Below are 142,234 nucleotides of genomic sequence, written 5' to 3' on the forward strand. Positions count from 1 at the left end.
TATGTCATAACACTCTTAAGGCTCACCTTGCCTCATTTGCAACAACACTTCTGTTACGATTCACTGTTGCCCAGCTTACTAAGAAAGAAGATAAGAAAAACAGTCATCACCTGGCATGTTTGTGGAAGTCAAGAGAAGACGGACAAATCATTTTACACGTGTGCCTTTCAATATCACCATAAGATAAGGCAGGCTACTTACGTTTCCAGATTTAATCGCTTCACTTACCGACTAAAATTGTTCCAAAAATGAGCAAAATGAATACTTTGAACTTCCTGTTGAGGAAAGAAAACGCATCTATGCCATAAGCCATTTCTGAGTTTATGTTTTTTCCAGTATTACCCGTTCCATTCTCAGCGATTATTAATTTTCAATGAACTTCCGAATCATTGAAACGTTTGTCGTCAATAGTTATTACCAGTCTGTTGGGATTTAACAAAAGGGGGACTGGGAACTACACCAATCGAGTTGGAGGGCGGAGGGCTGATTCTCGCGTAACTAAACGAAGCGAGAGATAAACAACCAAAAACACCGAAAGAAAGAAACAAGGGGTGAATTAGAGACCAAACCAAACTGCGACCATTCATTGATCATTCATCGCTTGACAGATTTTACCCATGTTTGCCGGATTGACTAGTCAAGGGTCCTTGAGTTCCAAACTGACACCATTTCTTAAATAAAACCAAGATGTTTTCAGCCTGGTTTAGTGTCACTGATTTAAAAACCGATTGAGCTCAAGAAACCCCTATTTCAACCGAATTTCAACCTAAGTATGATTCATCAAAGTCACGACGTTTGAAAGATCTTAAAGGATCGATAAATCAACAAATTAAATTATTTTCAATTCTCACTCAACAAAACCTTGCATAATTTTCACAATTTCTCTTGTACCAGTTCGTGGTACCAAACATCTCATGTGTAAATTATTTCTTTGAAATCCAAATTACCGACACATACAGGGACCAGGATTTGCTTGAAACAAGTCTTCTAATACGCGGTTATAAGACCACAACTCACAACAACCTTAAATTAGTATTTATTTCGTTTTAAAGGCGTTTAACACCATAAAAAGTCATATTCAATCATGCCTATCATTCCAACCAATTTTCATGATGAAAACTTATTTAAAGATATGACCCAACAACCCCTTCAGTTAATTGCATTTTGCGTGATTTTATTGTTCGCGCTTCATGTGGATTCTTAAGAAGTTTCCCGGTCCGTCTTGTAATTTATTGCTCAGTGGTGAGTTGAAAGAGGCATTTTGTACCTCTGAGAAACAGTTACGAGTGCTGGCTGCCAGGGAGTCGCCCTAAAGAGTTTTCCCAGGTCCTGTTTTGTGCCATCAAGGGTTAGTAAATCCCTGTTTGCTAGCATTTTATTTCAATCAATACCCGCCAAGTTTTTTGGGTTGCAAGTCCCACTACTTACGCAAGCCCGACTCCCGAATCCTTAGAGGACTAACTAGGTCTATCATCACTTTCCAATCGTCCAATCGTCATACAATATAACCTCTGTGGTTATTGGTCACTACAGACGTCCTCTCTACAACAGCAACACCAAAAGCCATAAAGTAAATCATCTTGGGCGGAAAGTTGTTTTGTTATTTTCTTTTTAAAAGAAAAGCTATGGTTGCTCTTCACACGCGAAAAGTCAGTCTCTTCACACCGACTCAGCGTTTGTTGGGAAAAACAGTTACATGGAGCTGAAGTACACAGAACAAAATAAATTAACGATTAGCAACGGTTTTAGCTAGTTATACCTTGACAGATATGGTTGAGAAAGAAGAAAATAAAAATACAAATTTTAAAATACGAGAATGTTTTTGAATTTTCAATGCTAGCTCGGGTTTGGTGCACATTTTCGTCTGTTAAAAGCGCGATTCAAAGTCCGAGAGAACTCGTAGCAACCTGGCAACCAAAAGAAGCACGCATTACATATAAAGCTTACGAATATCTGTAATGCTTTTAGAGTAAGTCGGTGGAGTTGACTGACTAACTGTTCATATCAAAACTGAGCTTTTTGTATTCGATGTGCATGGCCTTCTTTATTTTTAGTTAAGATTTCGAGGTTCTAAACTTTGGAGATTTTGAAAGACTTGAGAGGACTTATTAGAACAAAAGTACCCGCAGAAGCTTGTAATGTTGACGACTGTCGCCGAGGTAGCAGGAAATACAGCTGCCACATGTGAATTAACTTGTGAATTTAAGAATTTTGACTCTTTAGGAACACATGAGGCGGGTAGCCATTATCGTTTGTTTTGGTATATACGACCTTCTTGGAAGGATCTGTACATTCAAAACAGGATTTAGTTCCCTCCCACCACTCCACCCCCAGACAGTTTCCTTTACACAGCTCTTTGCACTCGTCTGCTGTTTTTCCAGTGGCGAGCCTTTCTCCAGACCTTCCTGCAAGGCTACACCACTGAGGTGTAAAGTGAAGCCAGCTAAACACAGGACTTGGAACTGAAATTGTCAAACAACCAAAAACTAGGTTAAACGCGCGGGCCTCTTGGTCAGTGAACTGGACTCTGGGTGGAGAGGTTGGAGTTTGAGGCCTGCCCCGCTAATCATAATATTGGGCCTCGGCGATTTGTCAGGGAAAGCTGGTGAAATGAATTAGGTGGGGGGGGGGGGGGGGGGGTAAGCTGCTACGGACTAACATTCCATCCAAGGAGGAGCAAAAATAGTCATGATATTTTCATTGCTCGCTTTTCCTTTGTTTACTATTGTTTATTTATTTATGTCTACGTTTCCTACGATAATTACAAAAAAGCTTTCGGTCATCCTAATAAACTTAATGGGATGTGACACAAGCTAAAACAATATGATTGATAAGGTTTTTCAATTCCTTTGAAAAAAAAGTTCTTTGGCTTCTTCTCAAAATCTGGTATTTTCTGGCCAAGAATGATTCAGATTAAAATTACATTTATGACTAAACAACGCATATGACGCATACCGTTGTTGAGATCTTTGGACAAAGACATGACATTTTAGAATTGGCTCTTTCCCAAGAGTAAGCAAGGAAGTTTTCACACGATCATTCAACGCAGCACACGTATGTTTTATTATCCACTTTGCGTTTTTTCTATTTGAACTTAGCACATATCCGGTCATCCCTCCCCCCCCCCCCCCCGAGACGTAAAGGTACCCGTGAGCTTTTATACAAAAATTTCTACTCAAAACTGAATGGGAACTGCACATTTCAGTCTAAATCATGGACTGAATAAAAGTTAAAGCAACTGTCGACTGAATTAAGTGTAAAGCCTCTATTAGCGATAAGTATACTTGATATACTGCAAACATAAGCATCGTTTAATTTAATTCGCAAAACTTACTTGTTGGATCTTGTATCACTCCTGGAGAGTGGACCATCTTAACCTGAAAAATACTTTGATTAACGTCTCAGTATTTGTTGAGAAATATTGAAAAACTGAATTCGTCAGTTTACTTTCGAAAAGATGTAAATATCTGCATGGGTACCTAAAATTATCTTAACAAAACATCCAAACACAGGAAACGCCTTTAGTAAGTTAATATTATGCGTGGTTATCAGTTTTTGAGGAAACTGTTTTATTGCGTCCGCGGACAAGAAAAACAATTACCGGTTATTCGGTTGTCAACTGAGGTTCCCAGCAGTCGCCCTTCGCTGTAGCCAATTTTAATGAATTTTTCATAGATATAATTGATTTTCGACCGGTGGCTCGTAATTTTCTAAGAAGAATCATCACACGCTCCATTAAGATTCATTTCTAAAAAATTTCAGAGCCTTTGTCATTTAAAAAGGGTCGTCTTTATATAACATGATGACAATAAATCACAATCTGAATCACAATGAAAAGTCACTTGTATTTGTTAATAACTACCTTCTGTGATATTTTTGACAGTGGTAAGTTGCCTTTTGGTGCCATTAGATAAAACAAAAATCTCTGAGAAAAGTTGAAAATATTTACACTTGAAAAGTGACAAATCAATTATCTTGGGGAGATCGACACAAAGTGCAGGTGAACAAATTAAGAGGTTTTTCTACTTTCCTGCTAATGAATTTGTATGTAGAATTATGACCAGTTTTGTTATTTCATTTACAGAAACGGCGTGGATAAAACAATTCTACTCAGTTTAAAAAAAAAAAAAGTTGCAATCTGCCGACTAAACTTGAAACAATCTTCCTTGACCCTTGGAGGGGGCGGGAGGGGAGGGGGGTTGGTGAAGTGTTTTTTTCTATTTTAGAAGTTCTCATGGTAATAAATTGGAAAAATACATCGACACTATAGCATCTTTTTATCATTTAAGTTGGATGGTTGAAAGGCGAGTCGTTTGAGACCCGATGAACACTGATTTCCGTGCATGCAGATTGGCTAAATAGCGCCGAAGGTTTCAATTAGATGTACATTATTCACAAGTAATTAAATGGACGGAATTTTTTGTAATTTCTAGAATTTCTCGCGAAATCTCGGACAGATAAGTTTTCGCCCTAGGAGTTCGCGCGACAATTTCTTTTATGGTTAAGGAAAATCTACAAGTGGCGCTTATTTATTCCAAATTCCACTCTAAATCATTTACCTGAACGAATTGTGAACAAAATCCATGCGGACATAACGTGCTGAAAGCAACTCAGCCCAGAATATCTTTTCACGAATACTTTCTCTCAACAATAACGTTCTTAGTTTAACTGTTTGGTCAATTTCATCGACAGTATGCTATACTGAACATAGAGTACATTGTTGAGCCGAAACACAGCAAAAAAGGCATATTTTCTATGTTATGAAAACTAGTAAATCAATACAATAGAAGGCATAATCGGACTGAGGCCAGAATCGAATTTGTGTAATATAAATAGGAGCCTAAAGAAGAGAAACAGGGAGAACGATGTGATTATTTTCTCTTGAACTGGCAAGTTTTCAAAACGATGCATGTGTATTAATACACAATAATATGAGTGAGTGCTTTTTTTTTTTTTTTTACTTTTGTAAACTCGTGTTATCTGCAAGGGTTTTTGACATCTTAGGTTTTAAAAAATTGAAAGAAAAACCATCCCTAGATATTCGTATTTGAGTTGCATTTAAGTTATAAATGATCTGCCCATCGCTCATTTTTATTGCACTGTTGGCTTTAATTTCTTGTTTCAGATTGCTGCAGTTTGCATTCATGTAGGATCGAAATTTAAAATACTATTCCAATCCTTACCTTTGTGATCAAATGGTGACCTTCTGACTTTACCATTGTCTTTAAAATATCTTCTGTTCGCTTCTCATAAAGCTCGCATTTGTTTTCATCAAAATGAAAGATTGCTGTTTGACAGTTAATTTGTGTTGCACAGGCCCGAGCACACAGCATTGTATCTTTCGCACTTGAGCTTCGTAGTAAATTACTTCCTGTGTTAAGTGCGCGATTTTCATAAATGGAAAAAAAGAAACCCACGTTCTCCGTGCCAATCTTTCTAAAAAATAGTGTGAAAAATACAGTTCGAATTATGCTCGCCATAGCCGTTGTGCTCAAATGACTGATTGAAGGACAGACATGAAGAGCTTCCCAAATATGATGTCATTTGCTGTCAAGATGTTTTAATTGTTTTTATCCGTAACACATGAGCAGAATTATTTTTTATCAATACTGCAGGTGGAAATGTGACTGGATGACCCATTAAAGGGGAAAACAACACGCTTTATTGAAATGATTCAAGCAGGGTAGTATGCATCGAGGCTATTAGTTTCTACCTAATGAATAATGCTAGATCAGCGCGCTGATTGGCCAGCTTAGAAATGATCTTTACCTTGGAACTACCGTTGTGACAAATAAGCTTCCCGTTTGGCTACGTCTAAAAAAGGGAGAATCATTTCGATAAACGAGGCGCTATAAATATATATTCAAAATGGGAAGGAAGTCTCGTATTCTAGCGCAAAAAATCAGAGTTTGCCTTCCGCAGACTGTTGGGAATTGCGAAACGTGAAGATAAAACATGCAGTAATCAACAGAATTGTTCAAAGACCAGAAAACAAGAACAAAAAGTAAAACTACAGTCATTGACGAGATAACACCTTGGCAATTAAACAAGAGCGTCTAGCATTTTTATTCATTTTCAGGCCAGTAATAACTCGTACATCATAAATGATAACCGCACGACAGGATTTTCCCCAGTTTACTTTCCATTGCTTGACACTACATTCAGTGTCAGAAATATAGTAATTTTTTGGTCTGTAACTTATTTAGTTTGAGTAGTATACACTTGAACAGCTATTCCTCGAGTCAATGATAAAAGTGGTAAATATCAACGTTCTCTTTACTCGACAAATATTGACTATGTGCTATTAACATTTTCTTGGTAGCACAAAGCAGAATATATTCAGAAACAATATCAATTTACGCGATTGTTTTTAATAGTTGAGATAGTTTTCGGCCTTCTGATTGGTCTGTCATTATTGTATGTCATATTTTGTTACTCAATCAACTCGCCCAAGATAATGATAATATTGGCCAAGTTTTCATATTTTGAAATCGTGTGACTTCGTCATGTCTAGCTCTCGTTTGTACCTATGTCAAGAATTCAATAGAATGAAGAATAAATGCAAATTCCAAGAAGCAGTGGGGATGAAAGAAATAACCTTAATTATTTTCTGGTTATTCATCTAGTCAATTTTTTCAGAATATACTCAGTCATTTAATTTTCAACTCCGAATATTGCATTTCTAGTGTTCTGAACTGAACTGTTGCGGAGCTGGAAAAAAGCTCCAAATATTCAAACGTCCACGTTTTAATGAAATTTAATGAAACAATTATAACATTTGCGCTTCTTGGATACGAGATTGTTAGCTATTTACCATCTCAAAATCAACGCTCACTCATGGAATAACGATCAACTATTTTCTTTTCGCTTTTGATAATTATTTCTTAAATATCAGTGACAAGCTTTGAATTTGAACTATAGTCAGAATGCATCTTTAGGTGTCTGCTTTTGCGTGAACCGAGTAAGAGAATTAATAACTGACTAAGACACATTTCTCAGGTGCAACGCAGCTAAAGGCATCACATCAAATTATACAATGCTCGCCAGCAGTTATTCCATAAAGTAGTACCAACGATAGAGCGCCTAACCATTTTTTCCTAGCTTCTGGTTGGAACTCAGTTACCGTCATTTCCATTAAAAAGGGAAGATTTGGAAAGGCTGCTGTCAGAAAGTACACACAGAAATTCAATGACTTGCATGTATACTGTGGAGTGGCTGAGTGAATGTCGCGGGATCAATCCTCACCTACTCGAGTTCACCATTAGCATGGTTTGCACTGGTTAAAAGCAGCGTTTTTATTTGAGCATATTGGCGATCAACTATAACAAGAGAGTACAAAGAAAAATTCATATTTTACTTACTTTCGGTTGATTGTCATTTTTTTTCTCACTACTAACACTTTCATAATGAAACAAGACAGATTTAAAGGTGGCACTGTCAAACCCTTTTCAGTGAATAGTTTTATTAACGATGAAAGATATTTCAAAAACTCAATCCATTTCAGCCAACTGGTCGAAAAAAAGTAACAATGAGGGGAAATAAAGAGAAATCCCTGTCCGTATCATGATAACAAAACACATTAAGCTTACAACTGAATTATGCCTCATACAGAGCAAATTACTACTGTTGGGTGATAGTAATGGGGAAAACTAGCTTTACAGCGCACCTAGTTTATCGAAGGCACTTAAGACTCTCGACCTGTCCTTTTCTGTCTTCTGTAATCTCTATTCTCTAACACAATCCTACTTACATCAAATTCACGTTACTCTGGTCGACTGACTCTAACTCTGAACGATTATTTTCCGACTCTTTTATTCTCAATGACTTCTAACCTTAAGGTACACGCTTTTTATTCACTGTAGGAATGTACACTAGCCGACTTTGGAAAATTCATCTAAGTTGTCAAAACACTGACTCAAACTCAAACAAAAATCATAAAAGAAAAAAACTGAATCATTCTTAACCGCTTAGGTTAAGATAAGAAATTTATTGTGGGTCCAAAGCAAGGTCAGTAGACAAACAAAAAAACATGCAGTCCCTTAATGAAAGTTAGGCAGGACTTTCGCGATTGGGAAACTCATCGCGATAGCCTAGACCCAATAAATTAAGACTTGTGATTCAATCTTAACCAGGTGCTAAATATAAAACAAATGTGTGACTAAATCATACTTAAACTAACCATAAATCCCTCTCAACACCATCAAGCATTTGAGTAATGTTCTGTTTGTTGTGAAGAACCGTCGCCAGCGCTTTCACACTTTACACACGGTTATCCTTTTTCCCTGGTTGACCTTGGGCAACGGTCTGCCATCTTGTTACGCACACTCCTGACCGCGAGAACAATTCTCTCGATCATTTCAAGAAGTTAAGATTCAAGCAAATTTGCGAACAATTAGCATCATTTCCTCAAACCCAGGTTACCTGCTGTGATCATCTCATTAGGTAGTGCGTGCGCATTTAAGTTAATTAGTCTACCCCTCAGTCTCAGACGGAAAAATTGCGCCACAAATATTTCAATCTCACTAACAGCCAGCTACGCACACTATCGTTCTAGAGGAAGTACCGGGCCTTTTATTACAAAATAACTATTCTTAGCGACACAAGATACAGGTTAGTGCCTCATAAAATGTCTTGATAAACTCCAACAGTTTGTCAGGTGTAAAGCACACCAATTGCCGGATCTGTTCCGAGTCATAAATGCATCAGTAACAGACATTCGCGCTCGCTATCGTTCAGGGGGAAGTACTGCGCATTTCATTACATAATAACTATTCTTGACGACACTAGATGCAGGTAAGCTTCCTATAAAGTGTCATGATAAACTTCAATAGTTCTGTTGGTGTAAACCAATGAGTTATTTAATCAGTGCACAGAGATCGCGGAGGCTGTTCCGGTTTATAAATGTTCGAGTTTCAGGCTATGTTAATATTTGGACCGCGGAGACTGTTCCGAGTTATACATACATGTGTTTTGGGTTGTATCAATGTCTGTCGAATGCCTTAATTTTTCAAAGAGCTTATATCAGATGGCTAACATGCTAGGTTTAGTAGGCATTATTTATCGATCGCATTCTTTTGCATTCATTACCAGACAACCATGGGAAACCTGGAGAAGCATTTTTGTTCTATCCCTAAAATTTTCCGAAGTGTAACCGAACTCATAAAGCTTTTAGATGATTACACCAGTTTGCAAGTCATGACCCCTCAAGATCTTAAGAACCGACTGATTTTCTATTTGAGAACGTAGTTTGATTTAATGTTAGTCTAAATTAAGTCTCATGCTATCGTTGTTGACTTGTTCCGGGCTATTAAGCACTCTTACAATTTAATGTTAATGTTAACAGGCAAATGTTTAAATCAACTTTTCTGTAAAATGAAACGTATATTTCAATGCAAAAGCAATGAGCAAAGTAAACGATAGTTATCTACTAATTTAAGGCTCCAATACTTTCTCCAAACTTACTATGAAACTTTATCCCTTTAGGCATTTTAAAAAAAACGTCGCAGACATTCAAAGCCAAAATAATACGCTCTCGAAAAAGGCTTTATTGGCATATGTGCAAAATTTGACAGCGAATGACCAAGTTTGGGAGGAAGTAGGAAGTAATAAAACACTGTTGCAGATATGGATATGGAGTAAACAAGAAAAGCGAAAAAACAAGATGCTTTGATTGCCAGCAGCTTATATCATCTTGGTTTGGTCAATACCTTCCTAACTGAACACATTTCTTTGATAAGGAAAATTATTTTAATTGCAGCACAGATTTCACTAGGAATCATTTCCAACCGTTTGAACTCTGAGAAGAATTCAATTTTATCAAGAATATTCACCGATTGAAGCATAAAAGGTTTATATAAAGTGACAATAGAAACAGGTTCTCCTTGGATTCCTATTACACTTAGTATATAAGAAATTAAGCGAAGAGACGGAGGGGCGCTTACCCGAAGGGGGCGCTTGTTTCACATTTTAGCTTTTAGGGTTGGTGGGCGCTTATTGAAACATATATAGCATGTCTTGGTTAGATCCCATATTTGCGCGGCAATTGATGCAGTGGACAAAAAGCAAAGTTCAACTTGTAGGTGAACTCCCAAAGTCAGAAATATGCATGTTCCATCGATCATAAGGTTCCAAAAGTACGAAATGTTAAATGATAGGCTGCTCTTCGTTTGTGAGGTCTACAAAGCTGCATTTTGATCAAGAATGGAGAAAAACAAGGAAGACCATCTTGATGCTTTCAGCGTACGGTCCCACAAAATTTTGTACTAAGACTCTGAAACCCACCTCTTTCCAGTTGAGTATTTTACCATCCCCCAGACATTTGAACGGAAGACAATATCATGACAGCAAACCTGGGGGGGTGACAGGGGATAGCGCGTTTTATTTAAGTTTTGATGCATAAATCAATTGTCTAGCTGTGAGTGGGTGTGCGAGTGAGAGAGTGAATTTTCCTTCCATTCCAAAATCTCATAGTATGACTGATGTCACACAATGAACTAAAAAACGCTTTATTTGCATGTTTATAAAATCTAACTGTAATCACAGAATGACCAAATTTGGAGAGGAAGTAAAACAACGATGTTACAGAAATCGATACGGAACCCAGTGAGTATACAGGAAGAGCGAGGCAAAACTAGATAATTTGATTACCAGTAGCTTATATCATTGAAGTTAGTCAATTCCTTCCTGAATGAATAAGAATGAAAGGAGTAATACTTGTTAGGGTTTGGAGGTAATTTATAATCCTATTTCGGAATACTCTGACTCAGTGAGATTCCTGCTCTTCTAGTTTTCGAGGCAGAATATACGAAAAAAAAGGAATTATTGAACAGTATGAATTTGCACTCTATTTCTGATTTCTTTTAACACCAAAATTACGACGTGCATTACAGAAGTTATGTTAACATTGTTATCTTGTTGTCTGATCTTTCGAAAACCTTGAAAAATTCTGAGGAGGACTGTTGCCAGCGATAGAGAATGACATTTGGACAATTTCGGCGGAAGTCATCCTCAAAGTAGGTAGGAATAGTTACCGTGTAAACGAAACTTATCGCACGAGGCCAGATTCTTTTAAAAAAAGATTGATTTGATCGAAAAACTTTTCTAACCCGGTTTGAAACTCTGAGGAGAATTCCATTCTATCATAAAATTTACCTGGGGTAGCGGCGCGCACTAATAGTTATTAATTTTGCTGATTTCTTTCTTGTCACGAGTCAAACTTATCACCGAAGTAGTTTAAATGGAAGCTTTTCTACAACTCGCTTTCATATTCGGTTTCCCTATGTCGCATACTTCAATCTTTTCATCAAGAGAGTATCTTTTTGTGAATGAAAGTGATCCTCGCAGTAATGTGCACTACTTAGGCAGTAGTGAAAATAAGGCCTGAAAAAAATTCAGGCCTATACGGGATTTGAACCCATGACCTCTGCGATACCGGTGCAGCGCTCTACCAATTGAGCTAACAAGCCAACTGGGAGCTGGTCATGAAGTTGGTTCTAAATAAACCCGTGAAGTGATGAATAAATGGTTAAGAATATATGAAAGTCATATGTTTGAACTGCGGATAAAGACGTGAATGAAAATTCTTTCATTCACGTCTTTATCCGCAGTTCAAACATATGACTTTCATATATTCTTAACCATTTAGAGTATCTTTTTCTTTTAAACAGTAACCACGACAAGCAAAGTGAAAAACTGAAGCCGCTTCATTTCAATTCTTACATAGTTATAGCCAACATCAAAACTGCGGTTGCTAATTTGGTAAAGCTGACTTTTCAAACAGTTCGGCGAGAGCCATTCTCCAGCAACATAATGATTTATCCACACTCAACTGAACGATAGTAATAACACCAGCTGGTGCTTCACTAGGTTTAAAAACCTTAGAAGAAAGACTTAAAATAGACGAAAAACTTACAGAACAACCTTTTTCTTTCAGACCTAGGTCCAATGGCTTCCTCAGAGCCGCGATTATCTCTTTCCACAGATGAGACAACTAACTATGCGCGGCTGTGTCGTCTTCTAGTGGATGTGGGATCTCAAGCGTTAAGAGAGACGTTTGATGGCATTCACCCCCAAGCAGCACTCCAGACAGTCTTAACGCAGCCTCCGCATAATGCAACTTTAAAAACCCTCAAGATGAAAAAGATTATAAATAATTCACAATGGGAAGATCTATTCCCAGCTGTTCCATCATCAGTTTCATCAGACAAGTTTGATGTTACGCTATTGATGGTACTACTTAGAAATATCTGTGGGCTGGCACCTCCGGCTACCGGCTGGGACGATCTTCCTCCTGATCTAGACAACAGTAAGCAAGCTAACATAGCCAGAGTAAAGTACTATCGTAATAAAGTTTACGGCCACGCCAACCAGGCTTCTGTGGATGATGCTACATTCAACAGGTACTGGCTGGCTATCAGCAATGCAATAACGGGATTGGTATAAGGGGGAAAATATGCAGCTGATATGACAAACCTCAAAGTTGGGTCCATGGATCCCGCTTTAGAGGAACACTATAGAGAACGGTTAAGGCAGTGGAAGAAAGACGAAGAAAGCGTCAAAGAAAAGCTTGAGGAGATAGAAGGTATGTTGTCAATCTATCTAAAATGAGCTAAAGAAATACAACCAAAATTCAATATATGTGAGCTACATGCCATGAGTTCTTTGGGCTAAAGGTCGGTTACTGGAAAGGAAAAGAAGAACTGACCCTCGACAGTTAACAAGGTGTAGCTAAGTAATTGACATGGCATGATCTGAAACCACTTTATGTTTACATCAAATGCTTCTCTCACATCTTCTTCTTAAGAAATTATCATTATATAGATTTACTTCAATATTGTGTAGAGATAAAATATGGTCGTGTAACGGCCGAAAAGAAAACTAGCCATGAAATTTCGAGGGTGGAAGGTTTAACTAATCTGCACTTTTCTTTTAATTAGAAAACATGAGAAAAAGTCTAAAGCAGATAAAAGATGACATGGGAAATATAGGGGAGAAGTTGGAGAATTTTATGAACCGAACAGAAGAAATGGTCGATGAAGGTCAGTTATGTATATTATCCGTTACCTTTCTGTTCCCATTTACGGGCAAAAATTTTTAAATAGAATAGATTTCTTGGATAGTTTTATGGACGAAGAAAATTTCTTTATAATTTCGAAAATGCTCGAACTATGGCCTTCCCCAAAGAATCCGCTGACAAATTGTAAACCTTTCGTAGGAGAAGATGTCGAGCAGATCTGTTAGTGGTGCTTTTTTCTACCTTACGAGTTACACAACTCGGAAAACTTTGAATGTTCTTCAATTCTAAGTTAATACTGAATGGGGATAATCTGAGCGTCTCCATCACTTAACCTCTTCTTCCTCTGCGTTATACACCCGTTGAGGAAACCCTCCTTGTTGTAATAAGCCAGAAATTTAGTTGTGAAATATAATGAACAATCTTCAAAACCGTGTCCTCGATAATTTTCGCGTGGCCCATCATTAATTATCTTCAGCCTATTTTTTGGTTCAATCCTCCCACTCACCCAAAGTCACGAATTTGCACTTTGCCTCAAGTTAAGTCGTCCAATCATTTTCATTTTTGAAGATGCAGAAACGAGAGCAGGAAACAAAGTTAACAGCATTGATGTACAAGTCTATCTCAATCTTCCTCCTCCTGTTGTTACAGCAATGCCCTCAACCCCAGGTCTTCTACCACGAACAGGTACTTATTCCTAAGATCCTTTATGTGATAGATCTGACACCAAAGTTCATTCTTTCTCCTGTTCATCGTGCATTTTAGTATGAAATGTAAACTTTTTTTCCGATTTTTTTTTTACCTCTTTATCTACATTAAGATGACTCAAATCAATTGTTAAAACCTACAGTTCCCCTTACAATCGAAAACTTTCTGCTTCTCCAATTTTCAATGTTGATAAAGAGGAAGGGAAGTTGGATCGCCTGAACTGAAACTCAATAGAGCAGAGCGGAGTTTTTCCAAAAAACTCGACGAGGGTTGTTTTTAGTGTGAGTTAGTATTATTTTTAGCTGTCATCTCGTCCTTATAGGTCAGCTTTTGAAAGAAAACTTTTAATCACCATGATTCACAAAAGTACTTCTCGCTAAGTTTTGGAGGTAAATTAAGTCAGTTAACGGTTTTTTTGACTGAGTAATGAATCTTGTCTACGGCTGGCCGATTTTGCCAGCACCTTTCGCTGAAATTTCAAAGTGTTGATCGCGATGTTCTCCGCCATAGACACAATATCGCATGATACGAAGGTATTTCGAAATTTGCTGCGACTGGTGATGGAGCCTATGTTCAAATAGTTGATTGATTTGATTTGCAGAGCTGAGCATCTAATTTTCAAAATTTCCACCATATAACACTAAAAATTTTGCCTCCACTACTCAACCAGGTACACGAAGAGTTGATATCTCGGCGCGTTGGCCATCGTTTACTTAACTCCAAATCGATATGCTTACAACAGTCTTTTGGGATTGAAATAAACTAAATGCACCAAAGCCGGACATGAAAACCCTTAAAAACCAGCAGGTGGAAAAAACGGGGAACGTGTACCCCCAACCAAGGTGGCGGTGCCACCCTTGGGGTTTTTAGGTTATCCTATGAATGACATGTTATGCATAGTTACCTAAGGTAGTATGCGAGTACAGCTCTAAATTTATGCAAAAGCGGAAACGAAAACGAACTACTAAACACGGCGAAGGCTGACCGTGGAATGCCTTGCCCCACTAACGACCTCCACTCACAAACGACGATCCCATAACTCTCCGCGCTCCTCGCACCTATCCTCAGTCCTCTGATACGTGCCGGCAAAATATTAACGTACGCTAATAAGGATTACCACAAATTACATTCCTACAAACTCAACTACTTCATTAAACAACCAGTGATATTCTTAAAAATAATTACTTATGACAGAATACACATTTCCGCTGCCGTGACTGTTAAAATAATCAGGCGAATTTTACATTCGATCAATAAATGCATTCGCACCGATGAAAAGTAACGTTACGCAATTTGGTGTATTTTGGGCTCACGAACTTTTAGATAGACCGTCCAATAGAACGGCTACCTCAGTGTTTGGGGATGCATATCATGGAAAAACGGTGGAGATTCCTTTATGTACTCTACAGCTCAGTTTTGCCCTTATAACTTGAATACACTTTTGTCTCAGATTTAGAATTTTCCGGATACGATTATCCAGGTCAGGTGACCCAGCCAGTTCAAAATCTACCTCGCTCTCGTCGTTCATCCCCTCTGAGTCAAAATGACAAGAATACCCGAAATGGAAATCTTCGATGGCAGAATGAGGACCCACCACTAAGTAAAGACACCACAGAAAGCAATGGTAAAAACCCTAATGCAGCTTTTAAAAATTTAATTACCTTTTCCGATCAACTCAAGGTTAGGACGGCCTTAAGGAATCTCCAAACCCTACTTATATTGCTATCTTTCAGTAGTAATAATTGTGGTAGTAATAGCAGTAGTAGGAGTAGGAGTAGTAAAAGAGGTGCAAGCAGCAGTAGTAGTAGTTATAGTAGAACACTAATAGTGGGAGCAAAAGTAAAAGTAAGGTTAGCAGTAGTGGTAGTCGTAATAGTAGTAGTAGTAATAATAAAAGTAGTAGTAGTTGTAGTGGTACTTGTAATAATAATAATAGTTGTAGAGGTAGTAGTAGTAATAGTTGTAGTAGTATTTAGTAGTAGTAGAAAGAGTACTAATTGTAGTAATAGTAGTTGTAGTAGTAATAGTAGTAGTAGTAATAGTTGTAGAAGTAGTAGTAGTATTTAGTAGTAGTAGAAAGAGTACTAATTGTAGTAATAGTAGTTGTAGTAGTAATAGTAGTAGTAGTAATAGTTGTAGAAGTAGTAGTAGTATTTAGTAGTAGTAGAAAGAGTACTAATTGTAGTAATAGTAGTTGTAGTAGTAATAGTAGTAGTAGTAATAGTTGTAGTAGTAATAGTAGTAGTAGTAGTAGTAGTAGTAGTATTTAGTAGTAGTAGAAAGAGTACTAATTGTAGTAATAGTAGTTGTAGTAGTAATAGTAGTAGTAGTAATAGTTGTAGTAGTAATAGTAGTAGTAGTAGTAGTAGTTGTAGTATTAAGTAGTAGTAGTAGTAATAGTTGTAGTAGTAATAGTAGTAGTAGTATTAAGTAGTAGTAGAAAGAGTACTAATTGTAGTAATAGTAGTTGTAGTAGTAATAGTAGTAGTAGTAATAGTTGTAGTAGTAATAGTTGTAGTAGTAATAGTTGTAGTAGTAATAGTAGTTGTAGTAGTAATAGTAGTAGTAGTAATAGTTGTAGTAGTAATAGTAGTAGTAGTAATAGTAGTAGTAGTAATAGTAGTAGTTGTAATAGTTGTAGTAGTAATAGTAGTAGCAGTAATAGCAGTAGTAGTAATAGTAGTAGTAGTAATAGTAGTAGTAGTAATAGTTGTAGTAGTAATAGTAGTAGTAGTAATAGTAGTTGTAGTATTTAGTAGTAGTAGAAAGAGTACTAATTGTAGTAATAGTAGTTGTAGTAGTAATAGTGGTAGTAGTAATAGTTGTAGTAGTAATAGTAGTAGTAGTAATAGTAGTAGTAGTAATAGTTGTAGTAGTAATAGTAGTAGTAGTAATAGTAGTAGTTGTAATAGTTGTAGTAGTAATAGTAGTAGCAGTAATAGCAGTAGTAGTAATAGTAGTAGTAGTAATAGTAGTAGTAGTAATAGTTGTAGTAGTAATAGTAGTAGTAGTAATAGTAGTTGTAGTATTTAGTAGTAGTAGAAAGAGTACTAATTGTAGTAATAGTAGTTGTAGTAATACTAGTGGTAGTAGTAATAGTTGTAGTAGTAATAGTAGTAGTAGTAATAGTAGTAGTAGTTATAGTAGTAGTAGTAATAGTAGTTGTAGTATTTAGTAGTAGTAGAAAGAGTACTAATTGTAGTAATAGTAGTTGTAGTAGTAATAGTAGTAGTTGTAATAGTTGTAGTAGTAATAGTAGTAGCAGTAATAGTAGTAGTAGTAATAGTAGTAGTAGTAATAGTAGTAGTAGTAATAGTAGTAGTAGTAATAGTAGTAGTAGTAATAGTAGTAGTAGTAATAGTAGTAGTAGTAATAGTAGTAGTAGTAATAGTAGTAGTAGTAATAGTAGTAGTAGTAATAGTAGTAGTAGTAATAGTAGTAGTAGTAATAGTAGTAGTAGTAATAGTAGTAGTAGTAATAGTAGTAGTAGTAATAGTAGTAGTAGTTATAGTAGTAGTGGTAATAGTAGTAGTAGTAATAGTAGTAGTAGTAATAGTAGTAGTAGTAATAGTAGTAGTAGTAATAGTAGTAGTAGTAATAGTAGTTGTAGTATTTAGTAGTAGTAGAAAGAGTACTAATTGTAGTAATAGTAGTTGTAGTAGTAATAGTAGTAGTTGTAATAGTTGTAGTAGTAATAGTAGTAGCAGTAATAGTAGTAGTAGTAATAGTAGTAGTAGTAATAGTAGTAGTAGTAATAGTAGTAGTAGTAATAGTAGTAGTAGTAATAGTAGTTGTAGTAATACTAGTAGTAGCAATAGTAGTTGTAGTAATACTAGTAGTAGTAATAGTAGTAGTAGTAATAGTAGTAGTAGTAATAGTAGTAGTAGTAATAGTAGTAGTAGTAATAGTAGTTGTAGTATTTAGTAGTAGTAGAAAGAGTACTAATTGTAGTAATAGTAGTTGTAGTAGTAATAGTAGTAGTTGTAATAGTTGTAGTAGTAATAGTAGTAGCAGTAATAGTAGTAGTAGTAATAGTAGTAGTAGTAATAGTAGTAGTAGTAATAGTAGTAGTAGTAATAGTAGTAGTAGTAATAGTAGTTGTAGTAATACTAGTAGTAGCAATAGTAGTTGTAGTAATACTAGTAATAGTAATAGTAGTAGTAGTAATAGTAGTAGTAGTAATAGTAGTAGTAGTAATAGTAGTAGTAGTAATAGTAGTTGTAGTATTTAGTAGTAGTAGAAAGAGTACTAATTGTAGTAATAGTAGTTGTAGTAGTAATAGTAGTAGTTGTAATAGTTGTAGTAGTAATAGTAGTAGCAGTAATAGCAGTAGTAGTAATAGTAGTAGTTGTAATAGTTGTAGTAGTAATAGTAGTAGTAGTAATAGCAGTAGTAGTAATAGTAGTAGTTGTAATAGTTGTAGTAGTAATAGTAGTAGTAGTAATAGTAGTAGTAGTAATAGTTGTAGTAGTAATAGTAGTAGTAGTAATAGTAGTAGTTGTAATAGTTGTAGTAGTAATAGTAGTAGCAGTAATAGCAGTAGTAGTAATAGTAGTAGTAGTAATAGTAGTAGTAGTAATAGTTGTAGTAGTAATAGTAGTAGTAGTAATAGTAGTTGTAGTATTTAGTAGTAGTAGAAAGAGTACTAATTGTAGTAATAGTAGTTGTAGTAGTAATAGTGGTAGTAGTAATAGTTGTAGTAGTAATAGTAGTAGTAGTAATAGTAGTAGTAGTAATAGTAGTAGTGGTAATAGTAGTTGTAGTAATACTAGTAGTAGTAATAGCAGTAGTAGCAATAGTAGTTGTAGTAATACTAGTAGTAGCAATAGTAGTTGTAGTAATACTAGTAGTAGTAATAGTAGTAGTAGCAATAGTAGTTGTAGTAATACTAGTAGTAGCAATAGTAGTTGTAGTAATACTAGTAGTAGTAATAGTAGTTGTAGTAATACTAGTAGTAGTAATAGTAGTAGTAGCAATAGTAGTTGTAGTAATACTAGTAGTAGCAATAGTAGTTGTAGTAATACTAGTAGTAGTAATAGTAGTTGTAGTAATACTAGTAGTAGTAATAGTAGTAGTAGCAATAGTAGTTGTAGTAATACTAGTAGTAGCAATAGTAGTTGTAGTAATACTAGTAGTAGTAATAGTAGTTGTAGTAATACTAGTAGTAGTAATAGTAGTTGTAGTAATACTAGTAGTAGCAATAGTGGTTGTAGTAATACTAGTAGTAGTAATAGTAGTAGTAGCAATAGTAGTTGTAGGAATACTAGAAGTAGCAATAGTAGTTGTAGTAATAGTAGTTGCAGTAATACTAGTAGTAGTAATAGTAGTTGTAGTAATACTAGTAGTAGTAATAGCAGTTGTAGTGATACTAGTAGTAGTAATAGTAGTAGTAGTAGTACTAGTTGTAGTAACACTAGTAGTAGCAATGGTAGTTGTAGTAATAGTAGTTGTAGTAATACTAGTAGTAGCAATAGTAGTTGTAGTAATAGTAGTTGTAGTAATACTAGTAGTAGTAATAGTAGTTGTAGTAATACTAGTAGTAGTAATAGTAGTAGTAGTAATAGTAGTTGTAGTAATACTAGTAGTAGTAATAGCAGTTGTAGTGATACTAGTAGTAGTAATAGTAGTAGTAGTAGTACTAGTTGTAGTAACACTAGTAGTAGCAATGGTAGTTGTAGTAATAGTAGTTGTAGTAATACTAGTAGTAGCAATAGTAGTTGTAGTAATAGTAGTTGTAGTAATACTAGTAGTAGTAATAGTAGTTGTATTAATACTAGTAGTAGTAATAGTAGTTGTAGTAATACTAGTAGTAGTAATAGTAGTTGTAGTAATAGTAGTTGTAGTAATACTAGTAGTAGTAATAGTAGTTGTAGTAATAGTAGTTGTAGTAATACTAGTAGTAGTAATAATAGTTGTAGTAATACTAGTAGTAGTAATAGTAGTTGTAGTAGTAATAGTAGTAGTAGTAATAGTTGTAGTTGTAATAGTAGTAGTAGTAATAGTAGTAGTAGTAATAGTAGTTGTAGTATTAAGTAGTAGTAGAAAGAGTACTAATTGTAGTAATAGTAGTTGTAGTAGTAATAGTAGTAGTAGTAGTAATAGTAGTTGTAGTAATACTAGTAGTAGTAATAGTAGTTGTAGTATTTAGTAGTAGTAGAAAGAGTACTAATTGTAGTAATAGCAGTTGTAGTAGTAATAGTAGTAGTAGTAATAGTTGTAGTAGTAATACTAGTAGTAGTAATAGTAGTAGTAGTAATAGTAGTTGTAGTAATACTAGTAGTAGTAATAGTAGTTGTAGTAATACTAGTAGTAGTAATAGTAGTAGTAGTAATAGTAGTTGTAGTAATACTAGTAGTAGTAATAGTAGTTGTAGTAATACTAGTAGTAGTAATAGTAGTAGTAGTAATAGTAGTTGTAGTAATAGTAGTTGTAGTAATACTAGTAGTGGTAATAGTAGTTGTAGTAATACTAGTAGTAGTAATAGTAGTAGTAGTAATAGTAGTTGTAGTAATAGTAATACTAGTAGTGGTAATAGTAGTTGTAGTAATACTAGTAGTAGTAATAGTAGTAGTAGTAATAGTAGTTGTAGTAATACTAGTAGTAGTAATAGTAGTGGTAGTAATAGTAGTTGTAGTAATGCTAGTAGTAGTAATAGTAGTAGTAGTAATAGTAGTTGTAGTAATACTAGTAGTAGTAATAGTAGTTGTAGTGATAGTAGTAGTAGAGTAGTATTTAGTAATAAAAGTAGTACTAATACTAGTAGTAGTGGTAGTAATGGTAGTGATGGTGGTAATAGCAGTAGTAGTAGAGTAGTATTCAGTAGTAAAAGTAGTAGTATTACTATTAGTGGTAATAATAGTAGTAGGAGTAATGGTAGTTGTAGTAGTAGCAGTAGTAGTCATAGTAGTAGTAGTAGGTGTAGTAGGAATAATAGTAGTCTTAGAAGTAGTAGTAGTAGTAGTAGTAGTAATAGTAGTAGTAGTAATAGTAGTAGTAGTAATATTACTAATAGTAGTAGTAATAGTGGTTGTTGTAGTAGTAATAGTATTAGTAGTAGTAATAATAATAGTAGTTGTAGTATTACTAGTACTAGTAATAGTAGTAGTAATAGTGGTTGTTGTAGTAGTAATAGTATTAGTAGTAGTAGTAATAATAGTAGTTGTAGCATTACTAGTACTAGTAATAGTAGTAGTAAAAGTTGTTAGTAGTAGTAGTCTTTAGTAGTATTTAGTACTGAAAGTAGGAGTAGTAGTATTTAGTAGTAAAGGTAGTAGTAGTATTATTTAGTAGTAAAGGTAGTAGTGGTAGTATTTAGCAGTAAAAGTAGTAGTAGTTGTATTTAATAGTAAATGTATACGTGGTAGTAGTAGTATGAGTTGTAGTAGTAGTAGTAGTAGTAGTATAGTAGTAGTAGTATTCAGTAGAAGTAGTAGTAAGAGCGGAGCTCGCAGAGCGTAGCCCCAGAACTGTACAAAATAGTAGTAACCCATCAAGTCGAAAAAACTTGGATGTACGACCGTACAACCGTACAAGGTGCTACTTTTAACATGCGTGGTCAACTGTACCGTGGGCACGCCAACGCCATGACTTTGTCCAGTAGTTCAATGGTCAGTGTACTGGGCTCTGAGTCGGACGACCCGGGTTCTAGTCCTGGCCGGGGCAAGGCGTTGTGCCCTTGAGACGTGCGGGAAAAAATAATGCACGCTCCGCTTTTAGGCTTGGCTAAATCTACATATTAGTTGTAGTGGTTATGATGGCAGTAGTAGTTATAGTAGTAGTATAAGTAGTAGTTATCGTAGAAGTAGTAGCAGTGGCAGTAGTACTAGTAGGAGTAGTAGTAGTGGTATTGTAATAGCAGTATTAGTTATAGTAGTAGTCATTATAGTAATAGTAGTGGTAGTGGAGGTAGTATTATTGTATTAATAGTTTAAGTTTAATATTAGTATTTAGTAGTAGTAGTAGTGGCAGTAGTAATAGCAGTAGCAGTAGTATTTTTAGTAGTAATAGTAATAGTAGTAGTTGTTGTAATAGTAGTAGTAGTAGTTATAGTAGTAGTAGCTAGTAGTATCTATTATTATTATTACTTGTAGTAGTAGTAGTACTTGTGTTAATAGTTTAAGTTTTGTAAAGTGGTAGCAAGGTAGGCATTATTAACACAATAAGTAGCGGTTAAAAAAACTAAACTTAAGTTATTTACAACGTTTTTAGAACAACGAACTTCTAAATTTTTACCTTTAAATCAGAACTCTAAACTATTAACAGAAAATTGCTTCTCAGTTGACACTAACATAACTCAATTCTGTAAATTTTTACTTTATGCAATTCTTGACCGTGTGATAAGACCTCTATCCTAGAAAAGCGATTTCCATTTCAGGGGAAACAATTTCCTTAAGGTTTATTGATGGATGTGGGGAAGGACATCATGGGAAAACAATGGGAATTCCTTTATGTAATCGTTAATTCAATGATGCTATGTAACGTCAATACACTTTTGTTTACAGATGTAGAATTTGCGAATTACGATTATCCAAGTCAGGTCACGTTAACAAACCCATCTAATTCTTTGCCACGTCCACCACTTCCATCCCTTCCAAGTGAAAATGAAGAAGATACCCAGTATTTAAGTCTACGATGGCAGAATGAAGACCCGTTACCGGGTAAAGGCATCTTCGTTAGCTCAGGTAAAACGAGAAAAATGTGTATACACTCCGTTAATTTGTTTAATAGTTTAACAATTCTATGAATGCAACAAAACTTCTTTCCAGCGCACACCTATGACACCCCCCCTAGTTACGGATTGCAAGTTACATATAATCTACTTTCGGTTCTTAATTTCACTTTTAGCTTAACAGGGATGTTTGCTGAACAAACGCCAACTTACGTGCGGTAACTACGACCACGGTCCAAACAATTAAGGCAAATACATCAATTCCCAACAGGCTCCCCACTTCCCTTCCTGATGTCTTTTTTGTAAAGTATACCATACTACACCAAACTCACACACAACCTACACCCACAACTACAGACATACAGAAACTGCAACCAGCAACAGCAACAGCATTAAAGTACTGAAACTACAATGATTATACTAACCATACAGGTCTAACACGAAGAACAAAAAATAAATATACTAATTGTAACACCGGTGACCACGCAACACTAATTACGCCGACTGCACCATATGCATCAACAACTCACTCAATACACCTCTGAAACTATCTCTTTACTAGCGACAGTAATGATAAGATTAGAAGGTTTTTCTTTCCAGTAAAGGAATCTGATCTCAGTTACGTAAAAGAAATCATATGTATTGACCTGAGGATGATATAAAGGCTTCTTTTCTCCAATTTCTTAAATTGCAGTGCAGATGCTAAGGTCATTACTTCAACAAAATCATTACCGTCGCTAAGCATTTTAAAATTAAATGCACCCTTCGCCATGCATAACTAGCCTAATTATGCATGCACCCTTGTTTTGAGGTTTGACTTCCCTTTCGAGAAGGAAACGCCCAATAGTCGCTTTTCCGTACATGTGAAACCTCTTAGGAAATCTTAAAAGCATTTCAATATGTAAAATACTATTGTAATGGCTCTCCCTCTGATTTTTGGAGTATACGTTGTCACGTCCACCGGATTTTTCAATTTCAGTAAGCTACTTGACTTTGTATTATTAACCTCCGTCTCAATCTACTTTTCTGGGTGTTTACAAATCTCCAGCTGTTTCGTCTTCTACAAACCGCGGTTTGCAAAAAAAAGCTACAAAGATGAATTGGTAGTTGGAAGGGTGGAGGAAGAACGAAACTGTTCTCTAAAATAACCTAGATTTTTTCAGCCGAGTGCGAGCTCGGCTCATGAAAATTACCCGAGGAGGAACAGAATGGTGTCGCTTATTCAGGAAACTGAATTTATTAACCAGTGGCGAGGCAGCCATTTTAAAATGTTTTTCCCTTGCTTTAATCACCTCGTGCGACGTAATTATATTGAGGTATGACGCAATCCTCGACCAATAAGATTGTGTTACTTAATATTCCCCTGTAACTTACAGGTTTTGATTTTCTTCGATTCTCAGGAGACTCAGATGGCGTAAACTCATTCCTTGAGAATGTTGAACAGGCCATCAGGGAGTTTGACAACATGAATGGGAGAACGAAGGATGACAGGGAGCAATCTATTCTTCAAGTCGTCTTACCAAGTCTGGAAGAGAAATGGAAAAAATCATGCAGAAGTAGAATGAAAATTTACAGTGATTTGGCACAGATTGGCTGCAGCAAAACCAGCTCTAATATTGTGAGGCATAGTCTCCGACAATTACTTCGTTTGATGCAATTTGATAACCTGGAAAGTGGAGAACACAACTTGCTTGGTTTGGAAAGAATTATCAGATTGTCGATAAGCTCCACTGATGCAGTTTTTAAGGTGGAAGGACATCAAGAGAGATTACTTCGACTGTCTGTGTACAGTCAGACTCTTGCGTTGTTGATTATTATGAGGACTCAGAAATGGCTCTCTTCTGATGATATTAAAGGTGACCTGTTACAGTTACCGGGACATCTGGGAAAATCTTACAACATGACGAAGGATCTTTTTCACTACTCAATGGAATTCATCAAGCAAGCCATTAAGTTTTTGGCACAAAAGTGGAAAAAATTTAAGAAATCAAGAGTAATGGCTTTCCTTAAAGAGTGCACAGAGAAGAGTGATCCGCGTTATGAAGGGAACAGAGAGTTAACATTCATACAGACATTGAAGAACCCCGAGAGAAAAAAGAAAGGATGGTTTGCTTTGCATTGCGTTATATTGTATCTTCATTTCAAGGTAGGTCAAAGGTTAAAAAGGTTTTTTCACGGTTGGTAGCTCTTAAAGTTTTTCTGTGAGAAATAAAAATGAGAAGAAACTGTCAGGTAGCTATTTCATTAATGATTAATAAATAAACGATAAATGTCCTATTCAAAATTCATGCAGGATTTTGTTTGATGTTGTCACTCGTTAGACCATCCTAGCTTCTTTTTTGTCTATTCTGACATGATTGGTGTTTTCCTCACAACAAGTAGTTTTTAATGAAGCCCAAAGAAGCTCAAATTACGTCTTAATGGCCGTTCCTTTAGCAAAGAGCCTATGTCAGTTCGGTGTTACTGACTAGTCGACTCTAAATGAAATATGTCGCCTGTGAAACCGTACGTAATATGAAAATAAACTAACTAAAGCAGGATTAGTATTCTCATGTGCATTATGTTGGGTATCTATTTCTAGCCTGTTTGTCTCAATTGATTTCAGACTTACAGAGAGGAGGACATTAATCATCGATTGGAGACAGACAGGCAATCAGTGCTTCTATTACGAAGTGTGATTGAAGCCTACAGAGTAGATGGTGGAAATGACTGGAAGTTTTGTTTGCTGGCAGGCTCAGTTTTGTCGGACATCTCGATGAATAACATAAGTAGAGGTAAGAAAGGGTTCATGAAATAAAATAATCTCATAAAATGATCTTCAAAGGGATCCGTTTCCTCAAAACAACCTCTTGTGTGGTGGGACATATTCTTTTAGTGAATGAAAGTAGCATAAAGTGCCATTATAATCAAGGAGGGAGCAGTATTTGTACTACGTATACGCGAGAACCAAGGGGCGTTACCAAATATGGTCACCACGATGGCAAATTCATTTGTAGTGCAGTCTGCAGGGTCACGTCGTGGTCCCGCAATGGTCATGCATGCAAATGAAGTCTTACTTGTCACGCAGAGAGTCATAAATTATTTAGGCCGGCACGATGCAGTGAAGACAAAATATTACAAAAACTGTTCAAGTGATTTGATTCAAAACTTTTTGCGTCTAAGAACATTGTACTTCGTTTGGTATCTCTCTAGTATTCAAATAACTTTTGACACTCGTTGACCAGATAAGAAGTTTGAACATTAGAGAGATCAACAACCTCTGTTACGCATTTGAACACATGACATACAAAATGCGAAGAACCAAATCCCCGTTTGGTACCAAATGGAATAAGAAAAAGCATGCGTGAACAATGTGACTTTGAAGATCGCGCTACAAATCAAAACACCAACTTAATGACCTTATGTAGTAATAGCCCGTTGTTCTCGCTCGTCACGTGGCACGAATACCGCTCTCTTATTGGTTACGGCCTATAGCGGCGCCCTATACTACAAATGAACATTTCCCTTTTTTTCTTTTTCTTTTTAGAGTTTCTTTAATTTAGTTGGGAATTTATACAACTCTTACAAATGCAGCGAAATACATTACTAACATAACTTAAGTGACATTTGTTTGCGTTATTTGTTGCCACCAATCTTCGAATTGCACCCAAAAGGTAAGTGTGATCTAACATTGTACTAACAAGCGGTCTACGGTTTGCTTTTTAGTTTTCGATTCTGTACTTGAACAGGGTCACACATGTTGGCAAAAAAAAAATCTTGAGTCTCACGTCTTTGTGATCACGAAAGGAAATAGCTAAACTTCGTGTACGTTGAGTTTGAAAAGCCGTGACGTAAGATTTTGTGGTCAGCGTACAGTGGCTCAAAAATTTTGTTTCAGAATTCCAGAATAAGATAATTCTTCCTTATGTGACGCATTTTTTACCTTAGTCAGACCATTTATGGAGGTTTTCTATTCGCGTAGAAAGGTTCTGATGATCCAATAGTAGGTAGTAAAAGGTACATTTTTGTGGAACTTTGCTTCGAAATCTGAAAGCGTTAAGAAATTGTCACACGAATTCGTCAAGTCACGCACATAGATGTCATTCAAGAGCCAATTTTTACGAAAAGCTGATTTCTTGTGAATTAAAATGTGTCCATTTGATTGTAATAACAAAAAGAAAATAAGAGAGAGGGCAACCTTGCCAGATAACCACGTTGTAGTGACAAGGATGTAGGGCATGAATATGTAGCTGAAAGCGCTGTTATATTAAAAATGTTGATCAAATTTAAAGTGCCCGGCCTAAAGTTATCGTCTCTTGTATGACATTAGCTTTTCATTCATTTTACCCAAGTCGTTTTTTCGTTTTGTAGAAAACAGAATAGATGCTTGTATCTGTTTGTTGAAATTGGTAAAAGGAGAAGTTTGCCGAGAAATCCTTGAACCTTTGTCGCGACAGGTGTTGCTTAGCACGGACAGCTATATTCGTTCGTTAATGGCAGATGAACTGTGCACGAAAGACAATTCGTGCTGCGCTATATCTGAGGAGCATCACATCGACCACCTTATGACGAAATTCCCAGCCCTTGAGGTAAACAACGAAATCATCAGTCGAGGTGATCGGTATTTCATAAAAAAAGCGGTATTCATGGGAAGAGAAGCTGTCGTGAAGGTAATGTACGTCACAAACCAGAATGTTAGGGGGAGGATGCCGTCAGATTGCCAACAAGTAAACCGGCGCTTCATCCGAGAAGCCCATTTTCTTAGTCGAATCCAAAAGCGTCCAAGTTTCCCTATTCTCCTGAGTTACAACACAGAGACGTTGCCATATCATCTCATCACTGAATACGAAGGTAAAGGTAACCTCTTGCAGCTACTTCAAAGGGAACATGATCAGCACTCCCGGTTGGAAGAAACTTTGATTCTGCAAATGCTCATCAACATAGCTGATGCACTTCAATACTTGGCAAAACTGCACTTGGTGCACCGTTCTGTTATGGCGAAAAATGTTCTCGTAGGAATTGACAATGTTTGCAAACTTAGTGGCCTCCATTCCTTACGACCAATAGACTGGGGTCCATTAAGTAAAGGTGAGCCATAAAAGTAAACTGAAAGTATCTCGTTAACTTTTGTATCATTTGACATGTACATGTTTGACTGGGGAGGCTTGGATTCCAATCTCAATAACATAAGGCTACCCACTGCGGAAAGAGCAGCATATCGATAATTAAATGATGTTCATTATTTTAATTGACGTAAAATGGCATTTTTAACGAAATTGCCGAATTGTTCCTCAGATACATAGAAAAAGGCAGACCCATGAATAAAATACAAAAACCTGGACAGGCCTGTTAACTGGGTCGGGGAGTTTATACTTCGATGTTTATCGTACTCTTCGACTCTATACCTTTCGGAAATTATGTGCTTTTTCGCTTCATTTTTAGCTGAAGATATCAATGATGACCTCCCATTGAAGTGGAAAGCTCCTGAGTGCTTAAAAGAATATCGTTACTCAACAAAGTCTGATGTCTGGGCGTTTGGGGTCGTTATGTACGAAGTACTGACCCTTGGTTGTCCCCCATTTGGAAATTTAAGCGATGAAGATGTCTATAATCATGTAAGTGATGAAACACAGCAGCTGTTAAGGGAAAGTGGGAAGTATTATTGACCGAGAGTAGGATTATCGACATTTTCATGTTGTCTCTTGAAATAGTGAATGAATGAAAACGTTTTATATTTTCTGTAGCTCATTTTAAAACTAAATAGTATGCTTTCAAAGCTGGATAACAGAAAATACGACAATACCATATAAAAATTTGGAATACTTGATTCCTTCGAAATCCGAAATTCTGAGGTTTGATACCTCATGGGGACTCTGATACTTTATGCACCCAGTGTGGCTTCCTTATTTATTATCAGTTCTATTTTAATACAATTATAAGAAATAGGGACGCGAACAAATTTTATCCTTAAAAATGTTTTAAATGATTATTGCCCACAGATAGTGTGCCATGGACCGATATTTTTGTTTGTCAATAAAAGAATCTGTTTGAAAATTTGGAGGACACTAGTATACCGGTTATTAGGCTCAAGAATAAGCCTTATAAATGAGACCTACTCTATATTTATTTACGTATTTCTTTGCAGGTTACGAGGGGAGGAACACTGCCTCTTGGAGAGTGTTTCGAAAATGATGAAAACAGTCTCATGAAGCAGTGCTGGGAATGGAAAAGAAGCAAGAGAATTAACTTTCCAAAGCTCTCCAGCAGACTCAGCAAGATGAATGCAGACCTGAAAACAGCAGGTGCCCATTGTTCATATCTAGTAGTTAGATTGAGTTACAGCTGCGCCCCATCACACCAAAGCTAAAACACATTTAACCCTTTACACCCTAACATCGGTATTCCTATTCTCCCGACTGATCTCTCTACATTCCTGTGGTAATGACAAGGAGAAACTGTCTGTCAATCAGGAGCTTTCTAAATTAGTGATCATTTCCACTATTCTTGTGACCTTTACACTTTTTTTTTGATACTTGATTATTTTCTCGATGCTTAAACTAATTTTGTTGACTTCAAATTTGCTTCAATGGAAAATAAAATTTAGTAATTACTTGAACTCTACGGAGCCTGAAGTCTTTCAATTTTCTATCGCTTGTTTTTATTCAATTAACTCGGTTTAACTACGCGTTTTGCTGTGAATGCCACATAAGTTCCATTAAAGTCTGCCAACTTGCCGTTAGAAACCCTAAGCAATACCTCGAGCCTCGTTCCACTGGATTTTTAGAGAAAAAGCTCGTTATAATCATAAAGAAAGCTTGTAATTATTACTATACAAATATATTGCTGATTTAATATGGGTTGCTTCCAATTATGTTTTTATTAGATTCTCTTTATCTCTTTGGAAACTTTCGGGGGCCTGTCTAACATACTGAATCAGTACAAGCGAAACATTTACACTTTGTCTTAATTAATCAAAAAATTAAAATAACAAGACAATTTTTGAAACGTTTCTCTTAAAATAAACAAAGTCAACTTTAAGATCTTGAGATGAGGCTACGTGACTTGAAATAACGTCATCTTCTGGGGATTTTCAGAATTTTCAGAAGCGTAAAAGACCGGGGGAGGGGGTAAGTTCTATCTATACCGCGATGGGATGCGTCAGCTAGCTTATACACCGTATATCCGAAGATTAACCTCGATAGTAATCAATAATAATATCAGGAGCATTTCAAATAAAGGATTTAAATCTGCCCTAGCTTCTAGCCTGAGTGACACGATTATGTATGGTCGCCTAAAGTAATCTGCTTATATATTTTTGCTATCAAAGGTGTTGCAAGAATGAAATCAAGACCTTATCCACATCCACGCTTAGCAAATGTAAAAGTAGCTGCAGAAAGAGAAGGTGAGAGAATTCTAGTTCTAAAAGTTTGTTGAAGTATTGGGAGGCATGGAAACGAATAGGTAAGGAACGGTGGTAAACCAAAACACCAATCACAACGATCTAGAGCTTGATGAAACACGATGTGGAAGGAGGAGAGCAATTCCTGTTTATTAATGAACCAATAGCGAAGATAAAACGGACTTCAAACTTCATTTGCTATCTAAGACATTAACCTAAGGTTTTTATCGAAGACAACAACCGTTTCTTTTGCGCTGTCCGGTGATTATCTGTACTTATGTAAATTACATCTTAATTTCTTTGCTTTTGGCTTTTATACATGTAAAGGAAGCTTAATTACCTTTACAAAAGTTTTTGGTTAGCTCCAGTACCAAGTTTTGTAAAATTTGTGCGCAAAGACACTTCCTAATTCTTGTCTTTCGCACACTTTCACAGATGATGGCTCATATACGATGAGAGAGGTAAGACACCAGGTAGAGTGAAAGAGACAGCGCTTTCTTACAAAGGTTAAAAATGTGTAGGCAGCTGTTTCAGGAGCGAGTAAAAACCAATTTTATTAAAAAATTTGGGGCTTTTTTGAGCTGTGGTGCTAGATGGTCAGGAAGATTTTGACCTCAGGATCGAGATTCTTATCGTAAATGCCTACATATCCTCGTTTATCATTCCCGCTGATAAACATGAACTATCTCTTTTTTAAGCTAAGAAAAAATCATTGACATCAAAGCTTAAATATCCTTGTAGTCTATAATGATAACAGTGCATGGTCTCATATCCTCGTTGTCCCCACTGATAAATGTGGGTACGCATTGAAAATTGTCAAAAAGACATCTGATCTACCGTGTAGAAAATATTCATGAAATAACTGAATAGTTATCCAACAAAGAAGCATTTGGGAAGGTTGGGGTGAACTTTAGGAACTGGAGTTTCCCAAAACTACGCCTCGAGCAACAGTTACGATATTAATTTGAAACAGGCTGGATTCTTCCCTCGATCAAAGTTGGAAAGTTAATCAACTTTGGAAAATGTAATTTACCTCAGTTTAGCACACTCACTTACGTCTTTGACCTTTTTGTTGAGCTTATGAATCCCAACTTAATGACAAAGAGCATCACAGGAAGTTAGATGCTGCGAGGTAATATGCTTCTGCCTTAAGTTGATTTTATTGTTTCAGGAAAGGTCACGTGTTGTGGAGAAGATCATATCTGAAGATGGACTTCACTGTGAAACGTTGACAAAGCTCAACCATCGAAACATCTCCATTGTTATAGGTTGGAAGAAGACCTCTCCAGAAATTGAAATAGTACGTGATAATTGAAGAGGACAATTATTGAGAAATTTTTGCATTACGCGCAAGGGTTCTCAGATAATTGTTACGTTGAGGGCTCCGCTCTATTACTTGGACATTTTGCTTTCTTTGCGTCAATCGTCTACTTTCGCTATTTTTGGACGAACGCCGCTAAAAATTGAACACTTAACCTACTTCTTAAGTCTTTTGACTAAAACAGGGAAAACAAGCAAAATACTTTGCTGCTGCTTTCATTCAAAAGTCAACTAGAATTATTTTCTTACTAGGCTCTTTGCTCCAAGTAGAGCTCAAGCTATCGACGACATTTCTCCACCAAACTCAGCCGAGCCTCGAAAGCCCGAAAATTTGGCTGATCCGACCTGAATCATATTCGTTAACAAAGGACCTAACCTCCTTCGTAGATGATGTTTGGTCTCTTCACGCCCGCTTGAGACGAGACCAAACAACGACTGCGAAAGAGACTACAAAGAATCATGTTTTGCTAGTCTATATACCTTTCGGCTTAGCTCAATAAATTACAGTGTTTGATATATTTCTGCCGACACATCCTTTACTTCTATTTAACTTTTGCTTTTTGATTTTGGAAAGGCTTCTCAAACCTAGCCTTCATTGTCAAGTGACGCCTCAGTTCAGTTAGATAATTTCATTCACAACAATACAATGGTCTTTTTTATGATTATGCAATGTTTGTATGTTTAGATTTTCATGGTGATTCATCTCTCTCTGGAATCTACACTACTTTCAATCGTCTGTTCCTTTGTTGTTGTTCTTTGATCATTCATTTATTCGTAAAATTCTATCTTCGATCTTTCGATTTGTCAACCACGACATGTTTCGAGATTTCTTCAACGTTTAGTTTATCTTTCTTATGGTAACATTCGCGTGAGACAATTGAAATCGGCGAAAATATAAAATGTAATGAGCTAAACGCCACCGCGTTGAATTTATTTTAGTGCCGGGTTGTTTCCATCGGTCTTTTTAAATATCTTGCGCGATGGATTGCTCTTGGAAAAGGGATTCTTTGTGTTCTTTTTTATTTCCTTTAAACAGGTTTCTATGAAAGGTAATCTTGGGAACCTTAAAGATTACGTTCTCAGCGGAAGACAAGGAGATTCTTGCGAGAAAGGCGCCTTGGTTACATTCCTATCCCAGGTAGCATCTGCGCTCGATTATCTTCATACTAAGCATATTGTTCATGGAAACCTCCGTGCCGAGCATGTGAGTGTTGAAAGTTCTCTTCAGGTACGTTCATCGCTTTTCGTTAAAGCCTTTTACAGTGAAAGTTACTGCAGGAAGACAGTGTATATTTTGTGGTTCAGTTTTATCCTTGGTTCAAACTTTCTTTTCTTTTTTTTTGGGTATTGTAATGTATGCTAATGAGTTTGAAACAGAAAAATAAAATTTGAACCAAGGATAAAATTAAACCACAACATATACATCGTAGTTAAAAAGATCGCATGTGATCCGATCCGAACCGGCCATGCACTCAGACTAAAACAACGTGCAATCGACTTCTGTTTTTATAAATTTGAAGCACATATATCTAGAGTTTACCGTCATCTGTTTTTTCCGAAAAAAAATTATAAGAACGTGCATACCTCAAATCTTTATGACAGAGATAGCATGTGTGTCCTCAACAGTCCCAGGTTGGTCATCGCAGCTCGACTTTAAATTGTGATTTCCCCTTCTTATGTTAACGGACGCCATTCAGACTACTCTTCACGCGAACCTCTTTCCTTGCTATTTCAAGTGAGTTGGGTCTCAAGAGCTATAAATATCAGAAACAAACATGCGAGACTAAAATGTGGGACTGGCCCAAGTTTTTAAAAATTGGGCCGTGACGCCATGTTTCATGACGTCATGGTATAGACAAACCGTCCACGGCCCGGACTGATGAACTTCAATAAAGATGTCTATCCACAGAATATTTAATATGGAGCGAACTTTAAACTGAAAAGAGCAGGTTTTCCATCTTTTTTACGTCCTTTTCGTCTGTCGTGCCAATAAAGCTCAAATTTCTCAGCTGGCACTTTGATTTCTTACAGGTTAAGGTTACCCGTCTTGGCCGCTCTAAGCGTTTGTCAACGAGACCAAACGAGGAAACCAGCAAGGATTGCGAGGAATCGGCTGATATGCCGCCTGATTCTACTCGCTGGTTAGGGACTACAAGCGTTATTTCACGTACAATGAGGAAGCTCAGAAAATATATTTGAATAATTACTAAGTTCTAAGCTTCGACTTAATCATGAAATGTTCTTGAAGAGAACCATCCCCTCTTTACGCCGTACTTCGAAAGCTCTCCAAGAATCATATTTATCAGTAACTTCTAGCACTATGGACTGCTGACGCTATCGCATGCAGTGTTGCCTAACTCCGTCATTTTCCTAACCAAGAGAACTGTCTTAATTTGTTTTATCAGTGAAAGTTCAAGAGTGGTGATTGCAAAATGGTGTTTGTATGCCACCTTTTGTTTGAGTGTCTATTCATCCGAGCAAGAAATGACAAAAATATCGAATGTCTTTTCAGGAGCGCGCCAGAAGTGATTTCTCAAGGGTTGTACAGTCACGCTAGCGATGTGTGGTCATTTGGTGTCTTAGCATGGGAACTGTTTGCAGCGTTTTATGATAGCAAAATCATGCCACGACAAACGATACCGTACTATAATCATACAAATGACGAGGTAACTCCGTCAAGTTCAAAATATCGATCTCATAGGGTGTATGCTTGTTAAAGAATCAACGAAACATCAAGATAAAGAAACCAACGTGACGGCTGGTTGCTAAAGAGCAACATTGAAGAAGAAATTAAGGGTCTTTGTAACTCTCACACCAGACTGTTCGAAGCAAAAATTATTTATGATTTACCTGAATTTAATTTCTGAACGTGATGAGAACTTGAAACTTCCCTAACTCAATAACGTGGCATTTTTATGAACTTCTACCAGATTTTGCAAAGTATTAAAGAAAACAAGCAACTACAAAGACCACTTTCCTGTCCAGACTGGATACATTTTATGATTCAGGAATGCTGCTCTTACGAAGCAGAGGAGAGGCCACCTGCTATTGCTCTCTTTGACTTTCTGACATGCAGGTTAGCTATGATCTACTAAAAGAAATTATGCTTCAGAAACCATGTAATTTTTGTCTCCGCTATCTCTAGGTAATATATTTGAAATTATGAAATCCCAAGAGGTAACCTAACCACTCGAAGACTTTTTGAAGGCTGCTTAGAATTTGACCAAGAACACATTCTTTTTACATCTCGGCACATGGACCATAAAATCTCAAACTTCTTTTTTCTGTCTCCTATCAAACTACATCAGAGACGTTTTTGACTCAAATACGCTGTAATGATTATTTTTAGGATGATTAAGGCATCAGTTCTTTGTAAACCGCGCGTTTTCGTTTGGCTTTTTTTTCCCTTTAATTTTCCTTTCGCCCTCTGCACTAGTCAGGTTACACGAAGGATAATTACTTTAATAATCTGTCGTGGAATTTTTTAGAAGTTTTTGATAATTTAAAGCTTTCGTACACTCAAAATACATCACCTCGTTTAATGAACTTTTCGACAAAGAATATCCCGTTCTATATCAAAAGCTACGAAATTACGGAACCGTTGCCAGTACATTGCTATGCATGAAAGGGGTAAAGTTTTTGTAATATGTTTGCAATCCAGGCTGTGTGTATTAGTATGCGTTGTGGGTGTACTGATGTACTTCTCAAATTTGATTTCATAATACTCGTACATTGATGCTTTTAGAATGCCGATGAAATCTTGGTTGATGGAGGTTTGTTCAAACAGCCCCACAAAAAGGAAGTTGCACGATGTATGTCAACCAGAGGATGCCTGTCACTTGCTAAAGGAGGAAGACCGTCCTCGAAAAGACGACATTGAGAAGATGTGCTCAAAGGGTTACTTCACGAAGTATGCAACCCAAAGCATTCACGATGAGGAACATGCATATGCTTACATAAGCGACTTTCAAGAAAAAGGTTCTAGTTTTAAATTTTCATTTTCATAGAGACTCTCCGGGACATATTCACACCCATTTCACCCATTTGAAAACCGTTTTCTCCTGCCATGTCCCAGTGCATCGCTGTGTTGTCATGCCACCCCTCATTCACGAATTCAGGGAAAATCAAATCAACAAATTCGGGGAAACTATTCACAATAAGATGTGGTTTATTCCTATTGCCTGGTCCAATGGATCGATGGTATAGGACTCCGTCTCTCCTGGCCTCAACCAAGACCAGGTGTTCTCAGGGCTCCCATTCTCCTTTGGCCGTGCAAGTCTGTCCTTTTCATTCTGGTCTAAGTTCAGCTCTTGATTCGTTCTTTAAATTCCTTTGTTGTCTCTAAATATTGGGGTTCCCACTGTCCCTTTGTGGCTGCCATAAGCAACTTCTCGTCACGACGTAGAATGTTACTTCGAAGTTAAAATCCTCGCTTTTTTAACGTAATCTTCATCTAATATTGGGCGTCTGTCTACTTGTCTACAAGTTACCTTTATTTATTCATTCTATATTAATCTCTACCGATTGGGTTCACTTTTATTCCCCAGCAGGTTCGTTCGCTAAGGGAGACATACGCGCACCTAAAAAGGTAGGACAATGGTTGTCTCCCAAGTTGATAGGAGGCCAGAAAAATGTCGAAGCGTGAGAGGAATTGTAAACCGAACGTTTTATCTAAATTGATTTTAAAAGATGAAGACTATGATTTTTAAGGAGAATACACTGTAACAACAGCTTACGTTTAAGTACATTACAGCAGAGAGACCATTCCACGCACATATTTCTTTTCGTAACGCTCCTTATAAGTGTTGAAAAGGAAAAGTACCGGCTGGAACATAACTGTGGTGAGGCGTCTTGCAGGAGTGACATTCTCTCAGAGAACTACCTAACTTCAAACAGTACTTGGAATTTTCGTCTTTACTGTCTCTGGTAATTTTAAGACAAAATTAATCGCTATTTATCATTCGAGGGGCTTGACTCTGTCATTTATTATTCATTGTTCAGTATCGACCTCCTCCTCCTCCTCCTACGTTGGAAAGGGGAAAGATCACATCAGAGGAACCTTTGATTCAATTGAACCATCCCAACGCCAGTTGCAGTTATGAGAGGTCAGAATCACTGTCTCTAGTTATTGGGAAGGTAAGATCTATGATGTTTAAGTCAATTGACTGAGTGATGTAGGGTAATAAATCTTGCGAAATGACGGAAGCTACGCCGAAAACGACTCTGAAGAAAAAAACCAGAATCGACACTGTTATCCTTTTTAACCAGAAGCATACCACCTTCAAGAATTTAAGTACCTTGTAAGGCTGGTTTTATAGAGTACGAGATAAGCCAGTGTAATTTTAATGACTTGACTCCTCTGTTTATTATTCATTGTTCAGCGTCGACCTCCTCCTCCTCCACCTACGTTGGAAAGGGGAGAGATCACATCAGAGGAACCTTTGATTCAATTAAACCATCCCTACGTCAGTTGCCGTTATGAGAGGTCAGAATCATCGTCTCTAGTTACTGGAAAGGTAAGATCTAAGTCTCCCAATGCCGGGCGTAACCTGTAACGGACACTCATCACATCCAGGGCAAACAGCAATACTCCGAATCACTTCGTCCTATATAAACTTGGCCAGCTTCTTGCTAGAAAGGGCAATTTTCAATTGAGTGTTAAAAGTAATCTGGGATTGCATTGGCTTTGCCTAACTTCGCTCTGCAATTGGTCCAGAAAACTTGCACCTCTCTCAACCAATCAGATTACGACCTGGTCATTCGCGTGTCCCGCGCTTTAGGCAGTTTGGTTTTTTTTGCTTTTATTACTTTGAGTTCTCATTGGCTCTCGGGGGTGTATTCCTTTCGTCTGATTGGCTATTGTGATTCCTTTGGTTTTTGTTTTGCGACACTCAATCGAAAAGCACAATAAGCCGCCAAGCTCGATAATAGACATCACCTTTACATTTACAGTTTTCTCCCTATGCTTAAAAAAGTGGTTCAGCTAAAGAAACGTATGATTTCGGTTCAGTATTTCAGTGATGATCCTATGAACCTGAAGAACTATATTCGCAGTGGACAATGTGATCAAGGGACCGTACATGTGTTCTTGTCTCAAGTAGCATCTGCGCTGCATTATCTTCATACACAGCACATTGTTCATGGAAATCTATGCGCCGAAAATGTTACAGTTGTGGACCCCCACAAGGTAATATCTTTAGTAAGGTTGACTCACGTCACTCTTAAACCAACGGCTCTATTTGAGATTGAATTGTAGGATATTTAACAAACATCATAAGGTAGCAAACAGCCAACAGAGCGCTTGACTCAAGTTGGCTATAACCAATCTCAAATGGGAGAACCATTTATTAAATTCCGCACGTTAAGATATTACTGGGTAAGCTAAGTATATTTATTTGCGCTGAGTGTTATTTCTGTTTAAAAGACCGCAAGTTAAAGTTTTAAAAGCTAATTCGTTAAATTCAAGTTTAAGTTACATAACCACACGACGTGTGCTCCGTTGATGCACCAATTTGCGTAAAAATCAAACGGTGATAAATTTGAAAATCAAACCAAGATTATTTTCATGGAACACAAAATTCTGTAGATGTCTGGAGGGGCGTCCTAAGCTGCCGAAAATTATTTTACGTCTTTGTCAAATTCAGCTGTAAGGCTTTTGGGGTCCAGCGTTCTTTTGTAACCCTTCCTCCTTAGCAGAAATTTATTGATTGAAGAGAAAGTCACCGTTTATGACTCGCAATATTTCTAAATCTAAATTTATAATGATTCACTCTATTAATTATGTTTCGTCTTCGGTGTCTGACATATGCAAGAATGTAAGGTAGAGATGCTCAGCGCAGGGGATGTGATGAGTTGCAGATGCTATGACATAAAAAAATCTCACCAATGCTCATTTACCTCTAACTCTTCTATCTAATAGAACATTTACACAAAGTACAGAAATCTCAAAGCCAAACGCCAATCTCAAAATCCAATCGCCAAACACCAATCTCAAAGCCAGAAACGTTCAAGGGCACAAGACGTAATATTTTTGAAACAAGCATTCAACTATATTATTGGCAAGCGCAACTTTTATGCGTGGTTAGTTACAATGCCTTGCTAGCCTGCAAACCCGTCAGATTTTTCCGACGCTCTAGGGAAAATGTTATCACAGAGGCGACAGAGCCGCGAAACAAGAATTGGATCTTTTGGCCTGGCCAACTCGGGACTCGACCAGGGTTACCCAGCGAGAGAGGCTGATCTGGCTTTACAACCTATTACGTGTATGCACTTACAAACTGTATGCACTTACAAACATTTGACTGCGGTTGGGTTACTCTTTGCGGTGAACCGAAAAACAAACTAAATTAAGCGAAGTGACAATTGACGCATACATTTTCCATATAAGGTCAAACTTCGGTATATGAGCTTATAATCAGGGTCAAGAGAGCCGACTAAAACGCGTAAAATACAACATTCGTGGGCTGAGGATGTTAAAGAAGCGCCATTTCCTCGGAGTTTTTCCCTCTTATGCGGCGGAGTTATATATGAGCTAAGTTGAGGTGGACTTAATAAGTATTCAAATAAAATCACAGATAAAAGCATAGATAAATGAATAAAGAAACAAACAATGTTTTGAAATAATATTTCACAATTTTTTCGCCGCCGGGGAAGTGAACATTGTTGAATAGTTCCCGAGACAAAGTCAAGGGGATTATTCAACAATATTCACTTTGCCTTTGGCGAATATTTTTTTATTATAATTGCTCATGAACTTTCGAAGTATGTTGTAGATTCTGTAAATAAAGAAAGCATATTTTGTTGCAATTGTGCTGATTACTCGTACCAAGATAAGCACGAAGTTTTAAAAAGTTTATTTAAATCAATCAGCAAAAACTTCATATCTTTCTTTCAAAAAGTGTTCCGCCAAACTCAGTAGCATCTTTTGTGCTCTTCGCAATTGAATTTTCTTCTATCGGGTTTATCACTTCCCCGGAATTATTGACAAAACGCGAAGCAGCTATTTTGAAATTTAGCGTTCCTGCTATAATCGCCTCGCGCGAGGTGACTATAACGTGCCAATTCTCGACCAATCAGAGCGCGCGCATCTATATAATCACCAGAACACCTATACTTACAGTAATAATCGATGCAGTAATGACGGAATGATTGTGGTAATAAATAAGTGAGTGAACCCACGAAGGAGATCTTAACCATTCCGCATTTCTTAGCTGGCAGTGTTGATTGATATACAGGTTCAGGTCGTCTGTCTTGGTCAACCCAAGCGTCTGACCGTGGGAGCAGGTGAAGACACCAGCAAGGCTAGCTTTTTGCAAGAGGATATGCCACTTGTCTGTGTTCGCTGGTTAGCAACCCTTTAAGTTTTGTGATTGATTTCTTCCTTAAACTCATGCCTACAACTTATTCGCTAGAATTAATTTACAACGATATATATACATATTTTTCAGGAGTAGTTGCAATAGCGGAGTTTGTCCTGCTATCGATGAAACTTGTTACAACATTCCCCTTAAAAGTTACGGTTTACGGTCACTTTTTTTCTCGCGGAGAAAACGTTTGGTCGCTAAATTACCCACATTCAGCGATATTTTCCTCGTTCATCAGACATTTTTTTCTTTTTAGAGTTACCCATCTTGAAGACATGGCTCTGAGCAACGATTCCCTTGAGGCTCTATTGTGAAAATATTAGTGTAGATAGCTTGTTTTTCAATGAATACGTTGGACTTGTGGGCAAAAAAACTAACCAGAATGGAAAAAAAAAGATTGACTTAGCACCTCCTGAAGAATGTGTTCAAGCAATTGCTAATGGAATTTTACTACTAATGGACTGTTATTTATATCTCTGGTGAGATGAACATCGAGCAAGAGTTTGTAATCTCTTGCATCGATTCATTAACCGAGACCTTCGACCATTTAGGAACTTGGTAGATAATAAATGCCATCTTTTATTGATTTGTTCAATGCATGGAAGTTAGAAACTAGAGGTATAAATTATTACAATGGCTGAATTAGGGAGTACTGATTGCGATGCGATAGTGAAAATATCGATTGTCTTTTCAGGAGCGCACCAGAAGTGATTTCTAAAGGGCGGCACAGTCACGCTAGCGATGTGTGGTCATTTGGTGTCTTGGCATGGGAACTGTTTGCAGCGTTTTCATCTGGTGAAAACTTACCAGAGCGAAGGTTCCCCTATCACGATCTTTCAAACCACGAGGTATAAACGTCTTGCACTGTTTTTCTAAACAGCGCTTGATGATGAGCGCTGCTCAGCAAGTATTCAGTGACATTCGTGAAAGAGTGTAATACACTTAGTTGCAAAAAAGCCAAATGTGATTTTTTTTTAATATTCGTTTGATCATTGTAATCTAGTGCGACTTTTTTAAAACATTCTTTGCAGGTTCGTGCGAGTATTGAAAGCAACGAGCTCCTTCAAAAACCACGTTCCTGTCCAGAATGGATTGATATCATGATTCATGAATGTTGGAAATATCAAGCCGAGAAGAGACCACCGGCCATTGCGCTCTATGATTGTCTGACATGCAGGTAATTCATATTATATCCTGAATGAGAAAACGTAGTGCAAGCGTTTAATTACATGCAGATTTTAGAATAAAACAGGCACGTAAAAACTTTCAATTTCATTTTAAAAAAGCTACATATTTCCCGAGAACGCAACTAAAAATTATGCACATGAAGTTGTACTTTAAAGTACTTTTAAATTAAAATATTGCATTCAAAATCTTAAGATAATTGACATTTAAACTTGTGGATAGCATTAAAGTTTCTAGCTGCCGTCCGCGTATCAAAGACGTTGTACTTTAGCTCCCCAATACCTGGTGAAGGTGATCATGTTTGAACCCTGTGATAGGTCAGTTTAAGCGTCATGCCGTTTGAAATGTATAGGAACTGTCATTTGCACCACAGTCATAAAGTTCAATTCTAGTGTAGTACTACTAGTTATGCAGACGATTGTGTTCAGTTTTCTGTTGGAAAAAGTAATCTTTTACGTTATGATGACTACGTTCACCGAGTGGATGTCTTGTTTCTAGACTTCCGTTGCAGTTTTGAATTATTGGTTTGTGTCGTCAAATTCTGTCCGTAATCATCAGTTCATAATTCACACATCAAACCTTTGCTTCCTTTCCTGTCTAGTCTTAATAGTCACTCGTTTGGCAACAGATTTCATACATTCGGTAGTATTACCATCAGTGATATTTAAAGCAGTAATGATAATGATAATTATAATAATAATGATAGCATGAGTAATAATGGTAATTTTGATAGAGATGAAAAGAAGTAGGATGATGGTAAATTCTGAAGCAACTGATCTATGAAAAATGAAATTGCTACGATATAAAAAAAAGGAATAATGAAGAATGGTTGGGGGCGTGAACATATCTAATTCCGTCATAAAAGATCTGCGAGATAATTTGGGATGAACAAATAATGCTAGAACATAGCCCTCATCACTTCAGTCGTTGTCTTCATTGCCAACAAACAACCTCTAATATTATTACCAATTTTAGGGTGCCAAGGCAATCTTGGTTGATTAAACTGTGGATACAAAATCATAATAGAGAGGAGTGGCCTGATCTAACCATCTGTCAATCAGAGGATGCCCGTCACGTCTTAAAGGAAGAATGTCGTCCTCAGAGAGAGGACATCGAAAAGATGTGCCAGAAAGGCTTTGATTAGACGTACGAGCTACCCCCATCGTAAATTCCATTAGTACAATCAGTAGCTATACTTGCGAGCCAAAGTGAACATCAAACACAATGAGGTTCTGTCAGTATTAACTGAGTAAGGAGCATCGCCTGGCATGAAGCGTTGTGGAGTACATGACCAGCGGACTAAACAGTTCGTATCCAGACCTAACGACTATAAAATGTAAAATATAAAATATTGTATGGTAGAATATAATTTACAAGACGTTTGCGGAACACGCTCAAAATTGAAATATTTATTCCGTGATGCAGTCTGATTCAGGCTTTTGTAAACAAAGGTCAATATAGTTCTATTTAAAGTGAAGACATTCATGACATGTCTCTAATTTCTAAAGTTTTAGTTTAAGGCCTAAATCAAACTATTGCTGACACCGACGGAGTCTTCTTGGATGCCCTCTAGACTTACAGTCACTTTACTTTTTTTCGAAATCTAAAGACACGTTGATCTGAGCTGAACGTGAGCACACCAAGACTTGGAAATTACTGTCCAAAAAAACTTTTGACTTTATGGTTTCAATGCGCTAAGCGGGAAATTTACTTGTTAGCCTAAAATGTAATCGTCCTTTGCAAACCATCGGTGCAAATTGGACAGTGAGCAATGTTTCATCAGGCCTCCTCAAAACCATTCGAATGAAATAGGATAGTTTGTACTTTTGTAGACAATTTGATTTATTGATTTATTTGTTTTGCCTTAGCCCTGGCATGTTATCATTAACCCTCGAACTTATTGCAACAGAAGCTTTGTAAATAATTAGTGCAATCAACAGATATTTTATCATACTAAAGTCTCTAAAGATCTCTGTTGGCGAATACCACGCAATAGCACCAACTTTTTACTCGTCCTGTGCTAGAAACAAAAATGCAAGCGGAAAACCGTTTATTTCGCGTGTTTCATCGAGAATTAATCTTCAAGAGTTATTTTTAACGAAAGAAATGGCTTTTTAGCGTACCGGATTGGTAATTCTTGTCTGTCTTTCTCACTTTTTCGTTTTCTTTGTACTTGCTACACACGTGTATATATGTATACATGTACTTCACCCATCTGAATCTTCGATATCGTAATCGAGAGGAAGAGTGTGCGCATGAAGACCCTTTGCACATGCCACAGGCCGAGGAACCGGCGCTACATGCTTGGTTATAAACACGTTTTCGCCGGTTCCTGCACTCTGTCCCATGTTTCGATGCGATGCTGTCACTAAAATCTGAGCGGGAGGCGCCAAGTGGACCAACCACGTGAATGTGAACATACTCGTTTCTGGGCATCCGGGGTATCTGAACAATATTCAATGCGCATGCCCGGGCGCAGTGCCGCGGAACAGGCAGCTAGAGTGAACAGGGCCTCATTGTTTAAGCTTCCCTCTTCCCTCTCTGCGCAGACTTTTAACATTGCGTCTTTTCCTTCGATTGTTATCACTGTAATCTCCATCCCTGATCCTATCCGTTGTCATCCAAACTCGCGACTTTAGTACTAACATCTAAGTAGCTTAAAAAACGAATAAAAATAACCCTCTTGATCGAGATTGCTCAACAGTATTCTCTGACCTCGGGCAGAAGAATCGTTCAGTTTAATGCCTGATGTATTCATCAAAGAAACTGCATACATTTTAAATTTAATGTCGTTATTGATCTGCCGTTACAACAATTACGAGGCGGACATTTTGATAAGTCCTTGGTTATACTCTCTAGCGGATTGATGATGGCAAGAAAAACGCAATCATCAAAAACTGAGCGCAATCATCCGTGTTCATTACATGACTTTGTTAGGAGCGCGAGGTAATTCAAATTAACTGCTAACTAAATTTGATACAGTTCCACAAAAGTTGAGTAAACTTTCTCAGCAACTCAACCCGTCTAGAAGGTCATTACTTCCATATTAGGTAAGTAGTAAACCGTATGCAGATTGCTCAGAGTAGCCGAACTCTCTCTGAATATTAAGGTAATTCCTCAGTATTACACTGCGCATCCTGTACTGAGCATAAAAATCACTTAATCAGGCAAGCAAGAGCGCTTATTCGCGTAACTAGACTGCTTAAAGGAAAGCAAACGCTCTCCGTTATTAACTGGCAAGGCGTTTTTTTCTCTCCCGAGCATAACACCCCTTGCCACTTGTTTGTCTCTTCTTGCCCATACCTCTTGCTTAAGATGAATCCCCAGAAAAAAAGTTATCGAACAATATTTTCAACTTGCCTTGATCCTTACCAATGTCTGTTTCGAAAAATGCATTAAAAGGGATAGGTCACCGTGCTTGTTTAAGAGATATCATGAAGGGGCCAAACTTAACCCATTAATGCTTGCTCTGGCACCAATCACGCGCGTCATTGGTCTCAAAAGTATCACTTGAGAGACAACTTGATTGGTAGAAAGTCTCGAGCACGTTAAACTATTTAGTATGTAAATAGAAAGAGAGATGGTAAGTTTTGAGCTCGGCAAAGAAATAGATAAAGAAAAGCGTGGGACGAAGAAAAAAGTCTGTGTCCCCACGAGGAATCGAACCTCAGACCTTCGGATTCCGCTCTACGATGCTCTACCACTGAGCCCCAGAGAATCTACAGTGGGCGAGATCTATTATGAAGTTCACATGACTCATAGGGACTCAGAATTTTTTCTTTGTGCCACGCTCATGACAAGACGAAAAACATCTTTATCTATTTCTTTGCCGAGCTCAAAACTTACCATCTCTCTTATTGTATTAACAAATATGACGCTATCGACATTGCCGATCCTAGCAGTATGCAGGACGCGTGTCATATGAACTTCGTAATAGACCTCGCTCACCATAGTCTCGAGCATCGAAGCGCGGCATCCGAAGGTCCAAGGTTCGATTCCTCATGGGGACTCAGAATTTTTTTCTTAGTCCCACGCTCATGAGAAGACGAAAAACATCTTTATCCATTTCTTTACCGAGTCAAACAGTTAATAACGGAGAGCGTTTGTTTTCCTTTCCTATAAGCAGTCTAGTTACAGTGCCCAAACAACTTATTTTGAGATGGTTCTGCGACCTTAGTGCCAGTTATCGGGAAAAAAAAGGCGAAAACAAAACACCACACACAAAGTAATAGACAAAAAACAAAACAAAACAAAACAAAATTAAAAAAAAAAACAAACAAAGAGCAAACAAGTAACAAGAGTAGACTTTGAAGACAGCAAACTATAAGACTTTTAATACAATAATTGATGTTATTTCGTAGACACGTACAGTCAAAACGTCAGCTATACAGGTTTAATGATTACCAAAATAATAACAATAGCAATTATAAAATCTTCCACTCATACGCAATTTCCAACACAGTTAAACTTCTGTCTGAAACGTAACTAAATACCTCTCCAAACATCTAATTATTTCATGCTCGTGACGGTACTTTCCATCCAACTAAATCACAAACACAGGCAAATTAATTTAGTCCCATAGATTTATCTTATAAACAACACCAAAAGTCAAAGTCTTATTTCCAGCATTCCCGTCTCCTTACAAATAAAGGCAATTATATAAAAAAGTATTTTCCTTGGCAACATTCGAGTTAGTTGTACCTGTTCACGAAATAACATATCTGAAAGTGCGCTCGATTAGGGCTTTTCTCTTTTGTTGCGTCTCATATTAGTTTAACAATGGTCAGTTGATTAAGATGCCACCTAACGTCTACTTGAAATCATTCTATAAGATCACTGAGTCGGCCAAATCCTTGGATCACACATGCGTGGGCTGGATAAGTTTGAACGGTCGTCTGGTCAGGCCTAAGCTTTGTTATCAACGTAGTGTTATTTCAAGAGATAGGATGGTTCGGCTGCGGACAGGATATCGACAAATCTTGAACTAGACGACTTAAAGATGGTACTAGAAAACTGCGGAGAGAGAGAGAGAAAAAGGTTACCCTTAAACGCCACTACCTATAAAATGAACAGAAAGATGACCTATTCAATTGTTAATGGAAATTCTGTTGTTCGAAAACTCTCACGAGAAGTACCTAAGTTGATTTAAACCCTTTACTTTAAAGACGTCTAGGACTGCTCCAAAGGTAAAGTTGAAATATTTGTCATCATACAAACAAGCAGGCCCCGGTTGTTCGAAGGTTGGATAGCGCTATCCACTGGATAAAACTCTATTACCTAGATAGTTAGCATGTAGCTCCCAAGCTTTATCAAGTGGCATTAAGCTTATCGTCAACTATGATGTCAACGTTTGCGCACCCTAGCCACTGTAATTCCCTTACTGGATAACGACAATAATAAGAACGACGATTAATAACAACGATTAGTTACGACAATGACTTTAGTAATACTAAGGATAGTGGTAACACCGATGCTAGAAAAGGTAAAGCTGTAGTGGAAAACAAAATCTGGGTGACAACATTTGTGAGGCGGCGTGGCCGAGTTAAGGGTGCTGGAGTTGTTATCTGGTGATCCCGGGTTCAATCCCTCCTCCCTGCCATTCACTGGATTTGTTCTCGGTTACCCTGCTTTCAACTCTTCGGCTGCGCTGTGTAAATAGCCAACTAGTTTGCCTCCTGCCAATTGGGATTTTCAAGCACTTTATGCTTACTTCAGTCATTTGTAGGGCGCTAGTGGATAGCGATAGAAATAGCGGTATATAAATAAAGCCAGTATTATTTTTATTTAAAATTTGTGAATCATAAATTGGAGCGACATCGTTAGCACTGAATAAAGCAGGCCCAGTTCTGTATACTTCTTTCGGAGATCTACAACCTGCTACGCTTAACGTGATGGTATTTAAACATTTGCAATAATCCTTCGATTTCACAGAGAAACAGCCAAAGATGCTGTTGGAGGTAGAGACAGTACCTGTCAAAGCTTCCTGAGCAAAATACTTCACATCTGCATCAGCATCGCCATTCAGTTTATCAAGGACTGGTTTGATCTGTGATTTGATGGTACTGTGAAAACAAGATAACACACTAGAGATACTTCCCGTTGTATGAAGGAAGGTTTCATTGTGTTTGCCACAAGCAAGGGACAAATAAAACTATCTGAGTTCCCACGGAAGAATCGACCTCCTACCCATTTGGAGCGCCTACCAAAGGCTTCATCACGGCAATTAGCCAGCCTGAAGTTTTAGTTATTAACAAAACTACTCACCTCTCATCCAGAGCGGGTGCGATTTTTTGTAAAGTTTTTGCAACATTAAAGCGAACATTAGCGACGGAATCATCTGCTAAACCGATTACAACAGGAAGCATGAGTTTGACTACACTTTCGGGTCCCATAACTTCTGCTAAAACCTGTAGAGAAAAACATAAAAATATCAACAGGTATCACAATCATAGGACTGAGTAACCCCACCTATTTGACACCAATACGACATTGGGGAGCCAAAGCAGTCCCTATAGAGATATCTTGGAGGGCATCGACATAAATATTAACTTAAACTTGTCCAAAGAATTTCTCGAGAGGTTGAAGTGTCAGAGAGTAGCGTTAGTTCACAAAAAGAGTCATCTGCCCTTCGTGTTCCCGGTCTCCCACTACGCAAAATCAGGTGATTTGGCGTTGTTGCTATAAACGGAACGGATGGGAAATGAACAAAGTTTCCAAACGCATGTGAAGGGCCATTGGTAAGCTCACTAAATTGTAGGCTTCATCTCGTTCCCTTTACCCTTGCCGAAGTACTTTGCTGAAGGTATCTTTACATGTACTTGCAGAAAATTACCCATAATCAACATACAATTTCCATCCACATCCGCAGTGAACTGTAAGTACTACTACAAGACCAACTTACATTCACAGAGTATAGAGTAGTCAAACGATGAAGATAGTTTGTAGTTGTAGCCATGGCTAAAACCTTGGGAATAACTTGATTCTAGGATAAATAGAAAATAAAGATAAAAGGTCATGTAACATTCAAGGTTCATTATAACCTTTGCACCAGACCAAATTCAACTCGTTACTTCGATTATCAAATTACGCTCCTCACCTGCGCCCATTCAGCTCCAAACTTTTCAACTAACTTTTTGAGGTTTTTAGCAGCAGCTTCTCGTATGGCATACACTGATTGTAAAATAAAGTAATTGAAAGCAATGTTTGTTGACAATCTCATATTACAAAACAATATCCCCAAGTGTCACTACCATGCTTCCTTATACCCAAGGGCTCACTAATCATTCACATCCCATTTCCATTTAAGGCTTAAGTCAGTTTCCAGGCCAGATAGTCATTGTTGTTGGAGTTTACCCGGGTTTCAGAGGCGTAAGGCCTCAGCAGTGCTACCACACTCATGGATGGGAGGGTTACCCACCCTACTCCTCACCACTCATTTTGATAGGAATCCAGGCACTTTGACACTAGTATACTCTTGAGCAGAGAAAGGCAGGGGCAATAATAGAAATCTGCAAAAGATCCCAGGTTAAAACCTTTCACACTGATTTGTTTGTAAGAGTTTTACTACTCAGTCAGCTGGGATTTGTGAATACCAATTAAACAATTTAAATTCCATTTACTACATTTTTAAAGGAATTTAAGAGCTCCCTCCTGAGCAAAACAGTAACATAAATATCAACACATCGAAAAAAAAAACATGATTTACATTAATTTTTTCATTGTCCTTTATTATCAGTATTCAGGATGATGTCCTGTCTTGATTGAAGAGCACATTGCAACATTGCAAGAAGATATTAATTTACCTTAACCATCAAGCAACTCACCATGATCTACAAGCCATGTCATGCACAAGCTGTTGAGCTTCTCATCAAAGAACTCCACTCCCTGTAAGAGAAAAGACAGTTGTTCAGAATGCAATTATGATTCTCTGATTTCACAACATAAATTTTTTATTTCCACTGAACATTACTTATTTTCAATGCTAATTCCCAATTTCATGGCTGAATTGAATTTGATGTGAATTCATACTAAATTAGGTAAGCTACACCTTCATGGTATCAGATACAGACACTTTCAGGATGTCACTACTTCAGTGCCTCTCAGGGAGTCAGATAACATGTTGCTATTTTGCATTCTTTTGACAAAGGAGCTGAAAATATCCCACTGTTTGACAACCAAGCTTGACATGTTTAAAGCAGCACCATCCTTTCTGTTTCCCAATGCACTGCTGACACTGACATTTAAATCAACCAGCTCTCAACACTGGATCTTAATCAACTCCCAGAGGTGATTAAAATGTAACTTCCCCATAGTATCCATACATTGTCCAGCAAACAGATAATGAGAATACTCAAACTCATCAGGTAGAAGTTGCCATCTTTTTAAACCCCAAATCCTTGTAACTAATTTACAAGGAAATGTGTTGGAGATAGAGGGGAGAATTAACAATCAGATCTTAGGAGTTAGACAGTTAAGTATTGCTGATGATAAAGTATGTTTTTTTGCCAACCAACTCACAAGACCACTAGCAAACTCTTGAGGAGAACAACTTCCTCTTTTGTCAAACGCCATCATACTTCCCCAGATTAAGGATTGGTAAAAAAAAATCCAGAGGTCAGAAAGACACAAGAATTTAACACGATTTTAACCCTTGAGAGTGAAGAGAGTAAAGTTAAATAACATACCAACTGACTGGCTAACAATGGCATATACTCAATAATTGCCAGTCGCACACGCCATTTGGTGTCTCCGGCAAGCTCAAAGATGGCAGGAAGCAAGGACTGCGACAATTGGTTGACACCAATGACTGGAGAAAAACATTCAAATAATTCATAAGTAAGTCACAAATTGAACATATATTCATGTACTATATTGTCTTTTAAAAGCAAATAAAGATAATATAAATTCTTTAATTTCCACCTTACCTTGATTCACACAGTCCAGATTTGATATTATATTGAGACGGACTTCAGGAATCTGGAGGAAAGGGTTTATTGGGATGTATTATACTGAACTTGGTACTGTTAATTAGCATAATTACATACAGTCAAGCCTGTATTAAGCAGTCAACTATGGGAATGGCAAGGTGACCTCTCAATACAGCTTGATTTCTTAATATAATTGCTTCATATTTGTCCTAACAGTCCAAAAAAGAAAGATGATCTGCAATGCATTTAAGCCATTATATTTTATACTCAAACTATTAGCATTGATTTAGGGAGATGACATTGAAAGATTATTCTTAGTTTCATTTGAACGCTTCTGCTTTACATGTAAGTGACTATCCAATACACATGGAAGACAATAAAAACGGGCTGTTGGGACTCAGTCAAAGGTGACCACAACAGCTTAATAGAGGTAAAAATTTCAGTACTTCAAGGGCAAAAAATTTAGGACGTTAAATCAACCGGTTAATACAGGGTGACCACTCGATACAGGTTTGACTGTAGATATAGTTTAAATTTATATACTTACATAGCTCAAAAGAAAATAACCCACAAAGGATGTTAAAAGAAAAATGAAAAAGTTATCTTTTGTCCCTTCAATCTTTTACCCTGGTTTATCATACCATACATTCTGTAACTGTAACACAGACATCCATTTTGCAAGTCTTGAAAATAATTATGATGTAATAGTTTTAAGCACAAATTGAGGAATCAGCTTCAGCTAAGTCCCTGTTTTTAAATGTGAACAGGAGAACGTTTAAAGAACAAACACATTACCTCATCTTTTAACATAGTGAGGAACAGAGGAAGAAGATGTTCAATGGTGCTGAAAAGATAACCAAAATGTTGGCATTAATTAGCAGAAAACTAACACAGCAACTACATGAATAGATGAACCGCATAGCATTAAAAAAGAAAATAATAATACCAGAACACATTCATTTGTTCACTAGTGTGAAAAACTACTGTAAAACTAAACAAAAACATTAACCATACATACTTATCCTTTCCCAACATTGGTGAGAGTCCCATAATAACAGACGCTAAAGCAGATTTAACATGTTGATTTGGATCCATGACCAAGTCCTTAACACAAAAGCAATATTAAACAATGTTTCATGTAAAACTACAGTACACTCTTGACAACACAAAATGTATCATTTATCACCTAAATTTCACAACACTGTCAAAAACTAAAAATACTTATATTCAAGGATGTTTTGATAGGCAAAGGCTGCATTATTATCTGATCAATGGATGACTCTAGCATTTTCTTAGTGGAAGGTAATGGTTCTCAAAATCAGCCAGCCAGCATTAGAATCTGTAGGTTAAGAGATCTTCTTAAAGAAATCAAAACATGCTTCACTGGCAATGCTTATGGAAAAGTCAAGTTCTGACATGATAAAAAATATGATCTTGCAATGCTATTTCTGGACAAAAATGTTGCACAGCTTCACATCACTCATAAGCTTCTTTTGCCAATTAGATTTTACCTGCATCAACTATGACATAAATGTCTATAACACTGATTAAATATAACTATATCCGACCTGAAAGCACTTAATTTTAAAATTAATTATCATCATTTGAACTGAAATTTATGTTCCAAATGCATCATACCTTGACACAAGGAAGTAAATTTGTCATCAAGACTTGTTCACGGACATCTTCAGGGACTTTTTCAGCAAAATCTACCGAAAGAGGGAGTTTGTGAAACACACAGAACAATATTAGAATACTGCCTACAAATGAACTTGCAAATGACATTGTCTATTATCCCAAGGTATTGATGTTTTATTATTCCAGACTGCTGCCTACTCCCCAAAAAGGAATACAAAAAAGAAAGAAAGAAAAAAATATTGAGGATAATAAATTTTTCTAAATGTGCATGTATAGTATGATGAAATAAGAAATTTCACATTCCTTCTTCATCAGTACAGTATAAGCTTCCCATGAATAACAAATTTCACTTCAGAGGTAATGTGAAGTCTACTAGTAATGATGGAGAAATCAATCAAAAAACAAACTGCATGTAAGCTATCTCTTGAGCTGCATTATTTTGTAATCTGTTATTAGGTAACACTAACTCCTTGGTATCTTGAACCCTGTTTTGCATCAGCTTCAGTTAGCAGAGTTGTACTATAATTATATCAGCAGTAAATAATAAGAAGAAAAGAAGTACCAAATTTAGAAAAACTTCAATTCTACCTTTGACTTTTCCTGCAGCAGCAGCTCTGACTTCTGCCTCACAGTCTTTAAGTAAACCTTGAAAGGCTGGTACCAGGTCAGTCTTGGTGATCTCAGATCCCACAGCATTTTGCAACTAAACCAAGAGGAAAATAAGATGAAGTACTTGGTTCTGATGTAAAATCTTGAGTTTTATGATTACATTCACAGGTATCTCACTTTTCAGAAGAACAAATCTGATGAACCAAATGAGACTCACATGTATGTTGCTTACACCTTTTACGAAGCAAAACAACATGAACCTAGTGCTTTAATAACAGATTAATGATACAAATGTACATGTAGACATCTACTCTGAGCTTAACTTTGGGAACTTCAATTTAAGTTATTATCAATGTTTGTACCTATTTTGTCCAGTGTTATAGCACACTAAACATATACAAAGTCATACAGCATACATGCTAACCTCAGTGAATTTGTCTGCAACCATGTAACGTACTCTCCATGATTTGTCCTTGAAAACAATGAAAAGCAAGGTCATTAAGGGAGTAGTCTTTTTGAAATTGTTCAACACCATTTTTTCATTCAAATTCTAACCAGATCTTTTCAAGTAATTTTATTCTTTGAAGCACTATCAACTTAATAGTCATGTACATTACCTGTGCAGCAGCTCTCACTGTAGGCATAAGCAAAGTCTCTTTATCCTCATCAGGCAGGATTGAAGCAATATTTGAACAACCCTCAACAGCTAGCAACCTAACAGAGTCTTGTTCATCACTGGCTAAGTTATTGAACAATGGAACAAGATCTGATTTGACAAACTCCAGCTCCACACATTTTGCAAATTCCTTAAATCAGAACAAACCAAGATTATCAGTGAACAAGGACTTCTGGCAATTGAAAAAAAGCATCAAAATTTAGGTATTACTTGTGACAGAAGCAAAAGTGTTTTTAAAAAGCCAGTATCTGATTTCCACATAGATCACCTAACTACAATTTGAGTGTCAATAAAGATTTCTCAGGGAGAAAGCAGCCACCTTGGAAGATGCTGGGACATTTATAGAGATGGGATTCACAACAGTTGCATATATGGTGCCTTATTGTGTACTTCAGTATTAAATACTTTAAATGAATCTATATTTCATTCTTATAATTTAGATATCCACTTTATAGAGGTTGAGAGGTTGAGAGGTATAAGTGAGAATAATAATAAAAAAAACAAGCATCACATTTGTGACATGTATGATGGAAAATTAAGTCTTTCTCAGAAAATTGTTATCAAAAGGATAATATTGTGCACACTAAAACTTTGGGTAGAATGTAGTGTAAAAATGATCTTTGCTCTTTAGCTCATGCCCTGTTACCACACACATTGAAGCTAACTACTGTACAGTTTTGTTGTTTAATATAATTCAACTTACACCAAGTTTTCCAGAAGCTGCTCTTCTAACCATGGGTGTATCATCTGCACACAAACTTTTAAAATGGCTGCAAAGAGGTCAAACATATCATTACATAAGCTAGCAATACATGTCAATAAAGATAAGCAAAGACTATTATTAAAAATAAACCATTGAGCTATGTCAAAGATGCAAACAATTCCAGGTCAGTCTCTGTCTTTATATAAAGAATAAACTTGGGATGCTGTAAAGGAACATCATAATGAGGTCCATTTGTATCTGTGCCGCTCAGTACATGTACATCTCATCAGTCTTAAAATATCCTAGCAATGTTTTTTGTGGAAGATGATGTTATTCAAGTGAGTGACAATGCAGGTGCACCCACAAAAAAGATCTTCGAGTGCTCCCAATAGAACTGTAAACTATGACCTTCTTATTATTACTTCAAAAGCTCTACTACTGAGCTATAGGAGACACTTCTTTACCTTCTCAGTTCTGCTTTTAGGCTTGCATTAATGCGAGCATATGCTACTGCAAACAGCCCACAAGCTGAAGTTCTGGAGGTAAACCAATCTCCTGAAAATGGAGTAAAAGTTTTAATTGACACTCAATTAAATAAACAAAAAACAGCTTTCATTTTCCTGTTCAGTTGTGATCATCACTACATTGTTTTCAAAACAAGGTGTTTGTAAGTGCTTTGTATTAACAGAGGTTTTCAAATGTGAAGGTACATTCTGAAGATTACTTTTGAGCCTTAAAAAAAAACAACAACAAACCATGCATACCTTGTGATAACCTCTTAACTAGAGGAACAAAATGATTTTCTAGGTCTTGTGTTGAATGATCAGCTGCAATAGTTCTTAACGATTCAACTGCCTGTGAGGGAAATTTGAAGATGGATTAAATCTTTGTCTATTTAAAAAAGACTTAAAGCTTCTCACATCAGAAATTATAGAGGAATAAATAAAGTTAAGGGATACTTTGAAGTTTATCCAGGGGTAATTTTATCAAGCCCTGAGTTTTTTGTGCTTTTCCTGAGATAATACTCACTTCTACACCATTGAATTTTTGTAATGTCCACAGACTCAGCAATTCATGAATGAGAAAATATTCAAGTTTAAGAATTCAAGTACCCTTATTTCTACTGCCTCACACAACTTTTCAAATCCCACAAGAATAAATAACAAAGAGATGTCTGGTATTGTTTTTCAATATTTCTCCAAAGATATTTGAATATTTCCTATCAATGTTTGTTGAAAGGCCAAAAGGTAGATATTCCACATAAAGTACTGAAACCATGCTGCAACTGAATTTAAAAGTTAAAGTTTCTAAAAATTTGAAACTAGTTTTACAAGTCATGCAGACTATAATAAAACTCTAATAAATAAAAAACTATACACCTATACTTATGATACCCTGAGTACAAGTTGCTGTATGAAATTTATTTCAGATTTAAATGATTTTATTTGAGTTTGATTCATATCTGACCATTACACCTCCAACACAATTGAAATATTGTACATGTTTGTATGAATCACATTGGCTTCATATCATTTCAATCTGAAATTCATGTCAAATTGAAATAAATGCAAACTGCATGTTGCAACTGAAGACTCAATGAAAGTATAGTAAAGAAAAAAAGAGGAGAACAACATCTTATTATAGAGCTTTACCTTATCCCTAACCACTGTTTCTTCCACAGTTGCTAAACTCTCAAGTGGAGGCTAGATAACAAAACGATACATTGAAATTAAGAGCTACATCAAACAACCTAATGGTACATATTATCACTTCTTTAAGTGATACTGGTATTCAATTATGCATGAAGCCACAAGAGGTAATGATCCTTCTCCAGGCTCACTTTTGATAGTTAACCCTTTCACTCCTGGCCTGGCCGAAATCGGCCAACTGGAAACTTGTTGTCATTCCCAAACCAGCCAAAACCAGTCAAAAAGAGCCATTGTTTTCCCCTTCTCTCCCCTCCCCCATCAAAGAATATAAGCTTAGTAAATATTTGCTTATTGTTACTATGGCAACAGTGAAGATCAATTTCTTGGAAAGAAATGATTGAGCAATGTCGTCCGTGAGTGTATAAAACCACTTAGTTCATTATCAAATTGGACTTGATAAAGCAAAGAAACTCTACCTGGTGGCTATTTGCTTTATCAGCTCCAAATCGATAATAACCTAAGTGGAATAATGATGAGGTAGGTAGATCCTTTACAAATTAGTTTCAGTAAATACAGGGTGATTTTTGGTGATTCAGATGAGGAAGGCACCAAAGATATTGATTTTCTGGGTATTGATGAGGATGACGAGGAAAGTGATGAAGTGAACAGTGAAAGTGGCAATGAAGGAGCCTCGGACAGTGACAGTGAAGAAGAAGAAGAATGATGGACAACTGACCTCAGTAACATTGTTGTTGACAAATTTTCAGCACAATCTGGAATTGTTGTCAAAATGGGAGTCAACCCCAAAGCTGATGATTTTTTTGGTTTGATGTTTGATGAGGATCTTTTTGAGAAAATCAAGGAGGAGACACACCACTATGCTTGCATGATGTTTGCAAACCCGAAGTGAAAGCTTACTTTGTGGGTTATCATGGGGATGCATATTCTTCCCAAGGTTGCTGACTACTGATCAACAGACAGTGCCTGATAAATGGCTACTTGTATCAAAAGTGAGCTGTGAATCAAGTACTGGCCCAAGAACCCAGAAGAAACCACAAAGCGATTCATGAAAAAGGCCAAAAGAAAGAATGTGTGCAGTGCAAATCTGCTGGTAGAAAAACACCGAAAGGCTATCCAGTCAAAACAAGAAATAAGTGCCAACAGTGTGGTGTTAGGTCATGCAAAGTACGGTGCTTTGCCAATTATCATAGTGAAGACACTTGAACATAAAAATTGATTCTATAAGTCTTAATTTCCAGTTTTTTCAATGAGCAGATCATATAAATATGCAACAGAAACTAAAAGTGTCATTCACTTATTCATTTAATTGTACACTTTGAAGTTTTAAACTTGTATTTTGGTCTTTTGACCCACCAGGAGCTTGGAACTCAGACTTTCGTAATGGCAGCAAATTCAAATTTTCGTTACAAACATGAAGTTTGATGGGACCTATCTTCAACAGCTTTGTTTAATTGTGTATTTTCAGATTTCCATGAGAAAGAAAAATGTTTCAAAATAAATTTCTATTGATCAGTTGGGTCTATAATGGCCCCCAAATTCTACTGAGCATGCATGTTTTGATTTTGGTTTAATATTTTGTGCAACTGCTCCAATTAGCTCCAGGAATAAGAGGCAGTTAGACTGTGAGACCTCCAAGAGTGAAAGGGTTAACTGCTAATTTGTTTTACCATTGGAGGTTACCTTTACAAAAAGTACTAGTATTTCTTAATATGATTTTCAATGCTCCTTTAAGGGTACACGACAGGAAATACATACCAGTAAACAATGTACAAAGTCTGGACCTCCAACTAAAGGGGTAAAAGAACCAAGCTAAAAAACAAAACATAACAACAACAAAAACTTCAGTAAATAAATTATACAATATGACCTTGCAGAGTAAGAAATTCATGTAACAGCGAGTTAGCCAAATTGGGTCTTACAAGAATGCTAAGTGGCCCAAATTGACCTTTGGGAATAGCCAAAGAAGTTGACATAAGTGTTGGATAGTTGCAATTGTACCAATGAAATTATAAGGTTAACTGCTGCTTAAAAGCCCTAGGCCTCTACCTTAAAGTAAAAGTTTAAGGTTGCCTTATGAATGTGGGAAGAGTGGGGGGAGGGGGTGGGGTGCTAGAATCTGGAGGGAGGGAGGGAGGCTAAGAAACTGAGGGTGCTTATAGTAAAAAGAAATTATGACAAGCAACAAATGTCACAACATTTACAGTGAATGTATGCTTTTCACTACATTTTTTAAATTAATATTTTAAGTTTTATAAATAAAAATAATCCAATAATTTATATAAAAAAGTACCTGTTCTGCAAGTGCTAAAAGGACCTCATCTTCATCATAAATTGTGTCTAAAGTGACAAAAAAAGGAGGAGAAAATTTGATCTGAGGCCTCATTCCTCCATTGAATTTACACTCATTAGAACATGTTCGTGGAGTACTGAATAAAAGAATGCCCATCTGATTTCACAAGTCCTTATCCAATTGTGCAATGGCCTTGATTTTTCTTCTTATTGTACAGTGGGTAGAGAGGGTGGGGCAGGCACTACTGCAAGCAGGTGTGGGAAAAACATTTGCACAGAGCCTTCAGAGTGGACAATAGTTTTATTCTCTTTCAACATTTCTTGGACAGAATGATCTTGTTTGGTGGATCAGTGTACCATAAGAAGAAAAAACCTGTTAAGTGCCACATGTTATAAAACCATTCAAGTCAGTTTCTTTGTTTCAGATTATGACAACGAATTCAAGAAAAAGAAATACAATTATCAAGATTGGTAAGAAAAATTTAAGACCAACAAAAATTAGAGTCCAACAAGTATAAGGAACACAAAGCTGTTCTTAGCTTCAAAAATAGTTGCTGCTAATGTAAACAATAAGAGTTGCAGTCAGCTTATGATTCACACCAGACTAGGAAGCCAAGAGGTTCACATTACAATACTCGTATGGTACATGTACTTTACTGTAAGATTTTAGCAAATACTGTAACGAATCTGCAATGCTATCTGTATCAGGTAATTAACGGTAACTTCTTCATGTGTACCCGACTGATTTACATGGCTATCATTTCAAAACATTCCGTAAGTCACAATAATACATTCACCTACAACAAGCAGCTAAAAATTTCGTACTTATGGATCTTGGCCCACTCATATGAGTGTACAGTTTGAAATACTCCTACTTTGTATTCTATGAAGACAGTTCAAAGATAGCTTTTGCCATCTAAACTTGATTTAATTAAGTCCTTACTGATTTCTTGTCTTTCGGTTAAATAGTTCTGCTTTTCTTTTTAATAAATCACATCACGCTCTCATCGAAAGCAAATGTTAGTTTCCAAGACATCGATTGCGAACTCTCCACAACGATCACCATCAAATTTACACATAATTCTTCCTTTCAAGTCAAAATTGCATCTTTTCCAAATAGACACCAAAATCACTGCAATGGGTTAAGATACAACGGAAAAGTATGTATCACACAACAAAGGAAGTGCTTTTTCCCTTAGATATGATACAAAAACCTTCGTATAAGACTTAGGTCAAACCCCGATCGTAGAATAGACCTAAGCACCGTACTGCATGGATGGAAGAATTTCTTAAACAATTTTTGCAATAACAGACGAGGAAAGTGTAGTATTTTAACTTACCGGTTAGAAAAGGTATGAGTTCACTTCTCGTTCTTTCTACTCCCAAAGCCAAGGCGATGGTCGAAAGTTTCTTGATGGAGTTCAGCCGCAACTACAGAACCATTTTACGAAAGTCAAATTACAAAACAATTCAGGTCGACATCGCAGAAGGCTCGAAGTCAGACTCAAACAGAATCATAAAATGTGACCCAAAACCGTTAAAAAAAGAAGAAAAAATAGAAGAAATAATATGGTTTCTTTCCTCACTTGAACATCCTCGTTTCGAAGCTCATCTATCAGTACAGCGATCGGGTAAAGTGAATCATCTCCGTCTCCTGACGCCATGTTATCAGTCGGCAAAACCCTTGTCGTTGCCGCTCTCGAGCCCGCTTGCAATTTACCCGTCAACACTTTCGCGCAAAATTATTCCTGTGTTCCTGGTTTTCAGTACTTGCCGATGTTGACCGCGCACGATCTCGAGCTAACCCGAACAAAAACCCGAACTTTTCCCGAGCCGGCAACTAGGTCATCGTGTGGCCCTAAGAAGACTGTGGCAAGAACACATCGGATGGGCACATTGACTCTGGTCAATAAAGTCCTGAGGTGAATGACCTACCTTTCGATCGGCTTTAAGGAGGCATTCAGCTCATTTATTAGGTAGTTCGTAGCTTCTTGAGCTTTTTTTTTCTAGTAATCGTCGACCTTTTGCGGTTACTTCCTCATTATTACAGGCCAAACTGAGCTAATTTTTTTCTAGCTAATTAGCATTGACTAATCGTCTGGATGTAGAGTGTACGCAACAGAGAAACATTTACTTCAGGAGTGGTTTTATGCGGATAGGGGGATATTAAACCCAGAAAATATCTCATATTTCTTTAGAATTAGAACTAACGGCTACACTGGCTCACAGTTTTGTGCAGCAAACACTTTCATGTGAAAAATCAAGCAGCCAGCTCACGATAAAGGCAGATCTGGTTGTTAGTACAGTCAGACAGTGGTACTTGATCTTACTGAAGGTTAAACACACAGCTGTATAGTTAGGGATTTTGTGCGCGCTTTGAGACGTTGAGAGGTGAAGCTTAGGTGAGACAAGCGGCCAAGCCACGAGAGTTACAAGCCACTCGTTTGTGCCGGTCAATCGCCTTTTTTTTCTAAAGAGCCTCCAAGTAAACTGTAGCTACTCGGGCTCAAATTTAAAAGAACAGAATATCATAGTCGTATCGTGATCGTTGGAGCTATCGCAATGCTCAAATTGTCTGCGCCCCAGTAACCAGAGGAAGATGGAGACTTGGAAGAGGCCGCGTATAGAACGCGGCTTGACCCATACTTTCTCATTATATTTGTACGCTACTATCACGCCTCGTTTATTAACTGATTGCTTAGAACAGGTCAGTGTAGCTTGGGCAAGAACACAGGTTACTGCTCAGTCTTTCGCTTTTTCCCCCCCCGAAGTGCGACGACGGGGGTAAGCGACCGAGGAAGCCTAAGTACCAATGTGGTCATCTGGGGGCGATTGGAAAATTGAACTTCTCGCCATCATGTAATAACAGAGGAATAAATTTAGGTGATAGCATGGAGGAAAGTATCTCCTCTAATGCGGCAGATGCAGGGGAAGTTAAAGAGAACGAAACGAAGAAAGAGCGACCCACAAGCCTCGACTTAGATAAATGCGACGCAGGCAATGACGAGGAGGTTAAAATTCAAGACGGCAAGAAATCATCTACCACAAGGTTACCTGCACAGATCTAAAATCAAGTGTTAGCGCTCTTTGGGTCAAACAGGATTAGTACAGAGACCTCTTTCGCCGCCTTTTAATTTGTGCTGTATATTTTCTTATTTAAATTAGAAAACCGAAAGAGTTCTCCTCCTCCCAAGAGGATTTGCTGGAAAGGTTAGTAAATTTTCAGTGTGGGGTTAATTAACAGTGAGAATAATAGAAACGTCTAGCTCTTCATAACAACATTTATGAACATATTTCTTGATTTTTGCGTTTCTAAATATATCGTATGTATGATTTAACTATATTTGCAATTTTCATGAAATCATTCAATGCAAAACGGGAGCTTGTTCTTTGACACTGCAGTTCCGTCTAATTGGTACAATTTTTGAATATCTCAGACCCTCATTTAATTTGGTTGATATTCGAAATCCAAATTACAATGCAGTTTAAGATTGAAATCTTATGAATGTTTATATTTAAATTTCACACAAATGCTGCTTTGGTTTGATAACATCAGTAGGTACGGGTGAGAACGCATGTACCAATCTTCTTAGTTCATTTACGGTGAGAGGATTTCTGAGAGGAAAATTATAATTACAAATTGCTGTTTTAAAAACAGATGTTTCAGGTTGTCAGATCTTATTATTATCCGTTTTTGGCTGCTTAAAACCGTTGCAGATTAAGTCCTCATTTAAAACATGGCATGGAAATCGAAAAACAGAAAAATGAAGCTTTGAACTCCTTTTCCTGGCCCAAAGACTTCAGGATTTGCATCAGTTACACTTTCACTATTAATGTTCAGCTGAGTGTTTTTCCCCACAGCATTTGCATAATCATCAATCAGTGAATTAGTATTGGCTTAGTGTAGACTAAGCTTTATTTAAAGTGGAGAGCTTTATGGCTTCTTCTTCTCACAGTAAAAAAAAAACCAATTTTTATGGAAGTAAATTATGCACAGTAACAGGAGTAGTTTCCAGTGCTGTGGCTCCAAATGTTGATATTTTATTTCTTTTTAAACTCCCTTGACAGAATAAGAGGGTTTTTTTAATGTAATTACATTAATTATACAGTAAAAAATTTATGACAACTGCACTAGTGAATAATGGGCTTGATGTTGTAACTGGGATATGTCTGGTTTTGCCTCAGTTACAGTTTCAATAAGTTGTATTGCATGCAATATTGAATTTTGCAGTTGCGTGACCCTTTATACCTTACAAGTGACTGGCATCTAATTTCACCTTACAGTAATACTAAAACATAATTAAGATTTTGAGAATAAAGAAAATGGTCATAAAGCAAAGAAGCTCTGATTGCAAAATAAATTCTCCTTATTAGTTCTAAAGGAAATGTATAGAAAATAGTATCAAGAATATGGATACTGTTGTTAGGATGAAAGGGTTTAATGACTCATTTGATATGAAGTTTGTTATATCTCAGGTGAAAAAAACCTGGTATTTTTTTTAGTGGAAATTATTAGGTTAAGGTTAGGGTTTGGGTTTGACCATTAGGTATAAAATTTTATCAGGAAAATATTCAAGTTAGAAGTATTTTTTTTACCTCTCAGGTAAAAGGCAAGGGGTTGATAAATTCTTTTATTTTTTGGAACAACTTTTACTAGAATTCACTTTGGTTTGCACATTGAAAAGAAAAAGTGAATAGTTTTTCCTTTCATGAACTGTGATGGGTATTTGAGTTATATGCTCTTTAACCAAAAGCAGTGACCAGTGAGTGTTTGAAGATGAGTAGACCTAATTTGAGAATCACAGGAGATTTTTCAATACCTTTACAGTCTTGATGATGGCGATGAAAGTGGCCAAAGAACTTCGCCTAGAAGGTACACAATGTGGATGACTGCTCTAGAAATAAATACACTAAACAACCATGGAAAAGGCTTTGTAATTACTTTCTGAAAGTAGTAGCTATGCTTCTCTTGATATCTTTTAAACAAATACACACTACATGTGGTCTAGAGGCATTTTTGTTATCCAACTGCACTAAGCAGAGTTCAATAATACTCAAATTGAGTACAAATATCCTGCTTTAGGATGTACCACATTGGTGAATGGTGCTTTTTGTGCACATTGATTGGTTGGTTCAGAAGTGATTAGCAAATACTATTCACTTACAAGCAGATGGAGAGACAAAATTGTGCATCAACAATTTAATTTCTGATCATTTTTATTACACTGACAAGAAATTAACTAATTTTTTGGTTTCTGTGTGGTACGTACTAAAATTATTATTCTTTTCAGTGTCATTGATAGTGGTGGATATTTCCAGCCTGTACCTTGCCACTTTGTGGCTTGGTAAATATCCACTACTTTTCACCTACTTTTCAGGGAATAATTGTGAAATATGGTCATTTGTAGGGCACAACTTGCAAAAATATGTGATGAGAGTACACACCTGAATGTCTAATAAGTTAAATGTACATTAACAACCCTTCCTCTTGCCTCAGAATTTTATTATTACTTTCCTGTCAAGAGGCTGGTGTAGATGGTTATAATTATTGTTGATAGCTTTCTCAACAGATGATAGTACATTGATGGGGCTCCAAGCTGAACTTTTTTAAAAGCCTTTGTTTTGTGGCCCAATGTCATAAAATGGTTGTAAATGTGGTCAATTTTTGTGTCATGAATTGTAATCACCAATATTCTTCCTATTTCAGTAAGAGTATAACACATAGTCTAAAATCAAAAATAAGGGATTTGAGTCCATCAAGGAGAGCAACACTACCCAATGCTAAACCAGAGAGAAAAGGAAGCAAAGCTGGGGATAAAGTCAGAAAATCACCAGTAAGTACTTGTTTTTTTGTACTGTGCTGCCTCACCTGTTTTATTTTGTTATAATTATTATGTACAGTAACTCTCAGAGTGCTGAATCAAGTTAAATTTTTCTTCCAGAAGTCACCTGGTAATTGGCTTCCTGCTTCATTCAATCAGGTAGAGATGTATTGATTGTTATTTGATGGAAATTTGGTCAAATTAGATAGAGGGGTTTGTCACTCAGTGAGTTCTCATTGAACTGAACTTGAAATTTTTTTATGGGGAAGGGGGTCATGATTGTGTCTGAGTTCAAATGATTTTTGGGAGTGCTCAAGCCCAGATGGCACATTTTATTATTATTACAGACTGTATTATATTATTGTTTTTCTATAACTGTCCTATTATTGCTGTATCACATCACTTTACCTTTGTAGATTTTTTCTAGTTATAAGACAAAATGTGGAGACTTCAAAAGATTATTTAAAGAACTTCCTGAAAGTGAGCAATTGATTGTAGGTAAGTCATTGTCATCACAGTGTTTAAAGCATACAATTTGACGCATATTGGGTGAAGTTGAACCTCATCTAATTTCTGTGACAGAGAATTAAATCATATAGTCACTAGAGTTTGATGTACAGGATAAACTTCTTGCAAGATGGCCCCCATGTTGCAGGACCATAGTTTTTGTTAATAAAGGTAAAGATTGAAAGACCTGGTGAGAGATTGAACACTTTACTTTTACATGAAAATTTGGAAAATGTTATTTGTAAACAAGAGCAACAACAAAGATATAAAAAGAGATTTGAATGCCTCACATAGGAAAAGATCCTTTTGAATGATGCAATCTGTTTTGCAAAATATTACTTGAATTTGAATTGTCCCAAAATTGAGAATGATTGATAACTTTTCTCTGTCAGAGTAATTGTGTCTGTACCTGGGTGTCCTTGTTAGTTACAGCCAACATTTTCTAGGTATTAACCTTCAGCACTGACAGCTGAACTGGATAAAACTTTGACTTGTAGTTCGCTTACATGCATTCGGTCTTTGTATCCTATTAGTTAGGACTACACCTATATGTACATGTAGTAGTGTAGAACTTTGAAATAATATTTCTAATAAAAGGACTTTGGACTCTGGTATTCCTACAAAGTGTTATTTTGTCCTTGTTCTTGGTAGCTTTGTCCATTTATTTTAACATTTAAACCTGCTCAAATGTTCATTATACATTACAAATAAGAGTGGTTACTTTTTCCACTTGTGTCATGTAAAGACAGAAAAACATAGCTTTCTTTTTCAATAGTTAGTATTAATCTTTTTTTTTTGTTTTGTTTTTCACAGATTATTCTTGTGCATTGCAGAGAGATATTTTAGTTCATGGCCGCCTCTATATCTCACAAAACTGGCTCTGTTTCTATGCCAATATCTTTGGTTGGGAAACATTTGTAAGTGCTTTGTTTCAGTAAGTTTAAGTTATATGCAATTTGAATCAGTGTTCCTATTAATGAAAGGAGAAGTCGTATGTGTTACATTCATTAAAAAGATATAATTGGCTTTGTGGCCCCAGTTCTAGTTGTGCTATAGGATAACATAACCACCATTTTGAGTAAATATAAACCTGTGTGCAAGCTGTTGCATATGAAAATGAAAGTGTCTCCATTTTAATTCCAATGTGGCAAAATAAAAATGGTCAAACAAAACCATTTAGGATATTAAGTCAAAGGGCTGTTGAATGTTCTTCTTTGAGTTAACTGCTGCCTCAAGCAAACTGAAAGGTTGGTTCCCTGGGTATCTAGAGATATCCAACATGGCAAGCCAGCATCCAGATGCCACCAACACAGCTCTCATGGCTGACAGGTATTTGCAACCCAGCCTTGAGCCCCCTTTCTGGATGGAAGAAAAAATCAAAGAATACCTAAGGCCAATTTGTGGATAAAATAATCTTGAAATGAAATATGTGTGCAAACTTATGATCAGTAGTCTTGCAATGTAAAGATTAAAGTGACTTAAGTTTCAAGGGTTTTTTAGTCTCACTTTGTGACCGTGCTTTAAAGCTTCTAGAAAGTCACTGAAAAATCCAGAATGATGGTTACCATCCAACTCTGCAGAATGATTAAATGCATACCTCAGGCAGTTTACAAAATAATATCCTGTGTTCATCAAATTTCCATTTGCAAAATTAGATGCTGTGATTCAAATCTTTCTTTTACCACACATGTCAAATTACATCCCTATGTCATGTTTTGCCTCACAATTTCTCAATGAACATGGGCTTTGTAGCATGATGATCTTTGTTTACAAAGATTTTTCCCACTTGCATCTGATGACAAACCTCTAAATGTTTTCTGCCACAGAAATGATATACCTCAGAATGCATTTTTATGTGACAATTATTTTTTCACTGGTTGAAATTAAAGATATGTGGCACTGAATCAAAAAAGTTTTCTTTTGGTTAGAAAAGCACAGAATTATTCACTGAGTGAGTGACTCATTTGCATTCAGAGTCACCATAAAAGCTTGTTTCTACACTTCAGGTGTCAACAAGTTAAAAAAGGAGGAGGAGTGGTGAAGAAACACTTGAAAACTACCACTCATTCAAATGCTCAATGATGTTACCTGTAAGGAATAAGAAACCTTCCCAGATGGAACCTTTTGAAAAAATTAACAAAGACTTCAGTCTCTAACAACCAATTTGAGTGTATTTGGAGTGATTGTTATAATAATTGATCAACTTTGGTCAAGTTGGAATTGGATGTTTGTTTTTGGGCTGGTACTTCAATTTGTTTGGATCAATTTCCCAGAGCTTGACTTGTGGCCTCTCTGAGTGATGAGTTTTAAATGTGTCTGAATACTTTCTGTGTATCCCAATGTAGGTGACCATTCAGTGTAAGGATATAACTAGTATAAAGAAGGAAAAAACTGCACTGGTTATCCCCAATGCAGTTCAAGTTTTTACAGAGTCTGAAAAGGTACACATAGTTTCCTTGTATACTACCTTTGTATTAGCATTAAAGATTAGTGTGGCTAATATTGAAGATTACGGATAGTTTATGAGACACCTAAGATGGCTCAATCCTTTTGGCCAGAGCGTTTATCTCTTCAGATTTTGGAGCTGTTATGTGTTATTTTCCTGTTAATTACTTTTCCCCTTTAACTAAATTCTTAATGAAAACATTGAGGTGAAAACGAATGGACATCAAAATTTTTTTAATCTAATTCAACTTGTATCAGTTTGGTCTTTTGTTCCAGATTGACTGACATAATTCTTCAGCAAAGGAAACACTTAGTTTAAAATAGTTTTATTGTGAACTCAATCTTCCAGATTGAAACAGTTTTCTTTCTCTGTCATAATTTTTTTTTGAGTCAGAGCATAATTTTACTAGTAGCTGAAAATCACTCCATTCCAAATTTGTCACCATGAATGGTAACTTACTTCATCTCAGTTGTCTAGTAGATAATTATTACTCACATGGTCTTGGTGTGGCGTTTTCCATTCAGAATATTTTGAACAAGGTTTGCAGGTAGTTTTGAAATAAAAACAGTATTTGTTAATGACCTATTTTTGTGTTTTCAATCCATAGTATTTTTTTGCTTCACTGATATCAAGAGATACAACTTACACTGTGTTATTTAGGATTTGGCAAAATGCACTTTTAGATCAGGTTTGTGACCTTTATATTACTTAGCACATATTTTACCTTATATTAATAAGTGCCTTTATCCAATGGACTTGCTCTATTACTTATGTATGTATCTTGGTGGATCATTTCAGCCCATGACCCCATCAGAACTTATCCAGCTAGTTGGAAAGTACTCAGAAGGAAGAGAAGACAGTTCTGAGAATGATGATTCAGATGATGATGATGAAAAACATGGGGTGTCTGAAGACTCTGTAAGTGAGGATGATGTTGAAGGTGAAACACCCTCAGACAGTTTATCTTCTCATAGTCAAAGCCAGAGCTCTCTAGGAACTGAAAATGGACCAGGAAATCAGGTATGTTGTGGGTATGGTGTTAAAGCCCTGACAGAAGAGTGTTTGTGTGTCTGAGGGAGAGGAGGGGGGGGGGGGGGGGAGCAGAATGGTGGTACTTGGGTGTTCTACTTACTGATTGTTGAAAATACAGTTACAGCTAATTTTCTAAGTCATAGATTTAGTGGGTGACAGTGTGTGGCCCCCATAATGTCTTTATTTTGCAGTATGATGTAAACCCATCTGATGCTGTCCTAAGATATGTTGCTTAAAACTGTTGAGTAAAATCTGTGGCATTTGCACAAAGCAATATGTCTGTAAAGAAAAATGGAAGAAGGAAACCCTAGTGCTTACCAAACTATTTTGACAGAACAAAATGGTCATTATTCCTTATAAATCTAGTGGTCTACAAGTATTGAAGCTGATTTGTTGTTACCCAGTTACTTGTCAGTGAAAGTATCCCTTACAGTTACTCTACCCAATTTACAAAAAACTTGGTGAGGATAATAACTAGATGCCTTGACCACTCAGTTAGTTATCTACTTACTGAGTCTCCTGACCAATTGAAGAGTTTATCTTAGAGTAAGGGATACTTACATACATTATGTGCAATTTGTATAACAATCAATATACACATACATGTTTAAAGTGTATGTGTGATCCCAACTGTTGAAATTGTGCAGAGTGCATACATGGAAACAGTAAAGATGCCTTTTTATTTTTAGTATCTTTAAAACACCTTGACACAAAGTTAGTGTCTTCCCATTGCATCAGACAATGCATCATGCAATGCTTGCCCAACAATCACAACTTTTTTTGATCAAGTCATGTGTGTCAAGAAGTTAACACATGCAACTCTTCCCCATTAGACTATACCCAGCAAGGAAGGTGAAAGAGCACCAAAAGTGGCTATCACCCCACCTTCTCCAGGGGCATCATTATCACCAGGACAGGACTCAGGCCAGTTTCCAGCCTCTGAAGATAGGAAGAGCTCCAATGAGGCCATAACAGGTAGTCATCCCCAGTCCAGAATATTATCTCCTCATCTACAGCTTAAAAATTGGATGAGGTCTCCTGGTGTTAAAAAAAGAAAGGTGGATGTGGAAGATTCTGCCGAGACAAAGGAAAAGAAAGACCTGAGCAGTGATCTGGAAGAAGAGGGTACAGCATCTGATAACCATGAAGATGAACTGGAAGAACGTAGGAAATACAGCACTTGTGATACTAATAATCACAATAATTATACTGACGATAACAAATAACATTCCCAGTAATTTTAATTCTAATTATTATTTATTTGATAGCAAGAAGTTTGCAAATTTGCAATGCAACTTTGTTAAAAGTAACCATTCAGCTGCTGTTAAAAATTAACCCTTCTTTATGATGTGCACCAGCTATTTTGCATGGCTTTTCCTTTTTTTTTCTTTTTTAAAATATTATCATAAAATGTCACTTTCCACTAAAGTACATCAGCCCATCTTGAGTTCAAACATTGGTTATGCAGGAGAAGTATCTAATTCTTATATATTTGTGGTATATTCTCTATTTAGAAGAATTAGGTAAAGATAGTCAAAGTGAGTGTTTAGTTTTATGGCAGGACACAAATAACATGTCAGACTGACATGCATGGAGTGTCTCTCTTCAGGATTTGATTGACAGCAAATCTGAGATTTTGATTAGCATCAAACTATGCTTGGATTGGTCTCAATCATGAAATAATCTTCTTGCCAAGACTTCAAATTTTCAGAAAATTATTTTGAAGTTGCTAGATGGGAGAATGAATTCTGAGCTAGAAAATAAAGAGTTAAGTTGCTTTAAGTTGTGAGATGGTTTTTTTAAAATTAAATTAAGTGTATTTTTCCACTAGTCCCTGTGAGTTGTATGTGTGAGGCTCATCTCAGCAAAGAGTTTTTTAACGAGGTATGTAGTACAAACTTCAGGGCACATTGATGTTAACAAGTTTTTTTAAGCACTAAACTCTGTAAACCAGCTGATTTGGAAATTATTTAACCTAACATGTGTTATAAGTACAACATAGTCATAATCTAAGGAATAGTCTTGCATGTAAAGGATTTATGGACTCAAACCAGTGGTTCAAGAATCATATTTTCAGATTTTCTTGTTTCTTTGTCTTTGTTTGCAGGAGTTTCCTGTTAGCGTAGATACGCTATTTGAATTCCTGTTCACAGAGTCTGACTTCTACAAAAGAGTACAAAAGGAAAGACGAACAAAAGGTGTGTATAGATGAACTCTTTACACCCTAACATCAATATGCGTTTATTCTCCCAACTGTTCTCTATAAATTTCCAAATGTGCTGACGAGGAGAATTTGTGTAACAATCACAAGCTTCTTGTCGATGATCATTTCCTGTCTTCTCAAGACCTTAATGTGTAATTCAGGGTTGATATTGTAGGGAGAAATTAAAAACCGGTCACTTTTAAGGCTCACTCTTTACCTGTTGTTTTCATCGTAGTTCATTTATTTGAAGTAACACTTTCCTTGCCGGAGAAAAAAATAAGCAAGTTGACGCCCACTCTTTTCTTTGAAAGTTACGCAAGTCCATTTAGGGAGTTTCATAACGATTTTTCGAGTCATTTATTTAGTTACGAGAAACTCAACTAGCTTCAACTTGATTGACTAGATAATATTACTGAGGTGGGCAGAATAGAAAACTGAACGCACGCAGCTGTAAATAAAGAAACAATAAGGCTGGATAATGAAAACTGGTTGTCGGTTGTTCTGAAGTAGATTTGCGACAAGTAATAAGTTACTTCGCCGCAATCGGAGAAGATTAGTGTTCAACTTCATGTCTTTGAAATATACAAATCTGTCTTCCGGGCTCGAAAATTTATTTGTCAAAGCTTGCATAAGGGACGCCAATGTTACTTTGTATACTTCACGGTTCCCGCGGAAATGAGGCACAAAAATGAGCTATGAATTACAAACAAAACGCAGTGCTGCTTACGTGTCTTACAACATCTACACGTGTGTCAAGTGTGAGTAATTCTTGGAAATTACACACGTGCTGCGTGCAAATTCCACGGTTGGTTGTCTCTTTTTGTTATGTTTTTTTTTATCTCCTTGAATTCTGTATGATTTCTTGTACACTCTGTAGATCTGGTGTTTAACCCATGGGAGGTAACAGGCGATGGTCAGAGAAGAATACTCACTTACACAGTGTCACTAAACCACGCGATTGGACCCAAATTTTCGCCAACAACGGAATATCAGGTGAGCTTGGAGATGATTATATGTCACTTACCAGGGGTTGTTTTCACAAGTCTTCATTTTCCAAGAATACTATTAGAACTCATTTGCATGACGAATTTGATTGTAGTTACATTTTAAAAGGGAGAAATAAATAGATTCAAGCTTGGCTTCCATTGGTAGTCTTCTGTGCACTCATTGTGTCGTATGTCATACAACGCGTATGACGTTACAAAATGGATGCGAAGGGGACTAAGTTTCTACTTAATCTTCTAGAAATGTTTAGACGACAAATTGCGGAGTAAATGATGGCGATATTGATGGACAGAGTTAAGCTCTGTCCGATGAATCAGGGACGCTATGAAAGTTTGAAGGAGTCACTCTCCATGTCGTCGTCTTCATTAATGTTAACTTGTATTGTGATCCTCAGCATTGCTTACCAGGAAGTAGTCCGGGAAAGCTGTACGTTGTACAAGCTGAGGTTTGTGCTCCTCTACTGTTTGACCAGAAACTCTAGTAACCCTTTGATTAGCATCTCATTTCACCCCTGAATCACATACTAAGGTCTCAAGAATGAGCGAAATGATCACCTACTAAAAATTCTCTTGATTTTTAAACAAGTTCTCCTTGTCGACAACTTAGGAGATGTATAGAGAACAGTATGGAGAATATGCACTATGATACTGACGTTAGGGTATTAAGGGTTGATAACATCTTTCACCGAAGCCATGTTAGGTTCTTGTATATGTTTTTTTTTCCTTTTAGCGCATGGGTAGAACGGTTGGTGATGGTTATAATAAATTTTTCGTTAACTTCTGACTGAAACGAGCGATTGTAAACAGTTTTATTAAAGAGCTTACAAAAGATGTATTATTTTCCGAATATGTGAGAAAGTTACTAGGTACTTTTTGATCTTCACGACAAAATCAAGTTCCAAAAGTAATCACTGATTGATTTTGCACAACCTTTTCAACCAATCGCCTGCAAAAAGGAATATAAAAAAAAAAAAACCAAAATAGCACAATTTGTGTTGTCCGTTGTCTCTGTTTGATAATTTCCTTTATTTTTTTATCGTAGCTGTGACAATTTTTTATTTTTGTTTTTGTTGTTGTTGTTTTTTTGACAGCAGTTGATTGGATCAGGTATTTTAGCCAAAACTTCGTATTTTTGAATGCTTCGTTTGATTTTCAGGTAAAAAACGATGGTATTCCTTACGGCGATAGTTTTAGTGTTCATTACAGATATTGTATCACTCGCACTTCATCTATGGCCAGCAGATTAAGGTACAATTCCATAGCATTGCATTTTGTATCCCGTATCTTTATTATCAGATCGCTGGTAAAGTGATGCTTTAATTTTATTAATAATAATCATTGTTACATGGAATTTATAGAATCTTGTGTTTGTTTATGCATGACTAGTTTGTGAATCTTGCTCAACAATATTGATTGTGTGACGCGGAGTGATCGAATGATAGGTGGCGTGATGCCATGAACACATCCTACGCATATTAAAGTTTCGTTCCGGTTAGCAGCTGCTCAAACGTATACCTGTTTCAGTAGTAGTCTAATTAATTTATCTGTAACCTACCGCTCTGCATTGGAGGAAAAGCGCAAGAAACACTGATTTATGAGTGAAAATTGCTCGAGTGTGTGCATGAAATTTGCTCAAGTGTGTGACGTAAAATGATCAGCCGATATGTAGCGGTATGGCCTCATTTCGGTGTTACCACATACACGACACGTTCTCAAACGGCTTGATGGAATTTTTTCCGGTTAGCAAACCTGCTTCAATTTTACCACAGTCATTTGTATTTATTGTCCACTTTGGTGAACTAAAGGAAAAGCTTTGGAGGCATTAAAAAAAATAAAATTCATGATGATTCTCAAAAGTTGTGATGTTTAAACAGGTCTGGTACACTTTGTATGAAATGATGCCACATTTGACGACTGATAGGACTCCATGTTTCATGTCCTGTTTGTTTTGTTGATGTTCTATTTTTTGAATTTACCACAGAATATCAGCCGAAGTCAACTACCAGAAGTCAGTATGGGGATTTGTTAGAAGTGAGTATGCGTGAAATTCTTTAATCGTTAGACATGTTTGTATCTTGTGGTTGTATTTGAGTGAACTAATTTACAGTACGTAATATTGGACTCAGCTAGGCTAATTAAGGTTACTTTGTCGTTAACCGTATGTTTCTCGTCCCGTTTGGTTCCAAAACTTAACGAGAAAAAGAACTACGACCAACATTGGCATTCTGTTCCTTTGCTTTTTCGTGGACATGTTGCCCTCTTAGCTTCAAAACTAGCTATCTATCTTCATCGTTGGATTAAAAGAGCCGTGAGTGTTTGCACGACTTTCATCAATGATTGTAGACTTATAAAGCCAAACAAAGCCATTCTTCTCGCTGAGGCAGTTAACATTTCACTTCGCGTTATTAGAAGAACTTGGGTTACATCAGGAAAATGGTTTGCCTCGACCGGTTTTACCCACGAGACTTAGTATTTGTGGTCAGCAGTTCGTTTTTGTTCAAGTATCGCGCAAAATTTTCATAATCAAATAGTGCTTGATTTACTTCGTCTAAAGGGTACAAATAAATTATTTGAGTATCAAAATTCCGTCTTTTTGTATCATTACTTACTTGGAAATCATTCGTAAATCTCAGTTCTTTCTCTTTGCATGATTACTTATTTGGAGTACAACCTCTGATCATGATCAATTAGATGACTGCTTTAGTAATTGTATTGTTGTCCGACAAGCTCATTCAAATTTTGAAAGTCTTGAAAAACCTGTTAGTGGTAGTGCATTTTTAAACTTTCGAAGAGAAAAAAATCAGCAAAGGGATATAAAGGAGATGTATTCGAAATGGGAAACTGACATGAAGATCTTCAAGCCGCTGGAGTATCGAACTGCACATGTGGTAGAATCTCTTCGGCTTTATTCGCCATCTGTCCGATTCTCGCTGTGAATGCATGCACGGATTCTGTTGTGGAGTCGAAATAATGTATAATTTATGACACCCAGCAAAACAGTCGCAGTACTTTCATTGTTGTGTTCATGAAATATTTATTGTATTGGTCGCACGGAGGGTTTTAATTGGTAGATGGTTATTTTCTTAGTGTGATTATGTCTGTGTTGTATGATTGTGTGTCGTGCTTGTAAATTGGTCTCGGTGTTTAGAAAAGATTCTTGTAAATTCAACCCCATGAACCAGTTGCAACAATCAGCCATTCCGATCCGAGGTTGTGGATTAAGGGTTTGGATACATGTTATTTTTTTCCAAAGTAGTTTGAATGTGTGCTTTTAAATTCTTCGTAAATTTCGTTCGTAACCCTTCACCGATAGGATTAGGTAGACAACATTCATTATGTAACTCTGCTCACTGAGGTTTTGGTAATTTCCAAGGTCACACTGTTTTGAAATTAGATTCTCCCAACATGTATTGACTAGCGTGCAAATCTATTAGTTTTGAGAGATTGGCTTTTTACAAGGAAGGATGTATTCCCGCTCTGCACTGGCGAGTGTAAAAAGCCAAAGTACATTAATTCCAAGATTAAGCTGATTTCCATAGAGTAATGCTGCATCATCAAATCCTTGCAATACCATCAATATAGTTTGGATTCTAGTAAGATGGTGTCAAGCTGGCGTAAAAAAATAATATCAAAACTAAACATGTTAGAGCAATTTTTCCTTGAATTTTCATCCTCAAATCACAGTTCTTGTAATATTCTATAAAACGACCAACCCAAACTTAAGCTGTTATATTTGGATTGTCCTTTAACTTGGATAAAATTTTGTTTACAGCGGATTTCTTAAAAATCAAATTTTAACGCCGTGTTGTTAATTTTGATGTTAGTTCCGATGATTTAGCTAAAACCTGTGACGTATTCTGTACTTGAGGTTACTGGGATGACGTGAAATTTCTACATTGAAAAGAAAATTGGTTTTGTACGAGTTCCAATCTCGGGAATTCGAATATTTTTCTCAAATCTTCGTCGACGCTCTCGTGTATTTCAGACTCCAGTCATCCAATTAGATAACAGTTCGGATGCTGAACCGTTTGTCGAGTGTTGTCAAGTTGGTGGGGAGGTCATCTTGTAACGCGAGGACAATAATTGCGGGCTCAGGCCTCAAACACTAGCACTTGTTTGTTGATCATATGTCCTTCCCTGTTCTCATGGGAGCTACCGCTGTACAGGAACTAACCATAAACGGTTTTGCGTTTTGCGTTATAGATATGATAGAGAAGAGTGCATTGGAAGGTCTTGAAGGTTACTTCAAATTTTTAGGTAAGCTGCTATCTTTTGCGTATAAAAATTTCTTCTCTTCATAGGAAGTCTTGAAAGATGCGATTGTATGATGGCTTGCTACGGGGTCAAACATTATGGCCTTTAGGGAGGTTCTTCTCACAGTAATAAAGCCTAGAGGTTGTGGAAGACTGGCTTGTTTAACCATTCGGTTTGTTCTGGTCACGACACTTCTTTCAATAGGAGTTCTTTAGAGGACAATTATTTGACCGCTGCTGTTTCGACTGATCGATGTCTCTCGTATGCAAATATCTTACCATCTCGTGGCTCTGGGAATGAAAACAATGTTATTTCATTGAGTGCCGTTTTTTTTCTCAATAAACTCGTACAATATACCTCACGTGATGTCGGTTTTTTTTTTCTCATTTGGGCAGTGGAGAGTCTGAGAAGAGAAACTACAGAAGGACAGTGGCCTAAGAAAAGGAAGACTTCGCCAACCAGGAGACATAAGAGGAACCGTAGTATTAAGAGCAAAGAATCAATGGAAACAGCCACGGAGAAGACTGAGCGTAAGTTCCGCCGGAAGCAAGAGTGATTTAGTCAGGTTGTCGGAAGTGATTAAACCGGAAATATATCAGACTCCTCCTGTGACATCTTGTTCTCGAAACCCACGTGAATCTAGTCATACTGAATATGAATCTTGTCTTTCACTTAATCTGATCAGCAGACTGAAACAGTTTTAATAATGTGTTTGTTTTAATCAGTTTGGAAATTCAAATTCGGTTGATCAACATGATTGTGTGAAATAAGGTAGCTTGTGACAAGAAGGTCTCTCGTAGATGACACCATCTACGAGAGACCTATTTAGACCTAGGTTTATTTCTAATTTGTTGCTGTTTCAGAGGTCCAAACAGGCCTGCTGCAAAGATTATGGCCGAAGACAGCAATATCTGGCTTGCTAGGGTTAAGGTGGGTGATTTAAGAAACTCGTTATTTACATTTGCATAATCTGCGGTTGGCTGGTTGCTGGTTACTGGGCCAGCAACGCAGCTCATTGTAGTATAGACTCATTACGCGTGACAAGAGAAGATAATGTTAATACACGGGAACCCCCCCCTCTCAAGTAAGTCTTGGTCCAAAGGCATCCCTCTCTGGCTCTGGTTGTCCATTATCTCACTTTTTATACTTAAGCTTTCATTTGTTTTTCCTTTTCATTAAGTCGTTTTAATCCTTTGAGTGCAGAGGTCTGTTCTTCGCCTTAAAGGTGCCACACGCTTCCTTGAAAATTAGTTGATTGAATTTTGTGTCAAATGAAAAAGCTTTTTACACCTGTTGCACAATATAATGAAAATGTAAGGAGAAGGAACGTGGTAGAATACTCGGAATTTTCCTCGAAAAAATATTTCGGTACAGAAAAAGTAAAAACGTTAAGGTATTGTGATGTACCAGAAATGGTACGATACAGTTTTATTGTGAACGTAGCGTTGTTCTCTGGAAACGATCTATGATGTAACGGTTTAAGAGTAAGGATCCTATAATAGAAAGAAAAAAGCCTTTTTTGTATTTAGGTCTAACGAGGTGTTACGTGCTTCCCTTGACCGGCTTTTTTATTTGGTTTTATCATTGTAACTTGCTTACTCTTTATTTCACACTTACCAATGGGAAACGGTAGAATATTGTTTTTTTTTTCCCATAGATCCTATGTGCCGGAAGTTGCAGTGAAAAACCCCCTTGCCTTGCTTGTGACATTACTGTAAGTTGCAGACATTTTCATCTTGCAGCTTAAAAGTGGGAAAGAGAAAAGGAACCAAAAAAAATAATAATAATAAAGAGAAAAGAAATGAAACAGTCAAATATTATGGCCTTTAAGGAGGTTCTTCTCTCAACAATGAAGCCCTGAGGCTGTGGGAGACCGGCTTGTTAAACCATTCGGTTTGTTCAGGTCACGACACTTCTTTCAATAGGAGTTCTTTTAGGGGGCAATTATTTGACCGCTACCGTTTCGAATGATCGACGTCTCTCATATGCAAATGTATTGCCATCTCGTGGCTCTGGGAATGAAAACAATGTAATTTCATTGAGTGCCGTTTCTTATCGAAACAATGAAGATTTTGTCAAGCAGCAACAATTCATAAAGTAGCGAGAAAAGTTATTCCACTTATATACGCTATTCTTAAGAGGGAGTTCGCGAATCATGTCCGAAGATCCTTTTGAAAGCGCTTGTTCCATTGACGAAGTGTGGTGCTTTCGTAACAAGGCACTGTGAGTTCTTAACAAGTTCATCTTGTTTATTTTGATTATACTCCTGAATAACGATATGCTTAATATTAATTCGTACTCAAACGGCGGTTTACAACCTAGTATTCAAATAAAGTGTTTTCCTATGGACGAAACTTCGAAGAAATATTATTTTGTCGATTATCAAACAAAGGAACATTTAGATATCACCTGTTTCTAAAATTAGTAGCTTCTGTTTTTAATTTTTAGTGTAGTAGTTAGTATAAGTTTAATTTTCTTGTTCGTCGTTAAGTCGTCCGTCAGGAGGCATTTTTCCAGTTTACAAGATACTCGAATAATTTCTTGGTTCTCGTCATTCCTTGTCTTCCGCTTTGCATGCACAGCTGATTATTTCTACTTCAATCAGTGATAGTAATTGTTGTTACTTCGATCGCAAATTCGAAACCGTTATTGTTGCATCACTGAAAAACTAGAAAGACAATTCCTTGTCTATGCGGTAGTTAAGGCAGCTTCGTTTACTTTTTTCAGAATCCACCGATTTTTCTTTGCTCACCGGGCAGTCGTGGATTGTTTGACAATTTCCGCTTCAGCCTTGCTTTTAATATCTTGGATAACTAGCTCTTCTCTTTACAGACAAAATGTTTTGAAATTAGCGAAGTTAACATTTCAATTTTGCATTGTTTCGACAAATTAAAGCGAAACTCGCAGACGGGCCGTGACCGAAATGAATGTGTGATGTTTAACTGACGTAGCTCTAGAAACAAGCTAACGTAAGCTTAGTAGCTTCTGTTTTTAATTTTTAGAAGTTTAGTCCATCCTAAAGATCTAGCAAGGGGTAATATTTCGGACAGGCCACGATCTTCTTGGAAAAATTTAATTAGCTTTGAAAGAGATGGGCGCTAGAAGCTAATGAATGGTCATTTGTCAAGTATTTTGACAAGGACGCCTTTCGGAGTTATGTATTCAGTTTTAGAAATGGCGTTGAAACCTACAGCGCTTTTTGTTATGTACATCTTGTCTTTATTTCGGCAATGCGCTTGAATTTTGAAAGCACGAAGGTACAGAAGTCTATTATTACCGCAAACATCTGACTCGGTGCTTTGAAGCAGTAGCAAACGCGGAGCGCCGACTGTTGTTTATATCCACTCGTAGGACAAACGATTTGCTGTTGTGCGAGATAACCACTAAATATACTCTTTTAATTTGGTATAAGGGATCCTGGTAAAAGAAAAAGGAACGAGAATTTTGTGGGTGATGAGAACTGACACGAATTTCAAATGAATAACTTGAAAAATTTAGGCATAACTTTTCAAGATGAACAGACTTTGACGTAGGTTTGTTAATCCCTGGCTTATAAGAATACGAACGATAAACGACTGTCATCAAATTTAAAACCAGCGTAATAGTTGTTATACCAATTTGGATGTGGCCGACTTGTTTTCACAAGAACGACTGCAGTCATCCTTTAACAAATAACGTGTAAACCCCTTGTAATCCGTGCCACTGCAGCTGGTCACTCTACAGAACGACTGCAGTCATCCTTTAACAAATAACGTGTAAACCCCTTGTAATCCGTGCCACTCCAGTTGATCAATCTACAGAACGACTGCAGTCATCCTTTAACAAATAACGTGTAAACCCCTTGTAAACCGCGTCGTCATTTTGTATTACGTGGGGTGTACATCATAAACGGACCTACATATCGATGATTTGAGTAATTTACCTTCAGCTGGAGTGACACCTTGTTACACGTTTGTCCATGTAGAAAAGCACCGAAATGGCGGTAACATGCTAAAGGATGATTAAGAAGACTTACACAGGTTGCAAATTCCAAATTGGAATAATTTAGTACACTTGAATTACACAATATCGACAAACCACACTATAAGTTCGAAGCATGTCATAACTGATTTATTTAATATGTTAGTGTTGTCGGGAAATAGTCGAAGTTAATCACTGATGTATTTCCTTCTCAGGCTTGGGGCATTGCTTTTTTTGAACTTGGTTCTCGTGTACAGATTGTTTTTACTTGAACGTGCGACTCAAACAGGAATTTACTGGGATGGTAGCATCAAGTGAGTTTGTTAAAATTCATCCAACCGCTCCATTTTCTCGCTGCAAACTCTGCTGTTTAGATTTAGAAGTATAACTTTTTTCCACTATTTAACTGTTTTATCTGGATGTTTGTGATTTACTTACCACAATGTCTTCATGAACTTTGACGCTGAGTGTATAACTTTCCTTGCAACTAATTCATTTCATTGTAGTTTAGGCTTAGTTAGGGTCAGAATTTGCCAAGTAGCGCGATTGAAGTTTGAGGTGCATTCTGATCTAATACTCTTCTCTGAGCCTGGGGTTTTAACCTCTAGTTTACTGTTAAGAACAGCGTAACGTCAGTAAGTCGATTGAAAATCCCAGAAGATTTTTGTTGGATTCTGTTAATTGTCAGGAAATATAATATTATTGTCACTATAATACTGTTTGCTTTTGTTAGGGATTTCCCTGCAGATGCCAAGAAGTGGGCAGAACTTCTCCAACAACAGAAACATATCCAAGAGATAGAAATGAAAAGGTGATTTAGTCCATGACTAGCTGTTAGTAGCCTAGTTATACTATTCCTTGGTGTGACTCGGGTTTAGAATGACGTGAGGTGTTAAATCTGTTGTTAGTCGCGAATCTTAGTGGGACTGTTTTCAATTGTTAATCTTCTATGGAAGGTACTGTTTTAGTTTTAACAAAGTGGAAACTTTTTGGTTAGCCTTTTCTATAATTTCCTTCTCGTTAAGTTTGCTTTCTTTTTTTTCCTTAAGGTGGCGAGAAGTCCTTGCCTCATCAATTCAACTTATGAACCAGGTATTGTTTCATGTCCTGTCGTAAGAGTAATCCCAATGAAGAGAGACGAAAGTTATGATATTGGGCAGCATGCGCTGATGGAAAAATCCTCCTAAATTGCGGAAGAGACATCGATTTTTATCTGTATTCTTCTATAACCAATTGGCAGTTTAGGCACTCGTGAACAAAAGATTACGTAACTTAGGCGCAGAAGTTTTCGACACCCCTCCCCCTCCCTTCCCTGAGCCCCTTCCGTCAGTCCTGTAGGGTGGGTTGACGTTGACGCTCAATAAGCTTGTCCGAACGATAAAAGTCGAAAAATCTCCACTAATATTCATGGCTTTTTTTCTTCGTAGGTCCAACAATCACTGGACACTCTAAAGGAAGATCTAGACAGAGAGCATACTACTTCTCCCGCAGAAAACTAGTGAAGAGTACGCAGCATTTTACTTATGTCAGAGACAAAAGGTTTGCTGTAAAAGAGGAAGGGTCTGGTACGAGACACATCGATAGGCAGAACTGTGCGTGGAAGAGTTTCAAGAAGGCTTTGCTGAGTCAACAAAATAGTCTTCTCCACTTAGCCGTTAATATTTTGGCAATCCCCAAAACAAATTATCTCTTCGGAAAGGAAATGAACACAAATTATTTCTATTTTTCTCTAATATTGTTTTAGTATTTTCGGACAAAAACGGTACGTTGGTTATACATTTGTTTTCGGGTTAAACCGCGTTATTTGCACCGTAAGTTCTTCTGTAGATCAGCTTGAACGGGTGACTTTCTCATCCCTCTAACCCTCAAAATTGTAAATATGGTACAAGGAATTAACGTTTCAATGCATTCGCCAAGAAAGCAATTTACAAACGAAAACCTAGCCATGTTGTGTCTGTAGCATTCACTGACGGTGTGGTACGAAACCACCGTATTTACAATTCACAAGGTATTCCATTCTTTAATGGTTTTTAAACATAACAAAAAAAAGTATAGGTAATGCGAAAATCTGTACACACCTCCAAGAGAAAAGAGAAAGGCATTCAATGCTGTCAACGTTTATTTTCTCAGTTCTGTTAAAGTCGTAAATGAAAAATGTAGTCCCCTTTCCTTAAAGGTCAATTAACAAAGAATAGTAGAACCTTGCCAACTTAGAGTTAGCGGGGTTCTACTGTACATAGCAGGATATGCGTTTTTATATGACTTCCTTGTTTTCTGATCTGCAAAACAGGACACACGCACCAAAACATAGTCACCAGTCAGTCAGTCAGTCAGTCAATCAATCAATCAATCAGTTTATTAACGTCAGGACGTAGGTTAGGGTTGTCCTTACACCATCCGAGCCAGAGGCTCTTCTATAAAATGCATCATCGAGATCATAGGACGCAATTCAACGTTATTCGAAGACAGATTTGACCATCGACTTAAAAAAATAGAGGCGTTGATTTTAAGGTGGCTGGAAACAGTTTTTCGAGTCTCCTACCGACTATATTCAAAGCGCTCAAATGCCAACTCGCCCTCTTCACAATTGAACCAATTTAACACGTGTTTTGGCCATAGTATTAAAGTTTGAAATAGTAGGCGTGGCATGTTAATCACCATTATTATGCTAGTGTTATGGGGAAGTCCCGTAAGATAGTTTCTGGGGACTCACAAAACTGTTTCTAGCCACCTTAATCCAGTTTAAATTATGCAAGCTTTGCAAGTAAAAGAAAATCTTATCATGTTGACACAAGAAAATGCGTATGTAAGTTACTGTTCAGAAATTAGAAAGTGTAATTCGAGGAAAAGTTAATTATACATACCTCTGAGGTTTTTGAATAAACATACATTATAGAAATAACTGCGAAATGATTTATATATAATGAGTAAGAAAACATTCCACAAAATTTCGGCTGAAAATTAAAACCACAAAATGTACAGAGAAAAAAATTGTCCCCAGTAGCGAAGAAAGCACCCTTTTAATTTGTGATCTCAAAGTTTCAGCTAGGCAGGGCGGTAGTGTTATAACAGAGGAAATTCAACTTTTAGTTTTAACAAATTTCAGACAGGCGTGATTTTACAGATAAATTATACACCCTCTTATCTGACGAACGCCTTTAAATACTGTGGTGGTCATCTCCCCGCGACAGCCACGTGGACTTTTCCTCATAGACAGTCCATTCACTCTCCTCGCAACATCTTGACAGTGGCCATCTTCCCACAATACCACCGCAACGGCCGCTTAAAGCGCCTCCCAGCTGCTGAAATAAGTAGACAGCGAACAGTTGACAGCCAGTTATTAATAAATGACACGGATTTGTTACGGTGGGGAAAATGAAATGCTTTGTAAATATTTGATGTCAACCTTTGAGGCGAATTGTTACGAGCTGTCTTCTATGACATGTAAGAAAACAATGTTTAAAAAAGAAATTATTACTGCGTAAAAGTTTTTTTTTAAATTCATAAAATACTTCGAATATATTTGCAACGATCTTAAAACAATAAAATTTTGACTCTGCAATGGTCTTACTATCACTTTTCTTGTTTGAGGTTTTAGTTGTTTCGTTAAAAATTATTAAATGAGACGGTTTTTGCTTCGCGGCCTAGTATATTTTCTCGCTCATTGATTGTGAAAAAAAAAAATCAAAATTTTTTTCTCGGTTTGATTCTAATTACCACTTCTTTAAACTGGAACGCAAGCTCGAAGGGCGTCCAAGGAAAATGATTGATACTTCATTTCCTTAGATGCTTTCTTTGCCTGTAGAATCGGCACCAGGCAAAGGTGTGCGAATGAAGTACCTTTTCATATGGGGCCATTTGAGGTGGGGCTATTTACGAATTACTTCCGTCACGTGATATGTCCTTATTTGTATACTGGTTCTCAGCCGAGCGCGACACTATAGTAGAATGGCGGTCTTCGTTTTGGAGGGAAGTGAAACTCTACTCGGGGCTTTCTTGGGGAAATGCCTGCGGAAAACGCAAATTTTTATTTAGAAACATATCATATAGTTATCGTTGAATGCATTGTGATGGTTTGGCTCTTCCTACATACTCGAATTTAGCCACGAAGGCGGCATTAGTTTAGGGCCAAGAAAGTCAACACGATCTGAAGGACATTTTACATGAATTGTTCCGGTAACGGCAATTGCTTTCTTCATGGCAGCACATAATAACGTGGTAAGAATCGTACTTCTTTATTTCCATGGACAGTGCTTCTTAGTAACTGTCATGGTATGTTCATTCAATAGCAACTGGGCCTTAACTTCGTAAGCTCGTATTAACATTGGAAGGGAATTCCCGGTATACATACAAATTTTAATTTGTCAATTAGAAAGTTGCTACACACACCTTTCTCACGCCTTGAATAGCGTTATTGTGTGATTAAACATTTAATTCATTGAAATTTTAGGGCATGAAGGCAGACCCAGAACTACTCTTTTCAAAACTTGAAAGAATTGGCAAAGGCTCTTTCGGTGAAGTGTATAAAGGGTAAGTCGAAATTTCGGTTAATTTACATGTGTAGCTCCGAGCGAAGTTTCCTTCCTTGTGGATAATTTATTTTGGCGAGATCTTATAGCACTGTGTAAATGATATCAACCATGTGCTGCAAGGTTTTATACTTCTGTAGCACAAAAAAGTATATTTGCATAGAAGGTCAGTCGATTGTGGTCTGAAGATAACGTATCTTTTCAACGTGTTAACCAGAATGTAAATAATGATTCATTTTTTGCATGATAATGTTCCATATCTAACTTTCCTACATTTTCACTTTCGTCGAAATTCTCGTCAGCGGAAAAATTAGAAACAAATGCTTGCTTTTAGCTAAGTGAAATATCAGAGTAATACTATGTGTACATGAACGTATTTGGTTCTGTGAAGCTGATATCCACCGTTAGCAGTTTTAATCTGCATTATGATTTAAAATAATGACGCAACATTTGCTGGCAAGAGGAGGAAATCACTGTCATGGAATTTGAATTTGATAATGGTCTCCATTGCTTACCTTGCACTTGTTAGAATTTTGAGTCACTGTTTATGGTGCCTCACTTGTAAATTATCAGTTTTTTTTTTTTTTTAAGTTTTCCCTTCTCAAAGATGTATACTGGTATATTGATAACTGGATTGATAAGTTGTTTCAGTGCCTGTGAGGTTCACCCATTTGAAGTAATGTTTTCATGTAAACTTTGATCAACCTTTTGCCTAAATTGTTCAAGTTACATAGAACTGTTGTTGTATCTCGTAAATTTCCGTAACTACTGAATCACGAGAGTGTGACAAGTCAGTTCATGATTAATGGCCACTCAAAGTGCATGCTAATCATTCCAAATAAGAGCACAATCAAACCAAACAAACACCAAATCTTAAGTGAAACACTTTCTTATTTAAGACAAACTTGTAAATTTGTCGGTGTCAGTCTAATACTCTGTCCGTTGAAGGGAGTGATCTGAACATAACCTCTAACTGCACAGAGCATTCTGCCTATGCCAGTTACTTGTGTAAATGTGAATGCTGAATATACCTACAGCAGTAATAATGGTTTCCCTTAGTTTAAGCATGACAAGTGAGAGAAATTTTCAAACTGCTTGAGCAATTCTTTACTTGTTGAATTTTCAAGAATTCCAAGTGGGTTTAGGCAGTAATTAGAGGTACTGCTGGTGGTAAATTTTTACAGGATATCCCCCTTAAAAGGGAGCACTGCATTCAATTTAGAAACTGCTTGTATCTGGGTTTCTTTTCAATCTTATTATGCTCATTTTCCCATACTCTTTATCACAATGTGAACTTTTTCAACTTGGTTTGAAAATTCTACATTAAATGCAGATTTCAATATGTAACTTCATTCCCTCCACCTGTCTGTGTACTTAATTCTTTACTTTGTTTTGTTTTGACAGCATAGACAATAGGACAAATGCAGTTGTTGCCATAAAAATTATTGATTTAGAAGAAGCAGAAGATGAAATTGAAGACATCCAACAAGAAATTACAGTGCTGTCTCAGTGTGACAGTGCATTTGTCACAAAATACCATGGTTCATATCTTAAGGTATATTTCTTTCTTGTTAGAGGTCACATATAGCTCTGTTTGATGTGCAATTTTTCTTTGTTTTAATAGTTCCAAACTAGTAACAAGGGGTAGTCTATGTTAGGGAAGATGGCTGAAAAAAAAAGTGTGAAAGAGTTGGCACAAAAATAAAAATTGTAGAAAGAATGCAGTATTACTCCATACCCATGGCACATGACCAACCACTCAGCTGTCTGAAACTGTGAACTGCTAGTTTTCTATGCAACTAGTTGAAAATGGCTAGTGGCTAGAAGTTGACTGGTTTTTTATCATCACGTGTTTTAAACCAGTACTTGAGGAGCAAATTTTGTTTCAAGTTGAAAAAAATCTCATAATAGTTTTCAGAAGAACTTGTACCTTCTGTAGCTAATATTTTCACAAATTGACCTCTAGACAATTGGCTTTATGTGCACTGTAACTTTGAAAGGGAAACAAGGCTCTGTAGGAAGCTGACTCAAAACAGAAAATTGTACTGGTAGCTTTTTCCCATGCTAATCAGGCCTTTGTGACAAGAAGAAAACACTGAAACATTGTTTAGAATGACAAGAAGACTTCCATTTTGATATTGATTGTCATTAGACAATAGTGCAATAAGGCTTTTTATTCGTGTTTGAGCCACAGCATGGTTCTTCTTCTGAAGAAATAGACACTTTGATTCCTTAATTCAAACTATCTGTCCTGGATGGCAAGGAGTGTGGGTGGTTTGCCAACACCAGTATAGTTTATTTAGCATGTCTTTTTGTTACCAGGGAACAAAGCTATGGATTATTATGGAATATCTTGGAGGAGGATCAGCTTTAGATTTGGTAAGGAAGATGTACTTTAAGAGTTCATTCTATACTTCTATATTTCATACATGTAGACAAATTTCTTGTGGCATAAATGCATCATAATGTTTTTAATGTATGTATGCAACAACACTAATGAGGTCAACATCACATCATTATGCAGTATTCACATCTCAAAATTGCAATCAGCTCTCAATACTATTTGTTATAGTTTAGTAGACAACATACAATACAGTAAGCTTTTAATCATAGTATGTGTGAAGTCTTTAATGTAATACATAGGTATCTTGCTCGTTCAACTGTCTGTTTATTGATCTTTTTTTACACACATCCCAGAATTCCCAAATTTGTTAGATTAGGTTGTTTAGGTACCATGCAATCCTTCTCAGTTAACTCTCTTTCCTTCTGTTAAGACCTTGCTCTTCTCAGAAATATGTTGAGATATTTTACTGGAATTGTATGGTGCACTTTCCCATTTTGTCTGTTCAGCTGTACAAAAAATTCCTTGCTCTGATTTGTTTATCATTAGATGAAAGCTGGCACATTTGAAGAATTTTACATTGCAACTATCATTCGTGAGGTTCTAAAGGGCCTTGATTATCTCCATTGTGAAAAGAAGTTGCATAGAGATATTAAAGGTATGTCAGGATTATCCATGAAGAAAGTTTCATGTACAGTACTTGTATATTAAGTGTACCTTTTCCTTTTCTAATCAATGCATTAGTAGGTGTTATGCAGCTGTTTTGATCCATTTTTTGATAGTTGTCTGAAAGGTTGTTCGTTTCTTGTTTACTTAGCGGCTAATGTGCTGATGTCAGAAAATGGTGATGTTAAGTTAGCTGACTTTGGTGTGGCTGGACAGCTCACAGACACATTAAACAAAAGAAATACTTTTGTTGGAACACCATTCTGGATGGCTCCAGAGGTGATCAAACAATCTGCTTATGACTCAAAGGTATAATTGCTTTGCTTGTCTTTATCTCAACTATAGCATGCTTACACTGTAAGATTTGTCTAAAGTTGGACTTATGTGCAGCTGTACACACATGCCAATTCCATAGTTTGATGTATGTTTTCCAAAATAGACTAGCTTTTATCCGCAATTTTTTAAAGCATCTGATGTAAAAAATTAACTGTATTTAACTCTTGAATTTGCATGTGCATTTTAAACAATTGCCTAATAATTCAGTGAATTAACTCTACAGCTCCTAAGATCTGATTGTTAATTCTCCGCTTTAGCTGTTACACATGTCCTTGTGAAGTATTCAGAATTTGGAGTAAGATCAAGTGAAGAACTTCTACCTGATAATATTGAATGTTCTCATTACTATTTGCTGGGTAATGTTTGGATATGATAGGAAGAAGTTACATGTTTATCACTTATGGGAGTTAAAAGGTTAATGTTAAAAAAATCTATTTTTTTGTAGGCTGACATCTGGTCTTTGGGAATTACTGCAATTGAACTTGCGAAAGGAGAACCTCCTAATTCAGATCTTCATCCCATGAGAGTTTTATTTTTAATACCAAAGAATAACCCTCCAGAACTGACTGGAAACTTCAGCAAAGCATTTAAGGAGTTTGTTGCTATGTGTCTTAATAAAGATCCTAGTGATGTGAGTGTATTTTGAACCATTTGATTCCCTAATCAGAAGGGTTTTGCTATACAGGCCTGTTTCTCATGCTCTACTGACACTCACAAGGCCCTATAGAGTTATCAGTAAAGACATTTGCCTTCGTAAAGCAATGGGATACAACATGTTTATGAAAATTATTGAAGGTTATCTTTCAGTATTTTTCATAGACTCTCTTGACAGTTTTACAGAGTCCATTTAGTACAAAGTGCACTGTGGAAGGGAGAATGCTATGTAGTGTGAGATACTGTTCTTACTTAGCACTTAAGTAAAAATGAAGGAAGAAAAATGGATTAGCATTCCATCTTCAAGGCGAGATAAAATCACAAAGCTAACAAAACAAAAAAGAAAGAAAAAATAACAGTGACAAGGAGGCCAGAGATGTGTGCTCTTTTTCTGGAAGCTTTTATCATTTTTAAACATGTAGAATGTGCACTGTGTACCAGACAATTTATCCTAAGCATTTATTTGTCCACAGAGACCTACAGCAAAAGAGCTTTTAAAGCACAGATGGATTCGAACTGCAAAGAAAAATTCATACCTAGTGGAATTAATAGAAAGGTATAAAAACTGGAAACAGAAATGTCGAGATGATGACGATAGCAGCTCAGGAGAGGAAAATGAAGAGTAAGTCATTTTTCTTAATTTGTCATCTTTTCACCTTTGCCATTGAACAGAATACTATGTATATGTGTGTTGTGGTATTTTTAATTTAGTAATTTCAGGTAGATGGCACATTGTTGTTTAGGTTGGAAATTTATAATCAACCTCTTTTCACCAAAGTGCCTCTTAAATATGGTCAAAAGAAAAAAAGAGAAAAAAAAATGGCCAAGTCAGGGGTAGTAGTTTTTTTTTACTGTTACTGTGGTCATCTTTTACAGAGATGGAAATAGTTCTGGGGGAACCTCTAGGTGGATTTTCCCTCCTGAGAAAAATCCTTTTGTTGGAGGAGAAGGTGAATCATCACTCAGTCATGAAAATGACTCCACAGCAGCACAGTTGAATAACACAAATACTTCTGAAGTAAGTTTTCTCCTTCTTCTCTGTTGTGTCTTACTACTGTATTTATACTCATGACATTTCAATTTTATGAGGTAACAATGTCACTCAGGGTTCAGACGGGTCCTGGAAAACCCGAATAGTCCTGGAATTTTATTTCGACATTTTGCAGGACTTGAAAGTCCTTGATAAAGACAACAGGTCTGAAAAGTCCTCGAATTATGTTTAATTCAAACACTAATTTTTTTTCAAAATTTACATTATAGGAATTGTATGTAGAGCATATGAGGAGAACTAATTTTGAAATATTTGGAAATTAAATGATTTAAAGTTAAATTTGGAGTCCCTGAAAAATCAATCTGAGTCCTGGAAAAGTCCTGGAAATTTGTTTCTGAAAAAGGGTACAAACCCTGCAAGAAAATACTGCCCACAACAGCACTATTGAATAACAAAAAAAAAAAAAACACCCCCAACCTCTACCAACCTCAAAACTTTAATTCAACTGAAAAAAGTGATTTTTTTACTCATTTTGTTTTGGCAAAATAATGTTACTACTGTGAAACTTATTTTAAGGGAAAGGACAGTCAAAGTTGATCCAAATATGTTGGAGTCCGAATAAGTTGCACTCCTTTTTTGTGGTACAAGTACTAACCTTGCTTCTGTGTTTCAACTTTTAGGTACCAAAAGACAAAAGTAAAGGAGAAAAACCTCCATCAAAATATTTATCAACCGTTTTGTTACCAACACTGACCAAGGTAAGCATATGCAACGGTTTTTTTTTACTTGTCTTGCGTAACATTCTCTACAGCATTGCTACAGGATGATCAGTCTCTCTCGAGGAATTAAGTTATTTCGCCAACACCTTAGATCGAGAGGGAAACTGTAGGAGAGATCTTAGTGTGGATTAACTGATTCCATACTGGTAATTTTGTTGGGGAAAAACTATTCATTCTCATTGGCTGAGTGAATTGCCGTTCTCAGATAGCACAATGTACAAGGGAGGTATTTCGGTTGAAGAGAAGGTAACAAACTGGTTAGTAGGGCTTTGAACTTTTCTTGCAGCTAATGAAAAAACACGTTGAGAGAATTGATTTTTTTATGGAACACATTCGTTTTGACCGAACGCCCAACTGCATTTGCTGGGTATGGACAAAATTATTTTTGTGTGTTACTGGCGTGCTTTGCTTCTGCATACTTATGAAAAGCTATCTCAACATAACAAAAATAACAAGCGATTACTTGATTTTTCTTGTGCAATTTGGAACAAATGAGAACTCTTAATTTTGTTTAAGACTACGGATTGCACTCACCCTACGGGCTCGTGGAATTTTGTTTTTGTCTTAGTGGTTATTTTTTCTAATTGCATTTAAAAGCCTGTGATTTACTGCTTATATGTAAATTCCCAAAATTAAAACTTCGGTCTTGTCTTAAACACGGCTCGAGTTTAAATATGGAATTATATGCAATAACCCTATGTTATTCATTATGAGAGTAAAGAAATCTTAGTGACAGTGTTCGTATTATTTTCTTTCTGCAGCTAAATAAAAGTCAAGGTGGCCAGGGACGATCTGTAGAGCATCTTATGGATGCATTTAAATCAATAGAGACGACCTGTCCAGGCTTTAGTGACAACTTTGTAGAAAAGATTGTAGAGAATGTAAAACGGTCTAAAAGGTCAGTTGTAGGTTTGGAATTTTGCCATCTGACAGAATTATCAAGGTTGATTGGACCTGAAAATGTACCCGTACAGTCTATACTTCTTCCGCTGGGTTTAAGCTGCATTTGCACTAGCACATTATTGTCATTGGCAAGGGGATTGTTCTTGGAAAATTTAGCGTGGTGTCCCTATCTTTAAACTAAGCTACCAGATTTTTAGGAAGGTTTTGAGGGAATTTATTACATTTGGTAAACTGATGTGTCCCCTGCAGTAGCAGTGACCCAGCACATAATGACAGGAACATGACCAACGGGCCGAACTGAACGACGAAACTTTACCGACGGGTCGAAAACGACCAATCTCAATTGAACACATCTCCTTTAGTCACATACACAATGCCCAGTAACGTTGCTACAAAACCAATGAATCAGTCTTTGCAAACCAGAATTGACTCTGATGATGACTTCCGTCCAGGTTGTCAAAGCGTCAGTTACCGCATCAACGGACATCAGTCCGAGAGTTTTTTTTTTTGAGGGTGGAGTGGGTGGGGGAGCTTATTGGAAAGTTAATGCTCAAGCCGGGAGGTGCGGATTAAACCGAATCTGACTTAAAGTTTGGTCATTCTACAGGTGATAACAAGATCAAGAACAAGAACGCAAGGGACCACTTTGTACAAGTCGCGCGATCACTTCATCAGCTTTAACTTATTCCTTGTTAAAAGATAACATAACTTTTATCACAGAACGTTTTAGAAAGAGAAATTGTACAGTCTAGCGTATCGCTTTTTTTTTTTTTTCATAAAGTCGAATGAAAGTAACAAACCAATCCTAAATAGAGTTTAACACGTTTTGTAAAAAGTTAATCAGTAATCAAGAATGCAAAGAAATTCTAGATCACAGTATTTTAGGTGTTCCTTGCTTAGATTTCAGCTTTGGAAAAAACAAAAATATTTCTTAGCTTTGTTTTGTGTATTCTGTCGCCATTGCGCCATTTAATTGTTTCTTTGTTTGCTCATGAAAGAGCACTGAAGATATGTGCAGCCTCTCACTATCATCAGTCCAGGGTTTGAAATCTTTGTAAACTTTTTCTTTAAAGCATTTCTATTTTGTTCGTATATCATTCAGACACCATTACAACAGTTTTGGTACAACATGTAAGATGTACTTTGTAATGCTTGCGTCACGTAACAGCTCAAGACCCTTGCTGTCTGTTATTATCCAAACGAAACATGATCACCGAAATAGCTTGTTTTCTCCTGGGTTTGTACCCCTCCAATGTGAGATTAAAAATTAGAGTTGCGAAGGACTGCAAGAGATCAGAAGACGGGAAAATAATAAAGATAATGAGGGTTAATATTTGCTAAATACTGGTAGTGTTTGCAACACTTCTGTTTAAAATTCTTGATCGTCAGTAATAAAAACTTCTTGATGTCTCCACGAGTTTCTGCACGTTGGTTATACCATGGTTGATATAGCGCGCTAACTTTTAATTATGAAAGTAAGAAATACCAAATACTTTGCATTTTACAAATTTCTTTGAACAAGGCGAATTGTTCAGAAATCGTGAATAACATTTCCTTTAACTGAATTTACAGCATCTAAAGACTGAATGGTCGTGGTTGCTGTCGACACGTGAAGAGTGGCAAGATGGGCATGATTCACTTCATGATAGCAGCCTTACTCTACTTAAATGGGAGAGTCTTTAAGGAAAGAATCTGTAGATCCTTCCACTCTCTAGTGGAGTTAAATTATTGGGTTTGCCGGATTGCCTGGGTCAGGTAACATGAAAATATGATAGCACTTGCTAACAGGGAAAATCCAGAAAAAAATGAAGTGAATTTAGGCACTGTACCTTCTGGCGCCTTCACACTGCTTCAGCTTTTCTCGGTTTCAATAGCATGAAGCGACTGGAAGTTTTGCAAATGCTACTTCCTCTAACATTTCGTCAAGTATCCCTAAAAGTTTTTTGGTAACTATTAATACTCTTAGGCGGAGAATTGTATTGAGAAAGTAAAATGTTTTACCCAAGAAAAGCACCGCGAAAAGTTTGATGGTAACTATTAATACAATTAAGCGGAGAATTGTAATGGGAAAGTAAAGTGTTTTACTCAAGAAAATAACGCAATAAATGGAAGCCAATAAACCGGCCTGCTGGTTCAGTACATCGGCTTCGCGTCCTCGACGAAATAAACGAATCTCGGCTCAGCGAAAGCAATGCATGTGGAGAACAAATTCTCCTAGTTAGGAAAATTCAAAGGATTGCAATTTGAGGTATGATCGAGACAAGGAAACCTATTTTTCTATCCACACCATCCGCTCTTTGCCCTCGGTAGTACGTGATAGCAGTACTGAAGCTTCAAATGCCAACTTGATCATCTTATAGAGCAGTACCATATCTTAAAAAGAAACCTCGTGCTGGAAAAAACGTAATACATATTCTGGTATTCTACACTTTATTCTGGTTGCACCTATGCAAAATTTTGAGTATCAAACATGTGCCTTAGAGGAAATTTAAAATAGGCAGACAGAGCTGAAGTTTTCTTAAGTTTATTGTTCGTTATCGAAGATAAAATCCTAACTATCCTCGTTCTTCTTCGTTTACTCTTACCTCTTTGAGTTTTCTACCGAAGCAGGCGATTATTTCAAATTCCATTTTATTTACGGGCAATTTTTCCCGATGTTCCAAACGACTTTAGATATTAAGACAGCTCTTTCCGAAGACAGTCCAGGGGGGCCCTGATGGATTCACGAAATTTGGTTCAAAATATCGTTATAATATAACTTCAGTGTAGTGCCTTTTAGGGTAATTTGGAAGTCTGATTCACCATGGTAATTATTTTTCCCAGAGTGTTGCTGTCAGATCTCTTTTAATCTTTGTTTGGCTGCTGGGATCCACATTTAATTTTCATTTGGAGGAGTCAAAATCTGATTGAAGCAAACGAGTCTTGTCAGAAGTCCTTCTCTGAAATTGGCGGTCAATGCAATTCCATAATTACAAGTAGGCTGACACATAACTCAAAATTCTGGCCTGTTCGTTATAGAGCAGGTTACAACAATTATCCTCCTCCCTTTACAACAATATTCAATGTATATTTGCCACCTAAAACTAAACCGTTTAATGTCTGTGGTACCAAATAAATCTAAGCTTTAGAGACGGAGCTACTCATTGCACTTTCAAAAACAGTTATTGGGCAACAAAAAGAGTGTATAAGCATTAACTATTTTCAGCTTAGAAAGGGCAATATGATTCTTTCTCATGGCAAATCAAAGCAAATAAAGTGATGCCTAACATTTCACACTAAGCGTTGACAAAAATGCTCTCTTAAATGACCAAGCATGGCAGTAGTACAAGTCATCTAAGTCTTCCATGAAATGGCTGTATAGTGGCATGAGAGCACATAATAAAAATACAACAGCAATTCTGAGGCCAGTAGTTCTAGTTTTCTAAGTAGAGTTTAATGTAACACATGTAAAGAGATGGTTCTTATGCTCAACATGCAATTTTGTCCTGAGATGTTACTGCAGCAAGTTCTCATAATGCAAAATAAGGTACCACATTTATGGATCCCTTTCCACTTGCAGAGCTGCCTTAATTTACTTTAGACACTAACCATCCATGGGGGATGTTATGGACTTGTATGTTCCAGACTATTAAGATGGCACCAAATCTCAGAAGGCCCAATCATGCCCACATTTCAAAGCCTTTGCACCACCCAAGCAGTGTGTCCCATATCAGTCAAGAATGTTAAGTGAGAAACATCCTCTGGTCCTACCCATCCATAAGGTCCACAAATGTCTACACTCACTGGGCTTCAAGACTGAACAGCTTTTTCATTCCTTGCAGAAATGCTTTCCTTCCAAGACTAAAATATGTAGAGTGAACCATCCTCTGGTCCAACATATCCTATAATGATGAGTATAAGGTCCACAAGGGTCCATACTCCAAGGCCCCCAAAGCTAAACAGCTTTCCAAGACCCTCTCTCCAATGTCCCAAATAAAAGCGATCCACACCAAAGCCCCCTAGAGTCAAGCTGCAAATGCAAATATGACAAATTTGAAAGTCAAATTAATTTTACAATAACTCAATACAATTAAATGTTGGTGAAATCAATGCCCTCCTTACCATACAAAGACCCATGGTTAGAGTATGTGGCCTCTCACAAATCAGTTCCAAAAACTGAAACAGGGATGATTAATTTATGCTGTCCATACTTTACCCTTTCATTCCATTTTCCATGACTACAGACAAGGCATATCACTCCAAGGTCTCTCTGAAACCTTATTGTAAACCTTCTCTGACATAAGTCTTATTTTTCTTTTCTTCACAATAGCAGCAATTCTTAGCCCTGATTCTCTCAAAAGGATAATCACTAGTCTCTAACCTTAATAATACAGCAGTTGACCACCTGTATCCTGATGTCCAGTTACACAACAGTGATTTTGAGAATGTACGATTACCTAGTCAAGATGAAAGAAAAAAAAGATATTAAAAGTAATTCTGTTGACTGTACAATCTTGGTCTATACTCTTTCTTTCGTGAATGCATAAGCCATGCTTCTAATTTTTCTTTTGTTTTAAATTATTTACACTAGTTTTGAGTGTATAGATTAAGAGACAAAACTTTGTTCAAATTCATTTATGGTTAAAATTTTCACTGGCCTGAATGTTTATTTTAGCTTTGAATGTAACCTCCTTTGATTGAAACTGCAGTCTACTCAGGAAAATCTAGCCTTAAATATTGTACTATTGTTTGCAAAATAGATTTGCTTTTGCCTCGTGATATATCTGTGCAAATATTTTTACATAACTCCCTTAATGATTTCCATATCTTATATGATTATCAGAAGGTAAACATTATCTACTGCATGATTGGTTGAACTGCTCTCTTACATATGTCATTTTACTTTTATCCATAAATTTGTTTGTCTGCTCAACTGTTTGAAAATTCTATAATTTATCATTTTGAATTCATCATTTCGAACAGAGCAGAAACAGAACAGTTCATTTAAACTCAAAGTTACTTTAACAACTCACCAAGACAGAGGACATTGTCCTTTACAGTACAGTTTGTTTTGTACCTTTCTCTTGGACTGGAAACCACCTATATCAGACAAAGAAGATTCAAAATTCCATTTCTTTAAGCTCTTCAAACTTAAAATAAAAAGAATCACAAAACATGTGAAAGAACAATGCACAGAAACATTACACTGGTTTACATTGCAGAGGTCCCTGTATTGTTTACAACTGATGGACAAAGGCAATCTGTTTAATGCTAATAAATAAGATGCATGGTTAGGTTTTAGAAATATAATGACAAAGTCAACTTTCTTTGCCTAAGACCATCCTTATTCAACACTCATCAGGAAACTAGGCTTGATTACTGAGTATTGCTAGTCAGTGTATAGATGAGGGTATTGCTCTTCTTGTATGCTAGACATGTACTTCTACATTTTACTTTATGGATTTGCTTTTAAAAGGTTAACATGAAGTTCTTACCTTGCATCCTGACTGTTTTTCACATTCATATTGATTAGTTTGCAGTTGATAACAGTACTTGCAGGTGTAAATTTTCTTGAAAGTTCGAGGTCCCTGTCAATGAATCCATTCAATTTTTTAATTCTAATAACACAATTTGATCCATATTTTCTCTCATAGATCACTATGAATACCTGAGACACTGGTACTGTTAAAATAAATATCCTTTTTTCATTTATCAGTTCAGGTTTTATTTGCTCATGAAAGTAAAGACTAATACTTATTTACCTACAATAGAATAAATTACTTCATTGATCGATTGACTGATTCAGTATAATTCAGTTGATTACTTCAACAATTAAATAGAATTTAATCAAGCTATTACTCTTAAATATATCTTATTGCTACTTATAAAAATATGTTCTCATTAAGAAAGGAAGTTGTACTTTCACATGTGTACAAGCATACCTAGCTAATACGTACCCTGCATTTGATCAAGCTGTACACCACACATTGTGCTTCTGTGTCTTTCCCATATGTACACGAATAGTTCATAGTACAATTAATGCAAGAAGCACCGAGATCACGACAATAATGTCCATCAGGACACTCAATTTGTGATGAACCGTTCTCAGTTGCTGTTTGTGTAGGCGAAACTGACATTAAAATTGCAACTGATTGTGTACTTGAAACTGTAACTTGAATAGCTTGCGTAGCCTCGATACTTCCTTGGGCAAAAATTTTGTGCTGAAGAGCAATAATATCAATTATAAAAGCAGCTACAAGATGAAAATAAACCATTACGAAGTCCGCCATATTTTTCTGCTTAATAGAATGCGAAAAGTACCGGGCACGAGTAAGCTCTACTGGCCCCGAGAAACCCACGTGACTATTATATCACTTCCAAGATGGTGGGTGAACCTGCAACTTCCTCTTGTTTTTAGTTTCTAATTGACGGAGGGTAATTTAAATTAAATTGTGAGGATCTCTTCTCTAATTTTATCCAGGCCGGGGGAATGGATCTCGCGAAAAAGCTTCCCAAAATCAAAGATCAGGAGAAAGAGAGCAAGTTTGGATATGTATTCGCTGTGTCCGGACCCGGTGAGTGAGGACGCCATCAAATTCTCAAACCTCGCCAGCTTATTAAATATGCAGCGCAATTCCTCAACCTTTCCTTACTGTATATTGTTATGTTCTGTTCGCCTTAATTAATCTGTCATTTTTTTTGTAGTGGTCACGGCGGAAAACATGAGCGGAGCTGCCATGTACGAACTGGTACGTAAGTATAAAACACTCTCTGGCATGTAACCAACTCACAAAATCGAACACCAAACTAAGTATTGATATAACTCTGGTGATCCGATCAAGAATAAACAACATATCCATTTGAAAAAGATCAATTTATGCACACCTCCTCGTCGTCATATTTGAAATTCTTTTTTTGATGTAGACGTTTCCTGGGAAAAAAAATTTTATGAACTGTTGGCTTTTTCTGGAAGAACCTTCAGCTTTTCCATCTTATTATACAGGCTTGGTCTAATAGCTTGTGGGTGTACCACAAACTTCGCCATAGCTTCTGTGGATTTCCTGGGGAATAAATAAATAAGAAACGGGCTTAATATTCAATGGAATTATATACCATCCAGTAAGAGCAAAAGCAACACTCTTTATTGCATCACATTGAGCTGTGACGCTTGAGAGCCCCTTATATGCATTGAGATATAAGCATGAAACTGAGGCCATTCCTTGAAATTGCAACACTGCCCCTCTTACTTGGTGTCATACTTGAATGATCTTTGAAAATCAAACAATATGATTATTCCTTATGATGAAATTAGACAAATTAACCCTTTACACCCTAACTGAGTATGCATATTCCCCATATTCCCCAATGAGAATTAGCTTAACAATCCAGAACTTCTGTAGTTGTTGATCATTTCCATTATTCTCATGAGGTTAGTGTGTGATTCAGGGATGATATTGTAAGAAGAAATTAGTTGCTAGCGACTCTTATGGGTCAAAGGGTCAATAGCATATTTACCCCCCATCCCCTTCCTAGATAAGTCAGTGTGTCTTTTACATGTATTTCAATTACCAGGTTATTTTCTTGGACAGGGTAATGATACTGTATCTACTGTTAGGATGCCAGGAGTGAGATTGTCTAGGGAGAGTACAAGAACTAGGTTGATTTTCAAGGAATTAACAGAAATTCTGAGATCTCAGCATGTTAGAGACAGATTGGCTCAAATCCTAAATCATTAGTAATAAAGTATATGATTTCTTAATGTTTTTTTTTCTCATTAAGGTTCGTGTGGGACACAGTGAACTAGTGGGAGAGATAATCCGTCTTGAGGGTGACATGGCTACAATTCAAGTTTATGAGGAAACCTGTATCCAAGTTACTTGTATATGTCTTATTCTGTTTGCTAATTTCTGGTTGATTTATTTGTCTAGGGTATTATTTTGAAGCTTTGCCTTAGGCAAGAGTCCTTTTTTTGTGATTTGTTAGCTGGAAGCTTAGAGATGGTAAAAGACTTGGCATAATTTGTCCATAAATCATCTATAAATTGTGATTGCTGTGCAATGAATGGTATCATTGTGATTTGAGTTGAGGCTTTGTGTTGCCTCTCTGTCTATGTGTTATCAAGTATCTACAGTGTTTTACAGAGCAAACCAAGTTGTACCTTAACAATTCTAACAGCTGGTGTGACAGTTGGTGATCCTGTGCTTAGAACTGGAAAGCCTCTCTCAGTTGAACTGGGTCCAGGTAAGATTTGTTCTTCTAGATACCAAGACAGTGACCAAGACATACTTTCTCCTCACAATATCAATACATTATCAAGCAGACAAGTGATGAGAATAAGGGAAAATATCAGTTAGGGAACTATTGTCTGATCCAATACCAAATTCTCCATACTGACATCATAAGAACTGTATAGCAGACAGTAAGGAGAACTACTAGCGAGATCTCGGGGTTGAAAGAGTTAAAAGAGATCTTGCTTTAAATTTTTCTCTTTTTTAAATTATGACCAGGTATTCTTGGAAGTATCTTTGATGGAATTCAGAGACCACTCAAGGTATGAGTTGACTCTATAACTATCAGAAGTGATTCATATTAAAGTTGTTCTAACAATATCATTACATTATCCAGTAAACAGGTAATGAGATTGGGTAAACTTATCATAAAGATGGTATAATCTTAATGTAATACCAAATAGAAGTCTCTTGGAAATGTGTAGTGCACAGCTTGAAGAGAAAGGTACCAATCAACACTTGAGGAATGAAAAAATTAATTCTTGAAACCACCATGTGTAGCTCCATGTCTCTTAATTAGCCATATTTCCTTATTATTAGCCAAGCCTTTTCTTTTCAGTTTTACATCGTACATGTGAACAGCTCCACACCTTAAAATTTGGTTTTATCAGCACATGGTCAATTGTCACTGCAACATTGTTGAATTTGCTTCTGCCCCTGAGCTTAGCCATTTTGAAGGGCTTCCACTTTAACAGCTGTTTATGATCATATCATATTCTGAGGAAAAATTAGAATACAATGTAGTTGTGTTAGGCATATCTCACCACAAGGCCTCCTGTTTTATCTCAGGACATTAATGAAATGACAGAGAGCATTTACATTCCTCGTGGTGTCAATACAGATGCTCTTAATCGTAGTGTTTCCTGGGATTACAAACCAGAAGGATTCAAGGTAATCTTTTTGTTGTTGATGTTGTGGTTGCTGATGATAATGGCAACAGCAATGACATTAAGGGTGCATTGATATCTGATGCATATTCCGGTCAAGTTTCATCAGATCCGACAAATCTTCACAGTCTAATAATTTGTTTAAGTAGAGTGAACTAGTATAAAATCAAACCATGAGTTTTTGGCTTCAAAAAGACTCTTTCAGCTGTATCTCATCTTCTTTTTAAGATTTTATAATTTTATTTTTAGCAAAATAAGCGTTAATGCTTTCTCTACCTTTGGAGAGAAAAAACAGAATTTGAACATTATGACCAGATTTTGTTGACTGTAACCTTTGGTGAAATTTGAATCTTTTTATGTATGTCCTATTGCCTGTCACTCCTATCCATTCATCTGTTGCAAGCAAAGAAATGATCATTGCATGTGGACTGCAATTAAAGTAATTGCAGAAAACAAGCCTGAAAACAATACAATATAGGCTTCATCAGGACTCAGACCCATGCCTCCTAGATACTACATGTAGTTGGGCACTACAACCGAGCTATGAAGCCACACACTGGGAGCAATGCAAATTTTAGAGGGTTAGTCTTTCCCATAGGGGAATCTGATCACAACTTTTTAATGAAGGAGGACTGCGATCTGCAAAGAATTACCGTTTACTTTTTTGTTATTCATAGATTGGAGACCACATCACAGGAGGGGATTTGTTTGGTATTGTACATGAAAATACTTTACTAAACCATCGGCTTATTCTCCACCCCAAGGCAAGGGGAACAGTCACATATATTGCACCTCCAGGAAACTACAATATTACAGTAAGTACAAAGAACTGACAAATGTAAGGTAACCTTTGAGAACTGAAAGATGCATTGCATTAACTTTTCATTAGTAACTGCAGTCATGCAGAGAGAGAGAAGATATTAATTTTCAGAGAAGATCTTCGGTACCAACGTTAGAAAATAAACATAACCTCAAGGTTTTTTCTTTTAACCAAAGGATGTTGTGATGGAGACAGAATTTGATGGAGAGAAGACCCAGCATACTATGTTGCAGGTGGGTTTGTTACTGACCAGGATGTAACATAACCTATGTGTAATCGTTTAGGAAAACTAACTTGCTTATGCTCAGGATTATTAAAAGAGAGGCAAATTGGCCCTCCCCAGCTTGTAGTAGGATGCTGTAGGACAAATCTGTCACAGATCTTTAATTCCACATGATGTGTGTACTGTAAGAAATAATGTAACTGCTTGTGACACCTTTCTGAGTGACAGTAAAGAAATGAAATCTAGCTAGATCCTTGATTTTGGTAAAGGTTGGTGATGTCAATTCACAAGAACCTTAAGCAATTCAAAGAGTTCAAAGTTTCAGAACTTTTTTTCAGATTTGGCCTGTGAGACAAATGAGACCTGTTTCAGAGAAGCTGGCAGCCAATTACCCTCTGTTAACAGGGCAAAGAGTTCTTGATGCTCTTTTTCCGTAAGTACGATGTAGATGTATCTGTTTACTTGTTAAAGAATTGATCACTGGTTATATGAGGACTTGGATACATGAAGTGGGGAGACTTTAGTTTGAACAATAACAATCAAGCATGAATGGAATTTTTAGCCTGCTAGCAGGCCTTCATTCTAGTGCCAAAAGAGGCACTTTTTCTGCCCTCTGGAAGATTAAGACAAGTCAGGGAGAGGTTTGGTCACAGACCATTTGCGGGGTTGTGTTTCTGAAGGCCTCACTTTCCAGCAAAGAAAGAAATGCTTGCACTAAAATGTGTTTATAACAAGGGCCTTCATATGGAATTGTTAGCTTGGATAACTAATTGGTATTGAGGTGCTTTTTAACCTCAGTGCCTCAATTTCTAATGCTCTTCTTTTAAATTTTACTGAAATACTGGACAAAGTTTTTGTATCAGTGTAGTTCAGTACCCTAAAGGGAACTTAAGGCAGCCTCTTGCCTGTTGTATTTATTGGTTTCTTTTTCTCAAATCTCATTACTTTTGTTCCAGTATGTGAATGATGAAAATAGCCACTTAGTTTTGATTTTACTAACTGAAAGTGATGTATGATTTAAATCTTGAAATTTTAACATTTTCCAGGTGTGTTCAAGGGGGAACTACAGCTATCCCAGGAGCCTTTGGTTGTGGTAAAACTGTTATCTCCCAGTCCCTCTCCAAGTTTTCCAATTCTGATGTTATTATCTATGTAGGATGTGGAGAAAGAGGAAATGAGATGTCTGAAGTACTAAGAGATTTCCCTGAGGTAGATTGATTTGCTTTGTTTCATAAGCTTGTTTGTCCATTCACACATGAATCCTTTGACCCCCAAGAGTGACAAGCATCTAACTTCTCCTTACCATGTCTCCCCAAAATAACAGGTTAAGGTCAAGAGAATAAAGGAAATGATCACAAACTAAGGAAGCTCTTGATTGTGAAACAAATTCTCCTTTTCAGTACATTAGAAAATATATAGAGGACAGTAAGGAGAATATGCATACTGATGTTTGGGTCTAAAGAGTCAATAGGTTTTTTATTTATTTTTTTGTTTATTTATTCACTGTGGGTAATGATTGGTATCTGATCCTTTCACTCTCATGCGTGACGAAGAAATTTTTTCTCCTTACAGTATCAATACAATATAATGCAGGCAAGTTGATGAGAACAGCAAAAGTATAAACTAGGGGGTTTTCATTTAATCAAACTTCAAATTCTCAGAACAAACTTTATGAGAAATGTATGGGACACAGTAAGGAGCATTTTCATCCAGATAGTTGGAGTAAAAGGGTTAATTGCCTTGGTTTCATTGTAATTGATCAGGGGCTGTTCATCTTGTTCAGGTTTCCTTTAGGAGGGTCTGTGGATTTATTATTTTAACCCAGTTAATCAAGAAGTATGGTAACTGCATCTTTGACATATCAATTTCAGTGGCTTGTCAGTATTCCTGAAATTGATCAAGTGGTCATTGATTTTCGAATTGTACGTGTTTGGCCACGTTTGTGGAGTACTTTTGTCAACTTGTGACAAAAAAGAAAGAGAAAAACAAAACAAACGAAACTGCAGAAAATCAGTGTACTCCCAAGTATAAACCGCAGTCAATGACAAAATTATGAAGCCCTCTCTTAGATTTTGTTTGTTATCATGCTGAATAGATTGAAGACGAATCGATTTTTTTCTGCAGCTCACTGTTGAGATCGGCGGAGTAACTGAGTCCATCATGAAGCGCACAGCCCTTGTGGCCAATACATCAAACATGCCTGTAGCTGCCAGAGAAGCTTCTATTTACACGGGTAAGGTATTTGTTACAATAAGCGGACACTCCCTAAACCAACCTCTGTAATTTCTAAATTACCCTCTTTTAATTTCGCTCCATTTTCCAAACGGTACATTGAGGGATTGCAAGCATTTGATTATTTCCGTCTGTTCCTCGCGTGAGCCTACATGGTGCTGATTTAGTCTGTATCTTTCAGCTTTTTTCCACGTCCAAATATTCGTTTGACTTGTATTTCCCCTTTAAATACTAGTTTGACTAGTATTTCCGGTCCAAATACCAGTTTGACCTGTATTTCTTCTCCAAATACGAGTTTGACCGGTATTTCCTGTCACACAGGTATTACGCTGTCGGAATATTTCCGTGACATGGGTTATAACGTGAGTATGATGGCGGACTCCACATCTCGTTGGGCTGAGGCTCTTCGTGAGATATCTGGTCGATTGGCTGAAATGCCTGCAGGTATATGACTGTATTTTCACCGGTAGATCTGTTTACTGAATAAGATGAAGTATACTAGCAGGATCTGTTCTGATTGAGTGTCTTGCAAGGCGACCTTGAAAGGCTCTGCACGACAATGTGTCAATAAGAAAAGGGCTCTTTGTCTCCTAAGATTTTGTTTTATGAGCTCCTCTTAGAATTAAACAAACGACTGTTTCCAAACACTTTTTGAATCTCGGTAGCTACAAAAAGTGAACCTATATCAGGCTTTATTGAAATCTTATCATATAGATTGTAGCGCCAGTGAACAAGATGAAGCGAATCCTGTGTTCTGATTGGCTTACTGAGCAGGCACGATCGTCTCGGTCCATAAGAAACGCTGAAAAAGAAAAAAGAACTCGGCCAATATCCAGCCATCTTGATCTAACGCTTAGTCAATAATGTATATGTATTTTACGAGGTAGATGACTACCTCAGAATTGAGTTAACGTTAAAATAATGAGATTTCAGGATAGGAAAAAGATCGAAGCAGTTATAAACCTCAATGGTGACGAGCAATTACGCAAGGAAACCAAAAACTAATCAATGACAAAATTTTGACAAAGATTTTAAAAGATGCACAAGCCGCGTACAGACGGCAAGATTGATAGAAGTACACAACACAGAAGTACTTTTCAGTTTCTCCTTTAACTCGATTCAATCATTTATGGCCTTAAAAATTGATAATTCAATACCACGAAAATTGACGCGTATATTTTTCTATTACAGATAGTGGCTACCCAGCTTATCTCGGAGCCCGACTGGCTTCGTTCTACGAGCGAGCAGGCCGTGTTCAATGCCTGGGTAACCCACAGAGGGAGGGTAGTGTCACGATTGTTGGTGCAGTATCCCCTCCCGGTGGAGATTTCTCAGATCCTGTCACTTCTGCTACACTGGGTATTGTTCAGGTATTTGAGAAGGAATGAATCACTAAGAGCAGAAAATGAGATAACTTTGATACATTTTGAAAGAGGATTTTAAAACCTGGGGACGCACTAGAAATAACTTTTAAGGAATAACCTTGAGAATGAAACATTTATGGGATTTAGTTAATTGATTTTTTTTATGCAGATGCTTGAAAGGAATCCAAAACGGAACGGATATTGCAGAGTTTTTTTGACGATTCTGTGCTAACAATTTCTCTGGCCATTTATTCTCACACAATTAAGTAGGGTATAGACGTTAAAGAAAATATCATATTTTGTTTTTGCTTTAGGTGTTTTGGGGTTTGGACAAGAAGCTTGCTCAAAGGAAGCATTTTCCATCCATCAACTGGCTGATCAGTCACAGTAAATACATGAGAGCTTTGGATGATTTCTACGAGAAAAATTACCCCGAGTTCGTGGCGCTTAGAACAAAGGTAAAGTATTCTTTTTCCGCCATTATCAGGTCATAATGGTATATTACCATTTAATGTAAACATGGGGCTTCGCTGCGCGCTACAAGCTCCGCTATTAGTCGCTAAGTAATTATCACACCTTCAACGTAGGAGAAATTTTGTTTACGAGAGGAGATTGACATATATCTTCTCCTTAGAATATCATTACATTATTCAGTTAACAGGCTTCGAGAATAGAAATACTATTCATCTAGATTTTGTATTAATACAAATCCAAGTTCTCACACCTAATTTGTAGGAAATGCATGTCAGCCAAAAGGGAGAATTTCCAGTCAGTTTTTTGGAATTAAAATTTTAAATTTCACGACAAATTCGAGGCATACAACGGAGCTAAAGCGCGTAACTGGAAATTACAGTCGAGCCTGTTAAGAGCGGCACATTATTAAGTGGTCACACTGTATTAAGCGGTCAGTTTTTTAAGTACTTTTATTTTAACTTTCACTTCTATTAAGCGGTCGTGGTTCCCCTTAACTAAGTCCCAACAGCCTTCTTGTACCGTCCTTCACATGTATTTAATGTTCACTTACAGTGGGACCACTCAAACAAAATTAAAAATAATCTTTTAAGAAAAATTTAATCCATCTTCATCCTCCGAAATCAGTGTTGATAGTATTTTTGAGCGAGTTTTTGTTTAATAAGTGGTCATGTTTTTTTTAAAAGATTTACCCTTTCTTTACAATGTCCCTATTATGTGGCACATGTATTTAGCGGTCACGGCGCCATTCCCCGAAGGTGACTGCTTAATGCAAAAAAAAAAAAAAAATGAAGGCAGTCATTCCCAGATCTCTCCTTAAAAAGTAAGGTTTCCTATTAACTACAAGTTGAAGTATCTGGCGCTTGATTGTTATTTTTCTCGTCAGGTCAAAGAAATTCTGCAAGAAGAGGAAGACTTATCAGAGATTGTACAGCTTGTAGGAAAGGTTCGTAATAATTCCACTGTTTTGATTGGAAATAAAAAGAGGTGTTTGTCATCGTTCTTATTCTTTACAAGGAAAATATAAGTTGGATGTTTGTTCCATGTGAAGGAATCTGAGCACAAGTAATCTATGATTCTTAGATACTTTTTTATATTTTGGTTTTTTGCTTCCCTGTTTTTCAGGGTTCACTAGCCGAGGCAGATAAGATCACTCTGGAAGTAGCCAAGCTCATCAAAGATGACTTTTTACAACAGAATGGTTACTCATCTTACGATCGTTACTGTCCATTTTACAAGACTGTTGGTATGCTCTCCAACATTGTAGCATTTTATGATGCGGCACGGCACTCCGTGGAGGCCACCGCTCAGTCCGATAACAAGATTACATGGGCAGTCATTAAAGAGAATATGGGACAGATTATTTACCAGTTGTCAAGTATGAAGTTTAAGGTCAGTCTGACGTATGGAAATGGATTATTTTATTTTGATTACTCATTTTACAGATTTTTCAGATTCATTCTGTTTAGTTTCTATTTCTTTTCTCTTGAGAGGCTATTGCTCACATCTATCACCATATTCGCCAGACACAATGGCTCTTATGTTATAATGGATTTTCTCTCGAATGCGCGCAATAATGAAATGGATAGTTTTAAGGTGATAAATTCGTGTTCATTGCTTTCTTCGTAGGACCCTGGCAGTGATGGCGAGAGCAAGATAAAGGCGGACTTTGCAGAACTTAACGAACAAATGCAACAAGCTTTCCGTTCTTTGGAGGATTAGGAACTCACTTTACTTTTGAAATATGGACAATTACTTTTAATCAATTATCTCGCACAGAACTAAAATAGACAAAGAAAACAAGTAATCATAATATAAAATGTTACTCACCGAAAGGGAAGAGATCATACTTCTCATTTACCTCGTTTTCAAACTGTTGATTTATTAGACCTTTTTGAAATGATTAATAATTATGTGGTAGAGCAACCAATGTTAAAGAAACGTTGAAGGTGTGTCTGCCTCAGTCGATCTCACTCAGTATTAACTGAGGAACCTGCCTCAATTACGACTTCCATGGCAAAATATTGTGTGATCAATGGATTTTTGAAGGCAAAAATTAATGTCCTCATCAGTGAGGAATTTTTCTTTTTAGAATCGGTTGAAATGTATTATTAGTTATAAGCCAATTTCCGGTCAGAGTTATTTTCTCTCTTTTTCTTTCAATGTGTCACATTTCGATTTCTCTCAAGTCTTGTTAAAATGAAAAATTTCAAATCCAAATTAATATGAGTGGCTGTAGTTCAGACCTCGCTAAAATGAATGAGTTACGGGAAACTCATAAACAATGGAGTCCAGTAGGAAGCTCAGAAGTTAATTTTCTTGAGCCTCATAATCAAAGCCAAATATCCACCCAATAGTGTCGTAAACAGTGCCCGTGATTCTGTTCGTTAATGATTCATTCTTGACGTATCGATACATAGTTAAGGTTTACGACTTTTAAGTTTCAGAAGAAAGTGGGTTAAGATACAAGACACGCTATATACAATTTTCATTTCTAAATTGTATCATTCAACTGGCGCCTATAAGAGAGCATGATTAGTAAAGACCTAGCAAAAGGCATTCAAGTTATTCCAGCATCGTGACTGTTTTTTGTTGAGGTAGCCGCAATTTTATTGAAACATGATCGTATGGTGTATTTGTAACTCTAGGATCTTTTAATTATGATTAGTATTTGTTTGTCGCTTCTCTGTGAAGAAGTCGTCATTTGACCAATGAATTTCCTGTATTTAACATAATTAAATGTTTTTTCAAAGTCGAACAAGTTCCCTGGAGAACTGAATGTGTGAGGGGCGAAATGATCAAAGGTTTCCTCCTGGAATAAAAAAGGTTGCGCAGAGATTATTTCACCTCCCTCGGCTAGTTAAGAATACACCGGAGGCATTTTAACTACCACGATAACAGACGAGAGTGCAGGGAGATAAAAGCAAAAGGAAGGGTGTCTACAAAAGAGTGTGGCCTTACAGTGGCGACCTGATATCGAGACGAAGCCCTTTCATCAATCAGTGACCTCCGTCAGATCACAACAGTCGTTACTGAAAGCAATTATAATCATCAACTTCGTAGCCCTACACCCTTCGGAAATCCTCCCAGCGTCCTTAAAGTCACATGATGTGTACCACCGCTGTTTGTTCACGTGTCACGTGCACTGCGTTTTTCGAAGGGTTTCGAAGGTTTTAGCTTTGTTAACGTTAAAAGTTGAATTTCAGGCCTATTTTGTGGTCAAACGCTGACATTTTTTCCATATTGCATTGTATCGTTCAACTGGGCCTAACTTTTACATGTGCAACCCTCAATACTAACTCAAGAAAATTTATCCATTTGTTAGAAAATTGCATGGCCAATTTTTAAACTGCTCAGTGTAGCATCGGAAGTTTCCGTATAATCCCATACCATTCTCATTCATTCATTATTGTGTTCATGGTTGAGTTGCCGCCAACGCCGACGAAAATGTGTGAAAGAAGGAAAAAACCTGAGCCACGCAATATATTTGTGACCATAAGAGGTCTATGTTTGAAGCGGACAGTAGACTGTGCTTCAAGGGCAGATGGAAGATTCTGTAATTTGCTTCATCACCGCAGCGAAGCGTCTGCGTTAAAAACAGTAGGGATAGCTAACAATAAAATAAACAAAGACTTATTCTTTCTCTTAAACTTTTCTTTCATTTGGCTCGTAGGGAGGAACGGTTACTAAGCAGCATGATTATTGTTCTAGAAAATAATTAATTTCCTATCACGCCTTCGCACTTTACCTAATAGTTCCACCTTAATTTTCATTTATTTTGTTTGATCACGAAGCTGATGCAAACACTACGGGACGTTGACTTCACGAGTAGAACAAATTGTCATTTCCCAGTGAGTCGTCCTTAAAATTCGAACATTGACAACAAGCTAATGAAAAACAAGAATCGGTAACCCGCGAACAGGTCATGAAATTTTATGAACCAAATTCGAACCCTTTACCGATAAGTCAGAGAGTACGATGTATTATCCGCTGAGGTCAGCAAAAATGGAAGAAAAACTATGTTATCAACCGAATTCTAATAATTATTCAAAAAAAACAATTAAAAAAATGCTTCTGTGAAGACTTTCGGGTGACCAAGCGCTAATTGTGGAACTATGTTTACTAATGAATTTTCATAAGACTACAATGAAAGAAAAATATTTGAACGTGACCACCTTGTTTTACAAATTTGTCACCCTCTAGAAGATAACAGCGAGAGGGCACAATTTTGTTCGCGTCCTTTCTTGCCCAGAAAGTGTGTTTTCCCGTTAAACACGTTACGCTTGCCAGGACTTCTGCGGTAACGTCAAGATTGACAATTCCTCACCAAATTGCAACGCATTTCCAAACCACTTCCTACCGAAAGCACAACAAAATCTTATACGTCTGGTAATTCACTGTGAGCACTTCTCTGAGAATTTGTATCGTAAGGAGATCGGTGAATACAGACGGAAGGGAAACAACACTGAAGAAAGAATGGTACAAAAACTGCTTCTGTACTTTTGTGCGGTAAGTGAATTCATGTTTACTGGGGTAAAATATTTTGAAACTCTGATGCTAATTTTTTAAGTTCACTATTACGCTGTATTACTTTCCTATTGGATAAAATAGGTTTTACACACTTTCACCTGTGCCAACGGATCAAACGTAACAGCAGCATATTCATCACGTTATCCTTTTGAGGGTGAGTAGATAGAAGACTTAGGAGTATTATTTGGCACTGTACCATTTTGCCTATCAATTCTGAAGAAGGCTCTGGAAATTCGCGTGTTAAGTATGTAATTTATGATCCTGTAAAGAATAGTTATAAAGAATAATTACAAAAAGCTGGTCTTGTTGATGATTCGAGTTCTTTGGGTTGAATTTTGGCATCGGTTATGTCTACAAGCCAAACCGGGCTGTCATTGATAAAAAAAAACAGTCCGTCCGTTGTTCAAATTTTTAAGAACATTTTCAGTCTTTTTAATTTCATGTTAATGATTAGGCGTGCAGTTAAAATGAATATATCACACTGTGTGGCTAAAAGAATCGGTTTTAACATATTCAACATATTGTTCACGTGAAGAGAGAGTAACTTTAGTAAAATAAATATTTATGTCGAGGATGGCAGGTCCACATTGAGAATGTAACTTCCACCTGCACGGGATAAAATGTTTTATTAAATGAATCGTGCTGTAAATCACCAATATATGCAAATAATCTAGGGCGTCGCGGAAACCTTTACCGCTCTGAAAAAATGTTAATATCTGCAGCTTACTGTGCACTATCACTAATTTTTACATTATTTCCATCAATTTAAAGAGGAATTTTATCGATCCTTCCATTTTTTCCCGCCAAACTTCGTGCGCTCTCCCACAGCAACAAAGAACTACATTAATAATTCATTCAAAAACTATTTAGAACAAATGACGCTGCCATCCTCACCAGTTCAATTACGGATGTTCCTTACATCATGATGAAGCCCAAGAGATTATTTAACAAATAGAGAAGCCTTGACTGTGCTCTGTTCTGTTATAAAGCACTCAAGAAGTGGGAAGAAACACTCGACTACGTCTCGTGTTTCTCCCTACAATTCTTTCGTGCTCTAGCCGCTTCCTAAGTGCTTTACAACAGAACAGAGCACAGTCAAGGCTTCTCTATTTGTTTTATAATAAAGAATCCGTTAAATTACCCAAGCATTACTTTCAATTTTCAAAACAAACTTAATTTCCAAAGCGAACAACAGTGTCGTCAGCATGCTCTATACTCTCATAAAGCACGCTACAATAAGCCAATCAGAATCCCTGTTAGAATGGTTCAAATAATCTGATTGGCTGTACAAGACTAAAGCTGTCAAAAGTGTCAAACCTTCAAAGTTCATATTCTACGATAGTTTACAAACTAAAATAGTTCGGTAAGTCGAATTTATCACTTTGCTTGAAGTTTTTAAGCCTCTAATACAGAATCTTGAAGTGAAATGTTCAGTGAACTTCAGCCGAATTATGGCTCATAAAAACACGTGAGTTTTTTCACATGACAAGGTAGAAAACAAACTGTTCAAGGCGAATGTTTGTTGAATGAACGACAGCCGAATTCACCGGAACATGAAGATCGCTCGGGGTGACAGCGCCGCAAAACTCGGCTGCAGTGACTGAATTGACTTTCCACTCAACGTATCGGAAAGGATATCAGAGCAAGCTCTTATTTTTTCACTCGAAGGGCGGCTGATGTAGTTTCTGAGGCTTGCTTTACTGTGATGACCGGAGATCGCCATGATGAGCGAGCCGCGATGAACTTCAGCATGATCATATTCGCTCAGACACCGTCATGATTAGTATCATTTTTAACAATTATGCCAGTTTGGTTATATTTTTCATCATTTCTGTTTTGTTCTGTTTTGTTTTTGAACACTGAACTTTATATACTATACGAGTGTTAGCTGTGTTTGATTTTTATTACCCTACGTAAGCTTGCAATCTAACTGAGCGTGAAAATCTTTAAAACTCGGAATGTCTATTTTGTTTTTCCTTTGAGGATTTTCGTATCTGCTTACGTTTTAATAACGTAAATTACGGCACCTGGTATGTTTACAAACCTTTGTTTGGTTCTTCTGCCGCTACTTGCCGCCTCAGTTCCGAAATTTCACTTTCAATTATCGGAAAAAAGCTGAAAAGAAGTCCCGGAAAAGGTCGAACATAGTACAATTGGCAGATGGCGTGACAGCTTTAGCTCAGCTCTATGCTCTATACTCTCATAGAGCACGCTCTTTCAACCAATGACAGCGCTCGTTATATCCGAACTTTATTATAACATTGATTATGAATCACGCCTACAGGTAACTCACGTCATATTTTCTCAAATGAGCGCCGTCGCTTTGATAAACGCCCCCCCCAACCCCCCCCCCCCCCGCATCACAAGTAAAAGTCCACCACCTAGGCTATAGTGTCAAACAAGCGCCTCCTTGTATGGCACCCCTCCCCCTTAATTAATTAGTTAATTCTTAAAACTTAATATAGTGCCTTTTAACATTAAAATGATCAAAAGCGCTTAACATGAATTAAAAAATATATATAAAAATACAGTAACTATAATGAATTATAAGAAATATCTATAAAACCTAATACTATAAATACCCAATTGACCACCCCTAAGAAAAGTTACTCGTTGTAAGCTAAATTAAAAAGATGTGTCTCAAGTTTTTTCTTAAAATGCTGAGTGATGTTATTTCCCGAATATTTGCGGGAAGGCTGTTCCTCAGTATGGAGGCAGAAGCATAAAATGAACGAGCTCCTAATGTAGATAGCATGCGCCCCTTGAGACGGTCCAAAACTAATGAAGAATTCGATCTAAGGGAATAAACAGAACTACAACTATTGTGAATATGGTAAAAAGCAGTCTTACAAACATGATTTACATGAGTATCCATACTAATTGAAATGTCAAATATCGTTCTCAAACTCTTTCTCTGAAACCAGTCGAGCGTAACACCGCGCATGCCAATGTCCTTGTCAAGTCTCTCCAACAGAATGTCGTGATTGACAGTGTCAAAAGCTGCGCTGCGAACAAGCAACAACTTAAGTGTGACTTGCTGAGAGTTCATGTTAGGAAAAAGGCTGTTTCCGTACTGTGGTGTTGGCGGTACGATATAATGAGTTAATAGTCATGTGACTATGCGTTTGTTGGAAAACGGCCTTCTCTATAAGCTTAGAAATATACTGCAAATTACTTACGGGGCGATAGTTCTTCAGCAATAATTTCAAGTCCAAGTTTCTTAAGCAAAGGAAGGACTAGCGTACATTTCCTTCGAACAGCAAATTCACCTGTCTGTAGCGATAAGTTTATAATCTTAGTTATCATGGTAACAAAACATCGATGCAGCCGATAACAAGTGTTGTAGGTATAAGATCTAGTAAACATGACTTTTTGGGGGTGGACTCAATAAGTTTTCGGACGTCAGATTGGCTGAGTATGTCAAACTTCTCAATGGACGGTACATCACGAACGCACTCGTTAGCAGTGCGGAGAGGAGGGAACGAAAGCATGTCGAGTTTGCTCTGTATGGTGTCAATCTTTTAAACAAAGAAGTTGCTAAATCAAGCAATCTTGTCGTCAAATTGAGGATACTCCACCACGTTCTCTCTCCCAAGCAGTCTCTCAGTGGCCAAGAACAGTTTCCTCTGATCATTGCTGTTTTCTTTTACAAAATCTTTGAAAAAAAATTTACGTGCTTCATTCATCGGATTGTTAGTGTTGTTATTAATAGCTTTGTATGCAAGGAAATCTACCTCCAAATCAATGCGCCGCCATCTCCTCTTCGCCCTGCGTCTCTGTCTTCTAGCCTCCTTAATATCATCGTTGAATCAAGGTACTAGATGCCTAGCTGGGATGGTCTTTGTAATGAGTGGTGCATACCGGTCCAGGGCAGACGCAAGAGTGGAATTATAGCACGACACAAGATCATTCATTGTGTCCGGGGTATTTGTACATAAGTCCGACGATGAAATTTCATCAGATAGCACATCAAAATTCACGCCTTTAAAGCTCCTAAAGGTCACTGTTTTCTTTGTTATCCTAGGCTTGTCAAGGTTTAACCGGCGTATAACAGACCAGTGATCGGAAATGTGATATAGGAGTTTCCCTAACCAAGTCTTCGAAATGTCGTGTTACGATTAGGTTAAAACATCCTGTTGTAAACTCATTATCTCCAGTAAATCAAGAAGTTTCAATCTGTGGGGGTCCCTAACAACGTTGACATGGATGTTGAAATCGCCAGTTATTAGGAGAAGCTCAGATGAGAGGATTATAGATATAGATAATCAGAAAACTTCTCCTTTTTGGCCAATCACTTTCTTGGATAGTAAGGATGCAAGGAAAACCTGTTTCTGTTGCCACTCTTTCATGGCACTTTTTCAGCTTCAACTATAGAAGAATCACTACAGGCAAATATTTCCTTTTCTGTTAAATTACCCCTAAGTTATTTCTATCTCCATATTCTTACTGTTCTTTTACTATTTTTCCATTGCCATACATATGGTTAAACGTAAATGCCGTAAACTTCCCAAAAACAATCCGACCATTCTCTAGTCTTCGAGGACCAGTGATCTTTAAATTACATCTAAGTCAGCTTCAATGAAACCGGTGTTAGTTAAGAAAGTCTGAAGCTTTGATTGGATCTTAATAGAGAGTTAAAGCATAGTTATGCTTGGCTTTGGAGGATACAAAGGTAAACATGCCAGAATTTTTGAATTTATCAAATAACGGCCCAGTTTTCTCATTGTTTTCCGAAGTCCATGTTGAAGACGAAAAAACTTAATTTAGAAAAAAAAAAAAAAGAAGTAACAGCAGCAACACGATAAACAACACGATAAACAACAACTTGAAAGGAGTCACGGGCCACAGTTTTCATATCCATGACCTTTTACTCTAGTCTGAACTTTTAGATCACACGACAGGCTGCCTAACCATACCCAGTAAAGGACGAATTTAGAGGAGGGGGGGAGGGAAGGGGATCCCAATCACAATTACAGGACAAATTGAAGTTATCATTTTTTCAGTTCTTTTCCTACGAAAAAAATATTCCTATTTAGAATGTAACAGTTAACCGATTCTCGACGCATTTTTTTTTCCTTTTATTTTAGATAGGGCTTTATATTTTCCAAAGAAAGGAGTCAGTGATTTTATCAGCGTAACGGGAATGCCAAGTTTGACGAAATTCACCGTGTGTTTCTCGATGAAGTCCAGCGATTCACAAGGAACTCCTCTCAGCTATGCTGTGCCACAAGAGTACAATGAGCTGGTCATTGACTACGACAGAAATGGGTTCCTGCTGACAATTAGAGCATTTCCCAGGTAAATGGCTTCGTAAATTCATTGAAAAAAAGATGCTAAACTAGTCAAGAGTTTAAATCTTATGTGCATGGTCGGCTCAGCACACCAACCCGGTGGCTACATAGAGTTATAACACAATTCGGAAACGCTCCTTGTCACAAATTGCAAAATGGTTTTAAGCTTTATCGTCTTCTTTTTGAAGAGTTAAAGCCATACTGTTTCGGGCCTTTGTTTAGCCAACCGCTCGTCGAAGAAAAACTGTCCCTATTTTAACTACTCGAGTGGATACTCGCAAAATTATGGTGGCAATTCTTACGTGAAAGATGTGAAACTAAATCATTAATTTTATTACAAGTTGTAACTTTCTTCTCCTTCTTCAGCCGCAGCAATACTCCTGTAAATGCATTTTTGAAATTCTAAACTATATTCAGGTATTCATAATTAATTTTAAGATGAATTAGAAAGAAAAACCTCTGAAGAGTAAGGGCATCGCTTGGTTGAAATTGCAGACAAAATAGATGGACGGTTTTGTACTGACTAACCTGACGTTTTCACAAATGTGTTAGCAGTTCAAAATTCATTTGCTTTAAAGATTTTTTAATTCGTTGTTTTAGACTCATTCATCTTTTAGGTGTAGATAAAGATATCCACCTTGACGTCTTGTGAAAAGGCTCTTGAAATTCTGTAAAAGAAACAGGGGAGCTTTTAGGACCTATTCAGGGGTTTCAATAACTTCTTTTCATAATCGGCTGTCGAGGGTGTTTTTTAGGCGGCCGTGCCCGGAAAAGGGGCCGTAACGTTAATCCCAAGTATGAGAGCCTGAACAGACGGCGGTATGAGGTTTTACAGCCAGGTGGTGAGAGTCCACTGGCAAATGGCTTTTACTGAAACCGCTGGTTTTTTCCCTTGTATATCTTTCTGTCTTACGATGATTCACGTTATAACATATAACATAAGGCTTTGTTTAATTCACATGGCGCATTATAAGATAGCTGTAAGCTTCAGGCAGGGGGTCTATAACCCTTGTGACCGCGATGAAATAGGTCTGGAAAATAGGTGCAGCTTTCTTCTTAGCAATAATGTCATTGTTTATATTGTTGTTGACAGTCATTTTTTTCGGTTAGAGACAAGCCATTATTTGTCCACGGGGAGTGGAGGAGTTTGCGGGGGTCACTTCGTTTTCAGGGAGAACGGAGAGAGGATCAGTCATCATTAATAGAGTACAAAGGAAGGACTATGGAAAATTGACTGCCATTTAACTACCAACAGGGGGAGGGGGGTCTCAAGAATGTAAGAGAGCCTTATGAGGGCTCAGGGAAACTTTATTGTGACAGAACCAAAATCCTCCAACCCTCCCCACCCTATCCCACGTGATAAATGATGACTGCTCCCTTATTTCCAAATTTGTAGAAGAATATCTGTATCCGCCAACGATGGCCTCTGGCACCACATCTGTGTTTCCTGGCAAGGAAATTCAGGATCATGGAAATTCTACATCGATGGGAATATGACGGATCAGGGTAAAAATCTCGGGAAAGGCCACGTGATAACACCTGGTGGCTTCTTGATGCTGGGTCAAGAACAAGATTCACTTGGGGGCGGGCTCTCGCGCTCCCAGTCTTTTCAAGGGATGCTTTCAAACTTTAACATATGGAATGTAACACTTTCTTCTGAACACGTGAGAAAGATGTCGCAAAAGTGTATAATAGATGAAGCTTCAAATGACAGAGTGTTTCAGTGGCAGGATTTCGTTGATGGATCTCGTAAAGGAGAAGTAAGGCTGGTGAAAGCTTCTCCTTGTAAGACGATAGAGTGTGAGTGATAGGATGAAGCAAAATTGTTAGGGAGGAGGGGGCAGTGTCGCTATTTTTACATATAAATAGAGCGTGAAAAATGAGACGCAAGCAAATATATATCATGTATGATAAGTCACCGATTATTTGAACTTCCACTCAATTGCAACGTTTAAGAAAAAGGAAACAGCCGTTTGATTTCCACTTGTAATTCATCCATTTTGGGGTGATTTATTCACGAATCGTACCATTTTTTGCTTTAAATTGCATCTTTTTTTTCCAGTCAGAGAGGAAGCTTTACTAAAATACAACTATTAATTGCTTGTTTACAGGAAACCAATCTAGTAGCAGGGAAATTAAAAACAACTTTTGCAATTTTCTGCAAACCAGCTCACTACTGGATCAACGAAACATTTGCACAGACCAAAAAAATCCTGTGTCCCGGAACCGTAATTTTGAGAAACTAACCACGCAAGGAAATAGAGACTGTCAGTATATTTATTGCGTGTAGTGGATAAAGTAACTAGAGATATTTAACAAGATTAAAATCTGAAAATAAAATAGAAAAATGCCTCACAATAAGCTACGTTAGTCCAATTCTTGCATCTGTTCCAAATTTCTTCAACCTCTGACATCTTTTCTTTCAGCAATCTGGAGTGCTTGGTCGAAATGTAGCAAGACCTGTGGTGAAGGAACTCAGACACGCACACGTGAGTGCAGGTACCAAAACTGCGCTGAAATGAGGGTGTGCCAACCTATTAAACCGTGTTCAGGTACGTTTTGAGCGAAATAAATAATAACTTGAGGTGCTCCCCTGGCTGTCTCCTGACAAAAAGTTCGGACGCGCGATGTACCGAAGTTATCATTGGAGTAACTCCCCTGGACTACTGACTATATGCAGAAATACCCTCTTCCATTTTACCCTCGTCAGAAGACAGGTGAACGATGCCCTTAACTATAGTGCAGAAGTTGATTGAAAAATTAGATATTGTACAGTCTCAAATAGTTTCTCAAAAACTTCTTTATTTCTATTCATAGTGCCTGGCAGTAAGATCCAAGTTAATGGCATCAGTTCCTCATCTCTCCTTGTCAATTGGACTACTAAATGGCAGAGGCTCTGGCCTCGCGAACTAAGGAAGATTCAAATAATATACAACACCTCAGAGAATGAAACAGCTCAAAATATCACGGTGAATCCATTGATCAAATTTGTGGAACTACGAGGTCTTTTGCCTTTTACGAAATACTGCGTCAGAGTTCAAATTGTAACTCACGAAGGGGCGGGAAAGCCATCAACTTGTGCTCTTGGGAAAACGCAACAGAGTGGTAGGTAGAAAGGTTCGTGTACTGTCACGCTTATTAAAGTTTCAGCTGTGAGCTTGGGCGCCACTGAAACTGCTGTAAAACTGTTGTGCAAACATTTCACCATTGGACATGGTTTGATGCTACTCTGGTTTAAAGATTTAATGAATGTAATCGAGAAGTTACAATTAATAGACCCAACGTTTCGACACTCCTGTCTAGTGCCTTCATCAAAGCTGATCTAATCGCTTCAATAAGAGTGCCTTTTATATGCTCACTAATTAGCCACCTTTTTTCTGACGAGGTGTAAATAGACGTCAGGTAGTGAACCGCCATCATTACGATTTAAAGGAGCGTTGGCGGAGTTGATATGCCACGTTTCCAAACAAAGACGCTAGTGGTACGTTGATAAGTGGTGATAATTTTAGACTTCCCCACCCGATTGTATGGTTAGTTAGGCATGTGTGCTCTGACAAAGCTGAATTTTCTTTTTGCCAAAGAAGACCGCTTTTTGATGCCATGTCTGATTGTCCACCCTTGCTTTTAAAGTTGAAATTAACATCCACAATGGAAAAACTATTATGTTCAGTCCATCGCCAGTTTGTGCCTAGTTTGTGATCAGATGGCTGTTCTTTCATAATCTTTGACCAAATGTTTCAATTAATTTCTCAGTCCCCCGCAGCCCTCCAACAGGTCTTGCAGCAATCAATTTCTTCAGTCCATCCAGACTCTACGCGACATGGAAATCATTACCTGCAGCTTATTGGCAGGGGATCCCAACAGGGTATTCTATAAGGTTTCAAGTAAAACATACTATCCATGAAGAAAACGAAACACGGACTGGGGAATTCCTCGTTCTGCCATATTCAACAAAGGCATTACTTAAAGGACTTCAAACATATGCAACTTACAGCCTAAAGATTGCAGCTGTCACCGAAATAGGCCCAGGCCCGTACAGCGAAGAAATTCTTATAGGTTAGTTAGAAACATTTTAACCTAATGTTCAGCAATGTTGTTCCTCAATTGAGAGTCGAAAGTAATTCTAGATAGAATTGCTTTAATCGAATCCTCCTCTCCTTTAGGAAAACTTCAGAAACTTTAGAAACTTAGGGAAAACTATGTCCCACCCAAGTAATAAATAGGTTTGACTTATGCCCCCTTTTTGGTTTACATGCGTAGCTCTGTTCATGTTTTGGCCCTTTATAAAATTCTGTATTTAGTTTCTTTTCGTTACTTTGCTCAAGCACCTTACAATGATTTTAAACTAATATCCCTGTACTTTGCGAAGGAGTTTAGGTCGGTGCAATAAACACCCAGGGCTATCTGATAAAAATTTGGGATGGTAACCGAAGAAGAAATGATATCCTTGTGGTGAAACGTTTTAATAAACAATAGTTTACACATACACCATGTGCAAGTAAATTTCTCAGTGAAAAATGCAAATGATTTATCTCGTCAGCTTTAGATAGTGAATCTGAGGATAACACGATGAAAAACGAGAAAAATGTGTAACTTTTTTCCATTTCTTTTTCTTAGAAACGTGCCGATGTCCCAAAAAGATATATGTGAACTGGGTAAAACTTCCACAGCTTTGTGTTACGCAACACTCACAAAACAAGAAAGTTCCCGGTGGAGTTTTTCCTGAATTGGTTTATGAAATGATACATCATGTTTGCGGCACATGTCATCAATATGAAAGAACAGAAATAATTTTTAATGAAGTGAACGGCAGTTTTGAAGATATGACCAGTGCACCCGATGAACTTATGCATCTGAATATGCCTATCAAGATATTGCCCCAAGAACCAACCTCTGGGGAGGGGTGGAGACTTTTACCTCTGGTGGAGGTACCAGGGTTTGTACTCGTGATGAGGAAGCCCAGTACTGACACGTATGCAGTTTTTCTTAAGTCTTCTGTCCTAGGTTGCTGGCCTGCTTTTGCCATGATGTTTGCCATGTATCTCACTTTTGGGTTGGCAACCTGGACTGTGGTGAGTGAAGCCTTAGCCCCTTCCTCTCCCAAGATCTCACAACTAATTCTCCTTACTGTCTGACATAAATTTCTCATGGTGTCAATAAAGAGAATTAGTATTGAGAATTTGTTTGATCAGCATAGTATTGATATTCTGAGGAAAATTCTTTCTTGGTTTCCTTGAGGTCAACAAGTGATTTACCTACACCACCTATATATCTCAGCTAACGTTCTCTGAGTCATGTGTTTCCTGGCACCATTTCACTTTAAATAACTTTGACTATGTAACGTAAGATACATAATTTCTACGTCGTGAGATTGATGATCATGGCCATAATTAACAATTAATCACCAATGTGGAGGTATATAGTGGTAGATATTCACCGACACTGCGGTGAATAATTGTTTCAGTATGTACCACAAAGAAGCCAAAATAATTAGTTTATTTTTGTCGAAATACCAAAAGATGGTCGTAAATTAAATTTTTGATGCACAAATTTGCCTTTCGGCTGTTCGGAGGTGAGCAGTACTCGCTAATCAGCATTATTTGCAGTTAGACTCAGGGGAAACATAATACTTACCATCGGCACTTTCCCAGAACGACAAGAACTTTACTTAGTCGGAATTTAAAAGTTAAATTATCAGAATGGTGACGCATCACCGGCTTACAGAGGCACATCAAAAATTCACACATCGTTACAGTAAACCATACAGAGGAATATAATTTAGGTAAATTTGGTCTTCTCAAATACGAATTTTATTATTTAAAAGCCCTATTTTACCAGAAGTGCTGCCGATGCCTTTTAAATACAAAGTTCTAATTAGCGTCAATTTTAGCTTGAAACTTCCAATATTAAAGATGAAATTCCTCCCGTTTATCCCATTGACGTTATTCTCTATGTAGGAGATGCACGCGAATCCTAAACATTTTCCGCCGCGTTTTTCGCGAGGCTGGAGGGAAGGAGTTTGGTGGTCTTTTGTTTCCATGACAACTGTCGGGTAGGTGAGAGGAAATCATAGCTGATAATTAAGAGGTATTCATTTTCCCTTTAAAGATTATTGTTGTCCCTTCATTTGTCATGTCACCCTAAAATCACAACAGGCACAAAAGTGCACTGAGCAGTTTTCACTGCTCTTTGTACAAACCAGCATTATTTTCAAAAGAAGGATCCCTCGAGCATGATTACCATGTTCCTAGTTTAAGGAAATTCGTCAATAGCAACTGTTGGTGACCTAGGAAGAATATAAGTCGCAACTCGGGTGGGAGGATGAATATTATTTGACGGGTTCACAACATCAAAAGTACCTTACTTATAAATTGCAAGAAACTGAATATACCTTATTCAATGTCCAATGTATTTTTTGTCAAAGTTCATTTTCAATCTCATGTTGGATGAATGGTATAGACAAAATCATTGCAGGATTAAATTCACGCTGTCAATATTTATATAGATGAGTAAATTTCATAGAGCAGAAATATTTTTAAAAAGCTTTGAGAGGTTTGGTTAAATGCTAAAAGCACATAATGGGCCGAGCATCTAGCTATTACATTGCTTCATTTATTAGCTCGTCTTCAACTGAACTATTTATCCATTAACTTATGAAATCACTCAATCATTCTTCATTAAAAGCGTGTTAAATTCTGTCAATAACACAGGTATGGTGATCGTCATCCAGTATCAGTGCTTGGAAGGCTCATAAGCATTGTCACTTTTCTTGTGGGTGTCGTCATTAGCGCTTTATTTGTATCAGCTCTATCGTCACTGCTCATGGTTTTCACAATCAATACGTTAACCAATCCTGAGCAGGGAAAAGCGGTAAGTGGAAATCTAGTTCGTTTCTTCATTTAATTCAGTTTGTTACTTCATTGATTGTCATTTATCTTGTCATCAAGCACAAAGACAATTGATCATTAGTTATCTCAGTGCGCAAGAGTCGCGACCTCGTGAAGACTGGTATCCGAAATATTAAGTACAATTAATAGGTGAAACCCGCGATTCAATGCCAGTTCGATTTATGGAAAAATTGGGCAGGGTGCCAGGGCTGGCAGGTCACTAAGAGTGGCAGGTCGTCATGCCTGGCAGATTACCAAGACTGGCAGGTCACTTAGGTAGGCAGGTTACAAAGGCTGGTGTTTGCTTGGTTTTTAATTCTCAGAAGAAGTATCACTTGAGGCATGCAGAGCGAAATCCTGCTAATAGTCCGAGCATAATCACATGCGTTATGGTGTCTATTGACTATCCCAAAGTAACTTCGAACTGGACTGTCCGTGATACTTGTGTATACAGGATATGCGATTTCTGGAGTTCAGTGACATACAATGAACACATTTTGATGAATCATAATGCATGTGATTATGCTCGGACTATTCACTTCTAACCCATTTCATTTTTCAGATCGGCGTGATCAATGGTTCCCTTGAACATCGTTATGCTCTGCGAATCAATGGAAGCAAAGGTAAATGAATTTAATTTTTTGAATTTCAATACAGTAAATGGTTTGAGCCCAGGGGTAACATGTAATAGAGTAGTTTGATCGTCCGGGTGAAAGTAATGGATCGAGACCGACCAATCACGACCGACCTACGCCGCTTGAGTCTTACAGCCAATAACATCACAGCAAAACTTACCAATCAGTTTATCAAACCGGACTTTGAACATTCGAACCGACAACAACTATTCACTTGACTCTGACGATGATTTCCGCTCAGGTTGTCGAAACATCAGTCACCACTACCGACAACATCCCTTCCAGGGACTACACTCACCCGAACGATCAAAGTACACTATTACCAAATTTTAATAGTAAAACCTGTTTAAATTTCAGGCACGCATTACTACACAAGGAATACTTTGGTACCTGATCTTAAATCAAAAGCGTTGGATGGTGCTTTAATGGACTTCATGTTTCGTGAACTCTTTTATGAAGGACTTGGACGATCCTGACTTTAGAGTTTATAAAATTGTTCCAAACAGGTTTTATTATGGAATAAAATTAATTGGAGAAGCAAGGCACTATCTCGGAGCGTTCAAGGAATATTTGAAAATGATGCCTATCGAGAATAGACTAGGAAAGCCAAAAGTAGACCAGGTGAGATAGTTTCTGCCTTGGAAACTAGTTTAAAACTAATCAAAGTGTTTAAGACTTTGACCATGTTGTTTTCTTATAGATATTTAACGTTTGGTAAATGAAGAACATTTTTGTAGTTAATGATTCAAAAGAACAAGGGAAGGAATAGATTAGCTTCATTATATCATTGGTAGGGAATACCATAACGTAGAAATGCAGTTGATTGAATTGAAAATGGTTCTCCATGGAGGTGTTTCACAGATTGTACTTTCGTCTAAGATTTTACCCTGTAGAAATCTTTTGAATAAGTTTTGCTTTCTTTTCTTGAAGGAACCTTTAGATCATTCTACAGAAGCCACACCGACCATGGAAGCAATAAAATTTTCTGACCCAAGGAGTTTTCTTTACAAGAAAACTTTAGAAGTGGTTAGTTTTGGTCTGATCACAGTGGTTTACAGGTGGCCTCGCCTACCACGCAATGCAGATATGGCTGAAAAGGAACGTAAAGCATGCTAATAATAAAAAAGATGGTCAACTGAAAGGTAAAGAGGCCCTAACCCTTGAGGTACAGTATAAAGAACTGAAAAACAACTAGAGAGTATCTTTTACTTATATTACCAATATAACCAATTTCACAAATATCGTCAAGTTTCAGACGGCTCAGGGAGAATATTTGCTGCATTGGCAGCATGTTGCTTTCAGCAGGATTTTCTGTCATCATTGCAGGGTTAGGCCAATCTCTACCTTTGTCAATCATGTTAACCTTGCGCGTTGCATGCTGGAACCAAGTGCTTACACGGGTTGCCATCTTGAATGAAGGTGTTGCTGTTTAACTATTCTCCGAATCATACAATTATCATTCCCAGTTCTTTCAGTTTACCACTTTATTTGAGGGGGAGAGGTGGTTGGGGTTTTCGGGGGGGGGGACGGATGGATGATCAGTCGTCCTTAGCATAGCATTAAAGGGCCACTATAGAAAATTGACTTCCCAATGAGGGTGGATCATATGAATACTAAAGAGACTTAGAGGGATCAGGTAAAATTTATTGTGACAGAGTCAAAATCTTCCAAACCCCTCCCCCTCAGGTGGTAAATAATGACCGGTTGACATATCCCTTGACGCTGTATACTCTTAACTTTTGAAAATTAGTTACATATCAAATTTTCTTTCACGATCATCTTGAAAGATGGAAGTTTTAAATGCATGGTTGTCCGTCTCCTTTGTTCCTTTAATCGTCATTCTGTTTAGTAACATTGTATTTTGTCTTGGTCCACAGCTCCTTCTAGTGATCCTCAGCTCAAACCAGACGAGATCAGGGCACAAATGAGCCAGCTTTTGGATGAATTTTACGATCGATTTCAGAAGGCATATCTCGCTCTTAAACTTAAGCACAGAAAAGAACTGTTAAAATTTCGACAGAGAAGAACTTGTTCTGTGCGAGCTGCACGAAATAGCTCTACAAAGTACATCTTAGCACAACAGGTGTGAGATTGAAAGAAAAAAAGAGCGATAGCATTTGCAAGCAATCATACCTTCCCGTACAAATACCCTTAAAAGGCAGATTGTGTGCGCGGCAGTGAAGGTACCGATACACAGCCTGCAAGTGAAAAAGATATCCCTTTTTTTTAGGCGTGAAATAGGATTTTTACTTTGTATATTTATTTATTTATAATTTTTCTAATGATGGCAGGGTCACGTGCAAATATCGATTACGCTTTATCTCAAGGTGTCCCTGAAGTGCTCCTTAGGTGCCCCTGATACAGAAAGGTAATCGCTTTTGTTCTTACTCGATAAAGACTTACTCCTTTGTTCATGAAAATAAATTTAGCCTAATTTCTCTGAGTCAGGCCAACAAATTATGTACGACAACGTTAGTCATAAAAAAAAGACCTAAGGGACACTCTTCAAGTGATCTTAAAGGATTGCTTCAAGCAATACAACACATTTAGTTTTTTTATGTGCACAAGACACCCGAAATACTGGTTTTGGTGATTTACGAGGTTAGATTAAAATAACAGAAACAAAAATCTATAAACACCTCTTTCTTACTCGATAATAGCATGTAAATTGATTAGCTTCAAACATTAGAGATTGTCCAATATAGTGGCCCCTGCTGTCCCGGACCGTAATTTGTTTCATCATGTGTACGTCTGGAGTATAGCTGTCATTATGAAATACATCTTTCGTCAAAAAAAAAAACACTTATTTTAAAAAAACTTCATAAAAAAAGATGTTTTGTATTTTATGCGAGATATAACATAAAATAGATTAGCTTTTTTGGCAGTGAAATGAATGGAGTACATTAAGTAAGTCGAATCGTGACCGTAACCAGAAATTAAATAAACGGGCAGTCCTGACTTAATGGTTAAAGAATTCATAAGAAGGCACTCGTTGGTAAGTAAACGTGTTTCCCACGTTTAAAGACAATTTTCACAGAATGGAGCCGGTTTTAAAACGGCCAGTATATATAATCATACACGACTTGGAAGATGAAAAGGATAAAAAACTGAGGCAGCTTTATGGCGGTGACTATGGATCGCGATGCTATAAGTCTGTAAAATATCCAGTAACTCAATGATAACGAAAGAAAGAAAGTAAAACGGAAAGAAAGAATCGAAGAGAGCATAGGAAGAGATAACGAAAGAAAAAAAATTAAAACGGAAAAAAAGAAAAGCAGAGAGCATAGGAAAAAGGAAGCATGCACTCGAAAAGTTTAAAAATCGAATTAAATTTATGCCTCAACTATAATTATAAAGCTACGCCAAGGAAAGATATTCATATGCATGACATGGATAAAACATTGCAACATGGTAAATTCTTTAACTTTTGTTTCTTTTTTATGATTTTTCAAATCCCCATTTTTGACTTTAGGGCATATTGCTCGGATCTCGCTGTGCTAAAGTCCATATGTGATGACCTGACCCAGATCATGATACTTCTTCTTCCTGTACTCCCACTCAGTCGTTACATATCTCACTTAACGTGTTAGGACATTTTTTTTGTTTGCGATTAAGATTTTTAGTATCCATAAAACATTTTACTACTTTAAGTTAGTTGAAATGTTAACAAATTGAAATTACACATATTTTTTCTTTTCACTTCATCCCACGGTCGTGACGAGACGAAAAAAAAAATGTTCTCCTTCTCATAGTTTCACTTGTTGAATGAAACTAGAATTCAATTAAAACAATAAATTTTTGTAAGTGAACTTGATTTTACCCTCAAAGAGTTAGGTAAAATTTGTTCTTATTGATTCAAAAATCTAGACTTCAACATGTCATCTCTGGGTAAAGTAAGGTTAAAGATGCCGTGATAGTTCGAGTCCGCGGGTTATACCCGATTGATTTAAGTGAAATACAACAATTTGCTGTCAAAGGGGTCATAATTTTTACGACTAACGGATAAAATTTTGGCCTTTTCACGGCTAACGGTTGATTTCTTTCCGATAATGGTGTAAATAAACTTTTTTACAAGCAACGGTTAAAATGTGTCAATTTTTAACGGCTAAGTATTTTTATGCCGTCTTAAGTCATGACTTCATCTCCACTTGCCACTAATGTTCCACTAATACTCGCTTCGTACTTACTTAGTTCAATTAAAAATACTTTTCCCTGATAGTAGCTTCAAAATATTTGAACATATATATAATTGTATATTCATAGATTTCCATTGCATACTTACTCTTCCTATCAAATCTTTCTTTGTCTCTCTCTTTCCTCTTTCGCCGTCTATCTTTCGTGAGCAAAACCCGTGCGGTTCAACTAAATACTTGGGTTCTTAAGTGCAGGCTGCCCGTTTGTGGAATTTCTGATTTATGCAGATCGGCTAAAATTTTCTCCCGGTCATTGGTCTCGGCTTTTCTTTTTTTCACTACCATAATATGTGAATTATCCTAGACGTCGTGTGCCATCATGGATTGACAATTAAAACAGTGTTTTCATTTGTTACAGTTTGATAACAGAGTCAGTTTTTCACCTCCCACTGTATTTACAGGGGTGTTGCGTAGGTGAAGATTTGTATTGAAACTTTGCATTTTTGAGGTGACCGAAGACATTTAAGTTTTCAATAATTATTGGTAAGATAACTTTTCAAGTGCGTTTTACATATTTTTCGAATATAAACTTTAAAGTAATTATTCAATTAAGCCAATACTTGAAATCCAATCATAACTGAAATAGATGAAAGGGTCGTCTTTAATGCTGGCTAGTCTCTCACGAATCCCATGGTTGTTGTTTTTCGCTATCTCTATTAGCTATGACTTTGTTTAACTAGTACTATTAACTTCAAAAATATGCTCAGTTAATTTAATAAGGCAGTCAGTTTTGTTATTCAAAATGTTATTAGCCATTCTTTGTGAGTATGTGTTTCTTAATATTTTTGTTTTGTGGCGGTATTTTTTGTATTACGTAATGTAAGTAATATTATGAAAATATTAAACAAATGAATTAATCAGTTATAGTCTGTATCTGCTGTAAGGTATACCGGAAGTGGCCACAGGTAGAAAAGGGTTTGGGCAGCATGAGAGCTGATCAAGTGTTTCCAATTACTCCCTTCCTTTTTTCTTTTCAAAATTCTGCACACCTTTGAGGAAAAAGCCATTAATTTTTAACATATTTTAGTAATGACAACAAACTAGAGGAACTTCGTGAACCAGGCATCTTTCCCTGGAATCGTATAAAATGATGCTGCACGTAACATTTCCATTGCCAAGTTTTGGAATTTACGAGTAACATCTCTCCCAGATTCCATAGAGTGGATATAATGGACGTGAAACATACATTTCTAGTAAGTAGCGTCTGAAATGTAAGGTAAATTCCTTTTTGTAGTTCAGGGAGCATCTCCGTACCAAAAGGAAAAAAAAAACCTTATCCCTTAGTTTCAAAAGTTAACAGAAGTTTACTTAGGGAAATTTTTAAAAAAGTACTCTCTTCATTTTATGTTCGTATTTAAAAATGACAAATCATCGAGTGTAATTGCTACGAGGTCGTGAAAAAACCAGAAAACTTAAGGTAATCTAGTTTAACACTTTTTTATTTGATCTGGTTTTAGCGAATCGTAAACACGTTCTAAAGATAATTAAACCTTTCGTCATTTTAAAAATGAAATTTGATCAGGTGGATGCGTTAACTTTATCTTTCCGATGCCTTTCGGATTTACTCACGTGTTTAAAACAATTTGGTTTTATTAAACGGCCCGTTACAAATATTCAAAAGTGCTTTGAATTTCATTCTCGAACTACGGCCCTCAAAACCAAGTCAGTTTTCAATGTTTTCCAAGTTACGTTGTGCTCCACCAGGCCTAGCTGATACCGCTTTCACTTTAAAGATCAAAAAGAATATTAAGATCAAGATATTACCACTTGACAGTTGGTATGATCGTGTTTTCTCGAAGTAACGTGCTTGTTTCGAAATGCAATGCCACAGATACAAAGCCGCTTTTATTCATATGAAAAAGCATACCAATTTGTTTATTTTTACGTAAAATTTTTTAAGAAAACCGTAAGAGTCACCTTTTGATATCAATAATACATCTAAATCCTATACATGAATCCAAATAAACGCTTCATTTGCTGCTTATGATTAACTACGCATTAGCAAGCAGAAGGTTTATTGTCATTCGATGATATTTGCCTAATCCGAAATCTTTCCTTTATCGTTTTTACCTCTAAAGAGATACGTCTTGTTCTGCGCTTTCTAGAAAAATTTTGACCATTTCTGATCATGATTTAAAGTCGGTAACTGACACGTGTCCTGACTGTTTGCAATGCTATGCATTGCTTCTTAGTTTCATGCTTAAGAGATTTGGCTTGCTAAGTATTTTCCATCATCATGGAAACCTACCACACCTGCCTCCTGTTGTCTAATGATCTCTTATAAAGAAAATGTTAATCAAATATGTAGCCTTCACTGTTGCGGTTGAATGTATCAAGTTGCAAATCTATAAATACAAGAAACACTCAACTAATGCAATTTTGGCACGCAAGAAACGCGACTTTCGTTCCATGTTAACATCTTAGACTACAAATGGGGAACGAAATCGGCTACGGCCAGCTAATGCAGACTTCTGATCACTAATGATCTCAGTTTTTTTTTTCGTGATCCTTCACGGTGCGAAAATTGGCTCCTACGCATGTTGAAGAATTTTTTTGTCATTAGTGATAAATTATGACATTTAATGAGTTAATTAAGTAAAGTTCTTTTTTTGGAGGCAAAAAGCATGAAATTGGAAAAAAACAGTAAAACAGTAACAGTAAACCGAGCACCTTCAGATATTGATCATTGCCTTTATTTCTATGACCTTAATGTTTGACTCACCAGCAACATTCTGAGGAGACATTTGATGCTAGTTACTCTCAGGGGCTAAAGGGTATGATGTGTCACAATAAAATAGACCTGATTCCCCTAAAGCTCTCTAGTTTTCTTATGAACCTCCTCTTTCCCTTCATTTGCGATCAACTTTCTGAAGTCCTCCTATACACTCTGTTAGAGACGACGGATCCCTCTCTGATCGCTCTGAAAACCACGTAATCCCCCCCAAAAATCATCTGACGGAACTTATTCGATTGGCGAATAGAATGGTTTGTGTCAATCGGGTATTACAGTTTTTTGGCTTTTGGCCCAACTTTTAATTCTTTTACTCCATAAAATTGCGATCAGGAACCGCACGTTCTCTATAAATGAATGCTTCATTTATTGTTTATGATCAACTACTCATTAGTCAGCTATAAGTTTCGTGTCATGTCGTGATGTTCGCTTAATCTGAAATCTTTTCGTTTTCGTTTTTACCTCTAAAGAAATACATCTTGTTTTTAGCTTCCTAACAAGATTTTGACTGATCATGATTTGAAACTGGTAAACTGACACGTTTCCTGATTGTTTGCAATACCATGCATTGTTTCTTAGTTTCACGCTTAAGAGGTTTGGCTTGCTAAGTATTTTTCCATTTTCACGGAAATGTGCAACATCTGTATTCTATTGTCTAATGATCGATTTGACAGAAAATAATTGTAGCAGACGGATACTGAAGCTTTTTGGCTCTGGAATCAATCTTCAGTTCTGCTATTTAACAAAATTGGCAACAGGGACCGCACGTTCTCTAGAAACTTCGTCTATGTGGTGTTTGGTTGATACGGTTTGTAAACTCACACAATGATTTAATATTGCGCAAGCAAGTCTTTAAAGATTTGTTTGACTACATTTTTACCTCATATTCCTTTCAAAGATAATCATGAATTAAAAACGATACTCAGCACAAATAAGAGATTTCATTAAGTTGATAACGCGGTCATGTTACCTCAATACGTTAATGCATAATCTTTGTATCGCCATTTACAATCAGTAAACTGACTCTGAGCGGAAGGTTATTCCAACATATCGTAATTGTTTCATCTTCAGAATGAAGATAACATAGATGGGAAAATATCTATCACAATAATAAATATTTCCCAATGGCCTACTGAAGAACTATTCAGTAATTTTAGACGAATGTGGTCAAAATTAAAACACCTAGCTGTTATAAATTCCTAATAAACTCCCACATACTAACAGGAAAAAGGTCAATGAGACAGGTTGTTTAGAACAACAACAATGAATGCAGTAGACGTCAAGAATGAAAACAAATATGCGCTTTGCGAAGCGTAACCGATCTCTAGTGACTGAAAAGAGGAGAAAAAAAAAGAAAGGATCAGTTTCCCATTAATCATAACCATTGCAATTTCCTCAAATGTGATCGGTGCTTAAGCTGCATTTTTCCCCTACATATGCTGTGGAGTTTTAATCGGAAGGTGTAATCGGACAGTTGGCTGAAAGTCCACCCACCAATCACAGAATTGATTTCAATACCCATCGAAACAATCACTTAACCAACAAAACTTGGAATTTCCAAAATGGAAGATTTTTTATTTTAGACAATTTCTCTATTGTAGATATTTTCTGAAGTTTTCCTACGGAATTTGTATAGGTCATAGTTGATTGCTAATATTTTCTGAAGTTTTCCTACGGAATTAGTAAAGGTCATAGTTGATTGCTAATATTTTCTGAAGTTTTCCTACGGAATTTTTAATGGTCATAGTTGATTGCTAATATTTTCTGAAGTTTTCCTACGGAATTTGTAAGGGTCATAGTTGATTGCTAATAGGACTTTGTGTCGTCTAATTAGGTCTGTAATCATACTCTTGCTTGAAAAATCACACTCCACCTCGCAGGTTTCCGATTTATAGTCACGTGTATGATTACAGACTGAATTGGACTCTGCTCAGTCCTACTCAGTCCTCAGTCAGTTACATTATTAATGCTATAGTGTGAAAAAAACATCGTAATCAGAAAGGGCGACACCAGGGTGGGAAACAACCCCCATAATGAAAAAATAGATCAAGCTTAATGATAGTCTTAATTAGCTAAATGAAAGAAATGTCTCTGAATCCTGTCTCAAGCTAAACAATAGGTGATCATTAAAGTCAATCGTCAAAGTCATGCAGTCGAAAAAACGTGCTCCCCAATACACAATGAATTATTTGTTTTCACTGAAGATACATATCTGCTCCCTAACCAACAGTCTTTAATTTCTTTCTAGATTGCACTTACAATTGTGCTGTTATGCGAGAAAGCACAATCAAGAAAAACTCGACTGGAGAGGACCATTGCTTCGTATTATAGGAGAGCGAAAACGTGTAGTGGAGGAAATCTGATAAAGATTTATACAGACATGTGTCAAATTGTAAACGGAAAGAAGCAGTGTAAGGTTTACTGCAATGGCAGAACCGACTTGGACCAAAACACAAGTGAGAATCAAAGAATTATAAGAACTGTTCATATAGACTAGTTAAAAGATATATATATTCGCCGTTGATTCTTGATATCCCATTGTTCAGGGAGTTTTGTTTTTCGACGCCCGAAAAGTAATCGATGTGGAAAGAGTGTGGGTATAGGTTTAAAGTTTTGTCTCCTTAACATCCAGTCCTTTCAGACTAGATCGTTTGGATTTAGCAGTAAGTTTGAGATCTTTCAGATTTCAATTGTAATACTGCCAAATTATTGTCAAAAAACTCATTAAGGAAACATTCTCAGCAATCGCTTTTGCGACTGCAAAGCAGTACCTTAAAAAAAAAGAAGCAAAATTGTCCTCCTCAGCGAATGGCTGGTCCAACGATGATAATAGTTATCAGATAATCGATCGTTTCATTCTCCAATAAATTCGTCTATTTTCTTGCAGGATTTGACATCGTGAAGTGGAATGGTAAGAAGTGCATTCAAAAAAGAGTCGGACTCATCACATACTCGTTGAAAGTCATCAATGAGACGAACGTAGTTTTTGAGGTGAGTTTAGTGCGCTAACATAAAATAGAAAGGAAAACCAACTTAGTTGATCGTTGAGATTCACTACAAATGTGCAAGTCCCTGCTTCTTTATTATTTCTTTGCTTGACTACTCAAAAGCAAATCAAATAATGGAAATGATGATTATAAAATAATATTGAAACAATTGGGACGAAAATGACGATAACGACCACGGCTATATGATGAAGATAATGATGGTGCTGATGACAGAAAGGTTGTGGCTCAAGATCAGAAACAACTGCAAATAAATGAAACTGGAAAAGCAATTTGACGGAACATTTCACAAACATAAGCTCTTGTTTGTCAATAACAAAGCCATGCACTTTGATATGAGGGAAAACCTTGTTTGCTTGTTAGTTTGTTTACTTGCTCATTACTTAACTGATAAATTTGTTGTTTTGTAGGATCAGTCAGCGTGCAACGCATCAACCAGCAATGAGTTCTTGTTTAAAGAGGAGAAAGATATATTGACAAATACCTTTACATATAAATACATCTCAAGCACTAATCAAGCGATGTATCTCGGAGTTAATCATAACTGTACTGATAAGAACTTATATGTTTATTCCACAAATGTAAAAGACAGGCGATGTTACATGAATAGAGAAAAGATTAAAAAGCTTTAAAATTCTTTTTGTTTTCTGACAGTTGTTAATTATTTAAGACAATGGCCCGCTTGACTAAGTTTGTGAATTCCCTGAGTGTTTCGTTCAATGTATTTTTTGGAGGATTGAATTTAAGTAAGAATATATACATACAAATAAAACATCAAGTACAAACCAGATGTAGTGCCTTGGAGTGAGTGTCAGCTAAACTTATGATAATTTATTTCTTCATTCCACAAATAAGCGAAACAAACGAGGACAGGGGAGCGGGAGCCCGGGAGGAGCGGGAAGCGGGATCTATAAAAGGGCGGGACACGGGAGCAGAAATTGAAAAGGCAGTCCTTTGTTGTTTATTAATACCAAACATCCAGTCAAAGACCCGCGCCTAGTGGCGTTTTTTGATTTTCATTTAAGTTCCACCGAGGTTCAAAAGAAAATTTTAGACGCCAGAAAACGTAAATTTGTACTCAACATTGACGCCGATGAAATTGGACACCTCTCGAAGTCTGTTACGTTAGAGGTCATGAATGAGATGACATAAAACAATTACACACTTGTGTCTCGCACGCTGTAGCAGTCGTAATTATCTAACACAAAGCGAGTGAGGTCGATAGGGCGTCAAGGGCTATATTGATCAGCCTCGGTATTTTCCGGTGTGGCAACACAAAATCAGTCCATAGAGGACCTTGGTTTTTCAAATGCCTTTTTTTAAAATCAGACAATCACATAGCTGCAGAAGTTTAAAGAAGGTTTCAACTTCCCGAAGAAATCCGAATGGTTTAAAAATGCCATAACCAGCCGATGAGTAATGTACGATAATTCTCTAACAGCACTTAAACTGGACGCTCATTGAATGCAAACGGGTCGTCAATTCATGTGTAACGAGATGAATTATTTGTTGAAGCCAGGTCTTACATAGCTCACGGCCAACGCTTCTTCCGACGAAGAACGAAAATTACTGAAGCGCAATGGATATACAATGAGTTGAAATAGAAGTAGGGCCAAATTAGATAGAAGTACCGAACTCTAAAAGATACTTTTGGTTCTTCAAAACGAATGTTTGGGATTTTTAATGTTGATTACGTCGCAGGTTTCTCGATAAGCTAGAATGACAACAGCGCAAAAGATCGTGAATGTCATAAAAGACACGGAATAATTCGAAAAACTTAATTTTGGGCTCGATGAAGTCGCAGAGGAAGTTTTTTAAGGTTGGTTCAGGAGAAAAAACACAAAAAAGGAAAAGACAAGGAATGGATTGAAAATATACATAGTTAAGCGAGCTAGTAGCGTGAAAATGCGTGAACTTTGACTGAGTTGTTGTATCTTGACTTTTGTTTTCATTTTGGGCCAAAATATCGCGAACGTGACTGAGTTCTGAATGTGTCATATTTCGTAGAGTTTTATTCCTTCCGCTCTATACTGAAATAAAATTTATCCTCTGCCATCCGGTAAGCAATTAGTTGTTGTTGACAACGACTAATTACTTACCACTCCACCGAAGCAGACTATAATTGTCATTGAAGCCATTGCCGTCTATTTCAAATTTCACGCCGAGTTATTCGGCCCAGGGTCGACACTTTGAGTATGAAAAAATATGAAAAAACGCACTGGAAAAAGCATTCTCTTGATCCCGGATAATTATGACACATCTCTTTAATTTTTGGTTTCAGCTTATAGCGGTGAAACCACTTGCCGTTATTCTAAGGCGACATTTTGAAGAACGAGACTATTCAAAGTCATAAACCGGAACCAAAAATTATATGTATGCTTTTTCTTTGACAGTAGCTTCAAAATATTTGGACATTGATAGTTAGATTGTCAGAGATTTGGGATGTATGCTTGCTTCCTCATAGGTAATCTCTCTTTGTCTCATTCTATCCTCTTTGCCGTTTGTCTTTCGTTTGTAATATTTTTGGTTATTTTGCAGCTTTTATGCGTCATCACCAAATCTGCCTCAGGTTTTGTACTCTTATTTCTAGGACGTGCGTGAAAACATTTTCCGTATCAAAACCGACTCCATTCCGTGAAAAATCGTCTTGATATGCGATTATATGCTTACTGACATATGATGGGGTTCAACTAGATACTTTGACTATTAAGTCAGGCCGCCCGGTCGTGGAATTTCTGATTTATGCAGATCGGCGACAAAAATATTGTTAGTCATGGTCTCAGTTAGAATTGACAAACTCACACAAAAATCGCACTTACTTAATGTACTAAGTTCGTTAAGCTTTTTTTCACTGGCAAAAAAAGTCAATCTATCCCATGTGAAATATCATAGACGTCATGTACCATCGTGGATTGACAGTTAAATAGCGTGGTAATTGGTTACGGTTTGATAAGCGAGTCAGTTTTTTCACTTGCCACTGTAATTCCAGGGGTGTTGCGTGGGTGAAGACTTGTATTGAAACTCGCATTTTTGAGGTGACCGTAGACATTTAAGTTTTGAATAATTACTAGTAAGATAACTATTTAAGTACCTTTTACATATTTTTCGAATTGCCTCCCAAGCTACCATTAAGTAATTATGAGTGGCAACTACGTCAATCCTTAAAATACGATCATAATTGAAATAGATGAAAGAGGCGTCTTTAATTCTAGCTAGTCTCTCACGTATCCCACGGTTGTTGCTTTTCGCTCCCTCTATTATCTATGACTTTGTTTAGTTCTAGTACAGTTAAGATCAAGGCGGCATGTTCAGTTTGTAATTCAAATGGCCTGTTGTCTTTTTTTTCTTTATCTCTGATTTGTCTTGCTGCGGTATTCAAAGAGCAGTTTTTATATTACTTGATGTAATATAAAAAATACTTTCTGAAGAAAATATTTAACAAATGAATGAATCATTTATAGTCTGTTTCTGCCGTAAAGTATGCCGGAAGTGGCCAGAGTAAGGAAAAAAGGTTTAGACCTGATCGAGTGTTTCTAATTACTCCCTTCCTTTTGCTCTCCAAACCGCTGCGCACCTATGAGAATGCACCATTAATTTTTAACATATTTTAGCGATGATAACAAACTAGAAGAACTTTGTGAATAGGCATCTTTCCCTGGGATCGTATAAAATGATGCTAAAATTCACATTTTCCATCAACCAAGTTCTGGAATTTACGAGTTAGATCCGTCCCAGTCTCTCCCAGATCCCACATTAGACTTCACTTCATCACGTGTTATTTCCTTGTGAACAACCTGTATTCACCTACTCTAACCGCATCGTCCAACCCCATTGAAAAAAAAATTCAAATGGAACCAATTCGGTTTTAGCTACTTTGGACTTAACCCAATTGCGTGTTAATTCCTTGTAAACAACCTGCACTTTATCACATATGTCACACATAGAGGGTGAAGTCCAGATAGGTAACCAATCAAGGAGCCTTCTTTAATATATTAGCGGAGCTTGCAACGCGCGAAGCGTAGCCCCATAATTATGCGAAATAGAAAACATCAACCCGAAAAAACTCAAGATCAAGCTGAAAAAAAATTTTGACGTACGACCGTACGACTGACCGTACAAGGTGCTACTTTTAGCATGCGCAGCCAACTTTACCATGGGCACTATCGTAGCCATTACGTAATGGAAGGGCGAGGGAGAAGGTAATGCGCAGGCGTAATTGCGGCGTAACTTGGATACCCCATTAGTGTGCGCCAGGAGACACCGGCAGATGACGATAAAGTGCGCAGAAAAACGCGTAAGAAAATTAGAGAGGACACAAAATAGGCAGAATACGGCGAAAGGAACGTGAAAGAGAACAAGAAAAGACATGAGTAAAAAGGCGAATATCTTGCGAAGAGTAACGCCAGGAGGAAATACAAAAACGCTCCTGAAAACAGACTAAGAGGTCATCAACAAAGAGAAGCGACCTAGAAAGGATCCGATAAAGAAGAGGAGGTAAGTCGTGTCTTATCTGGGTTTCCTCTAACGCTAAGGTGCAGAAAAGTTCAAACCTTTTTTACAAATCGTCGTTTGATACTAGCTTATACTAGATACTAGCAGTTTAAAATTAAAATCAGGTTTCGGTAAAACAATGACTTTGGCCTTTATCGCCTTAAAACCCTCGCGCCGGTTCATCGCTCGAATAACATTTCAAAGTGTTCGTATTCTTTAAGGTATTTCTTTTCCTGTTGTTTGGAATGTTTCATACAGTCGTGGTGTTAATGGAAAAGAAGTTATCCCACGAATTTTGTTTTGCCTATAAAGCTTTCAAATGATAGGGAACGGCGAGTGCAAGTTTCTACCTCTTTCTCGCTTCAGTCAACTATCGCAGGGTTTATTCTTTTGATTAAAAAAAATCGCGCTTTGTCGAAGAGGTGTTGTTTTAGCCCAAGAACGAAGTAGTGGCCTTTCCTAAAATTGAAATAAAATCAGATTGAGTCAGCGATGTCCATGTTAAATTAAGTCTGACGCGGTAATTTGGCAATGTAATATAATATAATTTGACAATATTGTCATGTGAGAACTCGTCGAACATCTGAGAATTAAATTACGGACCGCTCATGTGTGGTGCAAACAAACTCACGAGTTGAATGGAGTCAGTTCTATTGCGAAATGAGTCAATTTCATTGTTTAATCATGGTACTTTTCAGCGCTATGTTTTCATGCTTTCTACTCGATTCGTTCGAACTTCCGGAAATGGATTCAATTGTCTCACCAAACATGAAGCTACTTTCTCTTCTCTCAACATCTCGAAGTGAACTCACTGCTCGGGTTATGATGAATATGCTTGCGATACGACATTTTTTCCTAATGCTGGAAACTGAAGAATCAATCTCTGAAATCGATAGTCATCACATTTTGCAAGAAGCGTCTGAGCTGTGATCGTGTAATTAAACGAGGTCTTGCCAATATTTGAGCTCACAAGCACGCTGCTAAGCGCATGGTTAGCGTAAATAATTGTTGTTTACAGTTTTTTAATTCGAGAGCCGTTTTTGAGAGTCCGTTTCTATAACCCTCTTAGACATTTTCTGTTGAATTCATTGAGGTAAAATCTCGGAATTTCATAAGTGATTATGAACGATAAATTCGTATTGACTCGACTGTAACAATTAGGTGACTACTTGGAAACTTGAGCACTTGGTAAATACACCTTGGCTTTCAATTCTGATGATTACAGTTTGCTGAGGTAATTGAAAAGTCAGTCCCCAAGCAGGAACCTTCCACATGACCTGTACAGTCATAAGCTATGAGATAAAAAATGTATTTGTTTCAGTAGAACTATTGTAAATACAGTACCAACTAGTCACAAAAATTAATTATTTCCTGCAAGTATGAATGTTTGAGGATGCGTAGGATTTGATGATTTTTATGTAAATCTCTTAGCTTTTATCTTTCAACTTTGTATTAATTGTAACTGTTTACCATACCTATTTCTTTGTACCTCAAGCTCTCAAAAGATGAAGCAGGTGAGTCAATCACCTTACTTTCTTTGTTTGGATTTGTGTGATTATATAATTTTGCTGTGTAAGTTGCCACACTGCAACACGTAATATTATTATTTGAATTGCATTAATTACTCTTGTGCAAGCTTTCATTAATGCATGGTGTTTCTTACCAATACTCATACCCAAACTAAACATTGATATAAGGAATTGGTCACAAGATATGTGAGTTTAAAAGAGTGGGAAACTGGAAAAGCAAGGATCCCCCTTTAATTAGGACTGAAATTAAAGTGGGCTCTGCTATTTTAATTCATGTTTATACTTTGACCTGCAGAACGCTAAATTATTGGCATCTGCATAATGCACAAAGCAAGAATATAAATGACTTAGCTAAATAGTTTATAAAATTAAAATAAGAAAGGTGTGCAGACCATATCTTGCCTTTTATCCTTCTCTGGATATTTTACTCAAATAACATAGTCACTATCAGTCTCTCTCACTCTCACTTTCCACTGAGCTTGTGGAAAGATGATAACCTCAATATTAATTTGAATGAAAAAAGGGAAGCCTACCCTCTTACCACAGAGTTTTTTTGTGAATCATCAGTACATACCTAGTCTTATTCGTACATGAAGTTGATTGTTCCTGGTAAGCTAACCTAATAAATTAGTTGGGAAAATTTCTTAAACCTGTCGTTCAATGGATGTTTGATTCAACTTTACCTAACAAACCTAAACTGAATAAACATAAACTTGAAATTTATTTCTTCTCTTTTTGAGGTGTGCATCATTATTTTGAAATCATGGCAGGCTTGAACTACAGATTTATAATAAATCTGCATGCGTGTGTGTTTTAAACATATAAAACTGGTAAAAAGGTTGCTTGGCTCTTTTCATTATACTCATTTTTTTTCTAAGAATCTTGTTTATTTGGCCTATTCTAATTTTTCAAATAAATTTTACATTCTTTTGAATATTCTTGGATCTCCTAGTATCAATTAATCAGTTCATGTAATTAAAATAATTACATGAAATCTTGCAGATGTTTGGTACTTTATTTTTTCTACTGATCCTACTGACATTTCATCATGCGTAGGGATTGGTACTGGCTATAAAAGTATAGTCAAAACAAAGTTTTGTGCACAGCCTATGCATCAAATTTTTATAATATAATATTGTATTATTCTCAAAACTAGTTTATCAGAATAAGAATGAGTTACCAGGCGCAAGTATGGCTTGCACGATGATGGGTTTCCAGGTTTGAAAAGAGTCACTGTCTTCTAAAATCCTCAGTTCCTTTGCCTTGACCGCTCAACCTCATCAAAACGTTGACAAGGAGCAATTAGCAAATTAAAAATACAGTCAAGAGAGCCTATTCCCACATACACCCTCCTCAATCCTGTTCGCTTACTATGGACATGACATTTCAAACATTGTGTATATTTTCCTGGCTAATTATTTCGCAATAGTGTTTACAAATTGTGGAAAATGGTTGAGTTGAAATATAATACAACGACTTGCCAGTAGATAGTCAAATGAAAACTTTTTTACATATCAATAAAATTTAAACTTACAGTAAATTCAACTATTTGCAAACATGAGAAAATACCACCTAAAACTTTTCAACCCATTTAATATAGCCAATAACAGCATCAACTCCACTTGAAAGCTAAAGAGAAAACTTGATTGATGTTTGGAATTGATTTCTGTGATGTAAGAATGAAATCTAGATTTATCTCAAGTTTTCCACAAACGTATTCATGATCGAATCCTTACTCTCTCTTCGTCATCAAGTTTTAATTACGACATTTTAGTTCTAGCTTTTAAAATGAACTTTTGCAGCGCAAGAAACATGTTAGACATGCTAGAATTGCTTAGATCATGGGCCGTTGGCTTAAAGACACCTACATTATAAGTGGTTACAGCAGAGTTTACCGGATCAAATAACAGAAAAAATCTCTGAAAGACGAGACATGCTAGAATTGCTAAGATCATGGGCCGTTGGCTTAAAGACACCTGCATTATAAGTGGTTACAGCAGAGTTTACCGGATCAAATAACAGAAAAAATCTCTAAAAGACGCCGTGTATTCTCAGCCAGAGGACAATCATAAAATAATAATAGCCAAAAGAGGAAAAGTTTTTAAATATTACAGGTTCAAACAATAGTTGAAAAAGACTTTTTTATTTTTACGCAAAACAGAGGAGGTTGAAACGTTAGGGAAAAACTGTAAGGCAAGCAGTCATAGCTGGCAACTTCAAGAGAAGATATAAGAGGAGCCTATTGGATTCTGGCGTCTTGATTTACTAATTCACTGTTATCACGTGTACACTCTTCAATCGACTGGTGATGTCTAAACTCGAAGTAGTTTACCGTCGTTTCTTTCAATTTTGGCTCATTTTCCTAAACCAAAATTATCAGTCACGCTCAAAAGAATATAATTTCAACTGATGCTGACATCGCACACTTCATCTGAAGAAGAAAAGATTTCCTATCTTCGAAAATTTGCTCAAAACATCAGGAACAACAACAGAGGTCCTCAGCTGCTTGAAGATACCGCTGACTAGCGTGTTTATCGCTTTGCAAGTTGTGAGAACGTCGTCCCCTGGTTCCAGACCTCGTCAATTCTTCCCTTCCCTCCCCACCTCCGGACTGGTCTCTTAATCCCCTTGAAAAAACTTTCCTATAGCCAGCGGTAAGGAGTTTTATTACAGTTTTTATGATAACGAGGGGCTGGAAAATAAACTAACAAGAGCTCCGCTTTTAGGCTTGGCTAAATCGAAATATTATCCTTATTTCTTCTTCAATGTATCTTGACTTATTCGAGATCGCAATATATCTCTGGTTAGGTGGAATTATATTTTTGAGGTAACAAACTGTTGACGAATAATTTTGACTTTCACTCTGTTGTAGGAACGGCAGTAAGCGTTGTCCCTTACGCAACCGTTTTTTGGTCTCTCTCCAGCGGGGAATAGATGGCGTTCTTCTCCTATACACTTCTCCTATATCTGATTTTTAGCAAATCATAGAAGTTCTTGAGATAATTAATTAGTTTTTTTTTCATTTAAAAATGAAATTAATCAGGTGATGCGTAACTTTCTCTTTTCGGTGACTTTCTGACACTCAAAGGTGTAGTTGATCTTAACGCAACTTGATCGAGATAACAAAAGGCAGATGTTTAAAGACCGTCTCAAACTGATTTATAATTGCTTTGAGTTTCATTTCTCGATCCACGGCCTTTAAACCGATTAAGTTTTAGATGTTTTCCACGTTCTGTTGTGCTCCATTAGGCTAGCCGGTACCGCTTTCACTGCTTTTAAGATCAGGATAATTGACCACTTGACATTGGTACGAGAGTGTTTTTCTAGAATAAAACAATATGCCTATTTCAAAATGCTGCAGAAAGTCTAAAGCGGCTTTTGTTAATCTGAAAAGACATATCATAACTCGCTCTCTTTTTTTCCCTTTTTTTCATTTATATGCAATTGACTATTTTGAGATTACCGTTTGGTTCACCGAGCAGAGAGTAGTAAGAGTTATTCAGAGCAAGCCTTTAAGTCCTAAACATGTGTACAAATAAATGCTTCATTTGCTGTATATGATTTACTACGCATTAATAAGCATAAGGTTTCATGTCATTCGATGATTTTTGCTTAATCCGAAATCTTTTCTTTTCGTTTTTACCTCTTAGGAAATACATCTTGTTTTGAGCTTCGTGGAAAAGATTTTGGCCATTTCTATCCTGATTTCTAATTGGTAAATTGACACGTGTCCTGATTGTTTTCAATGCTATGCCACATTGCTTCCCATTTTCACGCCTAAGAGGTTTAGCTTGCAAAGTATTTTCCATTTTCACGGAAAGCTGCAACGCCAGCCTCACGTTTTCTGGCGATCGATTAGACAGAAAGGAATTGCGTCAATCGGATATCATAGTTTTGTGACTTTGGGCTCAACTTCTAATTCCTTTATTTGACAACTGAAAATTGCCAACAGGAACCACATGTTCAAGTCTGGAAACTACGTCTTAGTGGCGTTTGGTTGATACGGTTCTTAAAATCGGACAAGAATTTAATATCGTGCAAGCAAGTCTCTAAAGATTTGTTACACTATATTTTTGCTTCATATTCTTTTCAAGATGATCATGCATAAAAAACCATACTCAGCACAAATAAGAGATTTAACTCAGTTGATAATAAAGTCATGTCACGTTAATACGTTGATGCATGATCTTGTGTCGCCATTAACAATCAGTGAAGTGACTCTAAACAAAAGGTTACACAGATGTAACGCAACTGTTAAAACTTCTTTATAAAACTTGCATATATTAGCAGAGAAAAAGTCAATGAAATGGGTTTCGCAGAACAACTAACATTTAATATGATAAAGCCAAGTATGATGACAGGGAAATACTTAACGATTGTTAGAAGGAAACAACATCAAAAAAGAAACAAAAAACAAGGTCATACTAGGTTGTATTAGCACAAGATCCTTCACTCGAAGTTTAGAGAAAGTCTTTTCTTTCAGACTGGTCGAAATCTTATTTTCAAGAAAATGTTCGTTTGGACTTCAAGTTCCTGAATTTGGGGAAAACTAGTTTTACAATGATTTTACATACTTTACTTTTGTAAAACTTTTGCGAAGCTCGACTGATCTCTAATGAAAGAGAAAAGGAAAAAAGAAGGAAGGTTGTTTTCCTATTAATACTATGATGTGACACAAAACTTCGTAATCAGAAAGGGCGACACCAGAGGGCAACAACCCTCATAATGAATAAATAGATCGGGCCTTCTACATAAAAGAAATGTCTCTGAATCCTCAGGCTGTCCTAGGGGAAACAATAGATGAACCCAGACGACAAACATACTTCATAAAACGGCGACTGTGCGAATTGTTTGGTCTTAAATATACAGATCTGTCACATCATGAAGTTCCTCCAGAAACACAGGGTGAGTCCAATTAAGTTATTTACCGATTGCAACAGGTACTCGAGTCGCTCTCAAATCCCTTCCTTTCTAGATCGCATTTGTAAATATTCTATTGTTATACTATTCCGAGAAAGTTCAATAAAGACCAAAACTATTGGTGACGAGTATTGATTCTGTTTTCAAAAGAGATAATTGCGGATGAGGTGGAGGCTAGCTAATAA

At 36.9% G+C, this 142,234-nt stretch overlaps 9 protein-coding genes, 1 long non-coding RNA gene and 1 other non-coding gene across 14 annotated transcripts in view; 7 read left to right on the plus strand and 4 right to left on the minus strand.

The window, feature by feature from the left end:
* Nucleotides 1-410, minus strand: part of LOC131784028 (UDP-glucuronic acid decarboxylase 1) — a 13,622-nt gene extending 13,212 nt beyond the window's left edge. The window contains exons 1-2 of the mRNA XM_059100805.2: nt 229-410; nt 27-78 (exon numbers count right to left, since the gene is read on the minus strand). Of these exons, the coding sequence (XP_058956788.1) occupies nt 27-78; nt 229-313 (137 nt within the window). The 5' untranslated portion in view covers nt 314-410. The remainder of the gene's footprint in view (nt 1-26; nt 79-228) is intronic.
* A 734-nt stretch (nt 411-1,144) lies between these two features.
* Nucleotides 1,145-5,430, minus strand: LOC131784017 (uncharacterized). The gene is made up of 3 exons (XR_010718012.1): nt 5,184-5,430; nt 3,335-3,377; nt 1,145-2,462 (listed from the first exon to the last, which is right to left on the minus strand). It is a non-coding gene; the product is annotated as an uncharacterized lncRNA (long non-coding RNA).
* A 3,060-nt stretch (nt 5,431-8,490) lies between these two features.
* LOC131788992 (uncharacterized) lies at nt 8,491-36,255 on the plus strand. The gene is made up of 21 exons (XR_010717969.1): nt 8,491-8,610; nt 11,933-12,580; nt 12,936-13,037; nt 13,583-13,699; nt 15,171-15,344; nt 22,222-22,401; nt 23,789-24,534; nt 24,994-25,162; nt 26,739-27,455; nt 27,810-27,982; nt 28,513-28,669; nt 29,695-29,769; nt 30,202-30,239; nt 30,938-31,066; nt 32,123-32,314; nt 33,118-33,227; nt 33,599-33,752; nt 34,017-34,162; nt 34,832-35,064; nt 35,634-35,674; nt 36,088-36,255. It is a non-coding gene; the product is annotated as an uncharacterized protein (transcript).
* A 2,973-nt stretch (nt 36,256-39,228) lies between these two features.
* On the plus strand, nt 39,229-43,307 carry LOC131770216 (megakaryocyte-associated tyrosine-protein kinase-like). The gene is made up of 4 exons (XM_066168716.1): nt 39,229-39,430; nt 40,144-40,297; nt 40,481-40,626; nt 41,610-43,307. The coding sequence occupies exons 1-4, from the start codon at nt 39,408-39,410 to the stop codon at nt 41,776-41,778; spliced, it is 492 nt and encodes a 163-aa protein (XP_066024813.1). The 5' UTR covers nt 39,229-39,407; the 3' UTR covers nt 41,779-43,307.
* A 1,639-nt stretch (nt 43,308-44,946) lies between these two features.
* On the minus strand, nt 44,947-58,860 carry LOC131770209 (serine/threonine-protein phosphatase 2A 65 kDa regulatory subunit A alpha isoform). The gene is made up of 22 exons (XM_059085921.2): nt 58,733-58,860; nt 58,487-58,577; nt 57,148-57,194; nt 56,613-56,666; nt 54,840-54,890; nt 53,952-54,042; nt 53,652-53,742; nt 53,188-53,254; nt 52,426-52,614; nt 52,233-52,280; nt 51,788-51,902; nt 51,200-51,270; nt 50,580-50,665; nt 50,357-50,405; nt 49,559-49,610; nt 49,319-49,440; nt 48,458-48,518; nt 47,731-47,804; nt 47,536-47,616; nt 46,899-47,041; nt 46,605-46,696; nt 44,947-45,647 (listed from the first exon to the last, which is right to left on the minus strand). The coding sequence occupies exons 1-22, from the start codon at nt 58,808-58,810 to the stop codon at nt 45,640-45,642; spliced, it is 1,761 nt and encodes a 586-aa protein (XP_058941904.1). The 5' UTR covers nt 58,811-58,860; the 3' UTR covers nt 44,947-45,639.
* A 1,116-nt stretch (nt 58,861-59,976) lies between these two features.
* Nucleotides 59,977-81,836, plus strand: LOC131770218 (protein Aster-B). Of its 4 annotated transcripts, none has more exons than XM_059085933.2 (25): nt 59,977-60,195; nt 60,312-60,356; nt 61,975-62,019; nt 62,854-62,980; nt 63,089-63,127; nt 63,385-63,466; nt 64,289-64,392; nt 65,821-65,916; nt 66,529-66,609; nt 66,720-66,941; nt 67,787-68,078; nt 68,785-68,837; nt 69,061-69,151; nt 70,034-70,149; nt 70,556-70,606; nt 71,317-71,408; nt 72,142-72,191; nt 74,364-74,417; nt 74,810-74,944; nt 75,278-75,344; nt 76,072-76,128; nt 78,590-78,688; nt 79,108-79,185; nt 79,424-79,466; nt 79,802-81,836. In XM_059085933.2, the coding sequence occupies exons 1-25, from the start codon at nt 60,038-60,040 to the stop codon at nt 79,871-79,873; spliced, it is 2,349 nt and encodes a 782-aa protein (XP_058941916.2). In that variant the 5' UTR covers nt 59,977-60,037; the 3' UTR covers nt 79,874-81,836. The 4 variants fall into 4 exon arrangements, with proteins under 4 accessions (XP_058941916.2, XP_058941918.2, XP_058941915.2 ...); XM_059085935.2 differs by having other exon boundaries at nt 67,787-67,928; XM_059085932.2 differs by having other exon boundaries at nt 67,787-68,117; nt 79,802-81,835.
* Nucleotides 81,837-82,303: 467 nt separating this feature from the next.
* Nucleotides 82,304-90,990, plus strand: LOC131770219 (serine/threonine-protein kinase 24-like). The gene is made up of 12 exons (XM_059085936.2): nt 82,304-82,592; nt 82,825-82,904; nt 84,308-84,458; nt 85,226-85,282; nt 85,794-85,902; nt 86,062-86,219; nt 86,692-86,877; nt 87,374-87,522; nt 87,777-87,918; nt 88,572-88,649; nt 89,432-89,568; nt 90,181-90,990. Exons 1-12 carry the CDS (start codon nt 82,572-82,574, stop codon nt 90,182-90,184), a joined length of 1,272 nt encoding a protein of 423 aa, XP_058941919.1. The 5' UTR covers nt 82,304-82,571; the 3' UTR covers nt 90,185-90,990.
* Nucleotides 90,991-91,986: 996 nt separating this feature from the next.
* LOC131770214 (TM2 domain-containing protein 3-like) lies at nt 91,987-95,867 on the minus strand. Its single transcript, XM_059085927.2, has 5 exons — nt 95,510-95,867; nt 95,048-95,140; nt 94,586-94,652; nt 93,934-94,009; nt 91,987-93,582 (listed from the first exon to the last, which is right to left on the minus strand). Exons 1-5 carry the CDS (start codon nt 95,840-95,842, stop codon nt 93,414-93,416), a joined length of 738 nt encoding a protein of 245 aa, XP_058941910.2. The 5' UTR covers nt 95,843-95,867; the 3' UTR covers nt 91,987-93,413.
* A 68-nt stretch (nt 95,868-95,935) lies between these two features.
* Nucleotides 95,936-106,598, plus strand: LOC131770208 (V-type proton ATPase catalytic subunit A). Its single transcript, XM_059085920.2, has 17 exons — nt 95,936-96,127; nt 96,258-96,301; nt 97,332-97,416; nt 97,728-97,793; nt 98,060-98,103; nt 98,630-98,731; nt 99,405-99,542; nt 99,724-99,780; nt 100,109-100,203; nt 100,817-100,979; nt 101,895-102,003; nt 102,324-102,446; nt 103,194-103,372; nt 103,681-103,824; nt 104,724-104,783; nt 104,963-105,229; nt 105,467-106,598. The coding sequence occupies exons 1-17, from the start codon at nt 96,043-96,045 to the stop codon at nt 105,557-105,559; spliced, it is 1,854 nt and encodes a 617-aa protein (XP_058941903.1). The 5' UTR covers nt 95,936-96,042; the 3' UTR covers nt 105,560-106,598.
* Nucleotides 106,599-108,038: 1,440 nt separating this feature from the next.
* Nucleotides 108,039-123,196, plus strand: LOC131770220 (uncharacterized). Its single transcript, XM_059085937.2, has 14 exons — nt 108,039-108,346; nt 108,449-108,521; nt 113,455-113,665; nt 115,055-115,458; nt 116,085-116,210; nt 116,476-116,763; nt 117,412-117,714; nt 118,276-118,730; nt 119,616-119,710; nt 120,369-120,528; nt 121,108-121,168; nt 121,538-121,801; nt 122,111-122,322; nt 123,058-123,196. Exons 1-12 carry the CDS (start codon nt 108,314-108,316, stop codon nt 121,654-121,656), a joined length of 2,328 nt encoding a protein of 775 aa, XP_058941920.2. The 5' UTR covers nt 108,039-108,313; the 3' UTR covers nt 121,657-121,801; nt 122,111-122,322; nt 123,058-123,196.
* Nucleotides 123,197-126,506: 3,310 nt separating this feature from the next.
* LOC136282001 (uncharacterized) lies at nt 126,507-131,834 on the plus strand. The gene is made up of 4 exons (XM_066169071.1): nt 126,507-126,566; nt 130,353-130,560; nt 130,992-131,095; nt 131,520-131,834. Exons 1-4 carry the CDS (start codon nt 126,543-126,545, stop codon nt 131,739-131,741), a joined length of 558 nt encoding a protein of 185 aa, XP_066025168.1. The 5' UTR covers nt 126,507-126,542; the 3' UTR covers nt 131,742-131,834.
* The last annotated feature ends 10,400 nt before the right edge of the window (nt 131,835-142,234 follow it).

The sequence above is a fragment of the Pocillopora verrucosa genome, chromosome 6, assembly GCF_036669915.1.
Source record: "Pocillopora verrucosa isolate sample1 chromosome 6, ASM3666991v2, whole genome shotgun sequence".
In the NCBI taxonomy this organism is placed as follows: Eukaryota; Metazoa; Cnidaria; class Anthozoa; order Scleractinia; family Pocilloporidae; genus Pocillopora; species Pocillopora verrucosa.

What these genes read in the sequence shown, in the direction of transcription:
- LOC131770216 (XM_066168716.1), top strand. Translation starts at nt 39,408, where the DNA reads ATGCCACTTGTCTGTGTTCGCTG. An exon ending in ACGATCTTTCAAACCACGAG is followed by an intron (nt 40,298 to 40,480) that starts GTATAAACGTCT and finishes CATTCTTTGCAG; the next exon opens with GTTCGTGCGAGTATTGAAAG. An exon ending in TATGATTGTCTGACATGCAG is followed by an intron (nt 40,627 to 41,609) that starts GTAATTCATATT and finishes TACCAATTTTAG; the next exon opens with GGTGCCAAGGCAATCTTGGT.
- LOC131770209 (XM_059085921.2), bottom strand. Translation starts at nt 58,810, where the DNA reads ATGGCGTCAGGAGACGGAGATGATTCACTTTACCCGATCGCTGTACTG. An exon ending in TTTTAGCACTTGCAGAACAG is followed by an intron (nt 56,667 to 57,147) that starts GTACTTTTTTAT and finishes TTTGTTTTTTAG; the next exon opens with CTTGGTTCTTTTACCCCTTT. An exon ending in ATTTACTTCCTTGTGTCAAG is followed by an intron (nt 50,666 to 51,199) that starts GTATGATGCATT and finishes TTTTGTGTTAAG; the next exon opens with GACTTGGTCATGGATCCAAA.
- LOC131770218 (XM_059085932.2), top strand. Translation starts at nt 60,038, where the DNA reads ATGGAGGAAAGTATCTCCTCTAATGCGGCAGATGCAGGGGAAGTTAAA. An exon ending in TGAAGATGAACTGGAAGAAC is followed by an intron (nt 68,118 to 68,784) that starts GTAGGAAATACA and finishes TTTTTCCACTAG; the next exon opens with TCCCTGTGAGTTGTATGTGT. An exon ending in CAAGAGATAGAAATGAAAAG is followed by an intron (nt 79,186 to 79,423) that starts GTGATTTAGTCC and finishes TTTTTCCTTAAG; the next exon opens with GTGGCGAGAAGTCCTTGCCT.
- LOC131770219 (XM_059085936.2), top strand. Translation starts at nt 82,572, where the DNA reads ATGGCAGCACATAATAACGTG. An exon ending in TTAATAAAGATCCTAGTGAT is followed by an intron (nt 86,878 to 87,373) that starts GTGAGTGTATTT and finishes ATTTGTCCACAG; the next exon opens with AGACCTACAGCAAAAGAGCT. An exon ending in TGTTACCAACACTGACCAAG is followed by an intron (nt 88,650 to 89,431) that starts GTAAGCATATGC and finishes TTCTTTCTGCAG; the next exon opens with CTAAATAAAAGTCAAGGTGG.
- LOC131770214 (XM_059085927.2), bottom strand. Translation starts at nt 95,842, where the DNA reads ATGGCGGACTTCGTAATGGTTTATTTTCATCTTGTAGCTGCTTTTATA. An exon ending in AAAAACAGTCAGGATGCAAG is followed by an intron (nt 94,653 to 95,047) that starts GTAAGAACTTCA and finishes TGTCTGATATAG; the next exon opens with GTGGTTTCCAGTCCAAGAGA. An exon ending in TCAACTGCTGTATTATTAAG is followed by an intron (nt 93,583 to 93,933) that starts GTTAGAGACTAG and finishes TTGCATTTGCAG; the next exon opens with CTTGACTCTAGGGGGCTTTG.
- LOC131770208 (XM_059085920.2), top strand. Translation starts at nt 96,043, where the DNA reads ATGGATCTCGCGAAAAAGCTTCCCAAAATCAAAGATCAGGAGAAAGAG. An exon ending in AGAAGCTTCTATTTACACGG is followed by an intron (nt 102,004 to 102,323) that starts GTAAGGTATTTG and finishes CCTGTCACACAG; the next exon opens with GTATTACGCTGTCGGAATAT. An exon ending in TTGTACAGCTTGTAGGAAAG is followed by an intron (nt 104,784 to 104,962) that starts GTTCGTAATAAT and finishes CCTGTTTTTCAG; the next exon opens with GGTTCACTAGCCGAGGCAGA.
- LOC131770220 (XM_059085937.2), top strand. Translation starts at nt 108,314, where the DNA reads ATGGTACAAAAACTGCTTCTGTACTTTTGTGCG. An exon ending in ATCCTGAGCAGGGAAAAGCG is followed by an intron (nt 120,529 to 121,107) that starts GTAAGTGGAAAT and finishes TTCATTTTTCAG; the next exon opens with ATCGGCGTGATCAATGGTTC. An exon ending in GCGAATCAATGGAAGCAAAG is followed by an intron (nt 121,169 to 121,537) that starts GTAAATGAATTT and finishes TTTAAATTTCAG; the next exon opens with GCACGCATTACTACACAAGG.
- LOC136282001 (XM_066169071.1), top strand. Translation starts at nt 126,543, where the DNA reads ATGGACGTGAAACATACATTTCTA. An exon ending in CGACTTGGACCAAAACACAA is followed by an intron (nt 130,561 to 130,991) that starts GTGAGAATCAAA and finishes ATTTTCTTGCAG; the next exon opens with GATTTGACATCGTGAAGTGG. An exon ending in AGACGAACGTAGTTTTTGAG is followed by an intron (nt 131,096 to 131,519) that starts GTGAGTTTAGTG and finishes GTTGTTTTGTAG; the next exon opens with GATCAGTCAGCGTGCAACGC.